This window comes from Felis catus, chromosome X (genome assembly GCF_018350175.1).
Source record: "Felis catus isolate Fca126 chromosome X, F.catus_Fca126_mat1.0, whole genome shotgun sequence".
Lineage (NCBI taxonomy): Eukaryota > Metazoa > Chordata > Mammalia > Carnivora > Felidae > Felis > Felis catus.
This window is the reverse complement of record NC_058386.1, coordinates 62,495,476-62,639,654: the sequence shown is the minus strand read 5'-3', so window position 1 is coordinate 62,639,654 and position 144,179 is coordinate 62,495,476.

Below are 144,179 nucleotides of genomic sequence, written 5' to 3'. Positions count from 1 at the left end.
TGCCTCCCAGGATCTATGCACTTTTATGCTTTCCCTCCCACATTGATGCTTGGCCAAGTAACTTGCTATTGGAATAGTAGCAAGTGTGATATAAATAGAAGCTTGACAAACCCTTGTGATTTGTGGTTGCCTTCTCTTGCTCCTGGGATCTCTTTTGCTACCATATTAAAAAGACCAGGTTAACCATATTTTTTTCTTTTTAAAGTTTATTTATTTATTTTGTGAGAGAGAGAGAAAGAGCAGGGGGAGGGGTTGAAAGAGACGGATGGGGAAGAGAGATAAAGGAGGAGAGAGGGAGAGAGAGAGAATCCCAAGCAGGATCCGTGCTGTCAGTGCACAGCCCAACATGGGGCTCCAGCTCATGAACTGTGAGATCATGACCTGAGCTGAAATCAAGAGTCTGGACGCTTAACCAACTGAGCCGCCCAGGCATCCCCCAAGGCTGACCATATTGAAAATCAAACCACACTGAGAGGCCCAGGTAACAGACAGCCACACATAATGACTGAGGCTATATTAGACCATCCAGCCCCAGCTGAACTACCAGATAGTTATAGCCACATGAGTGACCCAAGAGAGTCTAATAGTAGAAGCACCCACTGAGTCTAGCCCAGACTCCTGATTCCCAATATTTGTGAGCATAATGAAATGTTTTTTGCTTTCTTTTTGTTTTTGCTACTAAGTTTTGAGGTGGTTTGTTGCAAGCAATAAATAAGTGCTTCAATAAATTTGAGTTACTGGTTATAGATCATTGGCTAAAACTGGCCTTGTTGTAAATATGCTGCCAGGACCTGACCACATACAGATAAGAATAAACACTTTGAAGGAACCAAAAATATACATTCTTTTGAAACTAGAAAATGTTGTTCTTAAAGATGTCTCCCTTTTTTTTTCATATCACTGAGAACCATTTATTAATAGGATGGAAAGTTAATCTTACCCAACAATGAAAATTATAAACATGTAGGAATAAATTTTCCAAGAAAGATAAAGGATCTATGTGCAGAAAATTACAAAATCTAATGAAGAGCATAAAACAAATATGGAGATGTATACTAGGTTCCTTGACAGAAAGAGCTAATATAAAAATCTCAGTTCTTGCCAAATTAATAAATAAAGTATGTATCAGAATTCCAATGGATTATGAGCTGGATATAGTCTGCTTCTCTAGATGCACCTTCTACCCATCTCCATCTTCATCTGTGCCCCAGCTGCCTGCCTTGTATGGAGAGCATCAATCCCCTCTTTTATTCTCTGATGCCTGGTTGGGTTTGGCTAATAGGAAGTACTGGCAGGAGTTCTGGAGGTAGGAGGAAAGGAAGGTCAGGACATTGATCTCCACAACTTCTTCCCAGCCAGGGGATAAGGGTTAGCTATGGCAATTCTTGTTGGTAACACTTTCTTTCTTTCTTTTTTTTTTTTTTCAACGTTTATTTATTTTTGGGACAGAGAGAGACAGAGCATGAACGGGGGAGGGGCAGAGAGAGAGGGAGACACAGAATCGGAAACAGGCTCCAGGCTCTGAGCCATCAGCCCAGAGCCTGACGCGGGGCTCGAACTCACGGACCGCGAGATCGTGACCTGGCTGAAGTCGGACGCTTAACCGACTGCGCCACCCAGGCGCCCCGGTAACACTTTCTAATGTAGATATTCTCTCAGGACTCTAGTAACTTCTGCCTTCCCTTCAACCTTCAGACCCAGAGGTGGTAATGGCTGCTTGCTATAGCTAGTCTGACGGTGCATCACCATCCCATTTCAGTACCCCTCATCTCATTCGCACATGTCCCTTTATTAAACTCTGTCTAAAGGATGTCTCCATTTTTGAACTCTGAGAACATCTTTCTGTTAATTTTTGTAGTTCATTAGCCATTTGGCTGAAATCTCTTTAAATTCACTCTCTCCACTTTAAAGAAACTTCGTTGTTGAAAACCCTTTTCCTAGGTAGTCGGTGATAGATTCATCTTTTCTTAACATCAACATGTTTGCCCAGAGGTGGCAGTATCACATGTACACTTGTCTCAACGGTACTGACTGTGTGTCTATGATGAGGGTTTTTTTTTGTTTTTTCAACGTTTTTTTTAAACCCACATCCTTTAGATACCATAATTTAAAGTTCTGATTATAATTACCTATAGATACTGTCTTTCTGCTTTTAAGTAAGGGCGAGCACTAACTATAACATAGTGATTAAAAGAACACACACTGGTGTCAGATTAAATGTTTGTTTTTTTTTAATTTTATTTGAGTATAGTTGACATATAATATTACATTAGTTTCAGGAGTACAACTTACTGATTCCACAACTCTATAGGTTATGCTATGCTCACAAGTACAGTTACCATCTGTAATCATACAATGCTATTACAATATCATTGATTTTATTTCTTATGCTTTGCCATTTATCACTATGGCTTATTCATTCTATAACTGGATGCCTGTATCTCCCATTCCCCTTCACCTATTTTTGCCCGTTCCCCCCACCCACTGAGAACTGTCAGTTTGTTCTCTGTAGACTTGCTAGATTTTTATACTAGCTGTGTGACCTTGGATTATTTACTTAACTTTATTGTGTGTCAAGTTCCTCATCTGTAAAAGCAACATTATAAGCTGTCTCCTAAGTCTGAGATGGTTAAAATGATGTATTTCACATAAAGCAATTATAATAGTGCCTACCACAAAATATCAAACCATATTAGCTTTTGTTATTATATAATATGGACAGCATCTCAAACCCTGAAGGCAGCTTCCTGTCAGGCCAGGCCTCTCTTAGAACTTCAAAAAATTAAGTCTTAATTTGTTTTAATTTTTAATTAATTAATTAATTTATTTATTTATTTAAATTCAGATTCAGGTTAGTTAACATACAGTGTAGTCTTGGCTACAGGAGTAGAACCTAGTGATTCATCTCTTACATATGATTCTCAGTGCTCATCCCAAAAAGTGCCCTCCTTAATGCCCATCACCCATTTAACCCATTCCCTTGCCCACCTCCCTTACAGCAACCCTCAGTTTGTTGTCTGTATTTAAGAGTCTCTTATGGTTTGTCTCCCTCTCTGTTTTTATTTTATTTTTCCTTGCCTTCCCCTAAATTCATCTGTTGTGTTCCCTCAAATTACACATATGAGTGAAATCATTGAGGCCTTTCTCTGGCTGACTTATTTTGCTTAGCATAACATCCTCCAGTTCTATCCATGTTGTTGCAAATGGCAAGATTTCATTATTTTTCATTGCCAAGCAGTATTCCATTATATATGTATATATATACCACATCTTCTTTATCCGTTCATCAGTTGATGGACATTGGACATTTGGGCTCTTTCCATAATTTGGCTACTGTTGATAGTGTTGCTATAAACATTGGGGTGCATGTGGTCCTTTGAATCAGCATTTTTGTATCCTTTGTATAAATACTTAGTAGCGCAATTGCTGGGTCATAGGGTAGTTCTATTTTTAATTTTTTGAGGAATCTCCATACTGTTTTCCAGAGTGGCTGCACTACCACCAACAGTGCAAAAGTGCTCCTCTTTCTCTACATCCTCACCAACATCTGTTGTTTCCCGAGTTGTTAATTTTAGCTATTCTGACAGGTGTGTGGTGGTATCTTGTGGTTTTGATTTGTATTTCCCTGATGATGAGTGATGTTGAGCATATTTTCATGTGTCTGTTAGCCATCTGCATGTCTTCTTTGGAAAAGTTTCTATTCATATGTTATGCCTGTTTCTTCACTGGATTATTTGCTTTTTGGGGGGTGTTGAGTTTGATAAGTTCTTTATAGAATTTGGATACAAACCCTTTATCTGATATATCATTTACAAATATCTTTTCCCATTCCATCAGTTGCCTTTTAGTTTTGTTGATTGTTTCTTTTGTTGTGCAGAAGCTTTTTAACTTGATGAGGTCCCAATAGTTCATTTTTGCTTTTATTTCCCTTGCCTCCGGAGACATGTTAAGTAAGAAATTGTTGTGGCTTATGTCAAAGAGGGTGCTGGCCATTTACTGCTGTAGGATTTGATGGTTTCCTGTCTTGCAGTTAGGTCTTTCATCCATTTTGAATCTGTTTTTGTGTATGATGTAAGGAGTCCAGTTTCATTCTTCTGCATTTTACTGTCCAATTCTCCCAGCACCATTTGCTGAAGAGACTTTTTTTCATTACATACTCTTTCCTGCTTTGTTGAAGATTACTTGGCCATATTTTTGTAGGTCCATTTCTGTGTTCTGTCTTCTGTTCCATTTATCTATGTGTCGGTTTTTGTGACACTGCCATGCTGTCTTGTTGATTTCAGCCTTGTAATACACCTTGAAGTATGCAATTATGATGCCTTAAACTTTGGTTTTCTTTTTCAACATTACTTTGGCTATTTGGAGTCTTTTCTGGTTCCATACAAATTTTAGGATTGTTTATTCTAGCTCTGTGAAGAATGCTGGTGTTATTTTGATAGGGATTGCATTGAATATGTAGATTGCTTTGGGTAGTATCAACATTTTAACAGTATTTGTTCTTAACTCAAAATGGATTAAAGACTTAACTGTGGGGCCTGAAACCATAAAAATTTATTTTTATTTATTTTTAATTTACATCCAAGTTAGTTACCATATTGTGCAACAGTGATTTCAGGAGTAGATTCCTTAATGCCCCTTACCCATTTAGCTTATCTCCTCCTCCCACAACCTCTCCAGAAACCTTCTGTTTGTTCTCCATATTTAAGAGTCTCTTATGTTTTGTCCCCCTCCCTGTTTTTATATTCTTTTTGCTTCCCTTCCCTTATGTTCATCTGTTTTGTATATTAAAGTCCTCATATGTGTGAAGTCATATGATCTTTGTCTTTCTCTGACTGACTAATTTCATTTAGCATAATACCCTCTAGTTCCATCCACGTTGCTGCAAGTGGCAAGATCTCATTCTATTTGATTGATGAGTAATACTCCATTGTGTGTGTGTATATATATATATACATATATATATATATATATATATATATATACCACGTCTTCTTTATCCATTCATCCATCAATGGACCCTTGGGCTCTTTCCATACTTTGGCTGTTGTTGATAGTGCTGCTATAAACATGGGGGTGCATGTGCCCTTTCAAAACAGCATACCTGTATCCTTTGGATAAATACCTAGTAGTGCAATTGCTGGGTCGTAGTAAGTTCTATTTTTAAGTTTTTGAGCAACCTCCATACTGTTTTCCAGAGTGGGTGCACCAATTTGCATTCCCACCAGCAGTGCAAATTAGATCCTCTTTCTCTGCAACCTTGCCAACATTCGCTGTTGCTTGAGTTGTTAATGTTAGCCATTCTGACAAGTGTCAGGTGGTATCTCATTGTGCTTTTGATTTGTATTTCTCTGATGAGTGATGTTGAGCATTTTTTTCATGTATCGGTTGGCCATCTGGATGTCTTCTTTGGAGAAGTGTCTATTCATGTCTTTTGCCCATTTCTTCACTGCATTATTTGTTTCTTGGGTGTTGATTTTGATAAGTTCTTTATAGATTTTGGATACTAACCCTTTATCTGATATGTCGTTTGCAAATATCTTCTCCCATTCCATCAGTTGCATTTAGTTTTGCTGATTTTTTCCTTCACTGTGCAGAAGCTTTTTATTTTGATGAGGTCCAATAGCTCATTTTTGGTTTTGTTTCCCTTGCCTCCGGAGACGTGTTGAGTAAGAAGTTGCTGCAGCCAAGATCAAAGAGGTTTCTGCCTCCAGGATTTTGATGGCTTCCTCTCTTACATTTAGGGCTTTCATCCATTTTGAGTTTATTTTGTGTATGGTGTAAGAAAGTGGTCCCGGTTCATTTTTCTGCATGTCGCTGTCCAGTTTTCCCAGTACCACTTGCTGAAGAGACTGTCTTTATTCCATTGGCTATTCTTTCCTGCTTTGTCAAAGCTTAGTTGGCCATACGTTTGTGGGTTCATTTCCTGGTTCTCTGTTCTGTTACATTGATCTGAGTGTCTGTTTTTGTGCCAGTACCATACTGTCTTGATGATTACAGCTTTGTAATACATCTTGAAGTCTGGGGTTGTGATACCTCCTGCTTTGGTTTTCTTTTTCAAGATTGTTTTGGCTATTGGGGGTCTTTTGTGGTTCCATACAAATTTTAGGATTGTTTGTTCTACTCTGTGAAGAATGCTGGTGTTACTTTGATAGGGATTGCATTGAATATGTAGATTGCTTTGCATAGTATCAACATTTTCACAATATTTGTTCTTCCTATCCAGAAGCATGGAATATATTTCCATTTTTTGGTGTGTCTTCTTTAATTTCTTTCATAAGCTTTCTATAGTTTTCAGTGTATAGATTTTTCACCTCTTTGGCTAGACTTATTCCTAGGTATATTATGGTTTTTGGTGCAATTGTAAATGGGATCGATTCCTTGATTTCTCTTTCTGTTGCTTCATTGTTGGTGTATGGGAATGCAACCGATTTCTGTGCATTGATTTTATATTCTGCAACTTTGCTGAATTCATGTATCAGTTCTAGCAGTTTTCTGGTGGAATCTTTTGGGTTTTCCATATAGAGTATCATGTCATCTGCGAAGAGTGAAAGTTTGACCTCCTCCTGGCCGATTTGGATGCCTTTTATTTCTTTGTGTTGTCTGATTGGTGAGGCTAAGGCTTCCAATACTATGTTGAATAACAGTACTATGTTGAATAACAGTGGTGAGAGTGAACATCCCTGTCTTGTTTCTGACCTTAAAGGGAAAGCTCTCAGTTTTTCTCCATTGAGGATGATATTAGCGTTGGGTCTTTCCTCTATGGCTTTTATGATCTCGGGGTATGATCCCTACTTTCTTGAGGGTTTTTATCAAGAAAGGATGCTGTATTTCATCAAATGCTTTCTCTGCATCTATTGAGAGGCTCATATGGTTCTTGTCCTTTATTTTATTGATATGATGAATCACATTGATTGTTTTGCGGATATTGAACCAGTCTTGCATCCCAGGTATAAATCCCACTTGGTCGTGGTGAATAAGTTTTTTAATGGATCCAGTTGGCTAATATCTTGTTGAGGATTTTTGCATCCATGTTCATCAGGGAAATTGGTCTATAGTTCTCCTTTTCAGTGGTGTCTCTGGTTTTGGAATCAAGGTAATGCTGGTTTCATAGAAAGAGTTTGGAAGTTTTCCTTCCATTTCTATTTTTTGGAACAGCTTCAAGAGAATAGGTGTTAACTCTTCCTTAAATGTTTGGTAGAATTCGCCTGGAAAGCCATCTGGCCCTGGACTCTTGCTGTTTGGCAGATTTTTGATTACTAATTCAATTTCCTTACTGGTTATGGGTCTGTTCTAATGTTCTATTTCTTCCTGTTTCAGTTTTGGTAGTGCATATGTTTCTAGGGATTTGTCCATTTCTTCCAGACTGCTCATTTTATTGGCATATAATTAATTGCTCATAATATTCTCTTATTATTATTTTTATTTCTGCTGTGTTGGCTGTTATCTCTCCTCTTTCATTCTTGATTTTATTCATTTTGGTCCTTTCCTTTTTCTTTTTGATTAAACTGGCTATTGGTTTATCAATTTTGTTAATTTTTTCAAAGAACCAGCTTCTGGTTTCATTGATCTGTTCTCCTGTTTTTTGTTTTTTTTTGATAACATTAATTTCTGCTCTAATCTTTATTATTTCCTGTCTTCTAATGGTTTTGGGCTTTATTTGCTGTTCATTTTCCAGGTCTTTAAGGTGTAAGGTTAGGTTGTGTATCTGTGAACTTTCTGGGGTGGTTACCTTCTTTACCAATCTTTTGGGGGGAGTCATTAGTTCTGGACTCCTACGGAACCCTTTGATGACAACTCTCTTCTTTACACATGAATCATTCAAAGTGGCCATATGACAGAAACAGGTAAGTCACCTTGACTAATTAGTGCCAGAAGATGCTCAGCTTACAAGTAAGGTAGGTAGTTGGCATTTGGTTTCCAGAGCTAATTTAACACCAGCAGATGGTGCTAAAATGTAGTTTCTCCCTCCTGAAACAAATATCTAAATTTCCCTTAAAATCATAAACTAAATAAATGTAGGCATATTAACTAATTGTTCTGGAAAATTCAGATGAGGGTTATGCTCATCACCATTTAATTTCCTTGAACAGAGCTCCACCTGAAACCTAGGGAGCCCTTACACCCATACTCATATCCAGGCCTCTTTCAACTAAATCAGTTTTCTTTCAGTTGGAATCTCACCCACAGGGAGGCAACTAAAGCAGAGATTTTTTATCTCATGACCCAATTGGGAACCAAAACTTAACCAGAGACCTATCTACATAGCTCAGCGAAAGATGAGTGTTTGCTACTTCTTGGGGTTTTTAGTATCATTTCATCCCAGCAGAGTACTAGTCTCCCAAGGGAAAAAAAAGTTCTTAATTTATGACCCTTTTCTAACATTTCTTTTTTTTTAAATTTATTTTTTTATATATATGAAATTTATTCTCAAATTGGTTTCCATACAACACCCAGTGCTCATCCCAAAAGGTGCCCTCTTCAATACCCATCACCCACCCTCTCCTCCCTCCCACCCCCCAACAACCCTCAGTTTGTTCTCAGTTTTTAACAGTCTCTTATGCTTTGGCTCTCTCCCACTCTAACCTCTTTTTTTTTCCTTCCCCTGCCCCATGGGTTCCTGTTCAGTTTCTCAGCATCCACATAAGAGTGAAACCATATGGTATTTGTCTTTCTCTGTATGGCTTATTTCACTTAGCATCACACTCTCCAGTTCCATCCACGTTGCTACAAAAGGCCATATTTCATTTTTTCTCATTGCCACGTAGTACTCCATTGTGTATATAAACCACAATTTCTTTATCCATTCATCAGTTGATGGACATTTAGGCTCTTTCCATAATGTGGCTATTGTTGAGAGTGCTGCTATGAACATTGGGGTACAAGTACCCCTATGCATCAGTACTCCTGTATCCCTTGGATAAATTCCTAGCAGTGCTATTGCTGGGTCATAGGGTAGGGCTATTTTTAATTTTCTGAGGAACCTCCACACTGCTTTCCAGAGCGGCTGCACCAATTTGCATTCCCACCAACAGTGCAAGAGGGTTCCCGTTTCTCCACATCCTCTCCAGCATCTATAGTCTCCTGATTTGTTCATTTTGGCCACTCTGACTGGCGTGAGGTGATACCTGAGTGTGGTTTTGATTTGTATTTCCCTGATAAGGAGCGACGCTGAACATCTTTTCATGTGCCTGTTGGCCATCCGGATGTCTTCTTTAGAGAAGTGTCTATTCATGTTTTCTGCCCATTTCTTCACTGGGTTATTTGTTTTTCGGGTGTGGAGTTTGGTGAGCTCTTTATAGATTTTGGAGACTAGCCCTTTGTCCGATATGTCATTTGCAAATATCTTTTCCCATTCCGTTGGTTGCCTTTTAGTTTTGTTGGTTGTTTCCTTTGCTGTGCAGAAGCTTTTTATCTTCATAAGGTCCCAGTAGTTCACTTTTGCTTTTAATTCCCTTGCCTTTGGGGATGTGTCGAGTAAGAGATTGCTACGGCTGAGGTCAGAGAGGTCTTTTCCTGCTTTCTCCTCTAAGGTTTTGATGGTTTCCTGTCTCACATTCAGGTCCTTTATCCATTTGGAGTTTATTTTTGTGAATGGTGTGAGAAAGTGGTCTAGTTTCGTCCTTCTGCATGTTGCTGTCCAGTTCTCCCAGCACCATTTGTTAAAGAGGCTGTCTTTTTTCCATTGGATAGTCTTTCCTGCTTTGTCAAAGATGAGTTGGCCATACGTTTGTGGGTCTAGTTCTGGGGTTTCTATTCTATTCCATTGGTCTATGTGTCTGTTTTTGTGCCAATACCATGCTGTCTTGATGATGACAGCTTTGTAGTAGAGGCTAAAGTCTGGGATTGTGATGCCTCCTGCTTTGGTCTTCTTCTTCAAAATGACTTGGGCTATTCGGGGCCTTTTGTGGTTCCATATGAATTTTAGGATTGTTTGTTCTAGTTTCGAGAAGAATGCTGGTGCAATTTTGATTGGGATTGCATTGAATGTGTAGATAGCTTTGGGTAGTATTGACATTTTGACAATATTTATTCTTCCAATCCATGAGCAGGGAATGTCTTTCCATTTCTTTAAATCTTCTTCAATTACCTTCATAAGCTTTCTATAGTTTTCAGCATACAGATCCTTTACATCTTTGGTTAGATTTATTCCTAGGTATTTTATGCTTCTTGGTGCAATTGTGAATGGGATCAGTTTCTTTATTTGTCTTTCTGTTGCTTCATTGTTAGTGTATAAGAATGCAACTGATTTCTGTACATTGATTTTGTATCCTGCAACTTTGCTGAATTCCTGTATCAGTTCTAGCAGACTTTTGGTGGAGTCTATCGGATTTTCCATGTATAATATCATGTCATCTGCAAAAAGCGAAAGCTTGACTTCATCTTTGCCAATTTGGATGCCTTTGATTTCCTTTTGTAGTCTGATTGCTGATGCTAGAACTTCCAGCACTATGTTAAACAGCAGCGGTGAGAGTGGGCATCCCTGTCGTGTTCCTGATCTCAGGGAGAAAGCTCTCAGTTTTTCCCCGTTGAGGATGATGTTATCTGTGGGCTTTTCATAAATGGCTTTGATGATTTTTAAGTATGTTCCTTCTATCCAGACTTTCTCAAGGGTTTTTATTAAGAAAGGGTGCTGGATTTTGTCAAAGGCCTTTTCTGCATCGATTGACAGGATCATATGGTTCTTATCTTTTCTTTTATTAATGTGATGTATCACGTTGATTGATTTGCGAATGTTGAACCAGCCCTGCATCCCACGAATGAATCCCACTTGATCATGGTGAATAATTCTTTTTATATGCCGTTGAATTCGATTTGCTAGTATCTTATTGAGAATTTTTGCATCCATATTCATCAGGGATATTGGCCTGTAGTTCTCTTTTTTTACTGGGTCTCTGTCTGGTTTTGGAATCAAAGTTATACTGGCTTCATAGAATGAGTCTGGAAGCTTTCCTTCCCTTTCAATTTCATGGAATAGCTTGAGAAGGATAGGTATTATCTCTGCTTTAAACGTCTGGTAGAACTCCCCTGGGAAGCCATCTGGTCCTGGACTCTTTTTTGTTGGGAGATTTTTGACAACTGATTCAATTTCTTCACTGGTTGTGGGTCTGTTGAAACTTTCTATTTCCTCCTGATTGAGTTTTGGAAGCGTGTGGGTGTTCAGGAATTTGTCCATTTCTTCCAGGTTGTCCAATTTGTTGGCATATAATTTTCATAGTATTCCCTGATAATTGTTTGTATCTCTGAGGGATTGGTTGTAATAATTCCATTTTCATTCATGATTTTATCTATTTGGGTCATCTCCCTTTTCTTTTTGAGAAGCCTGGCTAGAGGTTTGTCAATTTTGTTTATTTTTTCAAAAAACCAACTCTTGGTTTTGTTGATGTGCTCTACAGTTTTTTTACATTCTATATTGTTTATTTCTGCTCTGATCTTTATTATTTCTCTTCTTCTGCTGGGTTTAGGCTGCCTTTGCTGTTCTGCTTCTAGTTCCTTTAGGTGTGCTGTTAGATTTTATATTTGGGATTTTTCTTGTTTTTTGAGATAGGCCTGGATTTCAATGTATTTTCCTCTCAGGATTGCCTTCGCTGTGTCCCAAAGCATTTGGATTGTTGTATTTTCATTTTCGTTTGTTTCCATATATTTTTTAATTTCTTCTCTAATTGCCTGCTTGACCCACTCATTCGTTAGTAGGGTGTTCTTTAACCTCCATGCTTTTGGAGGTTTTCCAGACTTTTTCCTGTGGTTGATTTCAAGCTTCATGGCATTGTGGTCTGAAAGTATGCATGGTATGATTTCAATTCTTGTATACTTAGGAAGGGCTGTTTTGTGACCCAGTATATGATCTATCTTGGAGAATGTTCCATGTGCACTCGAGAAGAAAGTATATTCTGTTGCTTTGGGATGCAGAGTTCTAAATATATCTGTCAAGTCCCTCTGATCCAATGTCTCATTCAGGGCCCTTGTGTCTTTATTGACCGTGTGTCTAGATGATCTATCCATTCCTGTAAGTGGGGTGTTAAAGTCCCCTGCAATTACCACATTCTTATCAATAAGGTTGCTTATGTTTATGAGTAATTGTTTTATATATTTGGGGGCTCCGGTATTCGGCGCATAGACATTTATAATTGTTAGCTCTTCCTGATGGATAGACCCTGTAACTATTATATAATGTCCTTCTTCATCTCTTGTTACAGTCTTTAATTTAAAGTCTAGTTTGTCTGATATAATTGTGGCTACTCCAGCTTTCTTTTGGCTTCCAGTCGCATGATAAATAGTTCTCCATCCCCTCACTCTCAATCTAAAGGTGTCCTCAGGTCTAAAATGAGTCTCTTGTAGACAGCAAATATATGGGTCTTGTTTTTTTATCCATTCTGATACCCTATGTCTTTTGGTTGGCGCATTTAATCCATTTACATTCAGTGTTATTATAGAAAGATACAGGTTTAGAGTGATTGTGATGTCTGTATGTTTTATGCTTGTAGTGATGTCTCTGGTACTTTGTCTCACAGGGTCCCCCTTAGGATCTCTTGTAGGGCTGGTTTAGTGGTGACAAATTCCTTCAGAGTTTGTTTGTTTGGGAAAACCTTTATCTCTCCTTCTATTCTAAATGACAGACTTTCTGGATAAAGGATTCTCGGCTGCATATTTTTTTCTGTCTAGCACCCTGAAAATCTCGTGCCAATTCTTTCTGGCCTGCCAAGTTTCAAAAGAGAGATCAGTCACGAGTCTTATAGGTCTCCCTTTATATGTGAGGGCACGTTTACTCCTCGCAGCTTTCAGAATTTTCTCTTTATCCTTGTATTTTGCCAGTTTCACTATGATATGTCGTGCAGAAGATCGATTCACGTTACGTCTGAAGGGAGTTCTCTGTGCCTCTTGGATTTCAATGCCTTTTTCCTTCCCCAGTTCAGGGAAGTTCTCAGCTATTATTTCTTCAAGTACACCTTCAGCACCTTTCCCTCTCTCTTCCTCCTCTGGGATACCAATTATGCGTATATTATTTCTTTTTAGTGTATCACTTAGTTCTCTAATTTTCCCCTCATACTCCTGGATTTTTTTTATCTCTCTTTTTCTCAGCTTCCTCTTTTTCCATAACTTTATCTTCTAGTTCACCTATTCTCTCCTCTGCCTCTTCAATCCGAGCTGTGGTGGTTTCCATTTTGTTATGCATTTCGTTTAAAGCGTTTTTCAGCTCCTCATGACTGCTCCTTAGTCCCTTGATCTCTGTAGCAAGAGATTCTCTGCTGTCCTGTATACTGTTTTCAAGCCCAGCGATTAATTTTATGACTATTATTCTAAATTCACTTTCTGTTATATTATTGAAATCCTTTTTGATCAGCTCATTAGCTGTTGTTATTTCCTGGAGATTCTTCTGAGGGGAATTCTTCCGCTTGGTCATTTTGGATAGTCCCTGGCGTGGTGAGGACCTGCAGGGCACTTCCCCTGTGCTGTGGTGTATAACTGGAGTTGGTGGGCGGGGCCGCAGTCAGACCTGATGTCTGCCCCCAGCCCACCGCTGGGGCCACAGTCAGACTGGTGTGTGCCTTCTCTTCCCCTCTCCTAGGGGCGGGATTCACTGTGGGGTGGCGTGGCTCTTCTGGGCTACTTGCACACTGCCAGGCTTGTGATGCTGGGGATCTGGCGTATTAGCTGGGGTGGGTAGGCAAGGTGCACAGGGGCAGGAGGGGCAGGCTTAGCTCGCTTCTCCTTAGGTGATCCACTTCAGGAGGGGCCCTGTGGCAGCAGGAGGGAGTCGGATCCGTTGCCGGAGGTTTGGCTCCACAGAAGCGCAGAGTTGGGTGTTTGCGTGGAGCGAGCAAGTTCCCTGGCAGGAACTGGTTCTCTTTGGGATTTTGGCTGGGGGATGGGCGGGGGAGATGGCGCTGGCGAGCGCCTTTGTTCCCCACCAAACTGAGCTCTGTCGTCCGCGGGCTCAGCAGCTCTCCCTCCCTTTGTCCTCCAGCCTTCCCGCTTTCTGAGCAGAGCTGTTAACTTATGACCTCCCAGATGCTAAGTCGCGCTTGCTGTCGGAACACAGTCCGTCAGGCCCCTCCACTTTTGCAAGCCAGAGTCAGGGGCTCTGCTTGGCCAGCAAGCCGCCCCTCCACCCCGGCTCCCTGCCGCCAGTCCGTGGAGCGCACCGCCTCACCGCCCTTCCTACCCTCTTCTGTGGGCCTCTCGTCTGCGCTTGGCTTCGGCGACTCCGTTCTGCTAATCCTCTGGCGGTTTTCTGGGTTATTTAGGCAGGTGTATGTGGAATCTAAGTGATCAGCAGGATGCGGGGTGAGCCCAGTGTCCTCCTATGTCGCCATCTTCCCTCCTCCTCTAACATTTCTAACATTAGATCTTATAGGGTACTGAGCAAGCATGTAAACCAGTAGTTTTCCAACTATTTAGCATTTCAACAATTTGTTTTTCAACTGGACCTTTCATGGAAGCCCAATTTATAAATCAGATAGAAGGTGAACTGTTCTGTTGAAATGTGTGTTGGGGGTCTGGATTTCTGCTCTCTTGGCCTCTCCTTGATTTTATCATCTATAAGGTAGCCCTCAAGCCATGCATTCCAGCTCTATCATTTACATACTGGGAAATTGAGTCCACTGAGGGAAAGTATTCAATGGTTTAAAAGATGGATGAAAAGGCCAGTTCATCTGTTTGGCAGGGTTTGAGTCCATGTGCATGTACAGAGCATGTGGTAGAGCTCTAGTTCTCTGGAGCCTCTTGTGAATAGATGTAAATGTGCACACAGGTCTTGTCCTACTTATAACCACATTTGATGTTTTAATAGCGTTCATTCAGTTCATACCCCTGAGAGAAGTGTAACCTCCCCACCTTTACCAAAGATAACCTTGGGTTAATACCTCATGACTCTGATATATACCCTCCCTGGGTATAGGCAGTGAACTTTTGATTTGGCCCAAATGAATTTGTGAAATCTTCCACGTAGCTTAAAGTGTCTTAATCTTACCTTTCTGTGACCTCCTTCTCTCCTAGGTATTTAGGCTTTTGTGCTAGGGAGAAAAAGTTCTGCTGATCGTATTCAGGCCAAGATGCTTCCTTCAGATGTTCTGTCTTCAACCAAATTGAACCTCTTTATTCCTTTTATATAATGCAAGCTCTTTTTACTTTAATACAGATGCCACTCCCACTGGGCCCTACATTTTGGGTAAGGAGACCAAGGCAGATATCTAGAGATATATGCTTTCTTAGTGTAGTGGGTACCTAAAGTTTTGGAGTGAGGGGCTCCTGTGCCAAGGGTTAATGAGAAAATAGGCTTTAACCCAGCATGCATGGTCCAAGACATATGTGTCATGGCAGGCAACATACCCAGAAAGCCTTTGTCAGGTTCTCTTAAATACAATGCCAGATGACTTCAAGGCATCAAGTGAGGGGTATACATCACAATGTGAACAGTATTCCTGGAATTGTGTGACTCTGAAGTACTGAAGGTGATGTTAATCAGATTTACAGCTCCAACTTCTGGGAGAGTACATTCTAACATGGATGTATTTGTGTGAACAAATCATGATTAGGACCAAAAGGGTCCTTAGAGATTACATAGTTCAACCCTGTGATTTTACAGATGAATATAACAGCCCAAATAATAGTAAGTGATTTCTCAGGGTCACATACATGGTGGCAGGATTTGGACCAGAAGCCAGACTTCCTAAGTCTCACTGACCTCACCAGTGTACATGATGCTTGTTCCTCTATATGTGTAAGGATCATGAATATGACTCCCCAGTGGTAAATGGAGTTCCATGAATGGCACTAAAATGTTTGTATTCTTCAGCTGTATTTTGAAGGGTGAGGAGCAAGATGACGGGGTTACTAGAGAAGCTGAGCTATCTTGAGGGTCTGGGGAACACTACAGGGGTTGATCATATCAATCCAGGAAATCCTAAGCCCAGGTGAGTGCTGGAGCCTTTACTAAGAATAAGGTCAATGAAAAAAATAGACTCAAAAGCTTAATAGGAAGAATGTGAACATTAAAAAAATATCTACCATTGATCAGGGAACTTTAAGACCACCCTCCGTGCTAGGGGATAAAACCTAAACACTGGCAGATTTTCTTATCTTATCAGTCAGACTTGAGCACTCGAGATAACTTAAAGTACTGAAATAGTACAATTAGACTCCTCAGGCCCAGATTTCAGTCCCATTCACTTTAGCAAATTTAATTTAGGTAACACCATGAAAAACAACATTCTTCCTGTGAGTAAATATAGATTACAAGATAAATGATCACATGATTAAGCCTTGGCAAGCAGAGAGAAAGCACTACATTTGGCCCTTATGTAAATGTGTTCTATAAATGGCTGGTGATTACACAAGTGATAGGGCTTTTTCTACTGTGTGTGTGTGTGTGTGTGTGTGTGTGTGTGTGCACATGCGCATACTTGCACGTCTAGGTCATAGGTTTACAGATGTCAGCTCTCAAAGCAATCTTATTTATCCCAAGCCCATAGATGGTTAACAGTGAGAATGAGAAATGGGCAGTGACTTGTCCAAGGCCTGCAATGCATCAATGACAAAACCTAGGCTAGATCACAAGTCTTCTGACTGCCAGTCCTGTACACTCTCCTCCCTCTCTCACCACTGGGATGATATGATTGGGGCACTTTTCCCATAAGTAATTATAGTCAACCTTGGTCATACCTCTATAAAAAGATAACTCTTTTCTTTAAACAGTGGCTTTTGCCTATTGTCCTTTAAACAATATCCTTTAGTATAGCAACAGGATTATTTGGAGACTGGAGCTGGCCTGAATTAGGCTGCAAAAGCCCCTACAGCTCTTGAGACATATCCCTGGTAAAGCAAAAAGGTGGGAAGGAGAGCAGTGTGCATATAGCCACAAAAGGCCATATGAAGACTGACCCCAAATTTGAAACCATATGATCTTTTGAAGTAGATAACAGTGGCATAAATGGAGTTTCGTATGACCGTTGTAATTGATTCAACAAACATTTATTAAGGGTCTATTTTACTTTATTTTAACGTTTATTTGAGAGAGAGAGAGAGAGAAGAAAAGAGAGAGGATGAGGGGAGGAGGGGCAGAGAAAGAGGGAGAGAGAATCCCAAGCAGGCTCTGCACTACCAGCAGAGTCCAATGCGGAGCTTGAACTCACGAACATAGTGGAAGAACGCAGTCTTTAGCATGTGAATGTCCAAATTCTACCTAGACCACTTGCTAGAGGTGTGATCTCAGACAAGTCTTCCCATATTTCTGAACCTTAGTTTTATCAGTTATTAAATAGGAGTAGTAATAGTATCTACTTTCCAGGGTTGTTGGGAAGACTTTAGGTGGAATGATATATGTAAAGTGCCTATACAGCTTCTAGTACATAGTGAGTGTGGAATAAATGTTCTTTACCTGCTGTGTGGAATGGAGAAGTGAACATGTAGGAGCTAGCCTACCAAAAGAAATTGATTTCTTCTCTGGATTGGTTAGTAGAGTTCTAGACAAAGGGAATTCATTAGTAATGGTGTATATTGACTTCTGTAAATTTTTTGTGACATCTTTGTGGACAGAATGAAGAAATATCGGCTGAATGGCGGAATAGTATAAGATTCATAATTTGAACCCCAAAATGGTTGTTTCATGTTTTATGACATCCTAAAGGGGATATCCAGTGCTTCACCAGACTTGTTCATTTTCTAGTCAACATTTTAATCAATGGTATGGATGAAGATATAGACAGTGATATTATTACATTGCAGTTGACAAAAAAATTGGGAGAAAGAGCAAATATGTCAGATGTCAGAATCAAGATGTAAAAATTCTTGTATAGGGTAGAATAACAGGTGGAAACAAATACAATGATATTAAATATAAACAAAATAGGTTATGCTTTTGCAACTTCAACTGTCTAGGACAGGGAGATCTGACTGGATTACAATTCTTATAGCTAAGACTTGGGAGTTGCAATTGACAGAAAATTCAGTTATGAACTAAAATTATGACATGGCTATTAAAAAAAAGCTAATGCAATCACAGGCTGCTTTTTTGGTATTCAGATCAAAGGAAAGTTAGCTTCAGGTTACTCTAGACCTTGAGAGACTTTCTACACTGTTTTTTTTTTTGGGCACTGTACTCTACTGGTTCTCATACTGGTTCTTTGGTTATTCTTCAGTGTCATTTGAGAACACTTCCCCTGTTTCTATTCCCCATACCTCTAGCTTTATTGAGGTATGATTGATAAATAAAAATTGTATATATTTAAGGTATACAATGTGATGTTTTGATATATGTATACATTGTGAAATGATTGTCAAAATCAAGATAAGTAACACAGTCTTCCATTAAGGAATCAGTCCCATTTAAAATTGTACCAAAACCCCATAAAATACCTAGAAAGAAACCTAACCAAAGAGGTGAATGACCTGTACTCTGAAAATTATAAAACACTCATGAAATAAATTAAAGAGGACATAAAGAAATAAAAAGACATTCCATGCTCATGGGTTGGAAGAAGAAATATTGTTAAAATGTTTATACTACCCAAAGCAATCTACACATGTAATGTAATCCCTATCAAAATATCAATAGCATTTTTCACAAAACTAAAACAAACAATCATACAATTTGTATGGAACCACAAAAGACCCTGAAGAGCCAAAGCAACCTTGAAAAAGAAAAGCAAAGTTGGATGCATCACAATTCTGGACTTAAAGTTATATTACAAAGGTGTAGTAAAAAACAACAACAACAGTATGTACTGGCACAAAAATAGACACACAGATCAATAGATCAGAATAGAAAACCCAGAAATGAGCCCACAACTATATGGTCAATTAATCTTTGACAAAGAAGGAATAAATATGCAGTGGGAAAAAATAATCTCTTCCAAAGATGGTGTTGGGAAAACTGGACAGCTACATGCAAAAGAATGAAACTGGACTACTTTCTTTCACCATACACAAAAATAAACTCAAAATAGATTAAAACATATATGGAATCCTTGAAACCAGAAAAATCCTTGAGGAGAGAACAAGCAGTAATTTCTGTGACATTGGTCGTGGCAATATTTTCTCACATTTATTTCCTGAGGCAAAGGAAGTAAATGCAAAAATAAACTATTGGGATGACATCAAAATAAACAATTTCTGCACAGTGAAGGAAACAATCAATAAAACTAAAGGGCAACCCACTGGACGGGAGAAGATATTTGCAAATGGCATATCTGATAAAAGGTTAGTATCCAAAATACATAAAAACTGACACTATGCAACACCCAAGAAATGAATAAATCCAATTAAAAAGTGGTCAGAAGACATGAACAGACATTTCTCCAAAGATGACATACGGATGATTAGCAGATACATGGAAAGATGTTCATCATCACTTACAATCAGGGGAATGCAAAACAAAACTACCATGAGATATCACCCCACACCTATCAGAATGGCTAAAATCAACAACACGAGAAAAAACAGATGTTGGCGAGGATATGGAGAAAACCTCTTGCACTGTTGGTGGGAATGCAAACTGTTTCAGTGGAAGACGGTGGAGGTTACTCAAAAAATTAAAAATAGAACTACCCTATGATTAAGTGAACTACTGGGCATTTACCCAAGGAATACAAAAATATGAATTCAAAGGGATACTTGCACCCCTATGTTTTTGCAGGAGTATTTATAATAGTCAAACTATAAAAGCAGCCCAAGTGTCCATAAATAGATGAATAAAGGAGATGCAGTATATATATATATATATATATATATATATATATATATATACACACACACACACACACACACACAATGGAGTATTATTTAGCCATGAAAAAGAATGGAATATTGTCATTTGCAACAAACTGGGTAGAGATAGAGAGTATAAGGCTAAGTGAAATAAATCAGTCAGAGAAACACAAATACTGTGTGATTTCACTCATTTGGAATTTAAGAAAAAAACCAAATGAGCAAAGGGAGAAAAAAAAAGAAGACAAACCAAGAAACAGACTCTTAACTATAGAGAACAAAGTGATATTTACCAGAGGGAGGGTAGGGGGGATAGGTGAAATAGGTTATGGGGATTAAAGAGTACACTTATTGTAATGAAAACAAAATAAAGTAAAAAACTGTGTTTCATTTAATTGAATGTAGAATATTTTATTGAACTCATTTCCCATTTATGGCATTTAATTTTTTTAGATTCTTGCTTCTACCAACAATACTGAATGCATAGTTTTTACACATATTTATTCTTATAAATACATTTTTAAAACTTGAGTATAGTTGACAGACAGTGTTAGTTTCAGGAGTACAAGAGTAATTTTACAACTCTATGTGTTATGTTGTGCTTACCACAAGTGTAGCTACCATCTGTCACCATTCAATTCTATTATAGTATCATTGACTATATTCCATATGCTGTGTCTTTTATTATAATGATTTATTCATTCCATAACTGGAAGTCTGTATCTCCCACTTCCCTTCGCTCATTATGTCCACCCCCCACCCTCCCCTCTGTCAACCACCAGTTTATTCTCTGTAGTTACAGGTCTGATTCTGCTTTTATTTATTTTTTTTAATTGTTTTTTCAACGTTTATTTATTTTTTGGGACAGAGAGAGACAGAGCATGAACGGGGGAGGGGCAGAGAGAGAGGGAGACAGGGAATCAGAAACAGGCTCCAGGCTCTGAGCCATCAGCCCAGAGCCCGACGCGGGGCTCGAACTCACGGACCGTGAGATCGTGACCTGGCTGAAGTCGGACGCTTAACCCACTGCGCCACCCAGGCGCCCCTGATTCTGCTTTTAAAGACATTTTTATTACATGTGTCTTTAAACACATCTTTAGCATTACAGAAGAGCTATCATATCAATTTTTTTCAATATATGAAGTTTATTGTCAAGTTGGTTTCCATACAACACCCAGTGCTCATCCCAAAAGGTGCCCTCCTCAATACCCATCACCCACCCTCCCCTCTCTCCCACCCCCCATCAACCCTCAGTTTGTTCTCAGTTTTTAAGAGTCTCTTATGCCTTGGCTCTCTCCCACTCTAACCTCTTTTTTTTTCCTTCCCCTCCCCCATGGGTTTCTGTTAAGTTTCTCAGGATCCACATAAGAGTGAAACCATATGGTATCTGCCTTTCTCTGTATGGCTTATTTCACTTAGCATCACACTCTCCAGTTCCATCCATGTTGCTACAGAGGGCCATATTTCATTCTTTCTCATTGCCACGTAGTACTCCATTGTGTATATAAACCACAATTTCTTTTTTTTATATATATATGAAATTTATTGTCAAATTGGTTTCCATACAACACCCAGTGCTCATCCCAAAAGGTGCCCTCCTCAATACCCATCACCCACCCTCTCCTCCCTCCCACCCCCCATCAACCCTCAGTTTGTTCTCAGTTTTTAACAGTCTCTTATGCTTTGGCTCTCTCCCACTCGAACCTCTTTTTTTTTTCCTTCCCCTCCCCCATGGGTTCCTGTTAAGTTTCTCAGGATCCACATAAGAGTGAAACCATATGGTATCTGTCTTTCTCTGTATGGCTTATTTCACTTAGCATCACACTCTCCAGTTCCATCCACGTTGCTACAAAAGGCCATATTTCATTTTTTCTCATTGCCACGTAATACTCCATTGTGTATATAAACCACAATTTCTTTATCCATTCATCAGTTGATGGACATTTAGGCTCTTTCCATAATTTGGCTATTGTTGAGGGTGCTGCTATAAACGTTGGGGTACAAGTGCCCCTATGCATCAGTACTCCTGTATCCCTTGGGTAAATTCCTAGCAGTGTTACTGCTGGGTCATAGGGTAGGTCTATTTTTAATTATTTGAGGAACCTCCACACTGTTTTCCAGAGTGGCTGCACCAATTTGCATTCCCACCAACAGTGCAAGAGGGTTCCCGTTTCTCCACATCCTCTCCAGCATCTATAGTCTCCTGATTTGTTCATTTTGGCCACTCTGACTGGCGTGAAGTGATATCTGAGTGTGGTTTTGATTTGTATTTCCCTGATGAGGAGCGACGTTGAGCATCTTTTCATGTGCCTGTTGGCCATCCGGATGTCTTCTTTAGAGAAGTGTCTATTCATGTTTTCTGCCCATTTCTTCACTGGGTTATTTGTTTTTCGGGTGTGGGGTTTGGTGAGCTCTTTATAGATTTTGGATACTAGCCCTTTGATATGTCATTTGCAAATATCTTTTCCCATTCCGTTGGTTGCCTTTTAGTTTTGTTGGTTGTTTCCTTTGCTGTGCAGAAGCTTTTTATCTTCATAAGGTCCCAGTAATTCATTTTTGCTTTTAATTCCCTTGCCTTTGGGGATGTGTCGAGTAAGAGATTGCTACGGCTGAGGTCAGAGAGGTCTTTTCCTGCTTTCTCCTCTAGGGTTTTGATGGTTTCCTGTCTCACATTCAGGTCCTTTATCCATTTGGAGTTTATTTTTGTGAATGGTGTGAGAAAGTGGTCTAGTTTCATTCTTCTGCATGTTGCTGTCAAGTTCTCCCAGCACCATTTGTTAAAGAGGCTGTCTTTTTTCCATTGGATAGTCTTTCCTGCTTTGTCAAAGATGAGTTGGCCATACGTTTGTGGGTCTAGTTCTGGGGTTTCTATTCTATTCCATTGGTTTATGTGTCTGTTTTTGTGCCAATACCATGCTGTCTTGATGATGACAGCTTTGTAGTAGAGGCTAAAGTCTGGGATTGTGATGCCTCCTGCTTTGGTCTTCTTCTTCAAAATGACTTGGGCTATTCGGGGCCTTTTGTGGTTCCATATGAATTTTAGGATTGCTTGTTCTAGCTTTGAGAAGAATGCTGGTGCAATTTTGATTGGGATTGCATTGAATGTGTAGATAGCTTTGGGTAGTATTGACATTTTGACAATATTGATTCTTCCAATCCATGAGCACACAATGTTTTTCCCTTTCTTTATATCTTCCTCAATTTCCTTCATAAGCTTTCTATAGTTTTCAGCATACAGATCTTGTACACCATTGGTTAGATTTATTCCCAGATATTTTATGCTTCTTGGTGCAATTGTGAAGGGATCAGTTTCTTCATTTTTCTTTATGTTGCTTCATTATTAGTGTATAACAATGCAACTGATTTCTGTACATTGATTTTGTATCCTGCAACTTTGCTGAATTCATGTATCAGTTCTAGCAGACTTTTGGCGGAGTCTATCGGATTTTCCATGTATAATATCATGTCATCTGCAAAAAGTGAAAGGTTAACTTCATCTTTGTCAATTTTGATGTTTGATTTCCTTTTGTTGTCTGATTGCTGTTGCTAGCACTTCCAACACTATGTTAAATAACAGCGGTGAGAGTGGGCATCCCTGTCGTGTTCCTGATCTCAGGGAGAAAGCTCTCAGTTTTTCCCCGTTGAGGATGATGTTAGCTGTGGGCTTTTCATAAATGGCTTTGATGATGTTTAAGTATGTTCCTTCTATCCCAACTTTCTCGAGGGTTGTTATTAAGAAACGTTGCTGAATTTTGTCAAAGGCCTTTTCTGCATCGATTGACAGGATCATATGGTTATTATCTTTTCTTTTATTAATGTGATGTATCACGTTGATTGATTTGCGAATGTTGAACCAGCCCTGCATCCCACGAATGAATCCCACTTGATCATGGTGAATAATTCTTTTTCTATGCTGTTGAATTCGATTTGCTAGTATCTTATTGAGAAGTTTTGCATCCATATTCATCAGGGATATTGACCTGTAGTTCTCTTTTTTAATTGGGTCTCTGTCTGGTTTAGGAATCAAAGTAATACTGGCTTCATAGAATGAGTCTGGAAGTTTTTCTTCCCTTTCTATTTCTTGGAATAGCTTAAGGATAGGTATTATCTCTGCTTTTTTTTTTAAATTTTTTTTTCAACTTTTATTTATTTTTGGGACAGAGAGAGAGAGAGAATGAACGGGGGAGGGGCAGAGAGAGAGGGAGACACAGAATCGGAAGCAGGCTCCAGGCTCTGAGCCATCAGCGCAGAGCCTGACGCGGGGCTCGAACTCACAGACCGCGAGATCGTGACCTGGCTGAAGTCGGACGCTTAACCGACTGCGCCACCCAGGCGCCCCTCTCTGCTTTAAACGTCTGGTAGTACTCCCCTGGGAAGCCATCTGGTCCTGGACTCTTTTTTGTTGGGAGATTTTTGATGACTGATTCAATTTCTTCACTGGTTATGGGTCTGTTCAAGCTTTCTATTTCCTCCTGATTGAGTTTTGGAAGCGTGTGGGTGTTTAAGAATCTGTCCATTTCTTCCAGGTTGTCCAGTTTGTTGGCATATAACTTTTCATAGCATTCCCCGATAATTGCTTGTATCTCTGAGGGACTGGTTGTAATAATTCCATTTTCTTTCCTGATTTTATCTATTTGGGTCCTCTCCCTTTTTGTTTTGAGAAGCCTGGCTAGAGGTTTACCAATTTTGTGTATTTTTTCAAAAACCAACTCTTGGTGTCATTGATCTGCTCTACAGTTTTTTTAGATTCTATACTGTTTATTTCTGCTCTGATCTTTATTATATATCTTCTTCTGCTGGGTTTGGGGTGTCTTTGCTGTTCTGCTTCTATTTCCTTTAGGTGTGCTGTTAGATTTTGTATTTGGGATTTTTCTTGTTTCTTGAGATAGGCCCGGATTGCAATGTATTTTCCTCTCAGGACTGCCTTCGCTGCATCCCAAAGCATTTGGATTGTTGTATTTTCATTTTCATTTGTTTCCATATACTTTTTATTTTTTTTTATTTAAAAAAATTTTTTTAACGTTTATTTATTTTTGAGATAGAGAGAGACAGAGCATGAACAGGGGAGTGTCAGAGACAGGGAGACACAGAATCTGAAACAGGCTCCAGGCTCTGAGCTGTCAGCACAGAGCCTGACACGGGGCTCGAACTCACGGACCGCGAGATCATGACCTGAGCCGAAGTCGGCCACTTAACCGACTGAGCCACCCAGGCGCCCCTCCATATACTTTCTAATTTCTTCTCTAATTGCCTGGTTGACCCATTCATTCTTTAGTAGAGTGTTCTTTAACCTCCATACTTTTGGAGGTTTTCCAGACTTTTTCCTGTGGTTGATTTCAAGCTTCATAACTTGTGGTCTGAAAGTATGCATGGTATGATTTCAATTCTTGTATACTTAGGAAGGGCTGTTTTGTGACCCAGTATGTGATTTATCTTGGAGAAGGTTCCATGTGCACTCGAGAAGAAAGTATATTCTGTTGCTTTGGGATGCAGAGTTCTAAATATATCTGTCAAGTCCATCTGATCCAATGTCTCATTCAGGGCCCTTGTTTCTTTACTGACCGTGTGTCTAGATGATCTATCCATTTCTGTAAGTGGAGTGTTAAAGTCCCCTGAAATTACCACATTCTTATCAATAAGGTTGCTTCTGTTTGTGAGTAATTGTTTTATATATTTGGGGGCTCCAGCATTCGGCGCATAGACATTTATAATTGTTAGCCCTTCCTAATGGATAGACCCTGTGGTTATTATATAATGCCCTTCTTCATCTCTTGTTACAGCCTTTAATGTAAAGTCTAGTTTGTCTGATATAAGTATGGCTACTCCAGCTTTCTTAGACTTCCAGTTGCATGATAAATAGTTCTCCACCCCTCACTTTCAGTCTGAAGGTGTCCTCTGGTCTAAAATGAGTTTCTTGTAGACAGCAAATAGATGGGTCTTGTTTTTTTATCCATTCTGATACCCTATGTCTTTTGGTTGGCGCATTTAATCCATTTACATTCAGTGTTATTATAGAAAGATATGGGTTTAGAGTCATTGTGATGTCTGTATGATTTATGCTTGTAGCGATGTCACTGGTACTTTGTCTCACAGGATCCCCCTTAGGATCTCTTGTAGGGCTGGTTTAGTGGTGACAAATTCCTTCAGTTTTTGTTTGTTTGGGAAAACCTTTATCTCTCCTTCTATTCTAAATGACAGACTTGCTGGATAAAGGATTCTCGGCTGCATATTTTTTCTGTTCATCACATGGAAGATCTCCTGCCATTCATTTCTGGCCAGCCAAGTTTCAGTAGAGAGATCAGTCACGAGTCTGATAGGTCTCCCTTTATATGTTACAACACGTTTATCTCTAGCTGCTTCCAGAATTTTCTCTTTATCCTTGTATTTTGCCAGTTTCACTCTGATATGTCATCCAGAAGTTCGATTCACGTTACGTCTGAAGGGAGTTCTCTGTGCTTCTTGGATTTCAATGCCTTTTTCCTTCCCCAGATCCGGGAAGTTCTCAGCTGTTATTTCTTCAAGTACACCTTCAGCACCTTTCCCTCTCTCTTCCTCCTCTGGATTACCAATTATGCGTATATTATTTCTCTTTAGTGCATCACTTAGTTCTCTAATTTTCCCCTCATACTCCTGGATTTTTTTATCTCTCTTTTTCTCAGCTTCTTCTTTTTCCATAATTTTATCTTGTAGTTCACCTATTCTCTCCTCTGCCTCTTCAATCAGAGCCGTAGTTGTCTCCATTTTATTTTGCAGTTCATTGATAGCATTTTTTAGCTCCTCCTTCCTGTTCCTTAGTCCCTTGATCTCTGTAGCAAGAGATTCTCTGCTCTTCTTTATACTGTTTCAAGCCCAGTGATTAATTTTATGACTATTATTCTAAATCACTTTCTGTTATATTGTTTAAGTCATTTTTGATCAGTTCGTTAGCTGTTGTTATTTCCTGGACATTTTTCTGAGGGCAATTCTTCCGTTTGGTCATTTTGGATAGTCCCTGGAGTGGTGTGGGACTGCGGGGCACTTCCACTGTGCTGTCTTGAATAACTTGCGTTGTGCGGTGGGGCCACAGTCAGATCTGATGTCTGTCCCCAGCCCACCACTGGGGCCACAGTCAGACTGGTGTGTGCCTTCTCTTCACCTCTCCTAGGGGCGGGATTCATTGTGGGGTGGCATGGCCCATTTGGGCTACTTGCACACTGCCAGGCTTGTGGTGCTGGGGATCTGTTGTATTAGCTGGGGCGGATCTGCAAGGTGCTCAGGGGTGGGAGGGGCAGGCTCAGCTCGCTTTTCTTTCAGAGATCAGCTTAAAGAGGGGCCCTATGGCACCGGGAGGGATTCAGACCCGCCGGAGGGATGGATCTGCAGAAGCACAGCTTTGGGTGTTTGCTCGGTGGAATCAAGTTCCCTGGCATGAACTGGTTCCCTTTGGGATTTTGGCTGGGGGATGGGCGAGGGAGATGGCACTGGCGAGCACCTTTGTTCCCTGCCAAACTGAGGTCTGTCGTCAGGAGTCTCAGCAACTCTCCCTCCCTTTGTCCTCCAGCCCTCCTGTTCTCCAAGCAGAGCTGTTAGCTTATAACCTTCCAGATGTCAAGTCCCTCTTGTTGTCAGAACACACTCCGTCTGGCCCCTCTGCTTTTGCAAGCCAGATTCGGGGGCTCTGCTTGGCCGGCGGGCCGCCCCTCCACCCGGGCTCCCTCCCACCAGTCCGTGAAGTGTGCACCACCTCTCCGCCCTTCCTACCCTCTTCCATGGGCCTCTCGTCTGCGCTTGGCTCCGGAGACTCTGTTCTGCTAGTCTTCTGGTGGTTTTCTGGGTTATTTAGTCAGGTGTAGGTGGAATCTAAGTGATCAGCAGGACGTGTGGTGAGCCCAGCGTCCTCCTACACAACCATCTTCCTAGAACCCTCCAACATTTTCCATATCAATTTCCTGAAATAACACTTGTCAAAGTAGCTGAATGCATAGTTTTATACCTAAATCTTTGTACAGTTCTCTGGTGATCTTTTCCTTAGATAACATTCTCCCAACGGGAATTGCTGGGTCAATGAGTATGTGTATGTCAAATTTTAATACATTGCCAAACTTTACTTCAAAATGGTGTGGAAAATTTTTAATTGACAGTCTTATATCACAGAGCTATCTACTCGTAAGGCCAGTGCCCTAATCCTGTGTATAAAACATCATGCAGGAACATATGTGAATGAGGACAAAGGTAGAACAAAAAAAAAGAAAGTGCAAGTTCAAGAAAGAAGTCACAGGGAACTACTGAAATTATCACAGAACTGGAATTTAGTCCCACCTCTTGTTATACCAAAATTAGTTAAGAGAAAAAATTAAGTAAAAGAATACCACTGTTGGCTTATAAAATCTACAAAGATAATAATAGTGTTGGTATGGTTGTAGTAGATATGCACTCATACATTGGTCATAGAATGAAAACTGGTACAATTTTCTAGGGGGCAATTTGACAATGTATTTTAAAAGCTTTATTCTTGCCCTTTAAACTAGTAGTTCTACTTATAAGATTTTATCCTAAGAATTAATGTGAACAAAGGTCTATGTGTATGGATTACTCAATAAATGACACATGGAGCAGCTATATGTCAATTTTTTTTTTAATTTTTTTCAAGTTTATTTATTTTTGGGACAGAGAGAGACAGAGCACGAACGGGGGAGGGGCAGAGAGAGAGGGAGACACAGAATCGGAAACAGGCTCCAGGCTCCGAGCCATCAGCCCAGAGCCTGACGTGGGGCTCGAACTCACGGACCGCGAGATCGTGACCTGGCTGAAATCGGACGCTTAACCGACTGCGCCACCCAGGCGCCCCAAATTTTTAAGGAAATATATTCAGAAATCCAACTTGTACCATATTGAAAAATTCCATAGAATTTGAGATATAAATGTAAAAAGTTAACTATAAAGGTTTTATAAAATAAAGGTTATATAAAATATAGGATATTTTTATAACTTCTCTTTGGTTTTTCTAAATCTTTATTTTTTTATAGCATCCTGTTTTTATTTCATGGTTACCATATTTTAGAACTCTGAGTATAATAAAAGTTTCCTTCTGCTCTTTTCTTTATTTCACTGTTTCATTTGCTTGTTTCCTTCTTTATCTTTAATATAGAAGGCTTTCCTATAGAGCCAGGGCTTATCACTTGGTGATCTTCACTATAATATGACTGAAAGCCTGGCTAATTTACTGGGGATCCCCCAAATGACACATTCTATAGGTCGTTTCTTTGGAAGTAGTTTCAGTTTTTTTCAGAGATGAATTCTCCAATTTTCTATCTGGAAAATACATAACTGGCTGCTAGTCTTGGAACTAAGGTATTTGGGAGTAGGGAAAATGATCTTACTGTAGAATTTCATTTAGTGCTCCTATTTTCAATATGATGCCCTTTCTGTACCTTCCACTCTACCTGGGACATCTGGATCTGGGGCTTCTGTGGATCAGTTTTTTAAAAACAAACTTCCAGTCTCCGGTCAGAGTAAGGAAATATATTTTTCTGGCTAATCAGGATGAGGGAAGGAATCTGAGGGTGTTCTAACAGCACTTCTTACATATATGCAACCAGACTCTCTGTTTTCAGCCTCTTGATGGGCCCCTGCTTTCTTTGGTCACTGCTGTCTCTAATTTCTGAGCTTTCCAGGAATTCTGTGGCATGCATTTTCTTGCTTCTCATTTCACATTCACACCTCTTGCCACAGGCTCTTGCTTTTCAGCTCTGCTAACCTGCATCTACTTTCCATCTTCTAAAAATGTATCTACATATCTTGTCTGTTGCTGCCTTCATTACTGTTCTCTTTGTCTTTGTGGATTTATACCCCTTAAAAACTCATTTACTTTTATTTTGGTGCAGTTTTAGAAGAGATAATAGATAAACATGTATTTAATCTGTCATATTTAATGGGAAGTCCTCTAATTGTATTTGTTAAAATGAAAAATTCACATGCCTTTTGACCTGGAAATCTCACTTATGATAATTTAACTGTCAGAAATAAAAGTGCCAGTATGTATAGGTAATATTACAAGGGAGTTTACTGAAATATTTTTTTTGTAATAGTGACAACCTGAATGTCTACTGATACGGAGCTAGTTATATTACATTATGTTGTATCTATACTATGGATTATTATCTAGTAATTGAACGGAATAAGGCATATTGACTTGGAAAGCTCTCTATGACACATTGTTGGGTAAAAAAGAAAGCTATAGTGACCCCATTTTTGTGAAAGAAAATAAACTCATGCTATATGCTTATATATTTGTATATGTGAAGGAAAAAGTGTCTAAGGATTCACACTAGATTTTCACAGTGGTTACATTAAGGGGATGGCTTTGGAGAGTGAGTGAAAGAATATATCATATTAAATTTAGGAATTTTTGTATCGTATTTGAATTGCTTCAGTTAATCCGTGGTGCTTTTGTCATTTGAATGGCAAAATAAACATGCTTTTAAAAAAGGTGTAGATGCAAGAATGTTCACTGCAGCATTATCTATGATAGTGAAAAAGGGAAAATAATGTAAGTGTCTAACAATAAAGACTATTTAAATATGTATGATATGTCTATATGGCAGAATATTATGTACCTATAATAATGATCTTTCAAAACGAAATTTAATGTTGCATTAAAATGATCATGAATAATGCAAAGTGAAGAAAGTAGGATATGAAATAGTATATACTTTATAATTCCAATGTTTATCCAATTTATTATTTTTAAAAACTTTCTAAATAAGTTATCTCTACACTTAATGTGGATCTCGAACTCACAACCCTGAGATCAAGAGCCACATGCTCCACTGACTGAGCCAGTGGAATCAGGTGCCCTTCCAATATTATAATTTAAATGTATATGCACTTAAAAGATTAGAAGGAAATTTGCCATGTTTGTTATTTAATACTGTATAACAAATTTAGTAATGTAAAGTGACAATCATTTATTATTATCTCCCAAGACTCTGAGCATTGACTGGGCTCAGTTACATAATTCTTGCTTATAGTCTCTCATACAGTTGCAGTCAGACAATGGCTGGAGCTGGAGAAATCTCAAAGGCTTCCTCCTTCACATGTCTGGCAGTTGATGCTGGTTGCTAGCTAGAAACTCAGCTGGGACTTTCAGCTGGAAGAGTTACATGTGACTTCTCCATGTGTCCTGGGTTTCCTCATAGCATGATGGCTAGGTTCCAAGAACAAATATCTCAAGAGAGTGAGAGAGAGCGAGAGCGAGCGAGAGAGTGACTGTCAGCTGGAGGCTATATTGATTTTATTACCTAGCTTAAGAGTCATGCAACATCACATCCACTGCATTCTATTTGTTAGAAGCAAGTCACTAAATCCAACCTATATTTTAGAGGAGAGGAACTAGATTTTACTTCTTGATAGGACAAATGTCAAAGAATTTTTGAACTTGTTTTAAAACCACCATAGGTGCCAATATGTTTACAGTCAGTTGTAATATTATAAAAGATTTAAATTTTACTTTTTATTTCTTTTTGGGTTTTCCAAATTGTCTACAGAAAACATACATTACTTTTAAAATAAGAGGAGAAAAGATAATAAAGTGCCATAGAGTAAACAAGAGCATGGGACAGAGTTAAAAGACCTGAATTTTAGTTTTAGCTCTGCCACTAATTCATTGTAAACCTTGGGCAAGTCCCTTCCTCTCCTGGAGCCTCACTTTCTTTATTTACCACAATTAAAGGTTTGGACTACATAATCCCAGAAGGCTCTCCAAATGCTAGAGTTTTCAGGACTTTTTCTTTTGTGACACTAGTGAATTCTGGCTATTCCTTCTCATTTACATTTGCATGATCTTCTGTTTACCCTTCCCATTTTGATGTTCCCCAGGGCTCCATCTTAAGCCTGGGAGCCTTACCTCATTCATTTTCACCATGCTACCTACCCTTTATGCTATACTTGCTCTGTAGAGCTGCAACCCAAAGTTCAAGTTACCACCATTTCTCTGCTCAACACTCAGGCTGTTGGAAAACACACATGGACACACACACACACACAATTCAATTTGGAGCTAATACAAATTTATGGTTTCCCATTCTCACATTCTCACCTATGCCCTCAAATAGCTGCACAGCAACCCTTCTGTATGTCTCTAGGTAGTTAATTCTTGAATTTCTTAGTGGCTATTCTGCATTTCCACTTTTCTTCTTAATCTCTCTGTTATATCCTTTTATACCCTGTGACTTTGCTGAATTCATGGATCAGTTCTAGCTGTGTTTTGGTGGAGTCTTTTGGGTTTTCCATGTAGAGTATCATGTCAGCTGTGAAGAGTGAAAGTTTGACTTCTTCTTTGCCAGTTTGCATGTCTTTTATTTCTTTTTGTCTGCTGGGGCTAGGACTTCCAACACTATGTTGAGCAACAGTGGTGAGAGTGGACATCCCTGTTGTTCTCCTGACCTTAGAGGGAAAGCTCTCAGTTTTTTCCCCATTGAGGATGATATTAGCAGTGGGCCTTTCATACATGGCTTTTATGATGTTAAGGTATGTTCCTTTTATCCCGACTTCCCTGAGGATTTTTGTTAAGAAAGGATGCTTATTTTTTTTAATTAAGAAAGCAAATGCTTTTTCTGCATCTATTGACAGGATTATATAGTTTGTATCCTTTCTTTTAATAATGTGGTGTATCACATTGATGGATTTGTGAATACTGAACCAGACCTGTAGCTCAGGAAGAAATCCCACTTGATCATGGTGAATAATTCTTTTAATGTATTGTTGAATTTGATTTGGTAGTATCTTGTTGAGAATTTTTGTGTGCATGTTCATCAGGGATATTGGCCTGTAATTTTCCTTTTTAGTGGGGTCTTTGTATGGTTTTGGAATCAAGGCAATGCTGGCTCATAGAATGAGTTTGGAATCTTTCCTTCCATTTTTATTTTTTGGAACAGTTTGAGAAGAATAGGTATTGACTCTTCTTGAAAGGTCTGGTAGAATTCCCCTGGGAAGCCATCTGGCCCAGGAGTATTGTTTGTTGGGAGATTTTTGATTACTCATTCAGTTTCTTTGCTGGTTATGGTCCTGTTCAAATTTTCTTATTCTTCCTGTTTCAGTTTCAGTAGTTTGTGAGTTTCTAGGAATTTGTCCATTCTTTTCCAGATTACCCAGTTTGTTAGAATATTATTTTTCATAGTATTATCTTATAATTTTTTGTATTTCTGTGGTGTTGGCTGTAATCTCTCCTCTTTTGTATATGATTTTATCTATTTGGGTCATCTCTCTTTTCTTTTTGATAAGTCTGGTTAGGGATTTATCAATTTTGTTCATTCTTTCAAAAAACCAGTTTTTAGTTTCATTGATCTGTTCTACTTTTTTTGTTTCTATATCATTTGTATCTGCTCTAGTCTTTATTATTTCCCTTTTTTGATGGTTTTTAGCTTTATTTGCTGTTCATTTTCTAGTTCCTTTAGGTGTAAGGTTAGATTGTATATTTGGGAGCTTTCTCGCTTCTTGAGATAAGCCTGAATTGCAATGTACTTTCCTCTTAGGATCACCTTTGCTGCGTGCCAAAGGGTTTTGGCTGTCATGTTTTCATCTTCATTTGCTTCCATGTATTTTTAAATTTCTTCTTTAATTTCCTGGTTAACCCATACATTCTTTAGTAGGATGTTCTTTAACCTCCATGTATATGAGGACTTTCCAAGTTTTTTCTTGTGGTTGATTTCCAGTTGCATGGTGTTGTTTTTCAAAAATATGCATGGTATTATCTCAATCTTTTTGTACTTGTTGAGGCCTGATTTGTGACCCAGTGTGTGATATATTCTGGAGAATGTTCCATGTGCACTTGAGAAGAATGTGCGTTCTGCTGCTTTAGGATGAAACGTTCTGAATATGTCTGTTACTCCACCTGGTCCAGTGTGTCATTCAGAGCCATTGTTTCTTGTAGATTTTCTGCTTAGATGATCTGTCCATTGCTGTAAGTGGGGTGAGAAAATCCCCTACTATTATTGTTTTGTTATCAATGGGTTTCTTTATGTTTGTTATTAATTAATTTATATATCTGGGTGCTTTCAAGCTGGAGGCATAAATGTTTACAATTATTAGATCTTCACGGATAAACCACTTAAGTATGATATAATGCCCTTCTTCATCTCATGTTACATTCTTTGATTTAAAATATAGTTTGTCTGACATAAGTATGGCTTCTCTGGCTTTCTTTTGACAGCCATTTGAATGATAGATTGTTTTTCATGCCCTCGCTTTAAATATGAATGTGTATTTAGTTCTAAAATGAGTCTCTTCTGTTAAAAACTGAGAACAAACTGAGGGTTGATGGGGGGTGGGAGGGAGGAGAGGGTGGGTGATGGGTATTGAGGAGGGCGCCTTTTGGGATGAGCACTGGGTGTTGTATGGAAACCAATTTGTCAATAAATTTCATATATAAAAAAATAAAATAAAATGAGTCTCTTGTAGGCAGCATATAGATGGATCTTGTTTTTTTTTCCATCTGTTATGATAACCTATGACTTGTGATTGGAGCATTTATTCCATTTATATTCAGAGTGATTATTGAAAGATATGAATTTAGTGCCATTGTATTATCTGTAAAGTTGGTATTTCTGGTGATGTTCTCTGGTCCTTTGTAGTCTTTGTTGCTGTGGTCTTTTTTTTTTTTCTCCACATAGAGAGTCCCCCTTAAAATTTCTTGCAGAGCTGGTTTAGTTGTCACTGACTTCTTTAGTTTTTGTTTGTCTAGGAAACTCTTTATCCTCCTTCTATTCTGAATGACAGCCTTGCTGGAAAAAGATTTCTTGGCTGCATATATTTCCTATTCAGCAATTGAATATTTTCTAACATTCCTGTCTGGCGTACCAAATTTCAATGGACAGATCTGCTACCAAATTTATGTGTCTACCTGTGTATATTAAAGGCTATTGGTCGCTAACTGCTTTCAGAATTCTCTCTTTATCTTTGTATTTTGCAAGTTACACTATGATATGTCATGGTGTTGACCTGTTTTTGTTGATCTTGAAGGGAGTTCTATGTGCCTCTTTGAGTTGGATATCTGTTTCCTTCCCTATATTAGGGAGTTCTCAGCTATAATTTGTTCAAATAAACCTTCTGCCTTTATTTCCTGCTCTTCTTCTGGGACTCCTATGATATGTATATTGTTTTGTTTCATGGAATCACTTAATTCTCTAAATCTTTCCTTGTGATCTAGTAATTTCCTTTTACTCCTCTTTTTAGCTTCATTATTTCCTATAATTTTATTTCTATTTCACCTATTCTCTTCTCTGTTTGTTCAATCCCTGTTGTCACTGTATATAGTTTGTTTTGCATCTCATTTATAGCATTTTAAAATTCATCCTGACTAGTTTAAGTCTTTGATCTCTGGAGCAAGGGTTTCTCTGGTGTCTTATATGCTTTTTAAAAGGCCAGCTAGTAGTCTTATGACTGTTGTTTTAAATTATTGTTCAGATATATTGCATATATCAGTTCTGACAAGTCCCTGGCTGTAATTTCTTCTTGACCTTTCTTTTGGGGAGAATTCCCGCCATTTTGTTATTTTGGCTAAGTTTCTGTATTTTGCACGTTTTAAAAGCTTGTTATGTTTCCTGCACCTGAGAATACTACTGTATTAAAAAAAGGGTCATACATTGTCCAGGGCCTGGCACTTCAAGAAGTGTTTCTGGTGTATGCTGTGTGCATTCTGCTGTTGCATTTTGCTGCTCTTTCCCACTGGTCAGTCATCTGCAGAGCTCCTCCTTGCTTGCAGTAGTGGAATGTTTGGACCTTTGATTAGGTGGGCTTTGATTTGTTTGTTGAAGTAACTCTGGACAAAAAAAGAGGGGGGAGCCTCATCCCCAAAAACAGAGAAAAGGAAAGGAAACACAAAAACAAACAGAGAATCAAAAAACTATAAGGCTGATTCTAAATAAAAAGAAAAGAGAAAAAGAAAGAAAAAAAAAAACAGAAGAAAAAGAAGAGAAAAGAAAAGAATAAAAAAATCCTGATCCAAAAAAAGAGCAAATGAAAAAACAAACACACACACAAACAGGAAACTATGAGCCTGATTCCAAAAGAAAAAAAGAAGGAGGAAAACAAGAAAAAAGAGTCGTCTATCAGTGCATGGGCGATGCTGATGTGCTGGTTTGGAGGAGAGGCCATCTTGGCTCAGAGTCAATCTTGTCCCAGTAAATAGGCCCTTACCAGGCACCGAGGGACAGGGTTTTGTGTAAGCAGTTCCCACCTCCACTGGGAGCGACTGTGTTCTTCTCACCGTGTTGGCACTGGGGTGAAAGTGGCGCCACCCCAATCTTTCATCCCTGGACCGGGAATCTCAATACTTGCTGTTCAGGCAGCCCTCACAGAATAGCAAGGACAGTCAGCTCCCTGCACCACAGCTCTCTTGTGTTTTTTCTTTGGCGTGTGGTTGGGATTCAAAACCCAAAGTCTTAAAGGATCCAGCATGGCATGGATCTGCTCCCCTGCTCCTGAGTAGAGCCTCTCCACTCTAATGATGAAAGATCTTTGGCTGGTACATGCAGGCTCTTTTTCCCTTGGGGAGGCAATAAACTCTCTTCCAAAAGTAATCCAGGAAGGGGAATGTTCTCTCCTGGTGCACCCAGAGATCTTTACACCACACTATGCACTCTGGGGCTAGCTCCCTCTTCCCCAGGAGCTTGTGCCATAACTCCACTCTGGAGAAAGTTTTACACTTCCAAAACCTCAGAGTATGAGCTCCAAGAGCTCGCATCTGTCAAGTTGTCTCTCCACCCCCCCCAACTGTGGATATCCTTCTGCAACTCCATAGATCAATTAACTGGGTGTTCCAAGTAATCAGCTCAATCAGCTGTGTTTGAAGGATGAGGAAAGCCCAGGGTTCCCCTACTTCTCCACCATCTTAACTTCTTCAACCTCCTTATGATTATTGCTTTAAATTCTGCACCCTGAATATTATTTATATCTGTTTCAATTAGATCCCTGGCTATGACCTTTTCTTATTCTTTCTTTTGGGATGAATTTCTCCTTGGAATTATGTGTAGGTCTCTGTCTTCTGTGTGTTAGGAAACCTGTTATGTTTCCTGCTCCTGAGAGTAATGGCTTTATAAAGAAGAGGTCATATACTTTCCTAGGCCTGGCGGTTCAGGGAGTGTCTCTGGTGTGATGTGTATACTCTCTGCTGTTGTGTTTTGGCTGCTCTTTCCCTCAGGTCAGTCCTCTGCAGAGTTTCTCCTTGCCTGCAGTAGGGAGTGTTTGGACCTTTACCAGAGTATGGGGAATTTTAACTAGATACGTTGTGGTCTACTTGTTAAAGGAGACTTGACACTATTTCCACTAAGGTTGAAGCTTTGCAGAACTCTGTGGTCAGGAGACATGGTGCATATGGGGTTCTGTGCTCATCTGGGGGAAGTGCTTGCTGCTCCGTTTCTCAGGCACACTTTCCCAAGAAAAGCAGCACCTGCAGAGTGCAGGGGGGCATGTCTTTGTGTAAGCAGTTTAGGCCACCTGTCCATATCGGTGCTGTGCTGTTACTGAAGTTGGTTTATGCTGAAGAGTAGGGGAGGTTAATGGTGTTAGCCAGCTCCCTTGTCCCCAGAGAGGGGAGTTCACTACTGCCACTGTCTGGGAAGCTATCCTAGAAAAGTGAACAATCTCCTCTTGTGTGTTCCATGCATCCTTCAGATCACTGCCTTCCCACTGTCTGTGTCTGGGTCGCCTGCCTGGTAGCACAGTTCACCTTGAGCTCTATCCCAGGCAGGATGGTTGAGTTTTAAAACTTTGGACTTTAGGGAATTGGCATGTTAAGGATCTGCACTAGTCCTCTAGGGGAGAGTCTTGCTGCACTGACACCCGTGTAGATTTGACCCAGAAGGGCAGTTGCACCAAAGTGCAAGAGCACGGGATTTTGAGTAAAGCACAGCAAAGAGCCAGTGTCCAGGTTTCCCTCCCTTAGCAGGTGTCTCTGTTCCTATGTATAAGGAAATGGTACCAGCCAGCTCTTTCATCCTCAGAGGGGCAATGCCATCTCTCTGATGCACTCCAAGAAGTGGGAATTGTCTCTTCCAGTGATCCTGAGAGGATCCTCAGATCATGCGGTCTGCATCCAGGTTACCTGTCTGACTTCTCTACAGGAGCAATGCAGTTCTCTCAGGGCTCCACACTGGCCATGCCATGGAACTCTAAAACTCCAGTCTTTGAGCCCTGCTGGTTGTAAAAATTCACAAAAATCAGCTCCTCTCATTTTCCCAGTCAATGGCTTTGGGGAAATGTTTTCCTTGTATAATCCCCCTGTGCACTCCTCTCTCTCTCTTCTCTCTTTTTCATTGGGACCCCTTCCCCTCTGCAGCACCCATGACCCATTTCTCCCCCAGATCATGTCGCTTCACCTCCTACCTTCCATAATGTGGTCTCTTTTCTCCATCTGGTTGTGGAGTTTGTTCTGTCAGTTCTCAGATTTATTTCTTGGGTATTCAGAATGATTTGATATTTATCTACCTGTGTTCAAAAGAGGAGGCAAGTCTAGGGTCTGCTTACTACTCCATCATCTTAGCGCCTTCTTCCAATTTTGGTAGTCTTGATGAGAAAAGATGGAGGGTAGAGTCAGGGTAGTAGCAATAGGGATAAAAAGTGGAAAAATAACTTGAGAGGGAGCTTTCTATGCAGAGGACATAGTATGTTTGAGTGCCCAGTGGTGTGAGTGACAATGGCACTTTCAAGGAACTGAAACAGTTTTAGTGTGGTGGAAACACTGTGAATGGCAAAAGGCAAAAGATGAATCCTTGTAGGCCATGGTAGGGAGCTTGAACTTGATTCTGTGAATAGTGTAAAGCCATTAAAGTGTCTCAAGTATGGAGTGATGTGGTCAGAGTTTGTTTTAATAATATTACTCTGGTTGTGGCAGGCACTAGGAAGTCCATTGAGACACTGGAACAGTAACTAAATCCACAAACTAAACCAGGAATCTAAGTCAAGAGGTTCTTCTTGGTCTCATTATAAAATGTCAGAAGGACAGATTCTACTCCATTATTTTGGCTCTTCTCTTGGGAGGTGTAGGAAGTGTCTTTTCTGACCCCTAGAACTAATGATACTCATCTCAAAAACTAGCCACTCCTCCCACAGACTCCCTATATCTGTAAGCCAGGATGGTAAAAGATTCTGGGGATGAAGGCAGTGATGAGAGAAAACTAGGACTTGTGTGCCTTTTGTCTCATCTCAGCAATGTTATTTTTGCTTGCTACTGCTACCCAGTGATGTTTGGGGCTACCCAGACAAGAGAACTGGAGAGCTAGAGATCTGGCCACTTTGGCAGTTATGATAAGTTCCCACAGACCTAGAGGGAGGTAAGGTCATTGAGATTCAAGGATTTGGAGAGTTCAGGGAAGTGAAATAATCACAGGGAAGGTCTCTGAGAATATGAGGGAGACAGACAGCTCCCATGCTATCAATTTTCTTATACATCTCAGAGGCCATTAGAGCTAGCACGTGCTTGTTATCCGTTCTTGTTCCTTTCATCTCTTCACTATTTCCTTGAGCACTTTGATTACCTTTCTAAAAATTGGCAATCCGTGTAATGCAGCCTCTCCCACTCTTTCTCTTCTATTTCTTCCCTTTAACATAACTGGGTAATCTCAGGACAAAAAGGTCATCAAATATGTAGGTCCAACTTTTCCACCTGATGGCACAATCTCCTCTCTAAACTGCCTGCCAAGGGTGTCTGGGTGGCTCAGTCAATTGAGAATCTGACTCTTGGTTTTGGCTCAGGTCATAATCTTACCATTTGTGGGATCAAGCCCTGCATCTGGCACTGCACTGACAGCCTGGAGCCTGCTTGGGATTCTCTCTCTCTCTTTCTTCCTCCTCCCACTCATGCTCTCTCTCTCTTAAAATAAATAAACATTTAAAAAAAACCCTGTGCTTGCCAAAAATTCATCCAGAAAGTGATTTAAGATGCCCTCTGAGGGAACCTGGGAATATGGTGGTGTAGGAGGATGCTTGGCTCACCTCATCCTGCTGATTACTTATATTCCACCCACATCTGCTTAAATAACCCAGAAAACTGCCAGAAGATTAGCAGAATGGACTCTCCACAGGCAACCATAGACAAGAGGCCCATTGAAGAGGGTAGGAAAGGCAGAGAGGCAGTGCATGCTACACGGACTGGCAGAGGGAGCCAGGGCAGTGGAGGGGAAGACCACCTGAAAAGGCAGAGCCCCCTAGTCTGGCTTGCAAAAGCAGAGGGACCAGACGCTATAAGTTCTGACAGCCAGCAGGACTTAACATCTGAAAAGTTAAAACTCAACAGCTCTGCTCTTGGAGAGTGGGGACGGTGAGAGGACACCGGGAGGGAGAGCTGTTGAGCCCTGGAAGACATAGCTCAGCTCAGTGGGGGAACAAAGGTGCTGGCAAGCGCCATTTCCCTCTCTTACCCCCCCAGCTGAAATTCCAAAGGGAACCAGTTCTCCTCACCGAACTTGCTTGCACCACACAAATACCCAACACTGTGCTTCTGTGGATCCATCCCTCCGATGGGACTGCCTCCCTCCCAGTACTGCAAGGCCCCTCCCGCAGGGGACCACCGAGGGCGAAGCGAGCTAAGCCTACCCCTCACGACACCCCCCACCCCTGGGGCACCTTGCAGATCCACTCCTTCTAATACGCTGTTGGCCAGATCCCATCAGAGCAGCACTACAAGCCTGGCAGTGTGCATGTAGCCCAGACAGGGGCCACACCACTCTACAGTGAGTCCTGCCCCTGGGAGAGAGGAAGACAAGTTACACACCAGTCTGCCTATGGCCTCAGTGGTGGGCTGGGGGCAGACATTGGGTCTGACTGTGGACCTGCCCACCAATACGTTTCTCCTGACAGCACAGGGGAAGTGCCCTGCAGTTTGGAGACACCAGAAGGACTACCCAAAATGACAAAATGAAAGAACTCTCCTCAAAAGAAACTCCAGGAAGTAGCAACAGCTAATGAATTGATCAAAAACTATTTAAGCAATATAACGGAACAAGAATTTAGAACAATAGTCATGAAATTAATCACTGGGCTTGAAAAAAGCATAGAGGACAGCAAAGAATCTATTGCTACAGAGATCAAAGGACTAAGAAATATTCATGAGGAGCTAAAAAATGCCATAAATGAGGTGCAAAATAAAATGGAGGTGGCCATAGCACAGACTGAAGAAGCAGAGGAAAGAATAGGTGAATTATAAGATAAAATTATGGAAAAAGAGGAAGCTGAGAAAAAGATAACAAAATCCAGGAGTATGAGGGGAGACTTAGAGAACTAAGTGATGCAACCAAATGGAACAATATCCGTATAATAGGATTCCAGAAGAGGAAGAGAGAGAGAAAGGGGCTGAAGATGTACTTGAACAAATCACAGCTGAGAACTTCCCTGATCTGGGGAAAGAAACAGGCATTGAAATCCAAGAAACACAGAGAACTCCCTTCAGACATAAGTTGAATCGATCTTCTACATGACATATCATAGTAAAACTGGAAAAATACAAGGATATAGAGAAAATTATGAAAACAGCTAGGGATAAACAGGCTCTAACTTACAAAGGGAGACCCTTATGACTAGTGGCAGACCTATCTATTGAAACTTGGCAGGCCAGAAAGGAATGGCAGGAAATCGTCAATGTGATGAACAGAAAAAATATGCAGCCGAGAAACCTCTATCCAGCAAATCTGTCATTTAGAATAGAAGGAGAGATAAAGGTCTTCCCAAACAAACAAAAACTGAAGGAATTCATCACCACTAAACCAGCCCTACAAGAGATCCTAAGGGGGATCCTGTGAGACAAAGTACCAGAGACATCACTACAAGCATGAAACCTAAAGACATCACAATGACTCTAAACCCATATCTTTCTATAATAACACTGAATGTAAATGGACTAAATGGTCCCACCAAAAGACATAGGGTATCAGAATGGATAAAAAAACAAGACCCATCTATTTGCTGTCTACAAGAGACTCATTTTAGACCTGAGGACACCTTCAGATTGAAAGTGAGGGGTGGAGAACTATCTATCATGCTACTGGAAGTCAAAAGAAAGCTGGAGTAGCCATACTTATATCAGACAAACTAGACTTTAAAGGCTGTAACAAGGGATGAAGAAGGGCATTATATAATAATTACAGTGTCTATCCAACAGGAAGAGCTAACAATTATAAATGTCTATGCGCCAAATATGGGAGCCCCCAAATATATAAAACAATTAATCACAAACAGAAGCAACCTTATTGATAAGAATGTGGTAATTGCAGGGAACATTAATACCCCACTTGCAACAATGGATAGATCATCTAGACACATGGTCAATAAAGAAACAAGAACCCTGAATGATACACTAGATCAGATGGACTTGACAGATATATTTACAACTCTGCATCCAAAAACAACAGAATATACTTTCTTCTCGAGTGCACATGGAACATTCTCCAAGATAGATCGCATACTGGGTCACAAAACAGCCCTTCATAAGTATAAAAGAATTGGGATCATACCATGAATACTTTCAGACCACAATGCTCTGAAGCTTGAAATCAACCACAGGAAAAAGTCTGGAAAACTTCCATAAGCATGGAGGTTAAAGAACACTCTACTAACGAATGAATGCGTCAACCAGACAATTAGAGAAGAAATTTAAAAATATATGGAAACAAACGAAAATGAAAATACAACAATCCAAATGCTTTGGGACGGAGCGAAGGCAGTCCTGAGAGGAAAATACATTGCAATCCAGGCCTATCTCAAGAAACAAGAAAAATCCCAAATACAAAATCTAAAAGCACACCTAAAGGAACTAGAAGCAGAATAGCAAAGACACCGGAAACTCAGCAGAAGAAGAGAAATAACAAAGATCAGAGCAGAAATAAACAATATAGAATCTAAAAAAACTGTAGAGCAGATCAATGAAAGCAAGAGTTGGCTTTTTGAAAAAATAAACAAAATTGATAAACCTCTAGCCAGGCTTCTCAAAAAGAAAAGGGAGATGACCCAAATAGATAAAATCATAAATGAAAATGGAATTATTACAACCAATCCCTCAGAAATACAAGCAATTATCAGGGAATACTATGAAAAATTATATGCCAATAAACTGGACAACCTGGAAGAAATGGACAAATTGCTAAGCACCCACACACTTCCAAAACTCAAACTGGACATAATAGAAAACTTGAACAGACCCATAACCAGAGAAAATCGAATCAGTTATCAAAAGTCTCCCAACAAATAAGAGTCCAAGACCAGATGGCTTCCCTGGGGAATTCTACCAGACGTTTAAAGCAGAGATAATGCCTATCCTTCTCAAGCTCTTCCAAAAAATAGAAAGGAAAGGATAACTTCCAGACTCATTCTATGAAGCCAGCATTCCTTTGATTCCCAAACCAGACAGACACGCAGCCAAAAAAGAGAACTACAGACCAATATCCCTGATGCATATGGATGCAAAAATTCTCAACAAGATGCTAGCAAATTGAATTCACCAGAATATAAAAAGAATTATTCACCAAGATCAAGTGGGATTCATTCTTGGGCTGCAAGGCTGGTTCAACATTCGCAAATCAATCAATGTGATTCATCACATTAATAAAAGAAGAGATAAGAACAATATGATCCTGTCAATCAATACAGAAAAAGCCTTTGACAAAATTCAGCATCGTCTCTAAATAAAAACCCTGGAGAAAGTCAGGATAGAAGTAACATACTTAAATATCATCAAAGCCATTTATGCAAAGCCCACAGCTAATATCCTCAATGGGAAAAAGCTGAGAGCTTTCTCCCTGAGATCAGGAACACGACAGGGATGTCCACTCTCACCACTGTTGTTTAACATAGTGTTGGAAGTGCTAGCATCAGCAATCAGACATCAAAAACAAATCAAAGGCATCCAAATTGGCAAAGATGAAGTCAAGCTTTCACTTTTTGCAGACGACATGATATTATACATGGAAAACCCGATAGACTCCACCAAAAGTCTGCTAGAACTGATACATGAATTCAGCAAAGTTGCAGGATACAAAATCAACGTACAGAAATCAGTTGCATTCTTATACACTAACAATGAAGCAACAGAAATACAAATAAAGAAACTGATCTCATTCACAATTGCATCAAGAATCATAAAATACCTAGGAATAAATCTAACCAAAGATGTAAAAGATCTGTGTGCTGAAAACTATAGAAAACTTATGAAGGAATTTGAAAAATATGTAAAGAAATGGAAAAACATTCCGTGCTCATGGATTGGAAGAATACATATTGTTAAAATGTCAATACTACCCAAAGGTATCTACACATTCAATGCAATCCCAGTCTAAATTGCACCAGCATTCTTCTCAAAGCTAGAACAAGCAATCCTAAAATTCATATGGAACCACAAAAGACCCTGAATAGCCAAAGTAATTTTGAAGATGACCAAAGAGGGAGGCACCACAATCCCAGACTTTAGCCTCTACTACAAAGCTGTAATCATCAAGACAGCATGGTATTGGCACAAAAACAGACACATAAACCAATGGAACAGAATAGAGACTCCAGAACTGGACCCCCAAAAGTATGGCCAACTAATCTTTGACAAAGCAGGAAAGACTATCCAATGGAAAAAAGACAGTCTCTTTAACAAATAGTGCTGCGAGAACTGGACAGCAACATACAGAAGAATGAAACAAGACCACTTTCTTACTCCATTCACAAAGATAAACTCAAAATTGATGAAGGGCCTGAATGTGAGACAGGAAACCATCAAAACCCTAGAGGATAAAGCAGGAAAAAACCTCTGTAACCTCAGCCGCAGCAATTTCTTACTTGGCACATCCCCAAAGGCAAGGGAATTAAAAGAAAAAATGAACTATACGTTATAAAGAGAAAGATACCATATATTTTCACTCTTATGTGGATCCTGAGAAACTTAACAGAAGACCTTTGGGGGGGGGGAAAGGAAAAAAAGTTAGAGAGGTAGGGAGCCAAACCATTAGAGACACTTAAAAACTGAGAATAAACTGAGGGCTAATGCGGGTGGAAGGAAGGGGAGGGTGGTTGATGGGCATCGAGGAGGGCACCTGTTGGGATGAGTACTGGGTGTTGTATGGAAACCAATTTGACAATAAATTTAGTATTAAAAAAATAAAAATAAAATAAATGAACTATTGGGACCTCATGAAGATAAAAAGCTTCTGCACTGCAAAGGAAACAATCAACAAAACTAAAGGTAACCAACGGAATGGGAAAAGATATTTGCAAATGGCATATCAGACAAAGGACTAGTATCTAAAATCTATAAAGAACTCACCAAACTCTACACCTGAAAAACAAATAATCCAGTGGAGCAATGGGCAGAAGACATGAATAGTTCTCTAAAGAAGACATCCAGATGGCCCACAGTCACATGAAAAGATGCTCAACGTCACTCCTTATGAGGGAAATACAAATCAAAACCACCCTGAGATATCACCTCACGCCAGTCAGAGTGGCTAAAATGAACATATCATGAGACTATAGACGCTGGAGAGGATGTGGAGAAATGGGAACCCTCTTGCCCTGTTGGTGGGAATGCAAACTGGTGCAGCCGCTCGGGAAACAGTGTGGAGGTTCCTCAAAAAAATAAAATTAGATCTACCCTATGACCCAGGAATAGCACTTCTAGGAATTTACCCAAGGGATACAGGAGTGTTTATGCATAGGGGCACTTGTACCCCAATGTTTATAGCAGTACTTTCAACAATAGCCAAATTATGGAAAGAGCCTAAATGTCCATCAACTGATGGATGAATGGATAAAGAAATTGTGGTTTATATACATAATGGAATACTACTTGGCAATGAGAAAGAATGAAATATGGCCTCTTGTAGCAACGTGGATAGAACTGGAGAATATGCTAATTGAAATAAGTCATAGAGAGAGAGAGACAGATATCATATGGTTTCACTTATTTGTGGATCCTGAGAAACTTAACAGAAAACCATGTGGGAAGGGAAGGAAAAAGAAAGTTAGAGAGGGAGAGAGCCAAACCATAAGAGACTCTTAAAAACTGAGAATTAACTGAGTGTTGATTGGGGGTAGGAGGGAGGGGAAAGTGGGTGATGGGCATTGAGGAGGGTACCTGCTGGGATGAGCACTGGGTGTTGTATGGAAACCAATTTGACAATAAATTTCATATAAAAAAACAAAACAGAAAACATACTCAAAAAACAAAGACAAACAAAAAAGAGATCCTATGATGGTGAATTCTGTGCAGCTTCATCTATCTTTACCTATTTTTGGCAAGTCTTATTTTGAGGTGTAATTTATCCTCTGTAACTTTTTTCCCTTAGGTCTACTACTTTGGGCTGCACAGGATAATATTTCACTTATAGAAATTTATTTTGATTTTGATTACATTTTATTCTTCTTTTTTTTTGTTTTTTTGTTTCATTTATTTATTTTTTTATATATGAAACTTATTGACAAATTGGTTTCCATACAACACCCAGTGCTCATCCCAAAAGGTGCCCTCCTCAATACCCATCACCCACCCTCTCCTCCCTCCCACCCCCCATCAACCCTCAGTTTGTTCTCAGTTTTTAACAGTCTCTTATGCTTTGGCTCTCTTCCACTCTAACCTCTTTTTTTTTTCCTTCCCCTCCCCCATGGGTTCCTGTTAAGTTTCTCAGGATCCACATAAGAGTGAAACCATATGGTATCTGTCTTTCTCTGTATGGCTTATTTCACTTAGCATCACACTCTCCAGTTCCATCCACGTTGCTACAAAAGGCCATATTTCATTTTTTCTCATTGCCACGTAGTATTCCATTGTGTATATAAACCACAATTTCTTTATCCATTCATCAGTGGATGGACATTTAGGCTCTTTCCATAATTTGGCTATTGTTGAGAGTGCTGCTATAAACACTGGGGTACAAGTGCCCCTACGCATCAGTACTCCTGTATCCCTTGGATATATACCCAGCAGTGCTATTGCTGGGTCATAGGGTAGGTCTATTTTTAATTTTCTGAGGAACCTCCACACTGCTTTCCAGAGCGGCTGCACCAATTTGCATTCCCACCAACAGTGCAAGAGGGTTCCCGTTTCTCCACATCCTCTCCAGCATCTATAGTCTCCTGATTTGTTCATTTTGGCCACTCTGACTGGCGTGAGGTGATACCTGAGTGTGGTTTTGATTTGTATTTCCCTAATAAGGAGCGACGCTGAACATCTTCTCATGTGCCTGTTAGCCATCCGGATGTCTTCTTTAGAGAAGTGTCTATTCATGTTTTCTGCCCATTTCTTCACTGGGTTATTTGTTTTTCGGGTGTGGAGTTTGGTGAGCTCTCTAGAGATTTTGGATGCTAGCCCTTTGTCCGATATGTCTTTTACCATTCCGTTGGTTGCCTTTTAGTTTTGTTGGTTGTTTCCTTTGCTGTGCAGAAGCTTTTTATCTACATAAGGTCCCAGTAATTCACTTTTGCTTTTAATTCCCTTGCCTTTGGGGATGTGTCGAGTAAGAGATTGCTACGGCTGAGGTCAGAGAGGTCTTTTCCTGCTTTCTCCTCTAAGGTTTTGATGGTTTCCTGTCTCACATTTAGGTCCTTTATCCATTTTGAGTTTATTCTTGTGAAAGGTGTGAGAAAGTGGTCTAGTTTCAACCTTCTGCATGTTGCTGTCCAGTTCTCCCAGCACCATTTGTTAAAGAGGCTGTCTTTTTTCCATTGGATGATCTTTCCTGCTTTGTCAAAGATGAGTTGGCCATACGTTTGTGGGTCTAGTTCTGGGGTTTCTATTCTATTCCATTGGTCTATGTGTCTGTTTTTGTGCCATTTTTATTCTTCTTATATATGTCCAATCCATGTAGTGTGTTAAGGTATTTTTGATCCTGATTCTACTTTTTTCATCTTTCTTCCTCCTTTCTTTTCCTTTAACTCTTTCCTTTTCCTCTCCTTCTTTCTAGACCAGGCAGTCTCACTTTAGAGAGACACCTAAAAATTGTATCAGTATATCAGAAGGAGAGGATTATCAGGGAAAACTTCTAGGAGGAGAGATCTGAGCTAACTCATGAAGAAAGAATTGTTAGGTAGATTTAATAAAATGGGAATCTATTCCAGGCAGGGGAACAACCCGAGCTTCCATTGATATAGTAATGAAGAGGGCATGGATGATATATGGGATAACCATTTTAGTTGAGTGTCTGGGGCAGAAGCCAGACTCAAACAAAAAGCAAAAACCCAACATATATTTGGTGCTTGCTTGTTGGCCCTCAGGCTCTGTGCTAGGTGTTGGAGATGCAATGATGAACAAGACAGTATGAGACCTTAAGGATTATAGTTTGTAGAGACAAAGAAGCAAGCAAATAATTAGAATTCAGAGTTTGAAGTCAGGGTCTGTGCCATGGTCATGTTTTTGCAATTATACTATGTTGCTCAGTAGTGCTTTTCTTTGGAGATGACAGCTGTGTTGAAATATGAAGGGCAAGTTCACCCAGAAAAGTGAGCAAAGGATATTCCAGGAAACTGAAGCAATATGCACAAAGGCATAGGGGTGGTAGTGAGAATGGTTGGTATGTTTTGCGAATGGTGAGTTGTTGAGTGTGGCTAGAGTGAAGAATGTTTGGTGAGGAGTGGGTAAAGAAGAGACTACAAATGGAAACAATGTCCAGAGCATGCAGGGCCCTGCAACTCTGTCAAAAGTTTCTACTTTCTCCTGTAGACAATAAAGAACAATTAAATGGTCTTAAACAGGTATGATCTGACTCACCTATATTTTAAAAATCACCCTGGCTGTTTTATGGAGGATGGTTTGAAGGGAGGCAAGAATAGAAGCAAGGAGATCAGTTAGTAGTCTGTGGCAGTGGTTCAGTGGAGAGTGGTGCTTGTTTGATAGTGGCAGTGGAGGTGATGAATATTTGTTGGATTCTGTATCTATTTTGATCTATTTTGATAATTGACTGAACAGGATTTTTGGTGAGTTGGATATGAATAATAAGGGGCAGGGATTCTATGTTGTGGGTGAATTCATGATGAGAGAATGGAAGCAATAGGTACTGATCTTTGACTGATTAGAGGAATTTTCAAGTGAAGGGAATGAAGACAGACCAGGGACAGTTGAGTGAAAGTGGAGGATTTTGTGGGATAGGTAGATCTCAGTGTGAAAAGAGCTGATGGATGTAGATGTTGGAAGATACAAAAATGGAAAATGGATAGATCAAGGATCTAGAGAAGTTTGGAGGAGATATGATCTATAGCCTAGGTATAAAGTTGAAATTTTAAAAAGAAGAGGAGCACATATTCTTTTGGGATTGCAGATAAAGAATGAGTATGAGTTTAGAGACAAACATATATATGTAATATACATATCAATGTATATTATATACAATACATATAGTCATTATACTGTACATGGTCTTATACATGATATACTATAACAATATTACTATTACTATATATTACTCTTACATATACTATACATGTTTATACCTATATACTATATGTATGTAATACCATATACATATATACTATTATATAAGTGTATATTATATATACACATATAATATGTATGACCATATATACATATACATTGTATATAATAGATATTAAATAAGATATACGTGTACTATATATATATATAAAATCTTTTTACTTTGCAAACATTTTACTTATAGAAACATTGCAATAGTATGTCCCTCATTTATATCCATTAACTGTTAACATTCTGTCATATTAACACTTGTGCTGTCCTTATTGTCTTATTCTTTTAATTTTTTATTATTGCTGAACGACTTGAGAATTAGTTGCAGATTTTTTGATGCCTTGCCCCTAAATACTTTAGTTTGCATCTCCTAGGGATAGAACTCCTTTTTATATCACCATAGTGCAATTTTTAAATTCAGTATATTTGACATTTATAGAATACTTTTATCTAATTTATAGTTGATATTCAAATGTTGCCATTTGTCTCAATAATGTCTTATATAGCAATGTCCCCTGCCAAGTCAGGATCCAATCCAAGATTATACATTTCACCTTCAGTCTTTCTTAGCCTGGAACATTTCCTTAGCCTTTTTTTTTCTTTCATGATATTGTTACTTCTGAACAGTTGAGGCCAGTTGTTTTATAGAATGTCCTTCAACTTGAGTTTGATATTTCCTTATGATTAGATTGAGATTATGAATTTTTGGCATAAATACCACAAAAGATGCTGTGTCTTTTTCAGTACATCATATGGGGAGTCACATGATGTTGGTTTTAGAAGAAACAATAGAATTAGAAAAAGCACTACAGGCATACCTTGGCGATATTGCAGGTTTGGCTCCAGACTACTGCAATAAAGTGAATATTGTAATAAAGAAAATCAATTGGATCTCTCTCGAAGAAGATGGCGGCGTAGGAGGACCCTGGGCTCATCACGCGTCATGCCGATCACTTAGATTCCAACTACACCTGCCTAACTAACCCAGAAAACCACCAGAAGACTAAAAGAATGGAGTCTCCGGAGCCAAACGCAGACGAGAGGCCCACGGAAGAGGGTAGGAAGGGCGGAGAGGTGGTGCGCGCTCCACGGACTGGCGGGAGGGAGCCGGGGTGGAGGGGCAGCCTGCCGGCCAAGCAGAGCCCCCGAGTCTGGCTTGCAAAAGCGGAGGGGACAGACGGAGTGTGTTCCGACAGCAAGCGCAACTTAGCATCTGGGAGGTCATAAGTTAACAGCTCTGCTCGGAAAGCGGGAAGGCTGGAGGACAAAGGGAGGGAGAGTTGCTGAGCCCCGGGAAGAGAGAGCTCAGTTTGGCTGGGAACAAAGGCGCTCGCCAGCGCCATCTCCCTCACCCATCCCCCAGCCAAAATCCCAAAGAGAACCAGTTCCTGCCAGGGAAATTCCTTGCTCAGCGCAAATACCCAACGCTGTGCTTCTGCGGAGCCACCACTCTGGCAACGGGTCTGACTCCCTCCCGCTTCCACAGGGTCCCTCCTGAAGTGGATCACCTAAGGAGAAGTGAGCTAAGCCTGCCCCTCCTGCCCCCGCGCACCTTGCCTACCCACCCCAGCTAATACGCCAGATCCCCAGCATCACAAGCCTGGCAGTGTGCAAGTAGCCCAGACGGACCACACCACCCCACAGTGAATCCCACCCCTAGGAGAGGGGAAAAAGAAGGCACACACCAGTCTGACTGTGGCCCCAGTGGTGGGCTGGGGGCAGACATCAGGGCTGACTGCGGCTCCGCCCACCAACTCCAGTTACACACCACAGCACAGCGGAAGTGCCCTGCAGGTCCTCACCACACCAGGGACTATCCAAAATGACCAAGCGGAAGAATTCCCCTCAAAAGAATCTCCAGGAAACAACAGCTAATGAACTGATCAAAAAGGATTTAAATAATATAACAGAAAGTGAATTTAGAATAATAGTCATAAAATTAATCGCTGGGCTCAAAAACAGTATAGAGGACAGCGGAGAATCTCTTGCTACAGAGATCAAGGGACTAAGGAACAGTCATGAGGAGCTGAAAAACGCTTTAAACAAAATGCAAAACAAAATGGAAACGACGACGGCTTGGATTGAAGAGGCAGAGGAGAGAATAGGTGAACTAGAAGATAAAGTTATGGAAAAAGAGGAAGCTGAGAAAAAGAGAGATAAAAAAATCCAGGAGTATGAGGGGAAAATTAGAGAACTAAATGATACACTAAAAAGAAATAATATACGCATAATTGGTATCCCAGAGGAGGAAGAGAGAGGGAAAGGTGCTGAAGGGGTACTTGAAGAAATAATAGCTGAGAACTTCCCTGAACTGGGGAAGGAAAAAGGCATTGAAATCCAAGAGGTACAGAGAACTCCCTTCAGACGTAACTTGAATCGATCTTCTGCACGACATATCATAGTGAAACTGGCAAAATACAAGGATAAAGAGAAAATTCTGAAAGCAGCAAGGGGCAAACGTGCCCTAACATATAAAGGGAGACCTATAAGACTCGTGACTGATCTCTCTTTTGAAACTTGGCAGGCCAGAAAGGATTGGCATGAGATCTTTAATGTGCTGAACAGGAAAAATATGCAGCCGAGACTCCTTTATCCAGCAAGTCTGTCATTTAGAATAGAAGGAGAGATAAAGGTCTTCCCAAACAAGCAAAAACTGAAGGAATTTGTCACCACTAAACCAGCCCTACAAGAGATCCTAAGGGGGACCCTGTGAGACAAAGTACCAGAGACATCACTACAAGCATAAAACATACAGACATCACAATGACTCTAAACCCATATCTTTCTATAATAACACTGAATGTAAATGGATTAAATGCGCCAACCAAAAGACATAGGGTATCAGAATGGATAAAAAAACAAGACCCATCTATTTGCTGTCTACAAGAGACTCATTTTAGACCAGAGGACACCTTCAGACTGAAAGTGAGGGGATGGAGAACTATTTATCATGCTACTGGAAGCCAAAAGAAAGCTGGAGTTGCCATGCTTATATCAGACAAACTAGACTTTAAATTAAAGGCTGTAACAGATGAAGAAAGGCATTATATAATAGTTACAGGGTCTATCCATCAGGAAGAGCTAACAATTATAAATGTCTATGCACCGAATACCAGAGCCCCCAAATATATAAAACAATTACTCACAAACAGAAGCAACCTTATTGATAAGAATGTGGTAATTGCAGGGGACTTTAACACTCCACTTACAGAAATGGATAGATCATCTAGACACACGGTCAGTAAAGAAACAAGGGCCCTGAATGAGACATTGGATCAGATGGACTTGACAGATATATTTAGAACTCTGCATCCCAAAGCAACAGAAGATACTTTCTTCTCGAGTGCACATGGAACATTCTCCAAGATAGATCATATACTGTGTCACAAAACAGCCCTTCATAAGTATACAAGAATTGAAATTATACCATGCATACTTTCAGACCACAATGCCATGAAGCTTGAAATCAACCAGAGGAAAAAGTCTGGAAAACCTCCAAAAGCATGGAGGTTAAAGAACGCCCTACTAAAGAATGAGTGGGTCAACCAGGCAATTAGAGAAGAAATTAAAAAATATATGGAAACAAACGAAAATGAAAATACAACAATCCAAACGCTTTGGGATGCAGTGAAGGCAGTCTTGAGAGGAAAATACATTGTAATCCAGGCCTATCTCAAGAAACAAGAAAAATCCCAAATACAAAATCTAACAGCACACCTAAAGGAACTAGAAGCAGAACAGCAAAGGCAGCCTAAACCCAGCAGAAGAAGAGAAATAATAAAGATCAGAGCAGAAATAAACAATATAGAATCTAAAAAAACTGTAGAGCACATCAACGAAACCAAGAGTTGGTTTTTTGAAAAAATAAACAAAATTGACAAACCTCTAGCCAGGCTTCTCAAAAAGAAAAGGGAGATGACCCAAATAGATAAAATCATGAATGAAAATGGGATTATTATAACCAATCCCTCAGAGATACAAACAATTATCAGGGAATACTATGAAAAATTATATGCCAACAAACTGGAAAACCTGGAAGCAATTGACAAATTCCTGAACACCCACACTCTTCCAAAACTCAATCAGGAGGAAATAGAAAGCTTCAACAGACCCATAACCAGTGAAGAAATTGAATCGGTTATCAAAAATCTCCCAACAAAAAAGAGTCCAGGACCAGATGGCTTCCCAGGGGAGTTCTACCAGACGTTTAAAACAGAGATAATACCTATCCTTCTCAAGCTATTCCAAGAAATATAAAGGGAAGGAAAACTTCCAGACTCATTCTATGAAGCCAGTATACCTTTGATTCCTAAACCAGACAGAGACCCAGTAAAAAAAGAGAACTACAGGCCAATATCCCTGATGAATATGGATGCAAAACTTCTCAATAAGATACTAGCAAATCGAATTCAACAGCATAGAAAAAGAATTATTCACCACGATCAAGTGGGATTCATTCGTGGGATGCAGGGCTGGTTCAACAGTCGCAAATCAATCAATGTGATACATCACATTAATAAAAGAAAAGATAAGAACCATATGATCCTGTCAATCGATGCAGAAAAGGCCTTTGGCAAAATCCAGCACCCTTTCTTAATAAAAACCCTTGAGAAAGTCGGGATAGAAGGAACATACTTAAACATCATCAAAGCCATTTATGAAAAGGCCACAGCTAACATCATCCTCAACGGGGAAAAACTGAGAGCTTTCTCCCTGAGATCAGGAACACGACAGGGATGCCCACTCTCACCGCTGTTGTTTAACATAGTGTTGGAAGTTCTAGCATCAGCAATCAGACAACAAAAGGAAATCAAAGGCATCAAAATTGGCAAAGATGAAGTCAAGCTTTCGCTTTTTGCAGATGACATGATATTATACATGGAAAATCCGATAGACTCCACCAAAAGTCTGCTAGAACTGATACATGAATTCAGCAAAGTTGCAGGATACAAAATCAATGTACAGAAATCAGTTGCATTCTTATCCACTAACAATGAAGCAAGAGAAAGACAAATAAAGAAACTGATCCCATTCACAATTGCACCAAGAAGCATAAAATACCTAGGAATCAATCTAACCAAAGATGTAAAAGATCTGTATGCTGAAAACTATAGAAAGCTTATGAAGGTAATTGAAGAAGATATAAAGAAATGGAAAGACATTCCCTGCTCATGGATTGGAAGAATAAATATTGTCAAAATGTCAATACTACCCAACGCTATCTACACATTCAATGCAATCCCACGCAAAATTGCAACAGCATTCTTCTCGAAACTAGAACAAGCGATTCTAAAATTCATATGGAACCACAAAAGGCCCCGAACAGCCAAAGTCATTTTGAAGAAGAAGACCAAAGCAGGAGGCATCACAATCCCAGACTTTAGCCTCTACTACAAAGCTGTCATCATCAAGACAGCATGGTATTGGCACAAAACAGACACATAGACCAATGGAATAGAATAGAAAGCCCAGAACTAGACCCACAAACGTATGGCCAACTCATCTTTGACAAAGCAGGAAAGAACATCCAATGGAAAAAAGACAGTCTCTTTAACAAATGGTGCTGGGAGAACTGGACAGCAACATGCAGAAGGTTGAAACTAGACCACTTTCTCACACCATTCACAAAAATAAACTCCAAATGGATAAAGGACCTGAATGTGAGACAGGAAACCATCAAAACCTTAGAGGAGAAAGCAGGAAAAGACCTCTCTGACCTCAGCCGTAGCAATCTCTTACTCGACACATCCCCAAAGGCAAGGGAATTAAAAGCAAAAATGAATTACTGGGACCTTATGAAGATAAAAAACTTCTGCACAACAAAGGAAACAACCAACGAAACTAAAAGGCAACCAACGGAATGGGAAAAGATATTTGCAAATGACATATCGGACAAAGGGCTAGTATCCAAAATCTCTAAAGAGCTCACCAAACTCCACACCCGAAAAACAAATAACCCAGTGAAGAAATGGGCAGAAAACATGAATAGACACTTCTCTAAAGAAGACATCCGGATGGCCAACAGGCACATGAAAAGATGCTCAATGTCGCTCCTCATCAGGGAAATACAAATCAAAACCACACTCAGATATCACCTCACGCCAGAGTGGCCAAAATGAACAAATCAGGAGTCTATAGATGCTGGAGAGGATGTGGAGAAACGGGAACCCTCTTGCACTGTTGGTGGGAATGCAAATTGGTGCAGCCGCTCTGGAAAGCAGTGTGGAGGTTCCTCAGAAAATTAAAAATAGACCTACCCTATGACCCAGCAATAGCACTGCTAGGAATTTATCCAAGGGATACAGGAGTACTGATGCATAGGGCCACTTGTACCCCAATGATTATAGCAGCACTCTCAACAATAGCCAAATTATGGAAAGAGCCTAAATGTCCATCAACTGATGAATGGATAAAGAAATTGTGGTTTATATACACAATGGAGTACTACGTGGCAATGAGAAAGAACGAAATATGGCCCTTTGTAGCAACGTGGATGGAACTGGAGAGTGTGATGCTAAGTGAAATAAGCCATACAGAGAAAGACAGATACCATATGGTTTCACTCTTATGTGGATGCTGAGAAACTTAACAGAAACCCATGGGGGCGGGGAAGAAAAAAAAAGAGGTTAGAGTGGGAGAGAACCAAAGCATAAGAGACTCTTAAAAACTGAGAACAAACTGAGGGTTGATGGGGGGTGGGAGGGAGGGGAGGGTGGGTGATGGGTATTGAGGAGGCCACCTTTTGGGATGAGTACTGGGTGTTGTATGGAAACCAATTTGACAATAAATTTCATATATTAAAAAAAAAGAAAGAAAATCAATTGAATTTTTCTGTTTCTCAATAGTTAAAAAGAGTTACATTTACACTATACTGTAGTCAATTAAGTGTGTAATAACATTATGTCTAAAAATGTACATACCCTAAATTAAGAATATTTTACTATTAAAAAATGCTAACCATCATCTTAGCTTTCAGTGAGTCACCCTGCCACTGCTTTATCAACTATGTATAATATTCTAAATCCTTTTTGTCATTTCAACAGTCTTTACAGAATCCTCACAATGAGTAGATTCCATTTCAAGAAAATACTTCCTTTGCTAATCTATAAGGAGCAACTCCTCATGCATTCAAATTTTCTCATGAGAACATAGAAATTTCAGCCTTATCTCTAGGCTCCACTTCTAATTCTAGTTCTCTTGCTAGTTCCATCACATCTTTAGTTGTTTTCTCCACTTAAGTCTTGAACCCCACAAAGTCATCCATGAAGGTTAGAATCAACTTCTTAAAAACTCCTGTTAATGTTGATATTTTGACCTCTTCCTTTGAATCACAAATGCTCTTAATGGCATTAGAATGGTGAGTCCTAGGGCACCTGGGTGGCTCAGTTGGTTAAATGTCCAACATTGGTTCAAGTCATGATCTCATGAACTTCAGCCCCATGTCGGGCTCTGTGCTTCTGGACTCTGTGCTGACAGTTCAGAGCCTGGAGCCTGTTTCAAATTCTGTGACTCCCTCTCTCTCTGCCCCTCTCTCGCCTTCTCTCTCTCTCTCAAAAATAAATAAATGTTAAAAAAAGAATAATGAATCCTTTCCAGAGGTTTTTCAACTTACTTTGCCCAGATCCATCAGAAGAACCACTGTGTATGGCAGATATAGCCTTATGAAATGTATTTCTTAAATAAGACTTTAAAGTCGAAATGACTCCTTGATCTTTGGGTTGCAGAATGGATATTGGATTAGCAAGCTTTAAAAAGATTATTAATCGTGTGCATCTCCACAATGCTCTAGGTGACCTGGTGCATTGTCAATGAGCAGTAATATTTTGAAATAATTTTTTTTCCTGAGAAGTAGTCTCAACAACGTGCCTAAAATATTCAGTAAACCATGATGTAAATAGATATCCAGGCTTTGTTTTTTTCCTTTATAGAGCACAGGTAGAGTAGATTTAGCATACTTCTTAAGGGACCTAACATTTTCAGAATGGTAAGTGATCATTGGCTTTTACTTAAAGTCACCAGCTGCATTAACCCCTAATGAGAGAATCAGCTTGTTCTTTGAAAGTTTGAAGCCAGTTGTTGACATCTCTCAAGCCATAAAAGTCCTAGATGGTATTTTATTTCACTATAAGGTTGTTTTGTCTACATTGAAAATCTGTTGTTTAGTATAGCCACCTTTATTAATTATTTTAGCTAGATCTTCTGGATAACTTGCTACAGATTTTACAACAGCATTTGATGCTTCACTTTTATGTTATGGAGATGCCTTCTTTCTCAAAATCTCATGAGCCAACCTCTGCTAGCTTCAACATTTTCTTTTTAGCTTTCTCACCTTTCTCAGCCTTCATAGAATTGAATTGTTAGTGTCTTATTTTAGATTAGTCATTGTCTTAAAGGAATATTGTGGCTGTTTTTGTCTTCTATGCAGACTACTAAATTTTCTTCTTATCAGCAATAAGGCTGTTTCACTTCCTTATCATTTGTATATTCACTGGAGTAGCATTTTTAATTTCCTTCAAGAACTTGTCTTTTGCATTCACAACTTGGATAACTGTTTGGCACAAGAGGCCTAGCTTTTGGCCTATCTTGGTTTTTGATATGCCTTCCTCACTAAACTTAATAACTTGTAGCTTTTAATTTAAAGTGAGAGATGTGTGACTTTTCCTTTCACTTGAACGCTTATAGGACATTGTAGAGTTATTAATTGGCCTAACTTCAATATTGTATCTCAGGGAACAGAGCAGGGAAGCCCAAAGAGAAGGAGAAAGCTAGAAGAACAACTGGTCAGTGGAGCAATCAGAACACACACGTTTATCAAAGAAGTTTATCATCTTATATAGATGTGGTTTGTGGTGCCCGAGAACATTTACAATAGTAATATCAAAGATCACTGGTCATATATTACCATAAAACATAATAAAGACAAAGTTTAGAATATTGAATGAATTATCAAAATGTGACACAGAGACATGAAGTGAGCAAATGCTGTTGAAAAAACGGTGTTTGATAGTGCAATAAAGTAAAGCACAATAAAACAAGGTATGCTTGTGTTTTGCAGCACAGTAATCATTGATTCAGGCAAGAATCATTAATAGATGTTAAAAGTAATGGGTAAATTTTTGATGGAGAACAGGATATTTACATATATTAAAAGAATATCACCACAGTTTACATATTATTACAAAGAAAAAATATAAACTTTACTTTGGAAAACCTGGTATACAGTGCATCTTAGCCAGGAGATAGATGTTTTTGAGACAGAGACATTATGAGTACCATAAAAATGTATTCAAATTCCTGAGGATTAGGATCTGAATTATCATGCTAACTTCCATAAATGAATTCAAGGATGGTAGTGGTGATGGAGGAGGGGAGAGTGAAGTGGGAGCAGTTCCTAGGTTTATCTGTGTGTCTCTTGTCCTTACGTGGAAGGTAGCATGTCCGGATCTGGAACCCGAAGTATTTGAAAACTACCAAGTTCTTAGACTTTTTACCCTTAATTGCCATGAGGTCTCTGGTTCCAGAAGGGAAGTTAGTCCCCAGTGATATTCAGATAGATGATTAGTGAAGGAGCTAGTGTAGTTTTTAACTTTCTGTGAAAGCTGCCTGATTTTGAAGTTGCACGGGAGGAGTTTGGCATGGACTGCAAGACATGGAGCCTCCTTTTTATTTTGTAGTGGCTCTTCCTGCATAGTAGAGGATGACTTAAAATGATGATGAAAACCTGAGGGTATGGGTGCGGAGGCCTTCTAAAGAAAGACCTGATTTCCCAGTTATCAGACATTTCCTCTTGCCACTAGATGGGGTTTGGTTTTCTCCACATTAACTTTCATCATTTCTTCCCTCCTCCCATTTATTTCTAATTCCTTTTCACATGTCAAGCCAGGAGCTGCATTCTGTAATTAGTAAAGGAAACAGGTGAGAACTTAATAGTTTTGTTTGGCAGTTTTGCCCTTCCTCTGAGCCTTTCAGCAGGACCAGACCAGCTGAGGTCTGTGTGGTCACCTCAGAGAGAGGTCTCCAAGGCCCTTCTAAAGCCTTCTCTGGTCTGGGAAAGTGAGGACTGAAGTACCAAAGGTGCCTGCAGTACAGTCTGTAACTGCTTCAGTGACCTGTTTCACTTTGCCTGGGTAGTGGGGAATCATATTAGCAGCTTTGGAGAGTGGACACATATATTATAATGTTTGAAGGGTAGAAATATCTGGAGTATGAGGTCCTTTACTTGGGAGAAAAGGGGAATTGATGTTTGCATTGCAATAATACTTGAAAGACATATTCGAGGTGGTTAGAGAAGCAATAGGATGCCTTGAGAAGTCATGAGTTTGCTTTCCCTTGGGATCCTGGGGGCCTATAGTGATGATTTGGATGTCCTCATCCGACCATCAAATTAATGCCCAAATTTAACTATCATGAATTAATGGTTATGTGGGTTTACTCTTGCCTGTAACACTCTGCAAGGTTAAAACTTCCTTTTCTCCCCTCTGGACCTGATCTCATTTTTCAGGGTATGATTTGATCATTATAGGCCCTGTTTATATTAAAAAAGAGAACAGATAAAAGTTGGGGAAAAAATAAATTGTTCCATGTAAGAGATAGTGGACAAGGAGTTAAATTGGTAGACATATTGAGGTTTCCCCTGGGAACCCATATTTCACGCTGAAACCTTAGTTGGATATTTTTTATTTTTAAAATTTTTAACATTTATTCATGTTTGAGAGACAGAGAGACACAGCACACTAGCTGGGAACGGACAGAGAGAGGGAGACACAGAATCTGAAGCAGGCTCCAGGCTCTGAACTGTCAGCACAGAGCCCAATACGGGGCTCAAACCCACGAACTGGGAGATCATGACCTGAGCCAAAGTCAGATGCTTAACCTACTGAGCCACCCAGGGACGCCCTTAGTTGGATATTTACCTGAATTAATTTTTTTTTAATTTTCAATTTTTTATTTAAAATTTAGTTAGTTTACATACAGTCCAATATTGGTTTCAGGAGTAGAATTCAGTGATTCATCACTTACATACAATGCCCGGTGCTCATCATAAAAGCACTCTCCTTAACACCCATCACCCATCTAGCCCATCCCCCACCCACCTTTGACCTTCAATCCTCAGTTTGTTCTCTACCATTAAGAGTCTTTTATGATTTGTTCCCCCGTTCTTTCTTTTCCCCACTCCTGTATGTTCATCTGTTTTGTTTCTTAAATTCCACATATTAGTAAAATAATATGGTATTTGTCTTTCTCTGACTGACTTATTTTTCTTAGCTAAATACACTCTAGCTCCATCCACATCATTGCAAATGGCAAGTTTTCATTCTTTGTGATGGCTGAGTAATATTCCATTGTATATATGTACCACAATTTTAGAGAATTTGCTAGCACCAGTGACTAAACTGAAAGTGATACATAAATATAGTTGGCTACTTATCCTAGAAGAGCACATTTTCAGATGATAGAAAATGAAGAAAAAATTTTTAATTAATTTTAGAGGCTAACATAATCTTGAAAGCAAAACCTGACTAATAGAAAAAGAAGGGAAAAGGGGCGCCTTGATGCCTCAGTCAGTTGAGCGTCCAACTTCAGCTCACATCATGATCTAACAGTTCATGAATTCAAGCCCTGCATTGGGCTCTGTGCTGACAGCTCAGAGCCTGAAGCCTGCTTCACATTCTGTGTCTCCCTCCCTCTCTGCCCCTTCCCCACTCATACTGTCTGTTTTTCTCTCAAAAATAAACATTAAAAATTTTTTAAAAAGAAGGGGAAAATTTTAATTCACTTTAAGAGGCTAACATAATCTTGAGAGCAAAACCTAAGACACTATAAAAACAAAATTATTTTATTTATTCCAGCTTCACTGAGGAATAATTGACAAATTGTGAGATATTTAAAGTGTATAATATGGGGACGCCTGGGTGGCTCAGTCAGTTAAGCGTCCGACTTTGGCTCAGGTCATGATCTTGTGGTTAACAAGTTTGAGCCCTGCATCAGGCTCTGTGCTGACAGCTCAGAGCCTGGAGCCTGCTTCAGTGTCTCTCTCTGTCTCTGCCCCTCATTCACTCACACTCTGTCTCTCTGTCTCTGTCTCTGTCTGTCTGTCTGTCTGTCTCTCTCTCTCAAAAATAAATAAAAACATTAAAAGAAAATTAAAAAAAATTTAATGTGTATAATGTCATGATTTGGTGTATGTATACATTGTGGAAAGATTCCCTCCATCAAGTTACTTAACACACTCATCACCTCACATATTTACTTTTTCCTTTTTGGCGGGGATGAGAATATTTAAGCTCTACCCAGCACATTTCAATTATACAATACAATGTTATCAACTATAGCCACCATATTATATAGTAGATCCTCAGTTTTCATTTTATAATTGAAAATTTGTACCCTTTTACTAACTTCTATTTTGCCATCCCTCAGGACCTAGAAACCACTTTTCTACTGTCTCATTTCTATGAGCTCAACTTAAAAAATTAAAAAAAAAAACACATATAAGTGACACCATGCAGTATTTGTCTTTGCCTGGCTTATTTCACTTAGCATAAGGCCCTCCAGTTTCATCCACATTGTCAAAAATGATGGTATTCCTTCTTTTTTAAGACTGAAAAATACTCCATTCTATATATATATATATATATATATATATATACACACACACATACGTGTGCGCACGTGTGCGTTTACACACCACATTATTTATCATTGCATCCACTGATAGACACTTAGGTTATTTCCAAACCATGACTATTGTGAATAATGACATAATGAACATGGGGGTACAGATATCTCTTTGATATCATCATTTTCTTTCCTTTATTTATATACCCAAAGTGGGGTTTCTGGGTCATATGGTAGTTCTATTTTTAATTTCTTGAGAAACCTCCATACTGTTGGTGATGGTGGCTGTACCAGTTTACACTTCCACCAATAGTGTACAATGGTTTTCTTTTGTAAACGGATATCTTTTGAAAATAATTTAAGTTTTGGAGGTGCCTGGGTGGCTCAGTCGGTTAAGTGTCTGACTTTAGCTCAGGTCATGATCTCGTGGTTCGTGAGTTCAAGCCTTGCGTCAGGCTGTGTGCTGACAGCTAAGAACCTGGAGCCTGCTTTGGATTCTGTGTCCCCCCCTCTCTCTGCTCCTCCCCAGCTCATGCTCTTTCTCCCTCTTTCAAAAATAAACATTAAAAAATGAAAAATTTAGGTTAATTTTTTTAAATATTAAATTTTTTAAATGTTTATTTTTTGGGGGGGGAGAAAGAGAGAGCATGAACAGGGGATGGGGCAGGGAGAGAGGGAGACACTAAGTCCAAAGCAAGCTCCAGACTCCAAGCTGTCAGTAGAGAGCCCAACACAGGGCTCGAACCCATGAACCATGAGATCATGACTTGAGCTGAAGTTGGACACTTAACCAACTGAGCCAACCAGGCGCCCCCCAAATTTTAAGTTTTTATATTAATTCTTGTAGTTAACATACAGTGTTATATATTTTTGAAACTTAATTTAATTAGTTTTTTTAGAGAGAGAGAGCACAAGCAGGGGAGACGGGCAGAGGGAGAGAGAGACAGAGAGAAAGAGAGACAGAGAGACAGAGAGAATCTTAAGCAGGGTCCATGCTCAGCACATAGCCAGACATGGGACTTGAGCCCATGACCCTGGGATCATGACCTAGCTGAAATCAAGAGTGAGATGCTCAACCGACTGAGCCACCCAGGCACCCTAGGAATGTTGAACACCTTTTCATGTGAATGTTGGCTAATTGTATGTCTTCTTTGGAAAAAAGAAGGTTTTCTATCTTCTTTTAAAGTTTTGTTTTAATTTCAGATAGTTAATATTAACTGTTATATTAGTTTCAGGTATACAATGGTTTAACAATTTCATACATCACGCGGTGCTCATCACAAGTGAACTCTTTAATCCACATCACCTATTTCATTCATCCCCCTCCCCACTCACCTCCCCTCTGGTAACAATCAACTAATTCTCTATAATTAAGAGTCTCTTTCTTGGTTTTTCTTTCACTCTCTGTCTCTTTTTCCTTTGCTCCTTTCGTTTGTTTCTTAAATTCCACATATGAGTAAAATCATATGGTATTTGTCTTTCTCTGACTGACTTATTTCACTTAGCATTATACATTCTAGCTCCACCGATGTTGTTGCAAATGGAAAAATTACATTCTTTTTAGTGGTTGAGTAATATTCCATTGTTTATCTTCTATCATGTATCTATGTATCTATGTATCTATCATCTATCTCTCTCTATCTCTCTATCATATATCTATTATCTATCCATCTGTCTTCATTACCCATTCATCTGTTGAAGGACACTTGGGCTGCTTCCATATCTCAACTATTGTAAATAATACTGCTATAAACATAGGGGGTGCATGTATCCCTTCAAATTAGTGTTTTGTATTCTGTGCATAAATTGTAGTAGTGCAGTTACTGTATCAGAGGGTAGTTCTATTTTTAACTTTTGGAGGAACCTCCATACTGTTTTCCAGAGTGGCTATACAAGTTTACATTCCCACAAACAGTTCCTCTTTCTCCACATCCTCACCAAATCCTGTTGTTTCTTGTGTTGTTGATTTTAGCCATTCTGATAGGTGTGAGGTGATACCTCATTGTAGTTTTGTTTTGCATTTCCCTGATGGTAAGTCATGATGAACATCTTTTCATGCATCTGCTGGCCATCTGTATGTCTTCTTTGGATTAATATCTGTTCATGTCTTATGCCCATTTTTAATTGGATGATTTGTTTTGTGTGTGCTGAGTTTGATAAGTATTTTATATATTTGGGATATTAACCCTTTATGAGATATGTCATTTGCAAATATCTTCTTCAATTCCATAGATTATCTGTTAGTTTTGTTGATTATTTCCTTCACTGTGCAGAAGTTTTTTATTTTGATGTAGTCCCAAATGTTTATTTTTGCTTTTGTTTCCCTTGTCTCAAAAGACATATCTAGAAAAAGTTGCTATGTTTGATGTCAAAGAGTTTACTGCCTGCGTTTTCTTCTATGATTTTTATGGTTTCAGGTATCACATTTAGTTATTTAGTCCATTTTGAAATTATTTTTGTGTGTGGTGTAATAAAAAGGGCCATTTTCATTCTTTTGCATATGCTATCCAGTTGTCCTAACATTATTTGTTGAAGAGATCATCCTTTTACCATTAGATATTTTTTCCTGCTTTGTTGAAGATAAATTGACCATATCATTGTGGGTTTTTATTTATGAGTTTTCTGTACTGTTCTATTAATCTATGTGTCTATTTTTGTTCCAGAACCATACTATTTTGATTAGTTCAACTTTGTAATATAACTTGAAGTCCAGAATTATGATGCCTCCAGCTTTACTTTTCTTTTTCAAGACTACTTTGGCTCTTCAGGGTCTTTTGTGGTTCCATACAAATTTTAGGATTGTTTGTTCTAATTCTGTGAAAAATGCTGTTGGTATTTTGATAGGGACTGCATTAAATATGTAGATTATTTAGGTAGTATAGATATTTAAAAATATTTGTTCTTCCAATCCATGAGCATGGAATGTCTTTCCATTCCTTTGTGTCCTCTTCAATTTCTTTTATCTGTGTTTTGTATTCTTCAGAGTACAGGTCTTGTAATTTCTTTGGTTAGTTTTATTTCTAGGTATCTTATAATTTTTGGTGCAACTGTAAATGGGATTGTTTTCTTAATTTATCTTTCTGCTACTTCATTATTAGTATATAGGAATGCAACAGATTTCTGTATATTGATTTCATATCCTGTGATTTTATTGGATTTATTTATCAGTTCCAGCAGCTTTTGGTGGACTCTTTAAGGTTTTCTGTATATAGTTTCATGTTATCTGCAAATAGTGAAAGTTTTGCTTCTTACTTTTTCATTTGGCTGCCTCTTATATCTTTTTGTTGTCTGATTGCTGTGGCTAGGACTTCCAGTATTATGTTGAATAGAAGTGGTGAGAGTGGACATCCTTGTCTTGTTAATGACCTTAGGGTAAAAGATTTCAGGTTTCCCCCATTGAGGATTACATTAGCTGTGTATTTTTTCATATATGACATTTATTATGTTGAGGTATCTTACTTCTAAATTTATTGGAGTTTTTTTTTTATCATGAACGGATGTTGTACTGTGTGAAAAGCTTTTTCTCTATCTATTGAAATGATCATGTGGTGCTTTCCCTTTCTCTTCTTGATGTGATGTATCATGTTGATTGATTTGTGAGTGCTGAATCACTCTTGCAACCCAGGAATAAATCCCATTTGATCATGATAAATAAATTTTTTATTTTTTATTTTTTATTTTTTTTTATGAAATTTATTGACAAATTAGTTTCCATACAACACCCAGTGCTCATCCCAAAAGGTGCCCTCCTCAATACCCATCACCCACCCTCTCCTCCCTCCCACCCCCCATCAACCCTCAGTTTGTTCTCAGTTTTTAAGAGTCTCTTATGCTTTGGCTCTCTCCCACTCTAACCACTTTTTTTTTTCCTTCCCCTCCCCCATGGGTTCCTGTTAATTTCTCAGGGTCCACATAAAAGTGAAACCATATGGTATCTGTCTTTCTCTGTATGGCTTATTTCACTTAGCATCACACTCTCCAGTTCCATCCACGTTGCTACAAAAGGCCATATTTCATTTTTTCTCATTGCCACGTAATATTCCATTGTGTATATAAACCACAATTTCTTTATCCATTCATCAGTGGATGGACATTTAGGCTCTTTCCATAATTTGGCTATTGTTGAGAGTGCTGCTATAAACATTGGGGTACAAGTGCCCCTATGCATCAGTACTCCTGTATCCCTTAGATAAATTCCTAGCAGACTATTGCTGGGTCATAGGGTAGGTCTATTTTTAATTTTCTGAGGAACCTCCACACTGCTTTCCAGAGCGGCTGCACCAATTTGCATTCCCACCAACAGTGCAAGAGGGTTCCCGTTTCTCCACATCCTCTCCAGCATCTAGAGTCTCCTGATTTGTTCATTTTGGCCACTCTGACTGGCGTGAGGTGATACCTGAATGTGGTTTTGATTTGTATTTCCCTGATAAGGAGCGACGCTGAACATCTTTTCATGTGCCTGTTGGCCATCCGAATGTCTTCTTTAGAGAAGTGTCTATTCATGTTTTCTGCCCATTTCTTCACTGGGTTATTTGTTTTTCGGGTGTGGAGTTTGGTGAGCTCTTTATAGATTTTGGAGACTAGCCCTTTGTCCGATATGTCATTTGCAAATATCTTTTCCCATTCCGTTGGTTGCCTTTTAGTTTTGTTGGTTGTTTCCTTTGCTGTGCAGAAGCTTTTTATCTTCATAAGGTCCCAATAATTCACTTTTGCTTTTAATTCCCTTGCCTTTGGGGATGTGTCGAGTAAGAGATTGCTACGGCTGAGGTCAGAGAGGTCTTTTCCTGCTTTCTCCTCTAAGGTTTTGATGGTTTCCTGTCTCACATTTAGGTCCTTTATCCATTTGGAGTTTATTTTTGTGAATGGTGTGAGAAAGTGGTCTAGTTTCAACCTTCTGCATGTTGCTGTCCAGTTCTCCCAGCACCATTTGTTAAAGAGGCTGTCTTTTTTCCATTGGATGTTCTTTCCTGCTTTGTCAAAGATGAGTTGGCCATACGTTTGTGGGTCTAGTTCTGGGGTTTCTATTCTATTCCATTGGTCTATGTGTCTGTTTCTGTGCCAATACCATGCTGTCTTGATGATGACAGCTTTGTAGTAGAGGCTAAAGTCTGGGATTGTGATGCCTCCTGCTTTGGTCTTCTTCTTAAAATTCCTTTGGCTATTCGGGGCCTTTTGTGGTTCCATATGAATTTTAGGATTGCTTGTTCTAGTTTCGAGAAGAATGCTGGTGCAATTTTGATTGGGATTGCATTGAATGTGTACATAGCTTTGGGTAGTATTGACATTTTGACAATATTTATTCTTCCAATCCATGAGCAGGGAATGTCTTTCCATTTCTTTAAATCTTCTTCAATTTCCTTCATAAGCTTTCTATAGTTTTCAGCATACAGATCCTTTACATCTTTGGTTAGATTTATTCCTAGGTATTTTATGCTTCTTGGTGCAATTGTGAATGGGATCAGTTTCTTTATTTGTCTTTCTGCTGCTTCATTGTTAGTGTATAAGAATGCAACTGATTTCTGTACATTGATTTTGTATCCTGCAACTTTGCTGAATTCATGTATCAGTTCTAGCAGACTTTTGGTGGAGTCTATCGGATTTTCCATGTATAATATCATGTCATCTGCAAAAAGCGAAAGCTTGACTTCATCTTTGCCAATTTTGATGCCTTTGATTTCCTTTTGTTGTCTGATTGCTGATGCTAGAACTTCCAGCACTATGTTAAACAGCAGTGGTGAGAGTGGGCATCCTTGTCGTGTTCCTGATCTCAGGGAAAAAGCTCTCAGTTTTTCCCCATTGAGGATGATGTTATCTGTGGGCTTTTCATAAATGGCTTTGATGATGTTTAAGTATGTTCCTTCTATCCCGACTTTCTCAAACGTTTTTATTAAGAAAGGGTGCTGGATTTTGTCAAAGGCCTTTTCTGCATCGATTGACAGGATCATATGGTTCTTCTCTTTTTTTTTTTGTTAATGTGATGTATCACATTGATTGATTTGCGAATGTTGAACCAGCCCTGCATCCCAGGAATGAATCCCACTTGATCATGGTGAATAATTCTTTTTATATGCCGTTGAATTCGATTTGCTAGTATCTTATTGAGAATTTTTGCATCCATATTCATCAGGGATATTGGCCTGTAGTTCTCTTTTTTTACTGGGTCTCTGTCTGGTTTAGGAATCAAAGTAATACTGGCTTCATAGAATGAGTCTGGAAGTTTTCCTTCCCTTTATATTTCTTGGAATAGCTTGAGAAGGATAGGTATTATCTCTGCTTTAAACGTCTGGTAGAACTCCCCTGGGAAGCCATCTGGTCCTGGACTCTTATTTGTTGGGAGATTTTTGATAACCGATTCAATTTCTTCGCTGGTTATGGGTCTGTTCAAGCTTTCTATTTCCTCCTGATTCAGTTTTGGAAGAGTGTGGGTGTTCAGGAATTTGTCCATTTCTTCCAGGTTGTCCAATTTGTTGGCATATAATTTTTCATAGTATTCCCTGATAATTGTTTGTATCTCTGAGGGATTGGTTGTAATAATTCCATTTTCATTCATGATTTTATCTATTTGGGTCATTTCCCTTTTCTTTTTGAGAAGCCTGGCTAGAGGTTTGTCAATTTTGTTTATTTTTTCAAAAAACCAACTCTTGGTTTCGTTGATGTGCTCTACAGTTTTTTTAGATTCTATATTGTTTATTTCTGCTCTGATCTTTATTATTTCTCTTCTTCTGCTGGGTTTAGGCTGCCTTTGCTGTTCTGCTTCTAGTTCCTTTAGGTGTGCTGTTAGATTTTGTATTTGGGATTTTTCTTGTTTCTTGAGATAGGCCTGGATTGCAATGTATTTTCCTCTCAGGACTGCCTTCGCTGCATCCCAAATCGTTTGGATTGTTGTATTTTCATTTTCGTTTGTTTCCATATATTTTTTAATTTCTTCTCTAATTGCCTGGTTGACCCACTCATTCGTTAGTAGGGTGTTCTTTAACCTCCATGCCTTTGGAGGTTTTCCAGAGTTTTTCCTGTGGTTGATTTCAAGCTTCATAGCATTGTGGTCTGAAAGTATGCATGGTATAATTTCAATTCTTGTAAACTTATGAAGGGTTGTTTTGTGACCCAGTATATGATCTATCTTGGAGAATGTTCCATGTGCACTCGAGAAGAAAGTATATTCTGTTGCTTTGGGATGCAGAGTTCTAAATATATCTGTCAAGTCCATCTGATCCAATGTCTCATTCAGGGCCCTTGTGTCTTTATTGACCGTGTGTCTAGATGATCTGTCCATTTCTGTAAGTGGGGTGTTAAAGTCCCCTGCAATTACCACATTCTTATCAATAAGGTTGCTTATGTTTATGAGTAATTGTTTTATATATTTGGGGGCTCCGGTGTTCGGCGCATAGACATTTATAATTGTTAGCTCTTCCTGATGGATAGACCCTGTAACTATTATATAATGTCCTTCTTCATCTCTTGTTACAGCCTTTAATTTAAAGTCTAGTTTGTCTGATATAAGTATGGCTACTCCAGCTTTCTTTTGGCTTCCAGTCGCATGATAAATAGTTCTCCATCCCCTCACTCTCAATCTAAAGGTGTCCTCAGGTCTAAAATGAGTCTCTTGTAGACAGCAAATAGATGGGTCTTGTTTTTTTATCCATTCTGATACCCTATGTCTTTTGGTTGGTGCATTTAATCCATTTACATTCAGTGTTATTATAGAAAGATACGGGTTGAGAGTCATTGTGATGTCTGTATGTTTTATGCTTGTAGTGATGTCTCTGGGACTTTGTCTCACAGGGTCCCCCTTAGGATCTCTTGTAGGGCTGGTTTAGTGGTGACAAATTCCTTCAGTTTTTGCTTGTTTGGGAAGACCTTTATCTCTCCTTCTATTCTAAATGACAGACTTGCTGGGTAAAGGATTCTCGGCTGCATATTTTTTCTGTCTAGCACCCTGAAAATCTCGTGCCAATCCTTTCTGGCCTGCCAAGTTTCAAAAGAGAGATCAGTCACGAGTCTTATAGGTCTCCCTTTATATGTGAGGGCACGTTTACCCCTTGCTGCTTTCAGAATTTTCTCTTTATCCTTGTATTTTGCCAGTTTCACTATGATATGTCATGCAGAAGATCGATTCAAGTTACGTCTGAAGGGAGTTCTCTGTGCCTCTTGGATTTCAATGCCTTTTTCCTTCCCCAGTTCAGGGAAGTTCTCAGCTATTATTTCTTCAAGTACCCCTTCAGCACCTTTCCCTCTCTCTTCCTCCTCTGGGATACCAATTATGCGTATATTATTTCTTTTTAGTGTATCACTTAGTTCTCTAATTTTCCCCTCATACTCCTGGATTTTTTTATCTCTCTTTTTCTCAGCTTCCTCTTTTTCCATAACTTTATCCTCTAGTTCGCCTATTCTCTCCTCTGCCTCTTCAAGCCGAGCTGTGGTGGTTTCCATTTTGTTATGCATTTCGTTTAAAGCGTTTTTCAGCTCCTCGTGACTGTTCCTTAGTCCCTTGATCTCTGTATCAAGAGATTCTCTGCTGTCCTGTATACTGTTTTCAAGCCCAGCGATTAATTTTATGACTATTATTCTAAATTCACTTTCTGTTATATTATTTAAATCCTTTTTGATCAGCTCATTAGCTGTTGTTATTTCCTGGAGATTCTTCTGAGGGGAATTCTTCCGCTTGGTCATTTTGGACAGTCCCTGGCGTGGTGAGGACCTGCAGGGCACTTCCCCTGTGTTGTGGTGTATAACTGGAGTTGGTGGGCGGGGCCGCAGTCAGACCTGATGTCTGCCCCCAGCCCACCGCTGGGGCCACAGTCAGACTGGTGTGTGCCTTCTCTTCCCCTCTCCTAGGGGCGGGATTCACTGTGGGGTGGTGTGGCCCGTCTGGGCTACTTGCACACTGCCAGGCTTGTGATGCTGGGGATCTGGTGTATTAGCTGGGGTGGGTAGGCAAGGTGCACGGGGGCAGGAGGGGCAGGCTTAGATCGCTTCTCCTTAGGTGATCCTCTTCAGGAGGGGCCCTGTGGCAGCGGGAGGGAGTCAGATCTGCTGCCGGAGGTTTGGCTCCGCAGAAGCACAGAGTTGGGTGTTTGCGCGGAGCGAGCAAGTTCCCTGGCAGGAACTGGTTCTCTTTGGGATTTTGGCTGGGGGATGGGCGGGGGAGATGGCGCTGGCGAGCGCCTTTGTTCCCCACCAAGCTGAGCTCTGTCGTCAGGGGGCTCAGCAGCTCTCCCTCCCTTTGTCCTCCAGCCTTCCCGCTTTCTGAGCAGAGCTTTTACGTTATGACCTCCCAGAGGCTAAGTCGCGCTTGTTGTGGGAACACAGTCCGTCAGGCCCCTCCGCTTTTGCAAGCCAGACTAGGGGGCTCTGCTTGGCCAGCGAGCCGCCCCTCCGCCCCGGCTCCCTCCCGCCAGTCCGTGGAGCTCACCGCCTCACCGCCCTTCCTACCCTCTTCTGTGGGCCTCTCGTCTGCGTTTGGCTCCGGCGACTCCGTTCTGCTAATCCTCTGGCGGTTTTCTGGGTTATTTAGGCAGGTGTAGGTGGAATCTAAGTGATCAGCAGGACGCGCGGTGAGCCCAGCGTCCTCCTAAGCCGCCATCTTCTTTCAATCTGATAAATAAATTTTTTAAATGCATTGTTGGATTTAGCTTCCTTGTATTTTATTGAGGATTTTTGCATCTATGTTAATCAGGGATATTGTCCTGTACTTCTCTTTTTTACTGATATCGTTATCCGGTTTTGGTATCAGGGTATCAATATATTTGGTGTCAGTGAGGCTGGCCTCATTTAATGAATTTGGAGAATTTCTTTCCTTTTCTATTTTTTAGAATTGTTTGAAAAGAATGGCTATTAACTGTTCTATAAATGTTTGGTAAAATTCTCTTGTAAAGCCATCTGGCCCTGGACTTTTGTTTCTTGGGGGCGTTTTGATTACTGATTCAATTTCTTTGCTGCTTATCAGCCTATTCAAGTTTTCTATTTCTTCCTGTTTCAGTTTGGGTAGTTTACATGTTTCTTAGAATTTATCCATTTCTTGTAGGTTGTCCAATTCGCTGCCTGTAGTTTTTTATAATATTCTCTTACATTTGTTTGTATTTCCATGGTGTAGATTGTTATTTCTTTTCTCACATTTGTGATTTTATTTATGAGAATCCTTTATCTTTTTTTCTTGGTAAGTTTGTTTAGTGGTGTTATCAGTGTTACTGATTTTTTTCAAAGAACAGTTCCTGGTTTCATCAATCTGTTCCATTGTGTGTGTGTGTATGTTTGTGTGTGTGTGTTTGTTTCTGTGTTTCTATATCATATATTTCTCTCTTGTCTTTAATATTTCCTTCCATGTGATGTTTTTAGGTCTTGATTTTTTTTTTTACCTCATTTGGGTGTAATGTTAGGTTTTTAAATTTCAGACTTTTTTTCTCCTTTGCGGTAGGACTGTATTGCTACATTCTTCCCTCTCTGAACTGCTTTGCTGCATCCCTAAAGTTTTGGACCAGCATGTTTTAATTTTAATTTACTTCCATGTACTTTTGTATTTCTTCTTTTATTTCCTGGTTGATCCATTCATCATTTAGTAGAATGTTATTAACCTTCCTGCATTTGTGGTCTTTCCATATTTTTCTTTTTTAAAAAAATTTAAAACTTATTTATTAGTTAGAGACAGAGAGAGGGAGAGAGAGAGCAAGAGAGCAAGTGTGGGAGGGGTGGAGAGAGAGGTAGAGAGATAGAATCCCAAGCAAGCTTCATGCTGTCAGCACAGAGCCTAACTTGGGGCACAGAGCCTAACTCATGAGCCGAGAGACCATGACCTGAGCCAAAGTCGGACGCTTAACTGACTGAGCCACCCAGGTGCCCTTTCCAGATTTTTCTTATGGTTGACTTCTAGTTTCATAGCATTGTGGTCAGAAAGATGCATGGTGTGACTTTTATCTTCTTGAATTTGTTTGTTTTGTTTTGTGGGCTAATACGTGATTAATTCAGAGAATGTTCCATGTGCACTCAAAAAGAATGTGTATTTTAGGATGGAATGTTCTGAGTATATCTGTTAAATACATCTATTCCAGTATGTCATTCAAAGCCGTTGTTTTCTTGTTGATTTTCTGTTTAAATGATCTGTCCATTGATATAAGTGTGGTATTAAATTCTCCTAATCATTTTATTATTATCAGTTAGTTACTTTATGTTTAGTATTAACTGTTTTATGTATTCAGGTGCTTTAATGTTGGGTGCATAGGTATTTATAATTGTTATATTTCTTGTTGGATTGTCCTGTTTATGATTATATAGTGTCCTTCTTTGTTTCTTGTTGCAGTCTTTGTTTTAAAATTATTTTGTCTGAAATAAGTATTGCTACTCTAGCTTTCTTCTTTTTTAATTTTTAAAGTTTATTTATTTTGAGAGAGAGAGTGAGCATGAGTGGGGTAGAAGCAGAGAGAGAGGGGAGAGAGAATCCCAAGCAGGCTCTGCACTGATAGTGCAGAGCCTGATGTGGGGCTCAAATTCACAACTGTGAGATCATGATCTGAGCTGAAACCAAGAATCAGATGCCTAAATGACTGAGCCACTCAGGTGCTTCTGGCTTTCTTTTGACATGCATTTGCATGATGGATGTTTCTACATCATCTCACTTTCAATTTGCAGGTGTTTTTAGGTCAAAAATGAGTCTTTTGTAGGCAGTATATCTATAGAGTTTCTTTTTAACAATTCATTCTGACACTTTGCCTTTTGATTGGAATATTTAGTCCATTTACATTCAAAGTAATTATTGAAAGACATGTATTTATTGCCATTTTATTCTTTGTTTTATCATTGTTTCTGGAGATTTTCTCTGATCCCATCTTGTCTTTGTCACTTTTGGCACTCCTTTCCACTCAAAAATCCCCTTTAATATTTCTTGTAGGTCTGGTTTAGTGTTCATGAACTGGTTTAATTTATGTTTGTCTGGGGAACTCTTTAACTCTCCTTCTATTCTGAATGATAGCCTTGCTGGATAGAGTATTCTCAGCTACATATTTTCCCATTAAACCTTTGAATATATCATGCCACTGCCTTCTGGCTTGGAAAGTTTCTGTTCAAAAATCTGCTAGCCTTATGGGTTTTCCCTTGGAAGTTACTGACTTCTTTTGTCCTTTTTTAAAAAAAATTTTAAAATGTTTATTCATTTTTGAGAGAGAGAGAGAGAGAGAGAGAGAGAGAGCGTGAATGGGGACAGAACACAGAGAAAGATGGAGACACAGAATCTGAAACCTGCTCCAGGCTCTGAGCTGGCAGCACAGAGCCTCAATGCAGGGCTCCAACCCACAAGCCATGAGATCATGACCTGAGCCAAAGTCAGACACTTAACTGACTGAGCCATCCAGGTGCGCCCTTTTATCTTTCTACTTTTATAATTTTTTCTTTATTATTGATTTTTCCAACTTAATTATAATATTTCTTTGTGTGGGTATGATTTTCTTGATTTTGATGGGATTTCTCCCCCTCCTAGCTCTGAATATCTTTCTTTCCCCCAATTAGGGACATTTTCATCTATTATTATTACTTTAAATTTCAGTCTACATACAGTGCAATATTGGCTTCAGGAGTGATTCATCACTTAAACACAACACCCAGTGCTCATCACAACAGGTGCCCTCCTTAATACCCATATCAGTCTAGCCTGTCACCCACCCACTTCCTTCCATCAACCCTCAGTTTGTTCTCTATTGTTAAGAGTCTCTTGTGGTTTGTTTCCCTCTATTCTCTTTTCCCCCTCCCCATATGTTCATCTGTTTTGTTTCTTAAATTCCACATATGAAATGGAATTCCATATGAGTGGAATCATATGGTATTTTTCTTTCTCTAATTGACTTATTTGTTTAGCAAAATACATTCTAGCTCTGTACATGTCATTGTAACTGGCAAGATTAAATTCCTTTTGATGGCCAAGTAATATTCCATTGTATATATATGCCACATCTTCCTTATCCACTAATCAGTCCATGGACATTTGGGCTCTATCCATAATTTTGCTATTGTCAATAATGCTGCTATAAACATCAGGGTGAATGTACCACTTTGAATTTGTGTTTTTGTATAATTTGGGTAACTACTTACTAGTGCAATGATGGATCATAAGGTAGCTCTAGTTTCAGTTTTTTGACAAACCTCCATACTGTTCTTCAGAGAGGCTGCATGAATTGACATTCCCACCAGCAGTGAAAAGAGTTTTCCTTTCTCCACATCCTCCCCAACACCTTTTTGTTGTGTTGTTAATTTTAGCCATTCTGACAGGTGTGAAGTGATATATCATAGTGGTTTTGATTTGTATTTCCCTGATGATGAATGATATTGAGCGTCTTTTCATGTGTCTGTTAGCCATCTGGATGTCTTCTTTAGAGAAGTGTCTATTCATGTCTTATGTCTATTTCTTAAGAGGGTTATTTGTTTTTTGCGTGTTGAGTTTGATAAGTTCTTTATAGATTTTGGATACAAACCCTTTATCAGATACGTCATTCGCAAATACCTTCTCCCATTGTGTAAGCTGCCTTTTAATTTTGTTGATTGTTTCTTGGGGCGCCTGGGTGGCTCAGTCAGTTAAGCGTCTGACTTTGACTCAGGTCATGGTCTCACAGTTTGTGGGTTCGAGCTCTGTGTTGGGCTCTGTGCTGACAGCTCAGAGCTTGGAGCCTGCTTTGGATTCTGCGTCTCCTCCTCTCTCTGCCCCTCCCATTCTCATGCTCTGTCTCTCTTTGTCTCTCAATAATACATACACCTTAAAAATTTTTTTGTTGATTGTTTCCTTCACTGTGCAGAAGCTTTTTTTCCTTGATGATGTCCCAATAGTTCATGTTTGCTTTTGTTTCCTTTGCCCCTGGTGATGCGTCTCATAAGAAGTTGCTCCAGCTGAGGTAAAAAATGTTGCTGCCTATGTTTTCTTCTAGGATTTTGATGGTTTTCTGTCTCACATTTAGGTCTTCCATCCATTTTGAATTTATTGTTATGTGTGGTGTAAGAAAGGAGTCCAGGTTCATTCTTCTGCATATTACTATCCAGTTATTCTGTTCTGTTGATCTATGTGTCTGTTTTTGTGCCAGTACCATACTGTCTTGATGACTAAAGTTTGTAATATAGCTTGAAATCTGGAATCATGATTCCTCCAGTTTTGCTTTTCTTTTTCAGGATTGCTTTGGCTCTTCAGTGTCTTTTGTGGTTCCATATAAGTTTTGGGATTGTTTGTTCTAGCTCTGAGAAAAATGACAGTGGGATTTCAATAGGGATTGCATTAAATGTGTAGATTGCTTTGGGTATTATAGACATTTTGACGATATTTGTTTTTCCAATCTATGAGCTTGGAATGCTTTTCCATTTCTTGTGTCTGTTTGAATTCTTTCTTACGTGTTCTATAGTTTTCAGAGTACAGATCTTTTATCATTTATTTAGGTTTATTCCTATGTATCTCATCATTTTTGGTGGTATTGCAAATGGGATTGCAATACCATGCAATGGGATTGGGATTGATCTCATGATTTCCTTTTCTGCTGCTTCATTATTGGTGTATAGAAGTGCAATAGATTTTCACACATTGATTTTATATACTGCTAATTTGCTGAGCTCATATATTAGTTCAAGCATTTTTTTGGATATAATTTATTGTCAAAGTTCTAGCAACTTTTTGTTGGAGTCTTTTGGGTTTTCTACCTAAAGTATCATGTTATCTGCAAATACTAATAGTTTGACTTCTTCCTTGCTGATTTGTATGCCCTTTATTTCTTTTTAGTGTCTGATTGCAGAGGCTAAGATTCCAGTATTATGTTAAGTAGCAATGACGAGAGTGAACATCCTGTGTTCTTCCTGACCAAAGGGGAAAGGCTATCAGTTTTTCCCCATTGAGAATGATATTAGCTGTTGGTCTTTTATATATGGCTTTTATGATGTTGGGTTATATTCTATCTATTCCTACTTTGTTGAAGGTTTTTATCTAAAATGGATACTCTAATTTTTCAAATGCTTTTTCTACATCTATTGACAAGATAGTATGGTTTCTATCTTTTCTTTTATTAATGTGCCATGTCATGTTGATTTATTTGTCAATATTGAACCAAACTTACAGCCCAGGAATAAATCCCATTTGATCATGGTGGAAAATTATTTTAATGTACTGTTTAATTCTATTTGCTAGTATCTTGAGAAGTTTTGCATCCTTGTTCATCAGGGATATTGTCTTGTAATTCTCCTTTTTATTGGGGTCTTAGTCTGATTTTGGAACTGCTGGCTTTGTAGAATGAGTTTGGAAGCTTTCATTCCATTTCTATTTTTTTGGCATAGTTTGAGAAGAATAGGTATTAGCTCTTTTTTAAATGTCTGGTAGAATTCCCGTGGGAAGCCATATGGCCTTGGACTTCTATTTTTTGGGAGATTTTTGATTACTGCTTCAATTTTTTTGCTGGTTATGGATCTGTTCAAATATTTTATATCTTTCTGTTTCAGTTTTGGTGGTTTGTGACTTTCTAGGAACTTGTCCATTAATTCCACATTACCCAGTTTTTATGGCACATTATTTTTCATATTATTCTCTTATAATCACTTGTATTTCTGTGGTGTTTGTTGTGATCTCTCCTCTCTCATTCATTATTTTATCTATTTGGGTCCTCTTTTTTCTTTTTCAGAAGTCTGGGTAGGGGTTTATCGATTTTGTTAATTCTTTCAAGGAACCAGCCCTTATTTTCCTTGATCTAGTTGTTCTATTCTTTTTGTTTCTATTCCATTTCTTTATGCTCTAATCTTTATTTATTTATTTTTTAAATTTACATCCACGTTAACTAGCATAAAGTGCAATAATGATTTCAGGAGTAGAATCCAGTGATTCATCCCCTACACATCAGACCAGTGCTCATCTCAACAAGTGTCTTCCTTCATTCTTCTTACCCATTTAGCCCATCCCACAACCACAACCCCTCCAGCAACCCTCAGTTTTTTCTCTATATTTAAGAGTCTGTTTTGTTTTGTCCCCCTCCCTATTTTTGTATTATTTTTGCTTCTTTTCCCTTATATTCATCTGTTTTGTATCTTAAATTCCAGATATGAATGAAGTCATATGATATTTGTCTTTCTCTGGCTAGTTTTGCTTAGCATAATACACTGTAGTCCAATCCACATTGTTGCAAATGGCAAAATTTCATTCTTTTTGATTGCTGAGTAATACTCTGTTATATATATATATATATATATATATATATATATATATATATATACACACATACCACCTCTTCTTTACCAATTCATCTGTCGATGTACATTTGGGCTTTTTCCATACTTTGGCTATTGTCAACAGTGCTGCTATAAACATTGAGGTGCATATGTCCCTTTGAAACAGCATACCTGTATCCTTTGGATAAATACCTAGTAGTGCAATTGCTGGGTCATAGGTTAGTTCTATTTTTAATTTTTTGAGGAACCTCCATACTGTTTACCAGAGTGGCTGCACCAGTTTGCATTCCCACCAGCAGTGCAAAAGTGTTCCTGTTTCTCTGCATCCTCACCTATATCCTCTAATCTATATTATTTCCCTTCTTCTGCTGGCTGTAAGCTTTATTTGCCGGTCATTTTCTAGCTCCTTTAGGTGTAAGGTTAGATTGTGTATTTGGGACCTTTTTTGCTTCTTTAGGTCAGCCTGAATTGCAATGTACTTTCCTCACAGGGTCGCCTTTGCTGCATTCCAAAGTGTTTGGACTGTTGTGTTTTCATTTTCATTCGCTTTTATGTATTTTTGAAATTGATTCTTTAATTTCCTGGTTAGACCATTTATTCTTTAGTAGAATGTTTTTCAACCTCTACGTATTTGAGGGCTTTCCAATTTTTTTCTTGTTATTGATTTCAAGTTTCATAGTGCTTTGGTTCAAAAATATGCATAGTATGATCTCAGTCTTCTTGTACTTGTTGAGGGCTTATTTGTTACCCAATATGTGACCTGTTCAGGAGTATATTCCTTGTTCATTTGAGAAGAATGTGTATTCTGCTGATTTTGAGTGAAATGTCTGAATATGCCCGTTAAATACATCTGGTTCAGTGTGTCATTCAAAGCCACCATTTCCTTTTTGATTTTCTGCTTAGATGATCTTTCCATTACTGTTAGTGGGATGTTAAAGTCCCTTACTATTCTATTATTATCAGTGAGTTTCTTTATGTGTGTTAGTAATTTATTTATATATTTGGGCTTTCCAATTTGGGGGCATAAATATTAACCCTTGTTAGATATTCTTTATGGATAGACCCCTTAGTGATGATATAATGCCCTTTTTCCTTTCTTGGTACAGTCTTTGTTTTAAAATCTAGTTTGTCTCTGAGGGCCTGGTTGGCTCAGTTTGTTAAGCGTCTGACACTTGATTTTGGCTCAGGTCATTATCTGATGGTTCATGAGTTCAAGCCCCACATCACGCTTTGTGCAGACAGCGTGGAGCCTGCTTGGAATTCTTTCTCTCCCTCTTTCTCTGTGACTCCCCCACTTGTGAACTCTCTCTCTCTCAAAACAAATAAATAAAGATTAAAAAATAAAAAAGAACATTTAGTTTGTCCCATATAAGTATGGCTACATTGGCTTTCTTTTGACATCCATCCCCCCACTTTTAATCTACAGGTGTCTTTAGATCTAAAATGAGTCTCTTGTAGGCAACATATAGATGGATATTATTTTTTTTATCCATTATGATACCATATGTCTTTTTATTGGAGCATTTAGTCCATTTATATTCAGAGTAATTATTGAAAGATATGAATTTAGTGTCAATGTTTAACTGTAGATTTGGTATTTCTGGTGATGTTCTCTGGTCCTTTCTAGTCTCTGTTGTTTTGATCTTTTTTATTTTCTTCACTCAGAGCGTCCCCCTTAAAATTTCTTGTAGGGCTTGTTTAATGGTCATGAATTCCTTTAGTTTTTGTTTGACTGAGAAACCCTTAATCTCTCGTATTCTGAATGACAGCCTTGCTGGATAAAGAATTCTTGCTTGCATATTTCCCACAATTCAGCACGTTCAATACATATTGCCATTGCCTTCTGGTCTGCCAAGTTTCATTGGGGAGGTCTTCTGCTAACCTTATGTGTCTACTCTTGTACATTAATGACTTTTTGTCCATAGCTGCTGTCAGAGTTCTCTCTTTATTTTGTATTTTGCAAATTTCACTATGATATGTTGTGGACCTGTTTTTGTTGATTTTGAGGAGGTTCTCTGTACCTCTTGGACTTGAGTGCCTGTTTCCTTTCCTGAAATTAAGAAAGTTCTCAGTTACAATTTGTTCAGATAAACCTTCTTCCCCTTTTTCCTGGCCTTCTTCTTGTTCTGGGACTCCTATGATATGGATATTACTTCACTTTATGGAGTCACTGAGTTCTCTAAGTCTGTATTTGTTGTCTAATATTTTCTTTTCCTCTTCTTTCTGTCCTCATTATTTTCCACAATTTTATTATCTATATCACCTATGCTCTCCTCTACTTCTTGAATCCTTGTTGTGACTATATCCAATAGGTTTTGCATCTCAGTTATAGCATTTTTTATTTCATCCTGACTAGTTTTTCTGTCTTTTATCTCTGCAGGAAGGGTTTCTCTGGTGTCTTCTATGCTTTTTACAAAGCCAGCTAGTAGTCTTATGACTGTTGCTCTAAATTCTTGTTAAGATATCTTGCTTATATCTTTTTTGAGAAAGGCCCTGGCTGTGACTTCTTGATCTTTCTTTAGGGGCGTTTTCTTTTGTCTTGTAATTTTGGCTAAGTTTCTGTCTTTTGGTTGTTTAAACTTAAAAAAAATGTTTATTCACTTCTGAGAGACAGAGAGAGACAGAGTGTGAGCAGGGAAAGCGCAGACACACACACACACACACACACACACACACACACATAATCCAAAGCAGGCTCCTGGCTCCAAGCTGTCAGCACAGAGCTAAATGTGGGGGTCCAACCCACGAACCATGAGATCATGACATAAGTCAAAGCCAGACACTCAAATGAGTGAGCACCCAGGCGCCTCTCTGTCTTTTGGTTGTTTTAAAGCTTGCTATGTTTCTTGTAACTGAAAGTAATGCTATATTAAAAAGGGGTCATACACTCTCCAGGGCCTGGTACTTCAGGAAGTGTTTCTGTTGTTTGCTGTGTGTATTCTGTTGTTACATTTTGTCTGCTCCTTCCCAGTGGTCACTCCTCTGCAGGACTCCTCCTTGCTTACAGTGGGGAGTGTTTGGACTTTAAGTAGGTGTGTTTTGATCTGTTTCTTAAAATAAGCCTGGGAAAAGAAAAGAAAAATAAAGCTGGATCCAAAAGAGAGAGAGAGGGAGGGGAGAGAGAGAGAGAGAGAGAGAGAGAGAGAGAGAGAGAGAGAGAGGAGAGAGAGAGAGAGGGAGTGGAGAGAGAGAGAGAGAGAGAGAGAGAGAGAGAGAAACAAAATAAACCAAAGAGACAATAAAAAACTAAAAGCCTGATTCCAAGGAAAAAGAAAAGAAAAAAAGAAATCTGATCCAATAAAAGAGGAAATGAAATGAAAAAAACCAACCAACAAACAAAATTTATAAGTCTGATTCCAAAGGGGGAAAAAAGAAGAGAAAAAAGTAAACCTGGTTTTATTTCCACCAGAACTGTAGATGACACTTTGAAACACTCTATTTTCAGTACACTTGGTGTATGTGGGGTGCTGCCTGTGCTGGCTTACTGGAAGAGAGGCCCTCTATGCTGTCTCAGAGTCAGTTCTGCCCCAGTAAATAAACAGTTGCAGGCAAAGTGGGGTAGAGTTTGATGTAAGTGGGTCTTGCCTCCACTGTGGGGCTGCTGTCTTGTTCTCTGAAGTCCCACTGTGTTGATGTTGAGGAGGGGAAATGATACTACCCCACTCATCCTTGCACAGAGGATCTCACAACCACACTGTTCAGAAAGTCCTCACAGAATAGCCGGGGCAGTCAGCATGCCCTGCACCACAGCTCTCCTGCATTTTTTCTTTGGTGCATGGCTGGGATCCAAAACTCAAAATCTTATATGGACCTGACACCACATGGACCAGCCCTCTCCTCCTGAGTAGAGCCTCTTCACACTGTGTCTGATGTCCTTTGTCCCAGGAAAACAGTCCCATGCCTGTGTGGTGCTTGGAATCTATTGTGCAGCACTGCTAAAAGTGGTAACCAGGTTACCTGTCCTGTGTATGCACCTTTGTCCCCTGCCGATGAAAGGCCTTTTGCTGGTGATCAAAGGGTCTTTTGTTTTTGGAGAGGCAATATACACTCTTCCAAAAGTACTCCAGGAAGGGGAATGTTCTCTTTCAGCATGACCCAGGAGATCCCTACATGCATACACACCACAGTTCCACTCCAGAGAAAGTCGTGCACTTCCAAAACATCAGAGTTTGAGCTCCACACACTGTTTGCAAAACAACCTGCAACACTCAGTACCTCTTGTTCCCCAGTCCATGGTCCTGAGAGGGTTTTCTCTACTATGAACCTGATGCCAGACTCTCCTAACCCCTCTTTTCCCCCCCTCCCTTTTGTCTCTCCAGGGAAAGGGTTCCCTTCCCTTTGCAGCATCACCATTTCTCTCCCCCAATTCCCTACCACACACCTCACATCTGTCATACTGTCTCCCTCGAACCATAGAGATCCTTCTGCTAGTCCACAGGTTGATTTCCTGGGTGTTCCAAGTGATCTGACCTCAATAGAGCTGTGTTCGAGGGACATGCAAAGCCCAGGGTCTCCCTGATTTTCCACCATGTTAACTCCTCTCCCTTGTCTATTAGTATGCAAATAAATTTTATGCCCGCTTTTCTCTCTTCTGAGACTCTTATAATATGATTGTATTATGTTTGATGGAATCACTGATTTCCCTAAGTGTATTCTCATCTTGCATAATTCTCTTTTTCCTCTCTTTTGTTCAGTTTGATTACTTTCCATTGCTCTGTCTTCTAGGTCACTAATTCTTCCCTCTGCTTCTTCCATTATGCTGTTTATTCCATTGAGCGTATTTCTCTTTTCATTTATTGAGCCCTTTATCTCTGCTATGTTATTCCTTATCTCTGTGTTAAGGGTCTCACTCATGTCTTCCACTCTTTTCTGAAGTCCAGTGAGTATTCTTATGATCACTGCTTTAAAGTCTCTGTCAGGCATCTGTTTTATTTATATCTCTGGCTGTAATCTTATCTTGTTCTTTCATTAGGGATATATTTCCCTGTTTCCTCATTTTGTTTTCCTCTCTGTGTCTGTTTCTGTGTGTTAAGGAAGTCAGCCATGTCTTCTGCCTTTTAATGTAGTGACTTTATCAAGAAGAGTTCCTGGAGTGCCCTGCAGTGTAGTGTCCCTTGTTCACCAGAACCTGGCACATCAGGAGGTATCCTATGTGTGTTGCTTACCCCCTGATGTGTTGTCTGAGTTACTTTTCCTGAGTAGTCATATGTAGTGACTTTCTGCCTCTTGTGGGCTAGGGTTGTTCTCTGTGGTGTTAGTGGAATCTAGGTAGGCCAGCTCTGAGGGTGTGTGCTCACTGGGGAACTTGCGAGTCAGGCAGGGGTTTCAGCAAAATTTTTATTGGACCACTATTCATATGCTAGACCCCCTGAAGTGCTTTAGTGGCTGGGGCCTGCATTCCAGGGTGCCTAAGGGTGAGGCTGGGCATGGCACATGGCAACTGCTGGGCATGGCTTGGCTCAGTGTTTGACAGCGGCTAGGGGTGCATAGCTGGGCATGGCCTGTGGTAGAAGCTGTGCACCCTGCAGCTGGGCACCTTATGAACCCAGCTTTAACAAAATTTGTCCTGAGCTCAGGACCAAGGCCAGCAGGCATAGAATGGACCAGTCCTCAGGAGAATTCATGGACATGGAGCAGTGCTAGCTGGTTAGGTTAGCAAGTGTCTGTGCAGCACCACCTCCTGCAGGTGGCTCTGTGTTTATACTGGGAAAAGAGGGAGGAAAATGACACCTTCCAGCTCCCTCATTTTCAGGGAAGTCCCCCAACACTCTATGATATTAGTATGAACAGCTCTGTCTCCTGTTTGCCCCCAGCATTGTGTAAATTGATGTTTTATGTTGTCTCTTTGTGCAGCCTACTTTCTCTTTAAGGGTGGTGACACAGGTATCACTCACCCTCTTGGCTTGCCCAGTGCTGAGTGAGCTGAATTTAATTCTCCAGGCTTCAAATCCCACTGGCTTTACAAACTCATGGAATTCTGCCCCTCTGGTTTTTGACTTATAGTGTTATGGGGATTAGTCTTCCCCATGTGAGCTCTCTGGTGTGAGGGACCATTTCTCTGCACTGTCTATGTACAGTTCTCTCTCTCCTGCAAGCAGCCTCTCTCTGAATTTCTGACCTTCTGACCTTTCAGATGAAGGTTCTCTATATTTAGTTATGGAGTCTTTTTTCTGCCAATCTTTGTATTGCTTTATGGTTTATTGACTTGGAGGTGGATGGTATCTAGTTGTAAATGTGGGATAGTGTGAGCTCAGGATCCTCCTACTCTGTCATGTTCCCAAGCTATTATTCATTGCCGTTTTAAATTATTTTTCACTGCTAGTTTTATGAGCTCCTTGTATATTTTGGATATCAACCCCTTATCCAACCAATATGTTGTTTGTAAATAATTTCTCCCAATATCTATACATTTAATTTTGCTGATGATTTTCTTTGATGTGCAGAAACATTTTAGTGTGATGTAGACCCACTTATTTTTGCTTTTGTTGCCTTTACTTTTGGTGTCAAATCCAAATAATTGTTGCCAAGATAGTTGGTAACAAGTCTTTCTCCTTTCTTTTCTTCTGAGAGGTTTTGCTTTCACTTCTTATGTTCAAGCCTTAAATCCATTTTGAGTTGATTTTTGTGTATGGTGTAAGATAATAACCCAGTTTCATTCTTTTGCATGTGGCTACCAGTTTTCCTAGCACCATTATTGAAGAGACTATTCTTTTCCCCTTGTATATTTTTGGTTCCTTTTTCACAAATCAATTGACTATATATACGTGGGTTTGTTTCTGGGATCTCTATACTGTTCTACTGATCTTTATGTATGTTTCTATGCCAATACCATACTATTTTGATTAGTATAGTTTTATGATATAGCTTGAAATCAGGAAGCATGGTGCCTCCAGCTTTGTTCTCCTTTCTCAAGATTGCTTTGACTATTTGAGATCTTTTGTGGTTCCATACAAATTTTAGAATTATTTTTTCTAGTTTTGTGAAAAATGACATAGAATTTTAAGAGGGATTTCACAGAATCTGTAGATTGGGGTAATATGGAAAAATTAACAATGTTAATTCTTCTAATCATGAGTATGAAATATCTTTCCATTTATTTGTATCTTTAATTTTTCATCAATGTCTTATAGATTTTAGTGTGCAAATCTTTGGTTAATTTTTTTTCTAAATATCCTATTCTTTCTGATGGTATTATAAATGGAATAATTTTCTTAAATTCTCTTTCTGATAATTCACTGTTGTGTGTAGAAGTGCAACTTATTTTTGTATGTTGATTTTGTATTTTGCAACATTATTGAATTCATTCTGTAATTCAATTGTTTAGTTATAATAATTTTTTGTGGAGTCTTTAGTGTTTATTACATATATTACCTTGCCATCTGTAATAGAGACAATTTTAGATTTTCCTTTCTGGTTTGTATACCTTTTATTTATTTTTCTTGCCTGATTCTTCTGGCTAGGACTTCTAGTACTCTATTGAGTAACAGTGGTAAGAGTGTGTATGCTTGTCTTATACCTGATCTTAAGAAGAAAAGCTTTCAGATTTTCACTGTTAAGCATGATGTTAGCTGTGGGCTTGTCATATATGATTTTTATTATGTTGATTTTTGTCCTCTCTATGCCCAGTTTGTTGAGAGTTTTTATCCTGGAAGGATATTGAGTTGTTTCAAATGATTTTCTGCATCTATTAAGATAATGATATAATTTTTATCCTTCAAATGGTTAATGTAACACATTTATTTATTTGCAGAGGTTGAGCCATCTTTGCTTCCCTGAAATAAATTCTACTTGATCATGGTGTATGAAACTTTTGAGATATTGTTGAATTTGGTTTGCTAATGTTTTGTTGAGGATATTTGCATCTATATTCATCAGGGGTATTGGCCTATAATATAGTTTTTTTGTGGTGTCCTCATCTGGCTTTGGCACTAGTGTAATGTTGATCTCGTAAAATGAATTTGAAAGTGTTCCCTATTTTCTAAAAAGAGTTTGACAAGGATTGGTATTAATTCTTTTTAAAATATTTGATAGAACTCACCAACAAAACCATCTGGTTCTGGTGGTGTTTTTTTCTTTTTGGGGACGTTTTTGATTATTGAGTCAATCTCCTTACTAGTAATTAGGGTTTTCAGATTTTCTATTCATTCATGATTCAGTCTTATTTGGATGTAGTTTCTAAGAATTTATCCATTTCTTCTAGGTTGTTTAATTTGTTGTATAATCATATGTATACAATTATATAATTGTAATTGGTATATAATTTTTCATAGTAGTGTCTTAGGATTTCTTGTATTTATGTTATATTAGTCATAATGTTTCCTTGTTCATTTCTAATTTTATTTGTTTTCTCTTTTTTCTTGGTAAATCTAGTTAAATTTTTGTCTATTTTGCTTATTCTTTACAAAAAACAGTCTCAATTTCATTAATCCTTTCTATTGTATTTTTATTTCCCTTCTGATATTTATTTTATCCTTCTTACTAGTAACTTTGGTCTTTGCTCTTCTTCTAGCTCCTTGAGGTATAAAGTTCTGTTGTTTATTTGAAATCTTTCTTTTTTATTTTCTTTCTTTGTCTTAATATTATTATTTTTTAAAAATTGTTATGTTTATTCATATTTTGAGAGACAGAGCATGAGTGGAGGAGAGGCAGACAGAGAGGGAGACATAATCCGAAGGCTCCAGGCTGTGAACTGACAGCACAGAGCCCAACGCAGGGCTCACACTCACAGACTGTGAGATCATGACCTGAGCCAAAGTTGAGCGCTTAACCGACTGAGCCACCCAGGTGCCCCATATCTTAATATTATTTTTAATTTTTTATTTTATTTCTGTATTTTAATATTATCCTTAAAAATTTGAGTATAGTTGACACAGTGTTACTTTCAGGTGTACAACATGGTGGTTTGACAAATTTATACATTATAGTATGCTCACCACAAGTGTAGATACCATCCGTCACTATACAATGCTATTACAATATCACTGACTATATTCCTTATGTTATGCCTTTTATTTCTGTGACTTATTGATTCCATAACTGGAAGCTTGTGTCTCCCAGTCTGCTTCATCCATTTTGCCCATCCCACCATCCCCTTCCCCTCTGGCAACCATTATTTCATTCTTTGTATTTATAAGTCTGATTCTGATTTTTATTTGTTTTTTTAGATTACACACGAAGAAAATCATATGGTATTTGTCTTTCTCAGTCTGACTTATTTCACTTAGCACAATAGCCTCTAAGTCCACCCATGTTGCCACAAATGGAGTGGTCTCATCCTTTTTATGATTAATATTCCATAGAATACAGAATATATATACCACAACTTCCTTATCCTCTATTAATGGGCACATAGGTTGGTTCCATATATTTGTTATTATAATAATGTTGCATTAAACATAGGGGTGAATACATCCTTTCAAAATAGTATTTTCAATTTCTTTGGGTAAATACTTGGGGTGGAATTATTGGATCATATGGTATTTCTATTTTAATATTTTTGAGAAACCTTCACACTGTTTTCCATGGTGGTTGTACCAATTTACATTCCCACCAACAGTGTGAGGGTTTCTTTTTTCCCACTTCCTTGCGAAAATTTATTATTTCATGTCATTTTGATTCTAGATATTCTGACAGGTATAAAGAGATATCTTATTGTAGCTTTATTTGCACTTCCCTGATGATTAATGATGTTGAGTATCTTTTCATGTGTCTTTTGGCCATCTGTATGTCTTCTTTGGAAAAACGTTTATTCAGGTACTCTGCCTGTTTTGTAATCAAATGTGTGTGTGTGTGTGTGTGTGTGTGTGTGTGTGTGTGTGTGTAGGTGTGTGTGTTGATTTGTATGAGTTCTTTATATATTTTGGATATTAACCCTTTATTGGATACATCATTTACAAATACATTCTCCCATTCAGTAAGTTCCCTTTTTGTTTTGTCAGTAACATTCAATGTGCAAAAGCTTTTTATTTGGATGTAGTCTCAATAATTCATTTTTGTTTTTATTTCCTTGCCTTAAGGGACATATCTAGAAAAATGTTGTTATGACTATGTAAGGGAAATTATTATCTATGTTCTCAACTAGTATTTTCATGGTTTTAGGTTGCACAGTTAGGTTTTTAATCCATTTTGAGCTTATTTTTGTGTAAAGTGTTAAAAAGCAGTATAGTTTTATTCTTTTGCATGTTGTCCTCCATTTTTTCCCAGAACCATTTCTTGAACCTGTTTTTTCTGCATTGTATGTTCTTGCCTATATTGTTATCAACTAATTAACCATATAAGCACGGAATAATGTTTAGGCCATTTTTTCTGCGCCATTGATCTGTATGTCTATTTTTGTCCCAGTACTATACTGTTTTGATCAGTACAGCTTTGTAGTATATCTTGAAATCTGGGTTCTGATACCTCCAGTTTTGTTCCTTTTCAAGATTGCTTGGCTCTCCAGGGTCTTTTGTGGTTCCATACCAACTTAAGGATTATTACAGTTATGTGAAAAATGCTGCTGATATTTTGATAGGAATGCATTGAATTTGTAGATGACTTTGTGTACTATGGACAATTTCACAATAGGGGATCTTCCAATACGTGAACATGGAATATCTTTCTGTTTGTGTTGTCTCCAGCTTCTTTCAACAATGTGTTTTTAGATTTCAGAGTACAGGTCTTTCATCTGTATGGTTAAATTTATTTCTAGGTATTGTATTGTTCTTGGTACAATTATAAATAAAGTTTTTTTATTTACATTTCTGCTACTTCATTATTAGTGTATAAGAACACTACCAATTTCTGGGTATTAATTTTGTATCTTGAAACTTTCCTGAATTGATTTATTGGTTCTAGTAGATTTGTGGTAGAGTCTTTAGGATTTTCTATATATAATATCATGCCATCTGAAAAATGAAAGTTTTATTTCTTCCTTACTGATTTGGATGACTTTTATTTCTTTTTGTTGTCTGATTTCTGTGGCTAGTACATCCAGTAGTATGTTGAATAAAAGTGGTTAGATTCAAAATACTTGTCTTATTTTTGATCATAGAAGAAAAGCTCTCAGTTTTTCCCCATTGAGTATGATGTTAGTTGTGGGTTTCTCATATATGATCTTTATTATGTTGAGGTATATTTCCTCTAAACTTTGGTCGAGAGTTTTTATCATGAATGTGTGTGGAGTTTTATAAATTTTTTTCCTGCATCTATTGAGATGATCATATGATTTTCATCCTTTGTTTTGTTGTGGTGGTGTGTCATGTTGATTAATTTGCAAATATTGAAGCATTCTTCTATCCCAGGAATAAATCCTACTTGATTGTGGTGAATAATTATTTTAATTCATTGTTGAATGCTGTTTGCTAATATTTTGTTGAGGATTTTTGTACCTATGTTCATCAGAGATGTTGGCCTGTAGTTTTCTTTTTTTTGTGGTGTCTTTTTCTCATTGTAGCATCAAGGTTAATTCTGGCTTGTAGAATGTATTTGAAAGCTTTCCTTCCTCTTATATTTTTTTTGAATAGTTTGAGGAGAATTAGTATTAACTTTTCTCTAAATGTTTGGTAGAATTCATCTGTGAATCCACCTATTCCTGCACTTCTTTTTTTTTATTACCAATTCAATTTCGTCACTAGTAGTTGGTCTGTTCAGATTTTCTATTTCTTCCTGATTTAGTTTTGGAATATTGTATGTTCATAAGAATGAATCCATTTCTTCTAGGTTGTCCCATTTGTTGGCATATAATTTTTGTAGTATTCTCTTACAATATTTTGTTTCTCTGTGGTGTTAGTTGTTACTTCTCTTTTCTGATTTCATTTATTTGGATTCTTTGTCTTTTTTTCTTGATGAGCTTGGCTAAAAGTTTATTAATTTTGTTTATCTTTTCAAAGAACCAGCTCATGGTTTCATTGATTGTTTCTATTTTTTTTAGTGTCTATGTCATTTATTTCGACCCTGATTTTCACTATTTCCTTCCTTCTACTCACCTTGAGTTTTGTTTGTTCTTTTTTTTTTAGTTCTTTTAGGTGTAAGGTTAGATTGTTTATTTGAGCTTTTTCTTATTTCTCGATGTAGGCCTGTATTACTATATATTTCCCTCTTAGAACTGCTTTTGCTCTGTTGCAAAGATTTTTGACTCTTGTGTTTTTATTTTTATTTTTATTTGTCTCCATGTATTTTATGGTGTCTTTTATGCTTCATTGATCCATTGCTTGTTTAGTATCATATTGTTTAACCTCCACATGTTTGTATTTTTTCCAGTTTTTTTCTTTAAATGATTTCTATTTCATATTGTTGTGGCTGGAAAAAATACAAGGTATGATTTCAGTCTTCTTAAATTCATTGAGGCTTATTGTGTGGCTTAACATGTGATCTATTCTGGAGAATGTTCCATGTGCAATAGAAAAGAATGTGTATTCTGCTGTTTTGGGATGGAATGTCCTGAATACGTCTATTACGTCCATCTGTTCCAATCTGTTCTTCAAAGCCACTGTTTCATTACTTATTGTCTGCCTGGATAATCTATCCATTAATGTAAGTGTGGTGTTTACATCTACTACTATTATTGTGTTACCATGAATTTATCTATTTATGTCTGTTAATATTTGCTTTATATATGTATTTAGGTACTCCCATGTTGAGTACACAGATATTTTCAATTGTTACACCCTCTTGTCAGAGTGATGCTCTTATCAATATATAATGCCCTTCTTTATCTCTGGTTACAGTTTTGTTTTAAAGTCTATTTTGTAAGATATGAGTGTTGTTACACTGACATTTTTTGCTTCCATTTTCATGGTAAATGTTTCTCCATCCCTTCATTTTCAGTTTGTATGTATTTTTCAGTCTGGGGTGAGTCTTTTGTAGGCAGCATCTAAATGAGTTTTCTTTTTTAGTCCATTGTGCCACTTTATGTATTTTGATTGGAGCATTTGGATCATTTACATTTAAATTAATAATTGATAGATATGTCCTTATTTCCATTTTTAATTTGTTTTCTGACTGGTTTTATGGTTCTTCTCTTTCATTTCTTCTTCTCTTGCTCTCTCTGTATATTATCGGTAAGCTTCTGTAGTGTTATGTTTGGCTTTTCTTCTCTGTAATTTTTGTGTACATATTATAGGTTTTGGGTTTGTGGTTACCATGAGGTTCATATATAATATCCTTGGTATATAGCACTATATACTAATTTGATGGTCATTTAAGTTGAAACACAGTCTTTAAAAACCTTGTTTCTTATTTTTTACTCCCTCTTTAACATTTTATGTATATGTTATCGTATTTGACATTTAATTTTACTTATTTATTTTCTTATATATATTTATATATGTTTATTTATTTAAAAGAAATTTATTGTCAAATTGGTTTCCATATAACACCCAGTGCTCATCCGAATAGGTGCCCTCCTCAATACCCATTACCCACCCTCCCTTCCCTCCCACGCCCTATCAACCCTCAGTTTGTTCTCAGTTTTTAAGAGTCTCTTATGCTTTGGCTCCCTCCCTCTCTAACCATTTTTTTTTCATTCCCCTCCCCCATGGTCTTCAGTTCAGGTTCTCAGGATGCACATAAGAGTGAAAAAATATGCTATCTGTCTTTGTCTGTATGACGTATTTCACTCAGCATAACACTCTCCATTTCCATCCACATTGACACAAAAGGCCATATTTCATTCTTTCTCATTGCCACGTAGTATTCCATTTGTATATAAACCACAATTTCTTTATCCATTCATCAGTTGATGGACATTTAGGCTCTCTCCATAATTTGGTTATTGTTGACAATGCTTCTAAAAACATTGGGGTACGAATGCCCCTACGCATCAGCACTCCTGTAAACCTTGGGTAAATTCCTACAGGGCTATTGCTGGGTCATAGGGTAGGTCTATTTTTAATTTTTTGAGGAACCTCCACACTGTTTTGCAGACTGGCTGCACCAGTTTCCATTCCCACCAAGAGTGTAAGAGGGTTCCCATTTCTCCACATCCTCTCCAGCATCTATAGTCTCCTGATTTATTCATTTCAGCCTCTGACTGGCATGAGGTAGTATCTGACGGTGTTTTTGATTTGTATTTCCCTGATAGGAGTGATGTTGAGCACCTTTTCATGTGCCTGTTGGCCATCTGGATGTCTTCTTTAGAGAAGTGTCTATTCATGTCTTCTGCCCATTTCTTCACTGGATTGTTTTTTGGGTGTGGAGTTTGGTGAGTACTTTATAGATTTTGGATACTAGACCTTTGTCTGATATGTCATTTGCGAATAACTTTTCCCACTCCGTTGGTTGCCTTTTAGTTTTGTTGATTGTTTCCTTTGCAGGGAAGAAACTTTTTATCTTCATGAGTTATCAATAGTTCCTTTTTGCTTTTAATTCCCTTGCCTTTGGGGATGTGTCAAGTAAGAAATTGTTGCGGCTGGGGTCACAGAGGTTTTTTCCTGCTTTCTCCTCTAGGGTATTGATGGTTTCCTGTCTCACATTCAGGTCTTTTATCCATTTTGAGCTTATTTTTGTGAACGGTGTAAGAAAGTGGTCTAGTTTCATCCTTCTGCATGTTGCTGTCCAGTTATCCCAGCACCATTTGTGAAAGAGACTGTCTTTTTTCCATTGGATAGTCTTTCCTGCTTTGTCAAAGATTAGTTGGTCATAATTTTGTGGGTCCAACTCTGGAGTCTCTATTATATTCCATTGGTCTATGTGTCTGTTTTTGTGCCAATACCATGCTGCCTTGATGATTACAGCTTTGTAGTAGAGGCTAAAGTCTGGGATTGTGATGCCTCCTGCTTTGGTCTTCTTCAAAATTACTTTGGCTATTCGGGGCCTTTTGTGGTTCCATACAAATTATAGGATTGCTTGTTCTAGCTTTGAGAAGAATGCTGGTGCAATTTTGACTGGGATTGCATTGAATGTGTAGATAGCTTTGGGTACTATTGACATTTTAACAATATGTATTCTTCCAATCCATGAGCACGCAATGTTTTTCCCTTTCTTTATATCTTCTTCAATTACCTTCATAAGCTTTCTATAGTTTTCAGCATACAGATCTTGTACATCTTTGGTTAGGTTTATTCCTTGGTATTTTATGCTTCTTGGTGCAATTGTGAATGGAATCAGTTTCTTCATTTGTCTTTCTGTTGCTTCATTGTTAGTGGATAAGAATGCAACTGATTTCTGTACATTGATTTTGTATCCTGCAACTTTGCTGAATTCATGTATCAGTTCTAGCAGACTTTTGGTGGAGTCTATCGGGTTTTCCATGAATAATATCATGTCATCTGCAAAAAGTGAAAGCTTGGCTTCAAATTGCCAATTTTGATGCCTTTGATTTCCTTTTGTGGTGTGACTGCTGATGCTAGCACTTCCAACATATGTTAAACAACAGAGGTGAGAGTGGACATCCCTGTCGTGTTCCTGATCTCAGGGAGAAAGCTCTCAGTTTTTCCCCATTGAGGAAGATATTAGCTGTGGGCTTTGCATAAATGGCTTTGATGATGTTTAAGTATGTTACTTCTATCCGGACTTTCTCGAGGGTTTTTATTTAGAGACGATGCTGAATTTTGTCAAATGCTTTTTCTGTCTTGATTGACAGGATCATATGGTTCTTATCTCTTCTTTTATTAATGTGATATATGACATTGATTTGCGAATGTTGAACCAGCCATGCAGCCCACGAATGAATACCACCTGATCTTGGTGAGTAATTCTTTTCATATGTTGGTGAATTCAATTTGCTAGTATCTTATTGAGAATTTTTGCATCCATATGCATCAGGGATATTGGTTCTCTTTTTTTGCTGGGTGTCTGTCTGGTTTGGGAATCAAAGGAATGCTGGCTTCATAGAATGAGTCTGGAAGTTTTCCTTCCCTTTCAATTTCATGGAATAGCTTGAGAAGGATAGGTATTATCTCTGCTTTAAATGTCTGGTAGAATTCCCCAGGGAAGCCATCTGGTCCTGGACTCTTATTTGTTGGGAGATTTTTGATGACTGATTCAATTTCTTCATGGTTATGGGTCTGTTCAATTTTTCTATTTCTTCTTGTTTGAATTTTGGAAGTGCGTGGGTGCTTAGCAATTTGTCCATTTCTTCCAGGTTATCCAGGTTTTTGGCATATAACTTTTCATAGTATTCCCTGATAATTGCTTGTATTTCTGAGGGACTGGTTGTCATAATTCCATTTTCATTCCTGATTTTATCTATTTGTGTCCTCTCCCTTTTCTTTTTGAGAAGCCTGGCTAGAGGTTTATCCATTTGGTTTATTTTTTTCAAAACCCAACTCTTGGTTTCATTGATCTGCTCTACAGTTTTTTTAGAATTTATATTGTTTATTTCTGCTCTGATCTTTGTTATTTCTCTTCTTCTGTTGGGTTTGGGGTGTTGTTGCTGTTCTGCTTCTATTTCCTTTAGGTGTGCTGTTAGATTTTGTATTTGGGATTTTTCTTGTTTCTTGAGATAGGCCTGGATTGCAATGTATTTTCCTCTCAGGACTGCCTTCACTGCATCCCATAGCGTTTGAATTGTTGTCCTTTCATTTTCATTTGTTTCCGTATATTTTTAAATTTCGTCTCTAATTGCCTGGTTGACCCATTCATTCTTTAGTAGGGTGTTCTTTAACTTCCATGCTTTTGGAGGTTTTCCAGACTTATTCCTGTGGTTGATTTCAAGCTTCATAACATTGTCGTCTGAAAGTATGCATGGTATGATCTCAATTCTTGTATACTTAGAAGGGCTGTTTTGTGACCGGGTATGTGATCTGTCTTGGAGAATGTTCCATGTGCACTCGAGAAGAAAGTATATTCTATTGCTTTTGGATGCAGAGTTCTAATATATCTGTCAAGTCCATCTGATCCAATGTATCATTCAGGGTCCTTCTTTCTTTATTGATCCTGTGTCTAGATGATCTATCTATTGTTGTAACTGGAGTATTAAAATCCCCTGCAATTACCACATTCTTATGAATAAGGTTGCTTATGTTTGTGATTAATTATTTTATATATTTGGGGGCTCCTGTATTCAGTGCATAGACATTTATAATTGTTAGTTCTTCTTGATGGATAGACCCTGTGATTATTATATAATGCCCTTCTTCCTCTCTTTTTACAGCCTTTAATTCGAAGTCTAGTTTGTCTGATATAAGTATGGCTACTCCAGCTTTCTTTTGGCTTCCAGTCGCATGATAAATAGTTCTCCATCCCCTCACTTTCAATCTGCAAGTGTCCTCAGGTCTAAAATGATTCTCTTGTAGACAGAAAATAGATGGGTCTTGTTTTTTTATCCATTCTGATACCCTATGTCTTTTGGTTGGAGCATTTAGTCTATTGTTATTATAGAAAGATATGGGTTTAGAGTCATTGTGATGTCTGTAGGTTTCATGGTTGTAGTGATGTCTCTGGCACTTTGTCTCACAAGATCCCCCTTAGGATCTCTTGTAGGGCTGGTTTATTGGTGATGAATTCCTTCAATTTTTGTTTGAGAAGACCTTTTATCTCTCCTTCTGTTCTAAATGACAGACTTGCTAGATAAAGGATTCTCGGCTGCATATTTTTTCTGTTCATCACATTGAAGATTTCCTGCCATTCCTTTCTGGCCTGCCTAGTTTCAGTAGATAGATCCATCACTAGTCTTATCAGTCTCCCTTTATATGTTAGAGTGTGTTTATCCCTAGGTGCTTCCAGAATTTTCTCTTTATCCTTGTATTTTGCCAGTTTCACTATGATATGTCGTGCAGAAGATGGATTCAAGTTACATCTGAAGGGAGTTCTCTGTGCCTCTTGGATTTCAATGCCTTTTTCCTTCCCCACATCAGGGAAGTTCTCAGCTATGATTTGTTCAAGTACACCTTCAGCCCCTTTCTCTCTCTTGCTCCTCTGGAATCCTTATTATACGGATATTATTGTGTTTCATCGCATCACTTAGTTCCCTAATTTTCCCCTCATATTCCTAGATTTTATGTCTCTTTTTCTCAGCTTCCTCTGTTTCCATAATTTTATCTTCTAATTCACCTCTTCTCTCTTCTGCGTCTTCATTCCGAGCTGTGGTTACCTCCATTTTGTTTTGCAGCTCATTTATAGCATTTTTTAACTCCTCCTGACTGTTTCTTAGTCCCTTGATCTCTGTAGCAATAGATTCCCTGCTGTCCTCTATACTTTTTTCAAGCCCACCGATTAATTTTATGACTATTATTTTAAATTCATGTTCCCCTATATTGTTTTAATTGTTTTTGATCAATTTGTTAGCTGTTGCTACTTCCTGGAATTTCTTTTGAGGAGAATTCTTCCATTTCGTTATTTTGGATAGTCCCTGGAGTGGCACGGAACTACAGGACTTTCCCCTATGCTGTCTGGAGAAACTTGTGTTGGTGGGCGGGGCTGCAGTCAGACCTTATGTCTGCCCCCAGCCCACCCTGGGGCCACAGTCAGACTGGTGTGTACCTTATCTTCCCCTCTCCCAGGGGCAGGACTCCCTGTGGAGTGGTGTGGCCCCATCTGGGCTACTTGCACACTACCAGGCTTGTGGTGCTGCTTTGATGGGATCTGGCTTATTAGCCAGGGTGGATCTGCAAGGTGCACAGGTGTGGGAGGGGCAGGCTCAGCTGGCTTTGCTTTTGGTGGTCCGCTGTAGGAGGGGCCTTGTGGACTGGGTGGGAGGCAGACCCGTCAGAGGGATGGATCCACTGAAGCACAGTGTTGGGTGTTTGCACGGTGCAAGCACGTTCCGTGACGGGAACTGGTTTCCTTTGGGATTTTGGCTGGGGGATGGGCGAGGGAGATGGTGCTGGTCAGTGCCTTTGTTCCCCATCAAGCTGAGCTCTGCCTTCCGGGGCTCAACAACTCTCCCTCCCGTTGTCCTCTAGCCATCCCGCTCTCAGAGCAGAGCTATTGACTTATAGCATTCCAGATGTTATGTCCCGCTGGCAGTCAGAACTCTCTCTGTCTGGCCCCTCTGCTTTTGCAAGTCAGACTCGGGGGCTCTGCCTTGCCAGGCGGGCTTCCCCTCCACTGATCTGGCTCCCTCCTGCCAGTACGTGACGTGTGCACCACCTCTCTGCCCTTCCCACCCTCTTCTGTGGGCCTCTTGTCTACGCTTGGCTCCACAGAGTCTGTTATTCTAGTCTTCTGGTGGTTTTCTGGGTTATTTAGGCAGATGTGGGTGGAATCTAAGTGATCAGCAGGATGCGGTGAGCCCAGCATCCTCCTATGCTGCCATCTTCCCACATCTTCTTTAGCTAATGTTGATGGACATTGGGCAGTTTCGATAATTTGGTTATTATTGACAAGGCTGCTAAAATCATTGGGATGCATGTATCCCTTCAAATTAGTATTTTTGTATCTTTTGGGTAAATACCTAGTAGAGCAATTGGTGGATCATAGGCTAGTTGTATTTTTAACTTTTTGAGGAACCTCCACACTGTTTTCCACAAAGCTGCACCAGTTTGCATTCCCACCAACAGTGTAAGAGGATTCCATTTTCCCCACAACCTTCAAACATTTTTAATTTCCTGTGTTGTTACTTTTAGCCATTCTGACAAGGGATATATGGTATCTCATGGTGGATTTGATTTGTATTCTCCAGATGATGATTGAAATTGAGCATCTTTTCAAATGTTAGTCATTTGTATGCCTTCTTGGGAAAAACGTCTGTTCATGTCTTCTGCCATTTCTTAACTGGATTATTTTTTTTGTGGTGTTGAGTTTCATAAGTTCTTTATAGATTGTAGATACTAACCCTGTATCCAATATATTATTTGCAAATATCTTCTCACATTCCATCAGTTACCTTTTAGTTTTGTTGATTGTTTCCTTTGCTGTGCAGAAACTTATTATCTTTATGAAATCCGAGTTCATTTTTGCTTTTGTTTCCCTTGTCTCCAGAGACCTGTATAGTATGAAGTTGCTCCATCCAAGGTCAAAGAAGTTGCTGCCTGTTTTATCCCCTAGGATTTTTGATAATTTTCTGTCTCACATTTAGGTCTTTCATCCGTTTTAAATTTATCTTTGTGTATGGTATAAGAAAGTGGTCCAGTTTCGTTCTTCTGAATGTTGCTGTCCTGTTTTCCCAACACCATTTGTTGAAAGGCATGTCTTTTTTCCACTGGATATTCTTTACTTTGTGGCAAATGAGTTGACCATATAGTTGTGGACCCATTTCTAGGTTTTCTATTCTGTTCCATTCATCTATGAGTCTGTTTTTGTGCCAGTACCATACTGTCTTGATGACTATAGGTTTGTCATATAGCTTGAAATCTGAAATCATACTGCTTCCAATTTTTTTCTTTTTTAAGATTGCTTTGGCTATTCGGGTCTTTTCAGTTCCACACAAATTTAGGATTGGTTGTTCCAGCTATGGGAAAGATGCTAGTGGTATTTTGACAGGGATTGCACTAAATGTGTAGATTGCTTTTGGTAGTATAGATATTTTTAGCAGTGTTTGTTCTTCCAATCCATGGGACTAGAATCCTTTTCCATTTCTTTGTGTCTTCTTCAATTTCTTTCATAAGTGTTCTATAGTTTTCAGAGTACAGATCTTTTACCTCTTTGGTTAGATTTATTCCCAGTGATCTTATAGTTTTTGGTACAATTGTAAATGGGATCGATTCCTTGATTTCTTTTTCTGCTTCCTCATTATTGCTGTATAGAAATGCAACAGGGACATCTGGGTGACTCAGTCAGTTGAGCATCTGACTCTTGATTTCGGCTCATGTCATGATCTCACAGTTGGTGAAATCAAGCCCTGCATTGAGCTCTACACTAAGAATGTGGAACCTGCTTGGGATTCTCTCTCTATCCCATTCTCTCTCTGCCCCTCCCCAACTCATGCACACACTCTCTCTGTCTCTCTCAAAATAAATAATAAAAAATTAAAAAAGATTGAAAAAATAAATGCAAAAGATTCCTGTATTTTGATTTTATACTCTGCAACTTTGCTGAACTCATGTATTAGTTCTAGCATTTTTTTTTTGGTGGAATCTTTAGGGTTTTCTATATATAGTATTATGTTCTCAGCAAATAGTGAAAGGTTAACTTCTTCCTTGTCAATTTGGATGCCTTTTATTTCTTTTTTCTTTTCTTTTCTTTTCTTTTTTTTTTTTTTGGTCTGATTGCTGAGGGTAAGACTTCCAGTGCTATCTTAAATGGTAATATTGAGAATGCACACCCTTGTCTTGTGCCCGACCATAGGGGAAAGGCTCTCAGTTTTTCACAATTGTGAATTATATTAGTTGTGGGTCTTTCTTACATGGCCTTTATGATGTTGAGTTATATTCTCTCTATCACTACTTTTTTGAAGGTTTTTATCCAGAATGGATGGTGTATTTTGTCAAATGTTTTTTTTTTATCTATTGAGAGTATCATATGGTTCATATCCTTTTTTTTTAATGTGTCATAGCATGTTTATTGATTTCTGAGTATTGAACCAGCCTTGTATCCAAGGAATAAACTACACTTGGTCTTAGTGAATAATTATCTTAATGTATTGTTGGATTAAATTCGCTAGTATCTTGTTGAGAATTTTTGCATCCAGGTTCATCAAGGATATTGGTCTGTAATTCTCCTTTTTAGTGGGGTCTTTATCTAGTTTTGGAATGAAGGTACTGCTGGTCTCAGAAATGGGGTTTGGAAGTTTTTCTTCCATTTCTATTTTTTTGGAACAGTTTGAGAAGAATAGGTAGTAACTCTCCCTTAAATGTCTGATAACATTACCCTGGGAAGCCATCTGATCCTGGACTCTTGTTTTTTGGGAAATTTTTCATTACTGATTCAATTTCTTTGTTGGTGTGGGTCTGTTCAAATTTTTTTAATTTCTTTCTGTTTCAGTCTTGGTAGTTTTTATGTTTCTAGGAATTTGTCCATTTCTTTCAGATTGCTCAAATTGTTGGCTTATAATTTTTCATAATATTCCCTTATATTTGTTTGAATTTATGTAGTGTTGGTTGTGATCTCTCCTCTTTAATTTGTGATTTTATTTATTTCTCTTTTCGTTTTGATAAGCCTGGTTAGGGGTTTACCAATTTTATTAATTTTTTTTTCGAAGAACCAGCTCTTAGTTCTGTTGATCTGTTCTACTGTTTGTTTGTTTCTATATCATTTATTTTGGCTCTAATCTTTATTATTCCCCTTCTTCTGGTGGCTTTAGGATTTAGTTGTTCTTCATTTTAGCTATAAAAGGCTGTAGGGCTGCACTTTAGGTGTAAGGTTAGGTTGTGTATTTGAGGCTTTTCTTACTTCTTGAGGTAAGACAATTGCAATATACTTCCCTGTTTGGATTACCTTTGCAATATCCCAAAAGTTCTGGATTGTCATGTTTTCATTTTCATTTTACTTCCATGAATTTTTAAAATTATTCTTTAATTTTCTGGTTAAACGATTTATTCTTTACTAGGATGTTCTTTAACCTCCATGTATATGTGGTCTTCCCAAATTTTTTCTTGTGGTTGACTTCAAGTTTAATAGCATTGTGGTCAGGAATATCATGGTATCATCTCAGCATTTTTGTGCTATTTGAGGCCTGTATTGTGACCTAGTGTGTGATCTCTTCTGGAGTATGCTCCATGTACACTCAAAAGGAATGTGTATTTTGCTGCTTTATGATGAAATGACTGAATATATCTGTTAGGCCCATCTGGTGCAGTGTGTCATTCAAAGACATTGTTTCCTTGTTGATTTTCTGCTGTAAGTGGGGTGTTCAAGTCCCCTATAAGTAGTATATAATTATCAATGAATTTCTTTATGTTTTTTATTAACTTATTCATATATTTGGGTGTTCCACGTTGGTGGCACAAATATATAAAATTCTTAGATATTTTTGTTTGACAGACCCATTTATTATGGTATAGTATCCTCGTTACAGCCTTTCCCTTAAAATCTAGTTTGTCTGATGTAAGTATTGGTACTCTGGCTTTCTCTTGATGCCCATTAGCATGATACGTGTTTCTACGTCCTCTTACTGTAAATCTGGAGGTGTTTTTAGGTCTAAAATGGATCTCTTTGCCCAACGTCCTTCCTCGTCAGGGAAATACAAATCAAAACCACACTCAGATATCACCTCACGCCAGTCAGAGTGGCCAAAATGAACAAATCAGGAGACTCTAGATGCTGGAGAGGATGTGGAGAAACGGGAACCCTCTTGCACTGTTGGTGGGAATGCAAACTGGTGAAGCCACTCTGGAAAACAGTGTGGAGGTTCCTCAAATAATTAAAAACAGACCTACCCTATGACCCAGCAATAGCACTGCTAGGAATTTACCCAAGGGATACAGGAGTACTGATGCATAGGGGCACTTGTACCCCAATGTTTGTAGCAGCACTCTCAACAATAGCCAAATTGTGGAAAGAGCCTAAATGTCCATCAACTGATGAAGGGATAAAGAAATTGTGGTTTATATACACAATGGAGTACTACAGGGCAATGAGAAAGAACGAAATATGGCCCCTTGTAGCAACGTGGATGGAACTGGAGAGTGTGATGCAAAGTGAAATAAGCCATACAGGGAAAGACAGATACCATATGTTTTCACTCTTATGTGGATGCTGAGAAACTTAACAGAAACCCATGGGGGCGGGGAAGAAAAAAAAAGAGGTTAGAGTGGGAGAGAACCAAAGCATAAGAGACTCTTAAAAACTGAGAGCAAACTGAGGGTTGATGGGGGGTAGGAGGGAGGGGAGGGTGGGTGATGTGTATTGAGGAGGGCACCTTTTGGGATGAGCACTGGGTGTTTTATGGAAACCAATTTGACAATAAATTTCATATATTGAAAACAAAATAATGAATTCTAAAAAAAATAAAATAAAATGGATCTCTTGTAGGCAGCATACAGATGGGTCGTGTTTTTTTTTTTTTTTTTTTTTTTTTTTTTTTTTTTTTTTTATCTACCCTGATACACTATGTCTTGACTGGAGCATTTAGTTCATTTATATTCAGAGTAGTTAGTGATGGATATGAATTTAGTACCATTGTATTACCTGTAATGTCATTGTTTCTAGAGATTTTCTTTGTTCCTTTCTAGTCTTGCCTTTGGCCTTGTTTCCCACCCTTTAATACTTCCTGCAGGGCTCATTTAGTAGTGACAAACTCCTTTAGTTTTTGTCTGTGGACTTTTTATCTTTCTTTTTACTCCGAATGACTGTCTTGCTGGATAAGAGTATTCTTGGCTGCAAATTTTCATCACTCAGCTCATCGAATATATCATGCCATTCCCTACTGGCCTGCCAGGTTTCTGTGGAGAGATATTCTGATAATTTCATTTGTTTTCCTTTGTATGACTTGGAATTTCTTTGTCTTTGCTGTTTGTAGTTTGCAAATTTTCCTATGATATATCTTGGTGTTGGTTCGGTTTTGCTGATTTTGATGGGCGTTCACTGTGCCTCCTGGATTTGAACATCTGCTTCTTTCCCCAAATTAGTGATGTTTTCAGGTATTGTATGCTCAGATAAACCTTCTGTCCCCTTTCCCCTCTCTTTTTCTGGGACTTCTGTGATATGAATGTTATTATGCCTTATGTAGTCTCTGAATTCCTAAATTTACATTGATGATCCAATGTTTTTCTTTCCCTCTTTTTTTCCGCTTCATTATTTTCCATAATTTTATCTTCTGTGCCACTGTTTCATTCCCTTGTTTCTTCCATACTTGTGGTTATTACAACCAGCTGGTTTTGTATGTTGGTTATAGCACTTTTTAGGGGGCTGATTAGTTTTTAGGTCTTTTGTCTCTGGGGTAAGGGTCTCTGTGGTTTATTCTATGCTTTTGTCAAACCCAGCTAGTGTCCTTATGATTGTTTTAAATACTTGTTCAGGCATATTATTTATATCTATTTAAATTAAATTTCTGTTCTTTCTTTTGGGATGGATTCCTGAGTCATGGCATTTTGTTCAGGTCTCTTTGCTTTTTGTGTTAGAAAATCCTGTACTTTATCCTGTTTCCACTAGAGTTGATGTTCTGCAGCACTCCATAATCAGTAGATGTGGTGCATATGTGGGGTTTGTGTTGCACTAGGGGAGGGGCCCACTGCTTCTCTGGCTCTCAATCATACTTGCTCTATTAAAAAAATGTACCTTCCACTACATGGCCTCTTTTGTACCTCTACTTGTGCAATTTGTTTTCAGTCCTCAGATTGATTTCCTGAAGGGGTAGGGGAAGAAGGACTAACCACAACCTGCAGGGAACTTCAGGGGGAAAGCTACAAGAGAGGAGGTGAGTTATTGGTAGAGGAACAAAACCAATTCCAAATGACATCAGGATAGCCTGGAATGGTTGTCCCATTCTCTCTTTTTTTCCACTCTCCAACTTCCCATTGGTGCTTCGCATTGACTAAAAGCAATCAAAAGCCAGAAGGGAGGAGAGTCCATTAATGCAGTGCATAAAGACCAGACTCACATGGCACAAAGCAGGCGTAGAATAGGAAAAATAATTCTCCATGTGTGATAGATTTTGAATTGATCTTCCTGTATGATATGAAGTTTAAATGGAGGTTCATCCTGTACTCAGAAACTTCTGAATGTTTTGAATTCTGGGAAATATGGCAGAGTAGGAGAACTCTAGTCTCTCTTCATCCCATGGATACTAGATAAAATTCTCATCAGAGTAAACAAAGCAGAAAAATGATCCAAAGACTGGAAGAATAAACTCCACAACTAAATGTACAGTAGAGGTCACATTTAAGAGGGTAGGAAGGGAAGAGACATGATCAGGGATTAAGCATACTTGCAGGACTCTGCAGAAGGGAGAGATTCCTTGGTCATGGAGAAGGGAGAGAAAGAGATACTACACCAGGGATCCCAGACAGGGAAGGTAAATTCCCATTCCATTTTCCTTTGAAAACCAGAGGATCTAAATTTCCCTACAACCCACTTTGTGGGTGAGAGGAAACTGAGTGCCTGACCTTAAAGAGGTAACACAACAAAAAGCCCTAGGGTAAGGCATAGAAACAGAAGTTTTAAAGTTGCCTGGGGCTCATGGGAGGGAGAATTATTTACTAATCTCAGAACATGTCAAGGAAAGATAGAAATCTTCGGACAACTCCTCCAGGAACAAGGGATCTGGCAAGCACAATTTCCCTCTCCCAGGCCCCAGTGTAAACACGGCCACCTGCAAGACTCCCTATCTAACTTAATTTGCATTCCTGTCTTTCCCCCCACACCTGTGTTCCTACCAAATGATCCCTCCTGACAGCTCAGCTCAGGCCAGGTGCTGCAAGATACCACCCACAGAAGAACAGCTATGCAAAAAGCTTGTTAGCATTGCCTTTTGGCTACTGCAGGTGCAAGATCTGGTCTGCAGACTCAAAGCTTGCTAGCATCACTACCCTGTCCCCTGGACTGTGCTTCAGGAGATCCACCCTCTTCAATTTTCTCTTGGACAGATCCCATAAAGGGCAGTGTCACAGGCCTGGCAGTTTTCATGCATCCCCTACAATGGCCTGTACCACTCCAAAAAGACTCCTTCCCAAAGAGAATGAAAGATAACCACAAACAATAGTCAGATGGATGCCCCAACAGTGAACTGGAGGAAAACAACTCATCTGAATGCAGGTACTCCCCACGAACAAAAGATATTCAAAGGACAAAATAGGGAAAGCACTCTGGCAGTTTGATGCTATTGTATCTATGGTAAACACCTGGTCTGACTCAACTCAAGTACAAGACATCCCCAGACTGTCCCACTGACAACACAGGGACAAAACATTGCCCACATGAAGCAAAGAAAGTCATTGCACATAACTGGATTGAAGGAAAAATGGACTCAACCACAACAACACATTGCATGCATCACAGGAGAAACTTGTGAAGTGCCAGGTTCTGGTGAATAGGGGACACTGCATTGCAGGGAAGTACAGGACCTTTTCTTCAATAAGGCCATTATTTTCAAGTGCAGGATATGTAGCCGCCTCTTCTAAAACACAGAAACAGACACAAATCATTAGACAAATGAGCAGAAAGAGGAATAAGTCTCAAATGAAAGCACAGGATAAAACCAAAGCAAAAGACCTAAGCAAAACAGAGACAAGTAATATGCCTGATAGAAAATTTATTTATTTATTTTTTAATTTTAAGATGTTTATTTTGAGAGAAAGAACAAGATCAGGGGAGGTGCAGAGACAGAGAGATAAAGGGAAAGAGAGAATCCCAAGCAGGTTCCATATTCAACATGGAGCCTGATGTGGGACTTGATCCCATGACTGAAAGATCATGACTTGAATCAATATCAAGAGTCAGATGCTCGGGGCGCCTGGGTGGCGCAGTCGGTTAAGCGTCCAACTTCAGCCAGGTCACGATCTCGCGGTCCGTGAGTTCGAGCCCCGCATCGGGCTCTGGGCTGATGGCTCAGAGCCTGGAGCCTGTTTCCAATTCTGTGTCTCCCTCTCTCTCTGCCCCTCCCCCGTTCATGCTCTGTCTCTCTCTGTCCAAAAAATAAATAAAAAAAACGTTGAAAAAAAATTAAAAAAAAAAAAAAAGAGTCAGATGCTCAACTGACTGAGCCACCCAGGTGCCCCTGTCTGATAAAGAATTTAAAGTAATGATCATAAAGATACCCACTGGACTTGAAAAGAGAGTGGAGGACATGAGTGAGACACTTAACAATGAGATAAAAAACAGCCAATCAGAGGTGAAGAACATAATAAATGAAATTTAAAAACACTAAATGGAATAAATAGTAGACTAGACGAAGCAGAAGAACAAATAAGTGACCAAGAAAATAGTGAAATGGAAAGTAACCAAGCTGAACAGGTGAGAGAGAAAAAAATTGTACAAAATAAGAATAGACTTAGGGAAATCATCAACACCATCAAGTGTAATAACATTCTTATTATGAGGATCCCTGGAGAAAAAGAGAAAGAAAAGGAGGCATTTTATTTAAAGGAATGATAGCTGAAAATTCCCCAAATATGGGGAAGGCAACAGAAATCCCCCAACAAAATTAACCCAAAGACTACACTAAGAGATATAGTAATTAAGATGGCAAAAAGCAGTGACATAGAATTTTAAAACAGCAAGAGAAAAGAAAGCACTTATATACAAGGGAAACCCCATAAGGCTATTAGCTGATTTTTCAGCAGAAACTTTTCAGGCCATAATGGAATGGCATGATATAGTCAAAGTGCTAGAAAGGGAACATTTGTAGCCAAGAATCCTCTTTTAAGAATAGAAGGAAAGATAAAGAGTTTCCCCCAAAAAAACAAAAGTTAAAGAAATTCATGACCACTGAAACATTAGTTTAAAAAATGTTAAAGGGGACACTGAATAAGAAGGAGAGACCACAAGAAAAAATAATCAAAGTAGGAAGCACAAAAACAGGTATACCTAAAAATAAGTATATCAGAAAATTCAGTCAAGGGACTCACAAAATCAAAGGATGTAAGTATGTTACCATATACCTGGAACCTGGAGAGGAGAGAATAAAAGAATGGGTTCAAACTTAAACAACCATCAATTTAATATAGACTGTTATATACAGAAGATGTCAGATACAAATTGAATGGTAACAACAAATCAAAAACCAATTACAGATATGCAAAAAAATAAAGAGAAAAGAATCCAAATATATCACTAAAGAGAGACAACTAATCATGAGAGAAGAGAGCAAGAGAGAAAAGAACTACAAAAACAACCATTAAACAAGTACCAAAATGGCAATTAATACATGCCTATCAATAATTACTTTGGGGAGCCTGAGTGGCTTAGTCGGCTAAGCATCTGACTTCAGCTCAGGTCATGGTCTCATGGTTTGTGAGTTCAACCCCCATGTCGGGCTCTGTGCTGATGGCTCAGAGCCTGGAGCCTGCTTCAGATTCTGTGTCTCCCTCTCTCTCTCCCTCCCTCTCCCCTACTCATGCTCTCTCTCTCTCTCTCAAAAATAAATAAATAAACATAAAAAAATAAAAAATAATTACTTTGTTTTTTTTTAAGTTTTTATTTATTTTGAGAGAGCACGAGTGGGGGAAGGGTATAGAGAGCGAGAGAGAGAGAATCCCAAGCAGGCTTTGCACTGTCAGTGCTGAGCCCAACAGGGCTCGAACTCACAAATCATGAGATCATGATGTAAACCAAAAACAAGAGTCAGATGCTTAACCAAATGAGCCACCCAGGTGCCCTAATAATTACTTTGAATTTAAATAAACTAAATTCTCCATTCAAAAGATACAGGGTGACATAATGGATAAAAAACAAAGACTCAACTATATGCTGGCTACAAGAGACTCATTTCAAATCTAAAGTCACATGCAGAATCAAAATAAAGATATGAAGCAGCATTTATCATGAAAATGGATGTGAAAAGAAAGCTAGAATAGCAATACTTAGATAAAATAATCTTTATTTTTTTCTGTTTTGCTTTTTATTTTTTTTAAAAGTTTTAATTCAAATTCCTGTTAGTTGGGGAGCCTGGGTGTCTCAGTTGGTTGAGCGTCCGGCTTTGGCTCAGGTCATGATCTCACAGTTTGTGGGTTCGAGCCTCGCATCAGGCTGTGTGCTGACAGCTTAGAGCCTGGAGCCTGCTTCAAATTCTGTCTCTCTCTCTCTCTCTGCTCCTCCCCCTCTCATGCTCTGTCTCTCTCTCTATCCTTCAAAAATAAACAAAAACATTAAAAAAAATTAAAAAAAAATCCTGTTAGTTAACATACAGTGTAATGCTATGTTTGGGTGTGCAATATAGTGATTCAACACTTCTATACAACACATGCTGGTCATCACAAATGAACTCCTTTATCCTCATCACCTATTTAACTCATCCCTCTACCCACCTTCCCTCTGGTAATCATCAGTTTGTTCTCTATAGTTAGGAGTCTGTTGTTTTGCCTCACTCACTCTCTCTCTCTCTTTTCTTCCCTTTGCTCATTTGTTTTGTTTATTAAATTCCACTTATGGATGATCTCATATGGTATTTGTCTTTCTCTGACTGTATAGTCTTTTTTTAATTTTTCACTTGTTTTCATTTTGAACTAATTAGACGTTAAAAAAGACTGTAATAAGAGACAAAGAACACTATATAATCCTCAAGGGGACAATCCAACAAAAAGACATAACAATTGTAAATATTTATGGACCCAACATGAAAATACCCAAATATATCAAGCAGTTAGTAACAAACATGAAGGAAGCAATTTACTGTAATAAATAACGTTAGAAACCTTTAACCCCACTATTATATCAATGGACAGATCATTGAATCAGAAAATTAACAAGAAAAGAGTGGCTTTGAATGACACACTGGATCAGATGGATTTAATAGGTAAATTCAGAACATTCCATCTTCAAAAAGCAGAATTCACATTATTTTTATAGTGCAAATGGAACATTCCCCAGGATAGGTAACATATTAGGCCCCAAAACAAGTCTCAGGAAATACAAAGAGATAAAGTCATTCCATGCATCTTTTCTGACCATAACATTGTGAAGCTAGAAATCAACCACAAAAACAAATATAAAAAGAGAAACAATACATGGAGATTAAATAACATGCTACTGAACAATGAAAGTGTCAACCAGCAAATCAAAGAATAAATAAAAAATACATGGAGACAAATGAAAATAAAAACACAATGGTTCAAAATCTTTGGGATGCAGCAAAAGCTGTTCTAAGAGGGAAGTTTGTACTATAGAGGCCTACTTCAAGAAGCAAGAAAAATCTCAACTAAAAAGTCTTATCTTATATATAAAAGAGCAAGAAAAAGAACAAAGTACAAACCAGGAGAAGGAAGGTAATAAGAAAGATTAGGACATAAATAAATGAAATTGAAAGAAAAAAATAGTAGCATTGATCAATGAAACCAGGAGCTGATTCTTTGAAAAGATGAAAAAAAGTGATACAATCATAACATACTTATGAATGAAAGACAGAGGTCTGAAATAAACAAAATCAGAAATGAAAGAGGAGAAATAAAAGCGAAAAACAGAGAAATATAAACAATAGAGAATATTATGAAGAGTTATATGCCAACAAATTAGACAACCTAGAATACATGAATAAATTCTAGAAACACATAACCTCCCAAAACTGAAACAGGAAGAAATAGAAAATTTGAACAGACTGATTATCAGAAATTAAATTGAATCAGAAAAATAAAACTCACAACAAACAAATGTCTAGAACCAGATGGCATCACAGTTGAATTCTACTAAACATTGAAAGAAAAGTTAATACCTATTCTTCTCAAACTAGTCCAACAAAATCGAAGAGGAAGGAAAACTTCCAAATTCATTCCATGACATCAGCATTACCCTGATACCCAAACCAGATAAAGACACCACAAAAGAAAAACAACTCCAGGCCCATATCTCCAATGAACGTACATGCAAAAATCCTCAACAAAATATTAACAAATTGAATCCAACAATACATTAAAAGAATCATTCACCACCATCTAGAAAGATTTATTCTTGGGATGAAATGGCAGTTCAATCATTCAATGTGATACATCACAATGAGAGAAATAATAAAAAAATATAAGTTCATTTCCATGAATTCAGAAAAAGCATTTGACAAAAGTACAACATCATTCACGATAAAAACCCTCAACCAAGTAGGTTTAAATGGAAAATATCTCAACACAATAAAGGCCAAATATGGAAAATCCACAGGTAACATCATACTCAATGGTGAGAAACTGAGAGCTTCCCCCTATGATCAGCAATGAGAGAAGGATGTCCACTCTCACCACTTTTATTCAACATAGTACAGGAAGTCCTAGCCACAGCATTCACAAAATGAAAAGGAATAAAATGCATCCAAATCAGTTAGAAAGAAGCAAAACTTTTACTATTCGCAGATGACATGATACTTTATACGGAAAAAACCCATAATTACCCCACCAAAAAAAAACTACTAGAGCTCATAGATGAATTCAATAATGTCTCATGTACAGAAATCCTTTGCATTTATTTTTAAAAATTTTTAACGTTTATTTTTTATTGAGAGATAGAGACAGCATGAGCAGGGGAGGGGCAGAGAGAGAATACAGAATCCAAACCAGGCTCCAGGCTCTCAGCTGTCAGCACCTGATGCGGGGCTTGAACCCATGAACTGTGAGATCATGACCTGAGCCGAAGTTAGACTCTTAACTGACTGAGCCACCAAGGTGCCCAGAAATCCATTGCCTTTCCATACAACAATAATAAAAAGAAATTAATCAATCCTACTTATGATTGCCCCTAAATAATACAATACCTAAGAACACTTAACCAAGACAGCAAAAATCCTGTGCTCTGAAAACTATAAAACATTGATGGAAGACACTGAAGATGACACAAACAAATGGAAAGATATTCCATAGTCATGTTTTTGAAGAAAAACTTTGTTAAAATATCCATAATATCCTGGGGCACCTGGGTGGCTCTGTTGGTTAAGTGTCTGACTGTGGATCTCAGCTCAGGTCATGATCTCACAGTTTGTGCTTTTGAGCTCTGCATTGGGTTTCTGCACTGACAATGCAGAGCATGCTTGGGATTCTTTCTCTCCTTCTTTCTGCCCCTCCTCTGCTTGTGCTCTCTCTCTCTCTATCTCAAAATAAATTAATAAACTTTAAAATAAAATAAATGTCCATATACCCAAAGAAATCTATGGATTTAACGCAATCCCTTTCAAAATACTGGCAGCATTTTTCACAGAAATAGAACAAAGAATCCTAAGACTTGTATGAAACCACAAAACACCCCAAATGGCCAAAACTTGAAGAAGGAAAACAACAGTGGAGGTATCACAATTCTAGATTTCAAGTTACACTAACAATCTGTGGTAAACAAAATGGTATGGTACAAAAATAGACACATGAATCAGTGTAATAGTATAGAAAACCCATAAACAAATCCACAATATATGACCAATTAATCTTTGTCAAAAGAGGTAAGAATATGCAATGGGTAAAGATAGTCTCTTCAACAAATTATGTTAGGAAAACTGGATAGCTACATGCAAATAATGAAACTGGATCACGTTAAGGGTTGCCTGGGTTGCCTGGGTAGCTTGGTCAGTTGAGCATTTGACTCTTGATTTTGGTTCAGGTCATGATCCCAGGGTTGTGGGATCAAGACCCATGTTGGGCACTGAGTGTGGAGCATGCTTGCTATTCTATCTCTCTGTCTCTCTCTCTCTCCCCTCCCCACTCCTTATCTCCCTGCTCTAAAATTAAATTAAAAATAACTTTAAAAAGAAACTGGGCCACTTTTTTGCACCACACACAAAAATGAACTCAAAATGGATTAAAGACCTAAATGTGTGACCTAAAACCATTAAAAACTCTCTAAGAGAGCACAGGCAATACTATCTCTGACATCAGTCCCAGCAACATTTTTCTAGATATATTTCCTGAGGCAAGGAAATAAAAGCAAAAATAAACTCTTGGGACTAAAAAATAAAAACCCTTTTCACAGTGAAGGAAACAATCAACAAAACTAAAAGACAACCTCCTGAATGGGAGATGATAATTGCAAATTACATATCCAATAAAGGGTTAATAGCCAAAATATATAAAAACGTTAAACAACTCAACAGCCAAAAACCAAATAATCCAGTTTAAAAAAATGGGGAGAACACGTGAACAGACATTAGTCCAAAAAAGATATACAAATTGCCAATAGACATATGAAAAGATGATGAACATCAATCAACATCAGGTAAATGCAAATAAAAATACAATGAGATATCACTTCACACCTGTCAGAATGGCCAAAGTAAAAAACACAAGAATCAACGAGTGTTTGAAAGTATGTAGACAATAAAGGAATCCTCCCGAAGTGTTGGAGGAATGCAGCCACTGTGGAAGACAGTATGAAGTTTCCTCAGAAAATTAAAAATAGAACTACCTTACGATCCTGTGATTGCATTACTGGATATCCACCCTCAAAATACAAAAACACTAATTCAAAGGAATACCAGCACCCTGATGTTTACAGCAACATTATTTATAAAAGCCAAATTATGGAAGCAGCCCAAGTGTCCATTGGTAGATGAATGGATAAAGAAGAGGTGGTGTGTGTGTGTGTGTGTGTGTGTGTGTGTGTAAAGGAATATTACTCAGCCCCCCAAATAATGAAATCTAGCCATTTGGACAACATGGATGGAGCTAGAGATTATAGTGCTAAGTGAAAAAAAACAGAGAAAGTTAAAAAGCATATGATTTCACTCATATGTGGAATTTAAGAAACAAACAAACAACAACAACAACAAATGAACAAAGGAAAAAAGAGAGACAAACCAAGAAACTTATGCTTAACAATAGAGAACAACCTGATGGTTACCAGAGGGGAGGTGGGTAGGGGGATGGGTGAAATACACTTAATCATGATGAGCACTAAGTAACATATGGAATTGTTGAATCACTATATTGTACACCTGAAACTAATATAACACTGTGTGTTAAGTATATGGGAATGAAAATATACACTTAATAAAAATGAAAAAAAAACCACATTTCCTTTGCAATACAAAAAACATAAAACAAAACAAAACAAAAAACTCTTTGTTTCCCTTGACCTTGAGGATAGACTAAATTCTTTGCTCTGATATTCCACATCTTCTATGATCAGGGTCCAGATCACCATTATTTATTTTTTCTTTGTATTCCTATCTTAGGCAGTATGGCACATTCTCTATGGTTCATTTGTCTCATTTGTAAAATAAGGTACTAATAGTACCTACTTTATAGATTTGTTGTAAAGATTAAAATTGAGTTAATTGATATAAGTAGCACAGTGTCATGCAAATAGTGCTCAACAAATGCTAGTTCTTACCATTGTTACACAAAATGTTTATTTCAGACAAGTTTTTTATCTGTTTGTTTCATACCTTCATTTTCTACTTTTTACAGATTACTGTAGTCTTCATCTATCAAATCCCTACTGTTTTTTTTTGTGTGTGTGTGTGGTTATCTCTGGGTGGTAACCTATAAAGGGGATAAAAGACCTAAAAATTAGTCATGCTGAAATGAAAAAAATGCAATGAGATTCAAACTTGACTGGATGTAATGACCACAAAGATGGAAGAAGTTTAGGAATGAATAAGTGATATAGAAGATAAAATTATGGAAAATAATGGAGATGAAAAGAAGAGGGAAAGAAAAATATCACACCATGAATGTAGACTTAGGGAACTTATGACTCCATAAACATAATCACATTCATATTATAAGAGTCCCAAAGAAGAGAGGGAAAAGGGGGCAGAAGACTTATTTGAGGAAATTATAGCTTAAAATGTCCCTAATCTGGGGAACTACCAGGAATCCAAATCTGGGACACACAAAGAACTCCCATCAAATGAACAAAAGCCGGCCAACACCAAGTCATACCATAGTTAAATTTGCAAAATATACAGATAAAGAAAATATCCTAAGAGCAGCAAAAGAAGTCCCTAAATTGCAAGTTAAGACAAATAAGGTTAGCAGCATATCTCTCCGCAGAAACTTGGCTGGCCAGAAGGGAGTGGTATGCCACTCAACATGCTGAATGGGAAAAATATGCAGACAAGAATATTCTATCCAGATAGGTTGTCAATTAGAATAGAAGGATAGATAGAGAGTTTCCCAAACAAAAAATAAAGGAGTTAGTGGCCACTAATTATCTCTGCAAGAAATATTTAGGGGGATTATTTAGGTGGGAAAGAAAGGCCAAAAGATACAAAGACTAGAGAGGAACAGAGAAAATGTCCAGAAGCAGTGGTTAAACAAGTAATACAATGACACTATATTCATACCTATCAATAATTATTCTGAATGTAAGTGGACTAAATGCTCCAATCAAAAGACATAGGGTGTGAGGATGGAAAAGAGTCCCATCTATATGCTGCTTAGACAAGGCTCATTTTAGAACTAAAGACACCATCAGATTGAAAGTGAGGGGATGGAGAACCATCTGTCATGATAATGGATATCAAAAGAAAGCTGAAGAGGTGATACTTATATCAGACAAACTAGATTTTTTAATAAACCAATTAATTAGATTTATTGTCATATCACAAAAGACAGGTAGAGATCTTGAACATTCAGTATGTACTATGTTCTTGGTGACTTATGTACATTATCTATTTATTTTTATTTTATTTTTTTCCTTTTTTAATTTAAATCCATGTTAGTTAACGTATGGTGAAATAATGATTTCAGGAATAGAATTTAGTGATTCATCACTTACATATAATACCTAGTGCTCATCCCAACAAGTGTCCTCCTTAATGCTCATTCCCCATTTAGCCTACCCCTCACCCAATACTCCTCTAGCAACCCTCAGTTTGTTCTCTGTGTTTAAGAGTATCTTAGGGTTTGTCTCCCTCTCTGTTTTTATCTTATTTTGCTCTTCTTCTTCTATGTTCATCTGTTTGTTTCTTAAATTCCACATATGACTGAAATCATATAACATTTGTCTTTCTTTGACTGACTTCTTTCACTTAGCATAATACACTCTAGTTCCATCCATGTTGTTGCAAATGGCAAGATGTCATTCTTCTTGATCCCTGAGTAATATTCCATTGTATATATATACCACATCTTCTTTATCATTCACCAGTCGATAGACATTTGGGCTCTTTCCATACTTTGGCTATTGTTGATAGTGCTGCTATTCACATTGGGGTGCATGTGCCCCTTCAAATCTGCATTTTTGTATCCTTTGGATAACCTAGTAGTGCAATAGAACAGTGATAGAATAGGGTAGTTCTACTGTTAATTTTTTGAGGAACCTCTATACTGTTTTCTAGAGTGTAACAGTTTGCATTCCCACTAGCAATACAAAAGTTTTCCTTTTTCTCTGCATCCTTGCCAACATCTGTTGTTGCCTGTGTTGTTAATTGCAGCCATTGACAGGTGTGATGTGGTATCTCATTGTGGTTTTGATTTGTATTTCCCTGATGATGAGCCATGTGGAGCATCTTTTCATGGGTCTGTTAGCCATTTGGATGTCTTCTTTGGAAAAGTGTTTATTCAGACAAACTAGATTTTAAACCGAAGACTGTAACAACAAATGAAGAAGACACTATATAATAATAAAGGGGTCTATCCAACAAGAAGATCTAACAATTGTAATTATTTATGTTCCCATCGTGGAACACCCAAATACATAAAACAAACAACAAACATAAAGTGATTAATTAATAATAATACAATAATAGTAGGGGATTTGAACACCATACTTACACTAATGGACAGATCATCTCAGTAGAAATTCAACAAGAAATCAGTGGCTTTGAATGACACACTTGACCAGATGGACTTTATATATACACACACACACACACACACACACATATAACACTTTCAGATCTCAATGCTATGAAACTTGAAAACAACCACAGGAAAAAGTCTGGAAAACCTCCAAAAGCATGGAGGTTAAAGAACACCCTACTAAAGAATGAATGGGTCAATCAGGCAATTAGAGAAGAAATTTAAAAATATATGAAAAAAGATGAAAATGAAAACAACAATCCAAACCCTTTGGGATGTAACAAAGGCAGTACTAAGAGGAAAATACACTGCTATCCAGACCTATCTCAAGAAACAAGAAAAATCCCACATACAAAATCTAACAGCACACCTAAAGGAAATAGAAGCACAATTGCAAAGACACACCAAACCCAGCAGAAGAAGAGAAATAATAAAGATCAGAGCAGAAATAAATAATACAGAATCCAAAAAAAAAACCAGTAGAGCAGATCAATGAAACCAACAGTTGGTTTTTTGAAAAAATAAACAGAATTGATAAACCTCTAACCAGGCTTCTCAAAAAGAAAAGGGAGAGGACCCAAATAGATAAAATCAGGAATGAAAATGGAATTATTACAACCAGTCCCTCAGAAATACAATTATCAGGGAATACTATGAAAAGTTATATATCAACAAACTGGACAACCTGGAAGAAATGGACAAATTCCTAAGCACTCACCCACTTCCAAAACTCAAATGGTAAGAAATAGAAAATTTGAACAGACCCATAACTAGTGAAGAAATTGAATCAGTTATCAAAAATCTCCCAACAAATAAGAGTCCAGGACCAGATGGCGTCCCTGGGGAATTCTACCAGACGTTTAAAGCAGAGATAATACCTATCCTTCTCAAACTGTCCTAAAAAATAGAAAGGGAAAGAAAACTTCCAGACTCATTCTATGAAGCCAGGATTCCTTTGACTCCCAAACCATACAGAGACCCAGCAAAAAAAGAGAACCACAGGCCAATATTCCTGATTAATATGGATGCAAAGATTCTCAACAAGATACTAGCAAATCAAATTGAACAGCATAGAAAAAGAATTATTCACCAAGATCAGGTGGTATTAATTCCTGGGATGCATGGCTGGTTCACTATTCACAAATCAATGTGACATATCACCTTAATAAAAGAAAAGGTAAGAACCATATGATCCTGTCAATTGATGAAGAAAATTCTTCTTCTGGAATTCCTATGATATGGATATTGTTCTGTTTGATTGCATCACTTAGTTCTCTAATTCTCCCCTCATACTCCTGGATTTTTTTTTATCTCTCTTTTTCTCAGCTTCCTCTTTTTCCATAATTTTATCTTCTAATTCACCTATTCTCTCCTCTGCCTCTTCAATCCGAGCTGTAGTCACCTCCATTTTATTTTGTACCTCATTTATAGCATTTTTAGCTCCTCCTGACTATTTCTTAGTCCTTTGATCTCTGTAGCAATAGATTCTCTGCTGTCCTCTATGTCTTTTTCAAGCCCAGCGATTAATTTTATGACTATCATTCTAAATTCTTGTTCCATTATATTGCTTAAATCATTTTTGATCAATTCGTTAGCTGTAGTTATTTCCTGGAGTTTCTTTTGAGGAGAATTCTTTTGTTTTGTAATTTTGGCTAGTTTTCTGTCCCTTATGCATTTTAAAAGCTTGTTGTATGCTCTGCACCTGCTTGCATTGCTATATTAAAGGAGGGTTATACACTGTCTAGGGCCTGGCCCTTCAGGAGGTCTTTTTTTGGGGGATTGTTACTTGCTCTCTGTTGTGACTTTGTTTATTTTATTACCCTACTTGTAGTAATATTTTGGACCCTGTACCAGATGTGCATTGATTTGTTCCTTGGAGTAGCCCTGTAAAGGAAAACAGATAGACACACAGGAGACAATAACACACAAACACACAAATAACACAAACAAATAAACAAAAACAAAAACCTAATGAGTTAAAACAAAAAACCCCAAAACACCAACTACAAGTAAAGAAGAGGGTGGAGGCAGTGCTGGTGGTAGAGCGCATACAAAGAGAGAAATGACAGGAACAGGGCGGGGGGAGAAACAATAATCATTGATTAGGCAGAGAGGTTAAAAGGCTTAATCCAGAGAGAGAGAAAGGAAAATAACAAAGGAAGCAGGTAAAACAAAAAGAAGATAAATTTACCCAGACAGAGAAACTATATGGCTTGATTATTTCAGAGAGAGAGAAAGGAGTGTAAAGAAGGAGGTGTAGAACATGTATCAAGACAATGGATTAAATATGTCTGTTTAGACAGACCAATAACCAGAATAACCAGCCTAGGGGAGGGAAGAGATAAGGAGGAGGAATGGTGGAGGGAGAATATATCTATATATTCAGAATTGACCTACAGTTAATCTGGGAAATTCTGCATTGCTTGTAGGTAGTAGCTGTCTGCAGGGTCTGTGCTGCTCTGGTGGATATGCAATTACCCAGTTCAAGGGTGTGTGGTTTGGCATAATCTGAACCCACCTCGACCATGGGCCCCCGGGAGTGATCCCTGAGGCCCCACCTTGGTGGTGGTGGTAGGGGGTAATGGTTATACCCCAGTCTCTTCTCCATGGAGCCGGACCGGATGGACTCAGTTTGAGTGTCTTTGAATGTCCTCACTGTGCCACAGGTGCAGACCGGGTAGTCCTTCTCACTCTGCCACCTTCCCTGACCCTGCACTTGGCTAGGATTCAAAGTCCTGTTCTGTGTGCTCTGGCACTGGGGAAGCGCCTCTCATTGTTGTGATATGTGTCCTGGCTGGCTTTGTGCCACAGCTCTTCAGGGAGGACCGCCTTCTCTTACTGCAGACCTAGCTGCCACCCTCGCTGCAAGCCCCCAGGGTGGTGGATGCAGGCAGACTTTGTCTTTTCTCACAGCACTCCAGGGAAATGATGGCCTTATCCTCCCACAGACTGAGCCCTTGGCCCAGCTCCTGCGCCTGGGAGTGGCTGTGCAGGCAGGTTCTGTTCTATTGTACACCCCTCCAGGGAGGGAAACCCTTTCTTCAGCTGTGGACTGAGCCTCTGACCTACCACTGCACCCAGGGCTGGCTCCCCTCCTCCTCAGGTGCTCAAACAGGGAGCCGGCCCCAGTCTGAAGAAAGCCCTGTAGTTAGAGATCAGATCCCGCTCAGTCTCAGTCCAAGGTCGTTCTCCTGTCCAGATACAGTCCTGCACTTCCCTAGCCACTCTTTCTCTTCCCTTTGTCTCTCCACAGAAGGGGGTCTCTTCCCTCCGTGCCGATGTGGCATTTTTTTATCTCCCCCAGTTTGCAGTTATCCACCTATCTTTTTTTTCCAGTTTTCCCATTTTCTTCATAGTAGATTCAGTCTCTTTTCCTCCCTGGCTCTGGTGTTCAAAGTCCTTTGGCTTCTACACTTCTTTGTTTGAGAGACATGGGAAGTATGAATTCCCCCTACTTCTCTGCCATGTTGGCCCTGGTTTTCCCCAAGTTTTTGACTTTAGCCATTCTGACAGGTGTGAGGTGATAGCTCATTGTGATTTTGAATTGCATTTCCCTGATGTTGAGTGTGTTGAGCATTTTTTCATGAGTCTGTTGGCCATCTGGATGTCTTCTTTGGAGAGATACATCTTCATGTCTTACTCCAGTTGTTTAATTGGGTTAATTAGTTTTTGGGTGTTGAGTTGTATAAGTTTTTATATATCTTGGATACTAACCATATATCATATATGTCATTTGCAAATATCTCCCCCATTCTGTACTTGCCTTTTAGTTTTACTGATTGTATCCTTCACTGTGCAGAAGCTTTTTATTTTGATGTAGTACCAATAGTTTATTTTTACCTTTATTTCCCTTACCTGAAGAGACACATCTAGAAGGATATTGCCACAACCAATGTCAGGGAAATTCCTGCCTGTATTCTTTTCTAGGACTTTTACGATTTCAGAACTCACAGTTAAGTCCTTAATACATTTTGTTTATTTTTGTGTATGGTGTAAGAAAGTGGTACAGTTTTATTCATTTACATGCAGTTGTACAATTATCCAAGCACCATTTGTGGAAGAGACTGTCTTTTTCCCACTGCATATTCTTGCCTCTTTTGTTGAAGATCAACTGAACATATAATTATGGGTTTGTTTCTGGGATTTTAAAATCCTGTTTCATTAATCTATGTGTCTGTTTTTGTGCAAGTACCATACTGTTGTGATTACTACAGCTTTGTAATATAACTTGAAGTCTGGAATTATGATACCTCTGGTTTTGTTTTTCTTTTTCAAGACTGTTTTGGCTATTCAGAGACTTTCATGTTTCCATACAAATTTTAGGAATGTTTTTCCCAGTTCTGTTAAAAATGCAGTTGGAATTTTATAAGGATTGCATTAAATGTGTAGATTGCTTTGGGTAGTATATACATTTTAATAATATTTGTTCTTCAAATCCATGAACATGGAATTTCTTTCAATTCCTCTGTGTCGTCATGAATTTCTTCAGTGTTTTATAGTTTTCAGGGTAAAGAAAGGTCTTTCACTTTCTTGGTTAAGTCTATTCCTAGGTATTTTATTATTTTTGGTCCAATTGTAAATGGAATTGTTTTCTTAATTTCTCTTTTTGATGATTCATTATTAGCATATAGAAATGCAATAGGTTTATGTACATTGTGTATCCAGCAACATTACTGAATTAATTTATCAGTTATAGTAATTTTTTGGCGGACTTTTTTTGATTTTCTATATAAAGCATTATGTCATCTGCAAATGGTGAAAGTTTTATTTCTTCCTTCCCAATTTGGATGCATTTTATTCCTTTCTGTGGTCTGATTGCTGTGGCTAGGACTTCTTTTACTATGTTGAATAAAAGTGGTGATAGTGGACTGACTTCTTTGTCTTGTTCCTGATCTTAGGGGGAAAGCTTTCACTTTTTCACCACTGAGTATGATGTTACCTATATGCTTTTCTTTTATTTTATTTTTCAACGTTTATTTATTTTTGGGACAGAGAGAGACAGAGCATGAACGGGGGAGGGGCAGAGAGAGAGGGAGACACAGAATCGGAAACAGGCTCCAGGCTCTGAGCCATCAGCCCAGAGCCCGACGCGGGGCTCGAACTCACGGACCGTGAGATCGTGACCTGGCTGAAGTCGGACGCTTAACCGACTGCGCCACCCAGGTGCCCCTATATGCTTTTCATATAAGGTCTTTATTATGTTGAGGTATGTTCCTTCTGCATACTTTGCTGAGGGTTTTTATCATTAATGGATATTTTACTTTGTAAAATGCTTTTTCTGCATCTATTGAAATTGTCATATGTTTTTTTACCCTTTCTCTTATTCATGTGATATGCAACGTTAATTGTTTTGCAAATATTGAACCACCCTTGTAATCCATGAGTAAATGCCACTTGATTGTGGTGTATAGTTTTTTTAAATGTATTTTTGGAGTCACTTTGCCAGTATTTTGTTAAGGATTTTTGCATTTAGTTCATCAGAGATTTGGGCCTGTCATTCTATTTTTTTGTGTGTTGTGTCTTTATCTGATTTTTGTATCAGGGTGATACTGGCCATATATCACGAATTTGGAAGTTTTCTTTCATCTTCTATTTTTTGCATATTTTGAGAAGAATACATACTAATTCTTCTTTAAATGTTTGGAAGAATTCTCCTTTGAAGCAAATCTGGTCCTAGACTTGTTTTCTGGGAGATTTTTCATTAGTGATTCAATTTCATTGCTTGTAATTGGTGTGTTCAAATATCCTATTTCTTCCTGATTCACTTTGGAATGGTTTTGTGTTTTTAGGCACTTATCCATTTCTTCTAGGTTGTCCTATGATAGGCATATAATTTCTCATAATATTTTCCTATAATCCTTTGTATTTCTTTGGTGTTGGTTGTTATTTCCCCTGATTCATTTCTGATTTTGTTTATTTGAGTCATTTCACTCTTTTTTTTAATGAGTCTGGCTAATGTTTATTAATTTTGTTTATTTTTTCCAAAGAAACAGATTCTGGTCTCATTGATCTGTTCTATTGTTTTTTTAAGTTTCTGTATCATTTATTTCTGCTATAATCCTTATTATTTCCTTCCTTCTGCTGGTTTCTGGTTTTGCTTGTTTTTCTTTTTCTAACTCCTTTAAGCATAAGGTTAGGTTGTTTATTTGACATTTTCTTGCTTCTTGAGGTAGGCCTGTATTGCTATAAATTTCTCTCTTAGAACTGTTTTTGCTGCATCCTAAAGATATTGGACCATTGTGTTTTCATCTTCATTTCTCTGCATGTACAAATCTCTGCATCTTCAAATCTCTGCAAGGATTTCTTCCTTGATTTCTAGTTTGAACCATTCATTGTTTAGTAGCATGTTATTTAACCTCCATATATTTGTGGTTTCCATATTTTTCCTTGTGGTTGATTTTTAGTCTCATAGCGTTGTGGTAAAAAAAATGCATAGTTTGACTTTGATATTTTTGAATTTGTTGAGACTTGTTTTGTGGCCTAACATATGATCTGTTTTGGAGAATGTTCCATGTGCACTTGAAAGAAATGTGCATTCTGCTCTGTAAGGATGGAATGATCTCAAATATATCTGTTAAATCTATCTGGTCTAACGAGTCATTTAAAGCCACTGTTTCCTTGTTGACTTTGATGAGATCATCTGTCTTTTGATGTAAGTGTGGTGTTAAAGTTCCCTACTATTATTGATTAGTTCCTATATTTTTGTTTTTAATAGTTTCATGTATTTGGGCGCCACATGTTGGGTGCATAAATATTTAAAATTGTTGTATCTTCTTGTTGGATTTTTCCCTTTACTATTATATAGTGTCCTTCTTTGTCTCTTGTTACAGTATTTGTTTTAAAGTCTATTTTATCTGACATAAGTATTGCTACCTCAGCTTCTTTTTGACATCCATTTTCATGATAAATGTTTCTACATCCCCTCACTTTCAATCTGCAACTGTGTTTAGTTCTGAAATGAGTCTTTTGCAGGCAGCATATAAATGGGTCTTGTTTTTTATCCACTCTATCCCATTATGTCTTTTGATTGGAGCATTTGGCCCATTTACATTCAGAGTAATTATTGATAAATATGCACTTACTGACATTTTCAATTTAAAGTAAATTTAATTTAATTTGTATTTAGATTTTAGTTTGTTAACATACAGTGCAATATTGGTTTCAGGAGTAGAATTCAGTGATTCATCACTTACATATAACACCCAGTGCTCATCACAATTACCCTCTTTAATACCAACCACACATCTAAAACCATCTCCCACTCACCTCCCTCCATCAACCCTCAATTTGTTTTCTATTGTTAAGAGACTATTTTGTTTTGTTTCCCTCTCTTCTCTTCTTTTACCCCATCCCATATCTTCATCTGGTTTGTTTCTTAAATTCCACTTAAGAATTAAATCATATAGTATTTATCTTTCTCTGATTGACTAATTTTGCTTAGCATAATACATTCTAGCTCCATCCACATCATTGCAAATGGCAAGATATCATTCTCTTTGATGGCTGAGTAATATTCCATTGTGTATATATATATATATATATATATATATATATATATATATTTTCTCCATTCATTAGTAGATGGACATTTGGGCTCTTTTCATAGTTGGGTTATTGTTGATAATGCTGCTATGAACATTGGGATGCATGTACCCCTTTGAATCTGTACTTTTGTGATCTTTGGGTAAATGCCTAGTAGTGCAATTAATGGATCATAGGTTAGTTATATTTTTAGTTTTTTGAGGAAACTCCATGCTGTTCTTCAGTGTAGGTGCACCAGTTTGCATTCACACCAACAGTGTAAGAGGTTTCCCTTTCTAAGCATCCTTACCAACACTTGTTTCTTGTGTTGTTAATTTTAGCCATTCTGACAGGTGTGAGGTGATATCTCAACGTGGTTTTGATTTGTATCTTCCTGATGATGAGTGATGTTGAGCATCTTTTTATGTCTGTTAAGCATCTGGATGTCTTCTTTGGAAAAGTGTCTATTCATATCTTCTGCCCATTTCTTCAGTGGCTTATGTGTTTTTTGGGTGTTGAGATTGAGAAGTTCTTTATAGATTTTGGATACTAATCCATTATTATATATGTCTTTTGCAAATATCTTTTCCAGTTTCATATGTTGCTTTTTAGTTTTGTTGCACCTTTGCTGTGCAGAAGCTGTTTATATTGATAAAATCCCATTAGTTCATTTTTATTTCATTTCTCTAGCCTCCAGCAATGTGCCTAGTATGAAGCTGCTCTGTCTGAGGTCAAAGAGGTTGCTGCTTGTGTTCTCCTTTAGGACTTTGATGCTTTCCTGTCTCACCGTTAGGTCTTTCATCCATTTTGAATTTGTGTGTGTGCGTGTGTGTGTGTTTGTGCGTGTGTGTGTATGGTGTAAGAAAGTGGCCTAGTTTCATTCTTCTGTCTGTTCCTGTCCAGTTTACCCAACACAATTTGTTGAAGAGACTGCCTTTTTTTTTTACATTGGATATTGTTTCCTGTTTTGTCACAGATTGGTGGATTATATAGTTGTGAGTCCATTTTTGGGTTTTCTATTTTGTTCCATGGTTCATTGTATCTATTTTATACTAGTATTATACTGTCTTGATGACTAAAGTTTTGTAATATAGCTTTAAATAATCAATCGTGATGCCTCTAGTTTTGTTTTCCGTTTTCAGAATTGCTTTGGCTATATGGTTGTATACAAAGTGGTTGTATACAAATTTTAGGATTATTTGTTGCAGTTCTATGAAAAGTGCTGGTGGCATTTTGATAGAGATTGCATTAAATATGTAGATTGATTTGGGTAGTATAGAAATTTTAACAATGATTTTTTTCTTCCAATCCATGAGTATGGAATTCGTTTCCATTTCTTTGTGTCTTCTTCAATTACTTTCATAAATGTTTTATGCTTTTCAAAGTACAAATATTTTACATTTTTGGTTAAGTTTATTCCTAGGTATCTTATGGTTTTTGGTACAATTTTAAATGAAATCTATTTTTTTATTTCTTTTTCTGCTCCTTCATTATTGGTATATAGAAATATAAAGATTTATGCATGTTGATTTTGTATCCTGCAACTTTGCTGAATTCATGTATAAATTCTAGTAATTTTTGGTGGAGTCTTTTGGGGTTTTACATAGAGTAACATGTCTGCAAATTGCGAAAGTTTGACTTCCTCCTTGCTGATTTGGATGCCTTTTATTTATTTTTCTTGTATGATTGCTGTGGCTAAGTTTTCTAGTACCATGTTAAAAAGTAATGGTAAGAGTGGACATCCTTATCTTGTTCCTGACCATGGGGGATAGCTCTCAGTTTTTCCCCATTGAGTATGATATTATCTGTGGGTCTTTTGTATATAATCTTTATGATGTTTAGGTATGCTCCATCTATCCCTACTTTGTTGAAGGTTTTTATCAAGCATGGATGCTGTATTTTGTCAACTTCTTTTTCTGCATCTATTGACAGGATCATATGGTTCTTATCCTTTCTTTTATTAATGTAATGTATCATATTGATTGATTTCTGAATATTGAACTACCCCTGAAATCCAGGAATAATTCCCAGTTGATCATGGTGAAGAATTTTTTAATGTACTGTTGAATTCAATTTTTTTTAATTGAGAAATTTTGCATCCATTTTTATCAGGGATATTGTCCAGTAATTGTCATTTTTAGTGAGGTCTTTGTCTGTTTTTGAAATTCTCATAATGCTGACTTTGTAGAATCAGTTTGGAAATTTCTCTTCCATTTATATTTTTTGGAACAGTTCGAGAAGCATACATATTAACTCTTCTTTAAATGTCTGGTAGAATTCCCCTGGGAAGCCATCTGGCTCAGAGCTCTTATTTGTTGGGAGATTTTTGATTATTGCTTCGATTTCTTTGCTGGTTATGGGTCTTTCCAAATTTTCTATTTCTTCCTATTCCAGTTTTGGTAGTTTGTAAATTCCTCGGAATTCATCCATTTCTTCCAGATCGCCTTATTTTTTGCATATAAAAATTCATAGTGTTCTCTTATAATTGTATTTGTATGGTGCTTGTTGTGATATCTCTTGTTTCATTTGTAATTTTATCTATTTGGGTCCTTTCTATTTTCTTTTTAATGTCTGGATATGGGTTTAACCATTTTTAAAATTCTTTCAAAGAAACAGCTCTTAGTTTCATTGACATGTTATACTGTTGTTGTTTCTATACCATTTATTTCTTTTCTAATCTTTATCATTTCCCTTTTTCTTCTGGCTTTATCCTTTATTTGCTGATCCTTTTCTAGCTCCTTTAGGTGTAAGTTTAAGTTGTATATTTGAGACCTTTCTCGTTTCTTGAAATAGGCCTGTTTTACAATATACTTCCCTCTTATGACAACTTTTGTTGCATCCCAAAAATTTTTCGACTGTCTTGTTTTCATTTTCATTTACTTCCATGCACTCTTTAAATTTTTTCTTTAATTTCCTGGTTAACCCATTCATTCTTTAGTAAGATTTTCTTTAATCTACATGTATTAGAGGGCTTTCCAATTTTTTTCTTGTGGTTGATTTCAAGTTTCATAGTGCTGTGGTCTGAAAATATGCATGGTATGATCTCAATATTTTTGTACTTGAGGACTGATTTATGACTTAGTATGTGATCTATTCTGGACAGTGTCCCTGTTCACTTGAGAAGAATGTGTTTTCTGCTGCTTTAGGATAAAATGTTCTGAATATATCTGTTACATCCACCTTATGCAGTGTGTCACTCAAAGCCATTGTTTACTTGTGGATTTTCTGCTTACATGATATGTCCATTGTTATGAGCTGTTAAAGCCTCCTACTATTTTTGTATTATTATCAATGTCTTTATATTTGTTAACAATTGATTTATATATTTGGGTGCTTTCAAGTTTGGTATAAATATTTACACTTGTTAGATATTCTTGATTCATAGGTCCCTTTAGTATGATATAGTGCCCATCTTCATGTTTTGTTACAGTCTTTGGTTTCAAATAGATTTTGTCTGATATAAGTATGACTACTGTAGCTTTTTTTTTGGACATCCATTAACATGATAGATGTTTCTCAATCCCTTCACTTTCAATTTTCATGTGTCTTTATGTCTAAAATGGGTCTCTTGTATGCAGCATATGTAGGTCTCATTTTTATATCCATTCTGATATCTTATATTTTTTATTGGACCATTTGGTTCATTTACATTCAGAGTATTTATTGATAGATATGAATTTAGTGCCATTGTGTTACCCGTAAAGTTGGTATTTCTGGTGGTGTTCTCTTCTCCTTTCTATTTTTTGTTGCTTTTGGTCTTTTTTTCCTCATTCAAGGATTCCCTTTTAATATTTCTTGCAGGACTCATTTAATGGTCATGAACTCTGTTAGTTTTTGTTTGTTGGAAAGCTCTTTATCTCTCTTTCTATTCTGAATGACAGCCTTGGTGGATAAAGTATTCTTGGCTGCATATTTTCTCCTTTAGCACATTGAATATATAATGCCACCTCCCTTCTGACCTGCCAAGTTTCTGTGGAAAGATCTGTTGCAAACCTGATCTGTATTCCCTTGTAATTTAAAGACTTTTTTCCTTGCTGCTTTCAGGATTCTTTCCTTATCTCTGTATTTTGCAAATTTTATTATGATATGTCTTGGTGTTGGCTGGCAAACTAGAGAAATTTCCCTGAATAATTTGCTCAAATATACACTCTTCTCCTTTTCCCCTCTCTTCTGGGACTCCTATGATATGAATGTTATTTCACTTTATGGAGTTATTGAATGCTCTAAGTCTACATTCATGGTCCAATGCGTTTCTTTCCCCTTTTATTCAGCATCATTATATTCCATATTTTTTTATCTTGTATATCACTGATTCATTGCTCTATTTTGTCCATACTCTTTGTCATGGTATTTATTAGGGCTGCATCTTGGTTATTGTATTTTTAATTTCAGCCCGACTAGTTTTTGGTTCTTTAATCTCTGCAGCTAGGGATTCTCTAGTGCCTTCTGTGCTTTTTTTCAAGCCCAGCTAGTATTCTTATAATTGTTGTTTTAAATTATAGCTGAGATATCTTACTTATATCTGTATTGATTAAATCATTGGCCATGACTTCTTCCTGTTCTTTCTTTAAAGTGATTTTCTCGGGGGCGCCTGGGTGGTGCAGTCGGTTAAGCGTCCGACTTCAGCCAGGTCACGATCTCGTGGTCTGGGAGTTCGAGCCCCGCGTCAGGCTCTGGGCTGATGGCTCAGAGCCTGGAGCCTGTTTCCGATTCTGTGTCTCCCTCTCTCTCTGCCCCTCCCCCATTCATGCTCTGTCTCTCTCTGTCCCAAAAATAAATAAACGTTGAAAAAAAAATTTAGAAAGTGATTTTCTCCATCTTGTCATTTTGGAGGCCAATAAAAAAGGAGGGGGGAAGCTAGATCTTAGGTGTATTTTGTTCTGCTCGTTAGGAGAAGCTTGATCTAAAAAAATAGTAATAAAAATAATAATAAAAGAAGAAAAGAAAAAATTACTTTTTTGTATAAAAAAACACACAAAGGACTGGAGAAGATGGTGGCATAGGAAGATTCTGGGCTCACCATGTCTTTTTGAGCACTTAGATTCCACCCACATCTGCCTAAATAATGCAGACAACTGCCAGAAGATTAGCAGAACGGACTCTCCAGAGCCAAGCATAGACAAGAGACCCACAGAAGAGGGTAGGAAGGGCGGAGAGGTGGTGCACGCTACACGGACTGGTGGGAGGGAGCTGGGGCAGTGTAGGGGCAACCCGCCTGGTAAGGCAGAGCCTCCGAGTCTGACTTGCAAAAGTAGAGGGGCCCAACTGCATGAGTTCTGACATCCAGCAGGACTTAACATCTGGAATGTTAAAAGTAGCTCTGCTCAGAGAATGGGAGTGCGAGAGGACACCGGGAGGGAGAGTTGTTGAGCCCTGGATGACAGAGCTCAGCTCAGTGGGGAACAAAGGCACTGGCCAGTGCCATCTCCCTCTCCCATCCCCCCACCAAAATCCCAAAGGGAACCAGTTCCTGTCACAGAACTTGCTTGCACCGTGCAAACACCCAACACTGTGCTTCTGTAGATCCATCCCTCCAATGGGTCTGCCTGCCTTCTGGTGCTGCGGGGCCCCTCCCACAGGGGACACTGATGGCAAAGTGAGCTAAGCCTTTCCCTCCCACCCCTGTGCACCTTGTGGATCCACCCTGGCTAATAAGCCAGATCCCATCAAAGCAGCACCACAAGCCTGGTAGTGTGCAAGTAGCCCAGACATGGGCCACACCACTCCACAGTGAGTTCTGCCCCTGGGAGAGGGGAAGATAAGGTACACACCAGTCTGTGGCCCCAGCGGTGGGCTGGGGACAAACATCGGGTCTGCCTGTGGTCCTGCCCACCAACACAAGTTACACCAGACAGCCCAGGGGAAGTGCCCCGCAGTTCCACGCCACTCCAGGGACTATCCAAAATGATGGAACGGAAGAATTCTTCTCAAAAGAAACTCCAGGAAGTAACTACCACTAACAAATTGATCAAAAATGGTTTAAGCAATATAACGGACCATGAATTTAGAATAATAGTCATAAAATTAATCGCTGGGCTTGAAAAAAATATAGAGGACAGCAGAGAATCTATTACTACAGAGATCAAGGAACTAAGAAACAGTCATGAGGAGCTAAAAAATGCTATAAATGAGGCACAAAAAAAATGGAGACGACTGCAGCTCAGAAATTAATAGGCAGAGGAGAGAATAGGTGAATTAGAAGATAAAATTATGGAAAAAGAGGAAGCTGAGAAAAAGAGAGATAAAAAAAATCCAGGAGTATGAGGGGGAGGATTAGAGAACTAAGTGATGCAATTAAGTGCAACAATAATAGTACAATAGGAATTCCAGAAGAGGAAAAGAGAAAGAAAGGGGCTGAAGGTGTACTTGAGCAAATCATAGTTGAGAACTTCCCTGATCTGGGTAAGGAAATAAGCATTGAAATCCAAGAGGCACAGAGAACTCCCTTCAGACGTAACTTGAATCGATCCACTGCATGATATATAATACTGAAACTGGCAAAATACAAGGATAAAGAGAAAATTCTGAAAGCAGCTAGGGATAAACACACTCCAACATATAAAGGGAGACTGATAAGACTAGTGACGGATCTATCTACTGAAACTTGGCAGGCCAGAAAGGAATGGCAGGAAATCTTCAATGTGATGAACAGAAAAATATTCAGCAGAGAATCCTTTATCCAGCAAGTCTGTCATTCAGAAAAGAAGGAGAGATAAAGGTCTTCCCAAACAAACAAAAACTGAAGGAATTCGTCACCACTAAACCAGCCTTACAAGAGATCCTAAGGGGGATTCTGTGAGTGAAATGTTGCAAGGACCACAAAGTACCAGAGACATCACTATAAGCATGAAACCTACAGACATCACAATGACTCTAAACTCATATCTTTCTTTCTTTTTTTTTTCTTTCACACTCTGAATCTAATTTATTAGCAAATTCTGTTGGCTTGACTTTTTTTTTTATATATGAAATTTATTGACAAATTGGTTTCCATACAACACCCAGTGCTCACCCCAAAAGGTGCCCTCCTCAATACCCATCACCCACCCTCTCCTCCCTCCCACCCCCCATCAACCCTCAGTTTGTTCTCAGTTTTTAACAGTCTCTTATGCTTTGGCTCTCTCCCACTCTAACCTCTTTTTTTTTTCCTTCCCCTCCCCCATGGGTTCCTGTTAAGTTTCTCAGGATCCACATAAGAGTGAAACCATATGGTATCTGTCTTTCTCTGTATGGCTTATTTCACTTAGCATCACACTCTCCAGTTCCATCCACGTTGCTACAAAAGGCCATATTTCATTTTTTCTCATTGCCACGTAATATTCCATTGTGTATATAAACCACAATTTCTTTATCCATTCATCAGTTGATGGACATTTAGGCTCTTTCCATAATTTGGCTATTGTGGAGAGTGCTGCTATGAACATTGGGGTACAAGTGCCCCTATGCATCAGTACTCCTGTATCCCTTGGATAAATTCCTAGCATTGCTATTGCTGGGTCATAGGGTAGGTCTATTTTTAATTTTCTGAGGAACCTCCACACTGCTTTTCAGAGCGGCTGCACCAATTTGCATTCCCACCAACAGTGCAAGAGGATTCCCGTTTCTCCACATCCTCTCCAGCATCTATAGCCTCCTGATTTGTTCATTTTGGCCACTCTGACTGGCGTGAGGTGATACCTGAGTGTGGTTTTGATTTGTATTTCCCTGATAAGGAGCGACGCTGGACATCTTTTCATGTGCCTGTTGGCCATCTGGATGTCTTCTTTAGAGGAGTGTCTATTCATGTTTTCTGCCCATTTCTTCACTGGGTTATTTGTTTTTCGGGTGTGGAGATTGGTGAGCTCTTTATAGATTTTGGATACTAGCCCTTTGTCCGATATGTCTTTTGCGAATATCTTTTCCCATTCCGTTGGTTACCTTTTAGTTTTGTTGGTTGTTTCCTTTGCTGTGCAGAAGCTTTTTATCTTCATAAGGTCCCAGTAACTCACTTTTGCTTTTAATTCCCTTGCCTTTGGGGATGTGTCGAGTAAGAGATTGCTACGGCTGAGGTCAGAGAGGTCTTTTCCTGCTTTCTCCTCTAAGGTTTTGATGGTTTCCTGTCTCACATTTAGGTCCTTTATCCATTTTGAGTTTATTTTTGTGAATGGTGTGAGAAAGTGGTCTAGTTTCAGCCTTCTGCATGTTGCTGTCCAGTTCTCCCAGCACCATTTGTGAAAGAAGCTGTCTTTTTTCCATTGGATGTTCTTTCCTGCTTTGTCAAAGATGAGTTGGCCATACGTTTGTGGGTCTAGTTCTGGGGTTTCTATTCTATTCCATTGGTCTATGTGCCTGTTTTTGTGCCAATACCGTGCTGTCTTGATGATGACAGCTTTGGAGTAGAGGCTAAAGTCTGAAATTGTGATGCCTCCTGCTTTGGTATTCTTCAAAATTCCTTTGGCTATTCGGGGCCTTTTGTGGTTCCATATGAATTTTTAGGATTGCTTGTTCTAGTTTCGAGAAGAATGCTGGTGCAATTTTGATTGGGATTGCATTGAATGTGTACATAGCTTTGGGTAGTATTGGCATTTTGACAATATTTATTCTTCCAATCCATGAGCACGGAATGTCTTTCCATTTCTTTATATCTTCTTCAATTTCCTTCATAAGCTTTCTATAGTTTTCAGCATACAGATCTTGTACATCTTTGGTTAGATTTTTTCCTAGGTATTTTATGCTTCTTGGTGCAATTGTGAATGAGATCAGTTTCTTTATTTGTCTTTCTGTTGCTTCATTGTTAGTGTATAAGAATGCAACTGATTTCTGTACATTGATTTTGTATCCTGCAACTTTGCTGAATTCCTGTATCAGTTCTAGTAGACTTTTGGTGGAGTCTATCGGGTTTTCCATGTATGATATCATGTCATCTGCAAAAAGCGAAAGCTTGACTTCATCTTTGCCAATTTTGATGCCTTTGATTTCCTTTTGTTGTCTGATTGCTGATGCTAGAACTTCCAGCACTATGTTAAACAGCAGTGGTGAGTGGGCATCCTTGTCGTGTTCCTGATCTCAGGGAAAAAGCTCTCAGTTTTTCCCCATTGAGGATGATGTTAGCTGTGTGCTTTTCATAAATGGCTTTTATGATCTTTAAGTATGTTCCTTCTATCCCGACTTTCTCAAGGGTTTTTATTAAGAAAGGGTGCTGGATTTTGTCAAAGGCCTTTTCTGCATCGATTGACAGGATCATATGGTTCTTCTCTTTTTTGTTGTTAATGTGATGTATCACGTTGATTGATTTGCGAATGTTGAACCAGCCCTGCATCCCACGAATGAATCCCACTTGATCATGGTGAATAATTGTTTTTATATGCTGTTGAATTCGATTTGCTAGTATCTTATTGAGAATTTTTGCATCCATATTCATCAGGGATATTGGCCTGTAGTTCTCTTTTTTCTTATTGGGTCTCTCTCTGGTTTAGGAATCAAAGTAATACTGGCTTCATAGAATGAGTCTGGAAGTTTTCCTTCCCTTTCAATTTCTTGGAATAGCTTGAGAAGGATAGGTATTATCTCTGCTTTAAACGTCTGGTAGAACTCCCCTGGGAAGCCATCTGGTCCTGGACTCTTATTTGTTGGGAGATTTTTGATAAACGATTCAATTTCTTTGCTGGTTATGGGTCTGTTCAAGCTTTCTATTTCCTGCTGATTGAGTTTTGGAAGAGTGTGGGTGTTCAGGAATTTGTCCATTTCTTCCAGGTTGTCCAATTTGTTGGCATATAATTTTTCATAGTATTCCCTGATAATTGTTTGTATCTTTGAGGGATTGGTTGTAGTAATTCCATTTTCATTCATGATTTTATGTATTTGGGTCATCTCCCTTTTCTTTTTGAGAAGCCTGGCTAGAGCTTTGTCAATTTTGTTTATTTTTTCAAAAAACCAACTCTTGGTTTCGTTGATCTGCTCTACAGTTTTTTTAGATTCTATATTGTTCATTTCTGCTCTGATCTTTATTATTTCTCTTCTTCTGCTGGGTTTAGGCTGCCTTTGCTGTTCTGCTTCTAGTTCCTTTAGGTGTGCTGTTAGATTTTATATTTGGGATTTTTCTTGTTTCTTGAGATAGGCCTGGATTGCAATGTATTTTCCTCTCAGGACTGCCTTCGCTGCGTCCCAAAGCGTTTGGATTGTTGTATTTTCATTTTCGTTTGTTTCCATATAGTTTTTAGTTTCTTCTCTAATTGCCTGGTTGACCCACTTATTTGTTAGTAGGGTGTTCTTTAACCTCCATGCCTTTGGAGGTTTTCCAGACTTTTTTCTGTGGTTGATTTCAAGCTTCATGGCATTGTGGTCTGAAAGTATGCATGGTATAATTTCAATTCTTGTAAACTTATGAAGGGCTGTTTTGTGACCCAGTATATGATCTATCTTGGAGAATGTTCCATGTGCACTCGAGAAGAAAGTATCTTCTGTTGCTTTGGGATGCAGAGTTCTAAATATATCTGTCAAGTCCATCTGATCCAATGTCTCATTCAGGGCCCTTGTTCTTTATTGACCGTGTGTCTAGATGATCTATACATTTCTGTAAGTGGGGTGTTAAAGTCCCCTGCAATTACCACATTCTTATCAATAAGGTTGCTTATGTTTATGAGTAATTGTTTTATATATTTGGGGGCTCCGGTATTCGGCGCATAGACATTTATAATTGTTATCTCTTCCTGATGGATAGACCCTGTAACTATTATATAATATCCTTTTTCATCTCTTGTTACAGCCTTTAATTTAAAGTCTAGTTTGTCTGATATAAGTATGGCTACTCCAGCTTTCTTTTGGCTTCCAGTCGCATGATAAATAGTTCTCCATCCCCTCACTCTCAATCTAAAGGTGTCCTCAGGTCTAAAATGAGTCTCTTGTAGACAGCAAATAGATGGGTCTTGTTTTTTTATCCATTCTGATACCCTATGTCTTTTGGTTGGCGCATTTAATCCATTTACATTCAGCGTTATTATAGAAAGATACGGGTTTAGCGTCATTGTGATGTCTGTATGTTTTATGCTTGTAGTGATGTCTCTGGTACTTTGTCTCACAGGGTCCCCCTTAGGATCTCTTGTAGGGCTCGTTTAGTGGTGACAAATTCCTTCAGTTTTTGTTTGTTTGGGAAAACCTTTATCTCTCCTTCTATTCTAAATGACAGACTTGCTGGGTAAAAGATTCCTGGCTGCATATTTTTTCTGTCTAGCACCCTGAAAATCTCGTGCCAATTCTTTCTGGCCTGCCAAGTTTCAAAAGAGAGATCAGTCACGAGTCTTATAGGTCTCCCTTTATATGTGAGGGCACGTTTACCCCTTGCTGCTTTCAGAATTTTCTCTTTATCCTTGTATTTTGCCAGTTTCACTATGATATGTCGTGCAGAAGATCGACTCAATTTACGTCTGAAGGGAGTTCTCTGTGCCTCTTGGATTTCAATGCCTTTTTCCTTCCCCAGTTCAGGGAAGTTCTCAGCTATTATTTCTTCAAGTACCCCTTCAGCACCTTTCCCTCTCTCTTCCTCCTCTGGGATACCAGTTATGCCTATATTATTTCTTTTTAGTGTATCACTTAGTTCTCTAATTTTCCCCTCATACTCCTGGATTTTTTTATCTCTCTTTTTCTCAGCTTCCTCTTTTTCCATAACTTTATCTTCTAGTTCACCTATTCTCTCTTCTGCCTCTTCAAGCCGAGCTGTGGTGGTTTCCATTTTGTTATGCATTTCGTTTAAAGCGTTTTTCAGCTCCTCGTGACTGTTCCTTAGACCCTTGATCTCTGTATCAAGAGATTCTCTGCTGTCCTGTATACTGTTTTCAAGCCCAGCGATTAATTTTATGACTATTATTCTAAATTCACTTTCTGTTGTATTATTGAAATCCTTTTTGATCAGTCCATTAGCTGTTGTTATTTCTTGGAGATTCTTCTGAGGGGAATTCTTCCGCTTGGTCATTTTGGATAGTCCCTGGCATGGTGAGGACCTGCAGGGCACTTCCCCTGTGCTGTGGTGTATAACTGGAGTTGGTGGGCGGGGCCGCAGTCAGACCTGATGTCTGCCCCCAGCCCACCGCTGGGGCCACAGTCAGACTGATGTGTGCCTTCTCTTCCCTTCTCCTAGGGGCAGGATTCACTGTGGGGTAGTGTGGCCCGTCTGGGCTACTTGCACACTGCCAGGCTTGTGATGCTGGGGATCTGGCGTATTGGCTGGGGTGGGTAGGCAAGGTGCACAGGGGCAGGAGGGGCAGGCTTAGCTCGCTTCTCCTTAGGTGATCCACTTTAGGAGGGGCCCTGTGGCAGCGGGAGGGAGTCAGATCCGCTGCCGGAGGTTTGGGGCCACAGAAGCACAGAGTTGGGTGTTTGCGTGGAGCGAGCAAGTTCCCTGGCAGGAACCGGTTCTCTTTGGGATTTTGGCTCGGGGATGGGCGGGGGAGATGGTGCTGGCGCGCACCTTTGTTCCCCACCAAACTGAGCTCTGTCGTCAGGGGGCTCAGCAGCTCTCCCTCCCTTTGTCCTCCAGCCTTCCCACTTTCGGAGCAGAGCTGTAAACTTATGACCTCCCAGACGCTAAGTGCCCCTTGTTGTGGGAACACAGTCTGTCAGGCCCCTCCGCTTTTGCAAGCCAGACTCGGGGGCTCTGCTTGGCCAGTGAGCCACCCCTCTGCCCCAGCTCCCTCCCGCCAGTCCGTGGAGCGCGCACAGCCTCGCCGCCCTTCCTACCCTCTTCCGTGGGCCTCTCGTCTGTGCTTGGCTCCGGCGACTCTGTTCTGCTAATCCTCTGGCAATTTTCTGGGTTATTTAGGCAGGTGTAGGTGGAATCTAAGTGATCAGCAGGACGTGTGGTTTGCCCAGCATCCTCCTAAGCCGCCATCTTGCAAACCCCTAAACTCATATCTTTCTATAATAACACTGAAATTAAACAGACTAAATGCTCCCACCAAGAGACGTAGGGTATCAGAATGGATAAATAACAATACCCATGTATTTGCTGTCTACAAGAGAATCATTTTAGACCTGAGGACACTTTCAGGTTGAAAGTGAGGGGATGGAGAACTATCTATTATGCTACTGCAAGTCTAAAGAAAGCTGGAGTAGGGGCGCCTGGGTGGCGCAGTCGGTTAAGCCTCCGACTTCAGCCAGGTCAAGATCTTGCGGTCCATAAGTTCGAGCCCCGCGTCAGGCTCTGGGCAGATGGCTCGGAGCCTGGAGCCTGTTTCCGATTCTGTGTCTCCCTCTCTCTCTGCCCCTCCCCCGTTCATGCTCTGTCTCTCTCTGTCCCAAAAATAAATAAAAACGTTGAAAAAAAAATTTAAAAAAAAAAATAAAGAAAGCTGGAGTAGCCATACTTATATCAGACAAACTAGACTTTAAATTAAAGGCTGTAACAAAAGGTGAAGAAGGGAATTATATAATAATTACAGGATCTGTCCATGAGGAAGAGCTAACAATTATAAATGTCTATGCACCAAATACGGCAGCCCCCAAATACATAAAACAATTAATCACAAACATAAGCAACCTTATTGATAAGAATGTGGTAATTACAAGGGACTTTTATACTCCACTTACAACAATGGATAGATCATCTAGACACATGGTCAATAAAGAAACAAGGGCCCTGAATAATACATTGGATCAGATGGACTTGACAGATATATTTAGAACTGCATCACAGAGCAACAGAATATACTTTCTTCTCGAGTGCACATGGAACATTCTCCAAGATAGATCATATACTGGGTCACAAAACAGCCCTTCCTAAGTATACAAGAATTGAGATCATACCATGCATACTTTCAGACCACAATGCTATGAAGCTTGAAATCAACCACAGGAAAAATTCTGGAAAACCTCCAAAAGCATGGAGATTAAAGAACACCCTACTAAAGAATGAATGGGTCAACCAGGCAATTAGAGAAGAAATATAAAGATATATGGAAACAAATGAAAATGAAAAGACAACAATCCAAACGCTTTGGGATGCAGTGAAGGCAGTCCTGAGAGGAAAATACATTGCAATCCAGGCCTATCTCAAGAAACAAGAAATCCCACATACGAAATCTAACAGCACATCTCAAGGAAATGGAAGCAGAACAGCAAAGACAACCCAAACCCAGCAGCAGAAGAAAAATAATAAAGGTCAGAGCAGAAATAAACAATATAGAATCTAAGAAACCAGTAGAGAAGATCAATGAAACCAAGAGTTGGTTTTTTGAAAAAATAAACCAAATGGATAAACCTCTAGCCAGGCTTCTCAAAAAGAAAAGGGAGATGACCCAAATAGTTAAAATCATGAATGAAAATGGGATTATGACAACTAGTTGCTCAGAAATACAAACAATTATCAGGGAATACTATGAAAAATTATATGCCAAAGCATGGATAACCTGGAATAAATGGACAAATTCCTCAGCACCCACGCACTTCCAAAACTCAAACAAGAAGAAATAGAAAACTTGAACAGACCCATAACCATGAAGAAATTGAATCAGTTATCAAAAATCTCCCAACAAATAAGAGTCCAGGACCAGATGGCTTCCCTGGGGAATTTTACCAGACATTTAAAGCAGAGATAATACCTATCCTTCTCAAGCTGTTCCAAAAAACAGAAAGGGAAGGAAAACTTCTAGACTTATTCTATGAAGCCAGAATCACCTTGATTCCCAAACCAGACAGAGACTGAGCAAAAAAAAAAAAAAAAAAAAAAAAAAAAAAAAAAAAAAAGAAGGAAAGAAAAAAGAGAACTACAGGCCAATATCCTGATGGATATAGATGCAAAAATTCTCAATAAGATACTAACAAATTGAATTCAACAGCATATAAAAAGAATTATACAGGGGCGCCTGGGTGGCTCAGTCCGTTAAGCGTCCGACTTCGGCTCAGGTCATGATCTCGCGGTCCATGAGTTCAAGCCCCACGTCAGGCTCTGTGCTGACAGCTCAGAGCCTGGAGCCTGTTTCAGATTCTGTGTCTCCCTCTCTCTCTGACCCTCCCCCGTTCATGCTCTGTCTCTCTCTGTCTCAAAAATAAACGTTAAAAAAAAAAATAAAAAGAATTATACACCATGATCAAGTGGGATTCATTCATGGGCTGCAGCACTCGTTCAACATTCGCAAATCAATCCATGTGATACATCACATTAATAAAAGAGAAGAAAAAAACCATATGATCCTGTCAATCAATGCAGAAAAAGCATTTGACAAAATTCAGCATCGTTTCTTAATAAAAACCCTCGAGAAAGTCGGGATAGAAGGAACATACTTAAAGATCATCAACGCCATTTATGAAAAGCCCACAGCTAATATCTTCCTCAATTGGGAAAAACTGAGAGCTTTCCAAATGAGATGAGGAACACGACAGGGATGTCCACTCTCACCGCTGTTGTTTAACATAGAATTGGAAGTGCTCGCATCAGCAATCAGACAACAAATGGAAATCAAAGGCATCAAAATTGGCAAAGATGAAGTCAAGCTTTCACTTTTTGCAGATGACATGATATTATACATGGAAAATCCGATGGACTCAACCAAAAGTCTGCTAGAACTGATACATGAATTCAGCAAGGTCAGCAGATACAAAATCAATGTACAGACATCGGTTGCATTCTTATACACTGATAATGAAGCAACAGAAAGACAAATAAAGAAACTGATCCCATTCACAATTGCACCAAGAAGCATAAAATACCTAGGAATAAATCTAACAAAAGATGTAAAAGATCTGTATGCTGAAAACTATAGAAAGCTTATGAAGGAAATTGAAGAAGATATCAAGAAATGGAAAAACATTCCATGCTCATGGATTGGAAGAATCAATATTGTTAAAAAGTCAATACTACCCAAAGCTATCTACACATTTAATGCAATCCCAATCAAAATTGCACCAGCATTCTTCTCGAAGCTAGAACAAGCAATCCTAAAATTTGTATGGAACCACAAAAGACCCTGAATAGCCAAAGTAATTTTGAAGAAGACCGAAGCAGGAGGCATCACAATCCCAGACTTTAGCCTCTACTACAAAGCTGTCATCATCAAGGCAGCATGGTATTGGCACAAAAACAGACACATAGACCAATGGAATAGAATAGAAACCCCAGAATTGGACCCACAAAAGTATGTCAACTAATCTTTGACAAAGCAGTAAGGAGAATCCAATGGAAAAAAGACAGTCTCTTTCACAAATGGTGCTGGGAGAACTGGACAGCAACATGCAGAAGGATGAAACTAGACCACTTTCTGACACCATTCACAAAAACAAACTCAAAATGGCAAAGGACCTGAATGTAAGGCAGGAAACCATCCAAACCCTAGAGGAGAAAGCAGGAAAAAACCTCTCTGACCTCAGGTGCAGCAATTTCTTACTTGACACATCCCCAAAGGCAAGGGAATTAAAAGGAAAAATGAACTATTGGGATCTCATGAAGATAAAAAGCTTCTGCGCTGCCAAGGAAACAATCAACAAAGCTAAAAGGCAACCAAAGGAATGGGAAAAGATATTTGCAAATGACATATAGGGCAAAGGGCTAGAATCCAAAATCTGTAAAGAGCTCACCAAACTCCACACCGGAAAAACAAATAATCCAGTGAAGAAATGGGCAGAAAACATGAATAGACACTTCTCTAAAGAAGACATCCAGGTGGCCAACAGGCACATGAGAAGATGTTCAACGTCACTCCTCCTTAGGGAAATACAAATCAAAACCACACTGAGATACCAACTCACGCCAGTCAGAGTGGCTAAAATGAAGAAATCAGGAGACTATCGATGCTGGTGAAGATGTGGAGATACGGGAACCCTCTTGCACGGTTGGTGGGAATGCAAACTGGTGCAGCCGCTCTGAAAAAGAGTGTGTAGGTTCCTCAAAAAATTAAAAATAGACCTACCCTATGACCCAGCAGTGGCACTGCTAGGAATTTACCCAAAAGATACAGGAGTGCTGATGCATAGGGGCACTTGTACCCCAATGTTTATAGCAGCACTCTCAACCATAGCCAAATTATGGAAAGAACCTAAATATCCATTAACTGATGAATGGATAAAGAAATTGTGGTATATATACACAATGGAATACTACGTGGCAATGAGAGAATGAAATATGGCCTTTTGTAGCAACATGGATGAAATTGGAGAGTGTTATGCTAAGTGAAATAAGTCATTGAGAGAAAGACAGATACCATATGTTTTCACTCTTATGTGGATACTGAGAAACTTAACAGAAGACCATGGGGGAGGGGAAGAAAAAAAAACAGGTTAGAGAGGGAGGGAGCCAAAACATAAGAGACTCTTAAAAACTGAGAACAAACTGAGGGTTGATGGGGGGTGGGAGGGAGAGGTGGGTGGTTGATGGTTATTGAAGAGGGCACCTGTTGGAATGAGCACTGGTGTTGTATGGAAATAAATTTGACAATATATTTCATATTAAAAAAATCAAATAAAGAAAAAGAATAAAACAAAATAAAATTTGCTTTAATCTCTTTAAAAAAACCACACAGAAGCTAGATATTGTTTCCTGTAGAGCTGAACCTCCGCAGCATTCTATGATCAGCAGACTTGATGAATGTGAGGGGTTTCTGCTGTTCTTCTGGGGGTAGGGCCTTTTGCACTGATTATCTGGCTGACTTGCCCTAGTGGAGATGCACCTGCGAGACTCAGGGATAAAGAGCTTTGTGATCCTGGCTCCAGCCTCCTCCTGTTGGTGCTGTTTTGCTCACTGAAGTCCATCGGTAATGATGGGTAGAGGGGAAAATGGCATCGCCTTGCTCTCTTATCGCTGGACTGGGGAGCTTACGTCTGCAATTCCTCAGCGAGCCTTCATAGAAGCACAAAAAATCCTCCACCCCCATGTCCCTGGCTTCTGTCAGATCTCTGCCTTCACCCTGTCTGTGTCAGAGCTGTCTGCCTGCCTGGCAGCACTGTACTCCTGTATTTTACCTCCGGTTCAGCTGGGTTTCAAAACTCCAAATTTCAGAGACCCCTGCAGCTGGGGTTAGTGCTGATATTTTGGGAGAAAGTCTTGTTTCACTGTGTCTGGGTGCCAGTTTGTCCAAGAAAATGGTTGTGTGACCATGCTGCAGCTTGGAGTCTATGTAAATCACAGCAGAAACCTGGCACCAAGGCTTGCTGCCCTCAGCTAGCGTATTTATTCCTATACTGGTAAATGAGGCAGCTCAGTGGTGCTTTCAAGGTCTTTTGTCTTCAGAGGAACAGTGCTCCCTCTCCCAAATGCACTCCACAAGGGGAACTTGTTCTCCCCATACAACCCAAGGGATCCTTAGACCATCTTGCCTGCTCCTGGGTGTCTGTCTTCCTTCCTCACTTGAGCACCACTAAGCATGTCAGGTACAACCGTATGGATTGCATGGACCTCTAAAACTTCAGACTTTAGTCCTTAGCTACTTATAAAAAACTTGCAGTATTGAACCCCTCTTGTTTTCCCAGTCAGTGGTTTTGGGGAATAGTTTTCCTGTGCATGTTTTCATCCTTTTTTTCGCATTTTCTCTATTTCTCTCTAACTCCTCTCTCCTTGCTCAGGGCTCCATCCCCTCCACAGCACCTATGGTTCTTTTCTTCCCCAAATCAACTTCCCGCAACTCCTACCTTTCATAAAGTGGTCTTTTTTTCTACATGTAACTGTGTAGCTTTTTCTCTCAGTCTCCAGATCAATTTCTTGGAGAATTATTTGATATTTGTCTAGCTGTTTTTGAGATATGAAGCAAGCTTAGGGTCACTCTACTCTTCTGACATCTTCACTGCTTTCTCTAGGGTCCTCTCACTCCACCATCTTCCTGTCTTCCTTATCTCCTTTATACAATTTAAAAGCCTTTTCTATGTGCAACTCAGTAGTGTTTGGGGATGTGTATACGCCATGTATCCTTGTGCATGTAAGCTTGTAAGTTTGAAAGAATGAGCCTTTGCTTTATATATATATCTATTTTACATGATACTTTACACATAGTAGGTGAATAATAGTGGTTGCCTGGTTAAATGAATGAATAAATGAGTGAGTGAATGCAGTGAGCATTATTTGTATTTCTCTTCACACCTGTTTCACAATCAGCCACTTCTTCCACCTTTATTGTAGGAAGGATTTGTGTCAAGCCTATACAGTAAAAAATCTGAATGAGATAGAAAGTGGTTCTAATACTGCTTTGGGACATCAATCAACTTCTTGATATCACTGTCCTCCCCTGTATGAAAAAGGTTTCTCTTTGACTCTTGTGACTTTCCAAAGCTCTTGGACCCCGATCTCACACCCTCAGGGAGGGTGCCCTGCTTCACTAGACTCAGTGTTGTGTGCTTAGCCCAGTGGCCTATAAAAGAATGGGGTAATGGACAGACTGCCTAATGTGGGTTGAAGGCTCAACTCACAAGAGGCATTTAAAACTTTCCATCTATACTGGAGACTTTTGTTTCCCACATCCATTGGAAGGTTGGAGTGAGGAATTGGGTGGGGAGGATGGCTTTGTGAAATTCAACACTTGAGTCAGTGAGCCATTAACAATTCCATACCAAAAGAAGAGTAGCTTGGGCCTTTGGAGAACTTACGCTGTCTATCTCTTTGCCACTGGCCAGCTCACATTGTTGGCATTATAAGCCAGTCTAACCTCACTACATCCAGAGCCCACTGCCCAACAGTATTTTCCACTTTCACAAGCTCTACTCATCACTTCTCAATGAATCAGCCAAAATTTTTCCAGTTTGGCTCAGTATTGGTTTTCACAAATGACCCTTATAAAGTTCAGATTTTAATCCATGGATCTGTATGAGCACAAAGCAGGCCTCATACATCTTTGAACACTCATCTGCTTAGAAGGTTTGAGCCTTGGTATGGTAGGGTGTTGATGTCTTTATGGATGGAAATTATTAGTTTTATATTCTATCAGTAACTCCCACAGAGGTGACATTGGAATTTAGGGACCTAATCATTTGGAAAATGCTTGATTGGAGCCAGATCTAGTTTCATTTATATTTAAAAAAAAGTACTACAAAAATGTTTGCCCCTCTACTCTTGTCAGATAAAGTGTAGGAATGACCAAGTCGGCAATGTCAGCTGGGAGGCAGTTCAAGTGAGAGATCAAACAAAGGATCAGATGCAATAGTAGAAAGAACACTGGTTGGGAGTCAGCAGATCAGGTCTCTGGCTCTAGCTCTCTTATATTTTCACTTGTTCACTGTTTGACATTCAACAAGTTCCTTTTTCTCTCAGGCTCAGTTCCCTCATGTATAAAATAAAGGGATGGTATTTAATTGTCCCTAAGGATCTTACCAGCTCTGACCTGTAACATTAGAAAATATACTTACATTCTATAGTTTGGTTAAGAACATAAGACCTGAAGCCAGACTGTCCGAGTTTATATCCAGGACCTACACTTTCCTTGCTGTGTAAATTTAAGGAAATTACTTAGCCTCTCTGTGCTTCAGTGTCCTCATCTATAAAATGGGAATAATAATAGCACTTGCTTTTTAGTATTGTTATAAGAATTGTTTCAATTTGTATGAAGCACTTAGAATATTACTTGACACATAGTAAGTGCTTATAAATATTAGCCTCACTTATCATTATAGGACCCCTTCCCTCTGTCATCCAGGGTAGAGTATCTGGGATTTTAAGCTCTCATCTTTCATTCCTGTCTAAAAAAAGAGACCACAGAGTGGTTGCTTTCCTAAGCCTCTGAAAACACCATCACTTCCCTTTGGGAAAACCACCATCTGATTCTCGAAGGTAGTGCACCCTGGGGTTGCTGTGTATAAGTCCTCAATCTGGACCTCTTTAGAAAATAATCTAGGATTTTGTCTTGCTGCCTCAACCTGGATGGTCCTATCTATCTTCCCAAATGTGTCTCTATACCCTCTACCTGGTTTTTACCTTCTTCCAGCTGAAATGATCAATGGTGGGGAATAGAGGATGGTGAGATGGGAATAAGACAACCAGAGAAAAAGGAAGATGAGACCTTTTTAATCTCCGGTTGCCCTTTCAGGATTTGTTTCCATGAGGGGTATCTGTGTTTTTGGGACCCCTTATGTGACCTATCCATGTCCCTGGCTCTTTTCCCAGTGACATATATAGTCAATTCAAACAAATGGATTAATGAATACTAAAAAATTAAATGGTAGCCCCTGCAAGGTGATATTTATGTTTGAACTTTGGTCAAATTAATATAGAATTTTATGGTCAGAAGTACCCTTAGACATCATCTCATCTGTTTTCTACTTATGAAGTAGATGGAGGAAACCGAGGCCCAGAAAAGGGAAGAGACTTGCTCAAGTTCATATGGCAGAAATGGGGATAGAATCTAGGTAATGTAATACTTAGTTGTGAGCCCCTTTCCCATATCAATTTACCTCTGGGACATTTTTGGAGGCACAGTTTGTTAACCAAAAGGAGTGAATCCAAGCATACTAGAGTGTAGGTAGGTGAATAGAGATGTTTTGGGAGAGTGAGGCCTTTTGGTTCCTATGAAAATCACTTGTATGTAGTTTTCTGCTCTGCCTTCAAATAGGGCCATCCTTGCTGATGCTCAAAGTACTCCATGAGAGCCAGTATTTTAGGGCTTTATATCCCCAACTATACTGCCATTGCTGGGTGAGGCCAGAAGGAGAGGTCTTACAGCTGGATTTCCTGTCTCCAAGGCCTGGGAGGAACTTGTTACTCCAGAGTT